General features: G+C 46.7%; 3 protein-coding genes across 7 annotated transcripts in view; 1 reads left to right on the top strand and 2 right to left on the bottom strand.

Moving 5' to 3' along the window:
- Positions 1-20,862: 20,862 nt before the first annotated feature.
- ptprh (protein tyrosine phosphatase receptor type H) lies at positions 20,863-115,965 on the top strand. Of its 4 annotated transcripts, XM_041178112.1 has the most exons (24): positions 20,863-21,090; positions 39,110-39,137; positions 48,233-48,445; positions 50,673-50,951; positions 52,762-53,034; positions 56,272-56,550; positions 59,868-60,146; positions 62,955-63,233; positions 66,049-66,327; positions 69,136-69,414; positions 72,445-72,723; positions 76,850-77,128; positions 79,102-79,380; positions 87,096-87,368; positions 88,310-88,403; positions 91,283-91,333; positions 95,226-95,307; positions 95,583-95,673; positions 96,913-96,989; positions 98,332-98,466; positions 100,720-100,842; positions 102,334-102,491; positions 106,466-106,601; positions 114,080-115,965. In XM_041178112.1, the coding sequence occupies exons 1-24, from the start codon at positions 21,034-21,036 to the stop codon at positions 114,236-114,238; spliced, it is 4,461 nt and encodes a 1,486-aa protein (XP_041034046.1). In that variant the 5' UTR covers positions 20,863-21,033; the 3' UTR covers positions 114,239-115,965. The 4 variants fall into 4 exon arrangements, with proteins under 4 accessions (XP_041034046.1, XP_041034049.1, XP_041034048.1 ...); XM_041178115.1 differs by lacking the exon at positions 72,445-72,723; XM_041178114.1 differs by lacking the exon at positions 59,868-60,146.
- A 12,203-nt stretch (positions 115,966-128,168) lies between these two features.
- On the bottom strand, positions 128,169-132,918 carry LOC121271515 (pleckstrin homology-like domain family A member 2). The gene is made up of 2 exons (XM_041177496.1): positions 132,512-132,918; positions 128,169-128,724 (listed from the first exon to the last, which is right to left on the bottom strand). The coding sequence occupies exon 1, from the start codon at positions 132,916-132,918 to the stop codon at positions 132,529-132,531; it is 390 nt and encodes a 129-aa protein (XP_041033430.1). The 3' UTR covers positions 128,169-128,724; positions 132,512-132,528.
- A 6,679-nt stretch (positions 132,919-139,597) lies between these two features.
- Positions 139,598-144,179, bottom strand: part of akt1s1 (AKT1 substrate 1 (proline-rich)) — a 22,964-nt gene continuing 18,382 nt past the window's right edge. Inside the window, exon 5 of one of the 2 annotated variants that reach the window (XM_041177854.1) lies at positions 139,598-142,127. In XM_041177854.1, the coding sequence (XP_041033788.1) occupies positions 141,984-142,127 (144 nt within the window). In that variant the 3' untranslated portion in view covers positions 139,598-141,983. Of the gene's footprint in view, positions 142,184-144,179 lie in introns of both variants that reach the window. The other variant, XM_041177855.1, reaches the window with a different exon arrangement.

The raw sequence follows: 144,179 nt of genomic DNA on the forward strand, positions 1-144,179 counted from the left end.
AACTATAAATGCACCGTCCACCTCCCTGAAGGTTTCCTCTCAGCAGGAACTTGGTAAGAAAGACAGTCACTCACGAATCAGTGACAGGCTGATGCTCGAGGTGGGCGTGGCTGAGGTGGGCGTGGCCTAGGTGGGTGTGGCAGGGGTGGGCGTGGCCGAGGTGGGCGGGCCGAGGTGGGCGTGGACGAGGTGGCTGTGGCCGAGGCGGGTGTGGACGAGGTGGTCGTGGCCGAGGTGGGAGTGGCTGAGGTGGGCGTGGCTGAGGTGGGCGTGGCTTAGGTGGGTGTGGCCGAGGTGGGCGTGGACGAGGTGGCTGTGGCCGAGGCGGGTGTGGACGAGGTGGTCGTGGCCGAGGTGGGAGTGGCTGAGGTGGGCGTGGCTGAGGTGGGCGTGGCCGAGGTGGGCGTGGCCAAGGTGGGAGCGGCCAAGGTGGGCGTGGACAAGGTGGGCGTGGCCGAGATGGGCGTGGACGAGGTGGGCATGGCCGAGGCGGGTGTGGAGGAGGTGGGCGTGGCCGAGATGGGCATGGCTGAGGTAGGTGTCCCAAGGTGGGCGTGGCCGAGGTAGGTGTGGCCAAGTTGGGCGTGGACGAAGTGGGCGGGGACGAGGTGGGCATGGCCGAGGCGGGTGTGGACGAGGTGGGCGTGGCCGAGGTGGGCGTGGCTGAGGTAGGTGTCCCAAGGTGGGCGTGGCCGAGGTGGGTGTGGCCAAGGTGGGCGTGGACGAGGAGAGCGTGGCTGAGGTGGGAGTGGCCAAGGTGGGAGTGGCCGAGGTCGCTGCGCTCGAGGCCGATGTGGCCGGAAGTGGTTGTGATACCAGCTCCAAGCTGAGTTTGCGCTGTGCACGCGATCTTACGCTGGGTGGCCAACTAAGGCCCGGCCTGTGTGAAACGCGAGTGCCGGATGTGTTTTCCCCGTGCGCAGAGGGGAGGCGGAACGCGTCGGGCGCTGGGTCCGATGGGGGCCCGGCGGGGTGTTCAAAAAATGGAAGAGGCAGCTCCCTGAAGGCTGCCAGGGGTTGTGAGGGAGGCTGAGGGAGCTGTCTGGAAGCTGTCCAGGAAGCGTCCTGGTGTGCAGACAGGGCCTCAGCACCTGGTGGTCAGGGAAGGTGGGAGGGCGAGATGGGTGGGCACCCTGCTTCCCACCCCCCACCCCACCCCACCCCGTTTCCCAGACGAGTGCCTGGGAGAGCTGGTCGAGGAGGTCAGTGCCAGGCGGCATGTCCTAATGCCCAGGGACGGCAAGAGAAGGCCGCCCCCACCTGACCAAGAAGGCCTGGACAGAGGTCGCCGCCCAGGTCAGTGGGCACGACGTGGCTTCAGTGCCGCAAAAGGTTCAATGATCTGCTGCGGTCAGCAAGGGTAAGTGCAGAGTTGGCGTGGAACCGTCCGGAGAACTTTAGCCGGGTGCCCGTTTCTCGGTACATGCAGGGGTCAAAGTGCGTGATGCCAACTGGCACTGAAGCCCTGCCCTGCCAAGGCCGGGATGTCAGCACGACTGGCCTCAGTGCATTGCAGGGTGAGGCGTGCCACAGTGACACGGCCTACCTAATGCTCGGGCTGGAGGGTGGGCGGGAACCAGGAAAGGACCTTCAGGGAGACGGAGCAACGATGAGACTATTTTTCCCTGTCGGGAGAAAAGCAGTCATAACACCGCGGAGCGCCGCAGAATGGGTGGGGGGAGCCAGATCTGTACGTCGTCACTAAGCACGAGAGCGATGCACTGGAGCTGGAACGCCACCGGCCAGCTCGCTCCTCCGGGCGCAGGAGGAGGGACTCTCGAGTGAAGGTAAGAGTGCAGGTGACAGGTGCGTGTGCGGTGAGTACCAGAAACATAACGGGCTCCTCTCGTCAGAAAATGAACGGTGGTATCCAGAGAGCCCATTGACGCTCCAGTACAGATGGCACCATGCAGCAGAGCCCCACTGTCTCCTCGGCCAGCCCAGCTGATTAAATGTACTGATCTTTTGCCTTCCTCCCACAGATGCTTCATCCACAGGAGCAACTGGCGACCTTGAAAACTCCCCCCATTGAGTTCTGAGGAAAACAGCACATCTGCACCAGAGAGACACATCTGTCTCTCTGAGCCAGGCACCAGCGCAGATACTCACACATCGGTGGGCATTAGTTATTCGGCTCCGCGGGTAATGCACGGTGGTGAGGGTACGTCACACTCACTTGAGGAGCTGGGAGAGGCAGGGAGGTCCCAGGGAGCTGACAGTGGGCGCACAGCTGGAGACCAGGAGCCTGCTGTGTCCGAGGCAGGTGACGAGCCTCTAGAGTCGCCCATCAGGCGGCGAACGCTGGATGTCCAACGGGATGCGTGGGGAGAACTGATGGAGATCCATGAGGATCTGTGTGCCATGGTCTCCATCATGGCGGAGTCCATGCGGGGCATGAGTTCTGCGTTGACCCTTAACACCAAGCACACAGCCTCCCCCATTGAGAGTGTGGCAATTCTCATGGGCAGGCAGACTCAGGGGTTCCTGGGGTTGCACTCGGACCTGCGAGCTCTCACACAGGCACTGACCTCAGGAGGTCACTGCCAGCGTGAGAGATGGATGAGACACCCAGTCTCCCTGCTAGGTCCCCGTCCATCGATGGGGAGCAGGGAGGTGCAAACGTGCCTCCCACTGGCAGACGAGCTGCCTGCCGTCTCTGTTGCTTTCTGTCAGGGCGCTCTGGACAAGGGCACCAGCTCCTCTGCCCCTCTGCCCCTCTGCCAGTGACCGCTGCATCTGATGATGTCACGATGACTGAGGAGCGCCCAGCCATGGGGCTCGATACACCATCCCAGGAGGAGCCTGCTCAGGCCTTGGCGGCCAGAGCACGACCACCAAGGTCATCAGGGTCACCAGGACGGCAGGGTCAGCAGCTGACCCCAACACCACTGTCAGCGAGGGGGGTGGGAAGCAGCAAGATGCAACGCCCACAAATGTAAGTTGAAGGCACCTTGAGCACAGTAGGGGCATGTCACGGGTGACATTTTTTGCGCTAATTATTTTGACTCTTGTCTTAGGGATGGACACTTTGTTTGTTCTTTGTTTGTTCATGTGAAGTAACATAAACGTTTATTTGACTTAAATGGGCTGAGCTGTCTAGATGGTTTGAGTAGGTGCCAGATGCAGCACGGGCTTGTAACAGTCTGGCGTTGTGTGGTGTTGGCGTATTGGGTTGGGTTCTCATTTATTGATTGTTGGCAAAGGAGACAGCGCCATTGGCTTGATGAGGCATCGATGCCTTGGATGCCTAGCAGAAGGTTCGCTGGATCAAAGCATCCCTAGTGTCCCTGCCTCCATGAGGGTTCCTGTCTTCTGCCTTGAGGTCCTCATCCTGCACCTCCCCAGGCTCTTCCTCTGAGCCATCACTTGAGTCATCCTCCGTGGCCTGTGGAGATGCCTCGCTTTCCTCAGCCTCCAGTGGGTCCCCCCTTGCCAGAGCCAGGTTGTGCAGGGCACAGCAGGCGACGACTATGAGGGAGATACTCTCTGCTGGACACTGCAATGCTCCCCCTGACCAGTTCAGGCATCTCCAGCAGGCCGATGGTCCTCTCCATAACCACCCTTGTGGAGGCATGACTCCTCTTGTACCTCCCCTCGGCCTCGGTTCTTGGGTGACAGAGTGGGGCCATCAGCCGCCTATTCAAGGGATAGCCCTGTCACCCTGGAGCCCCCATCTACCCGTGCAGGAGCCAGGAACAGCCTTGGTACCTGTGAGTGCCGCACGATGTAAGAAGAATCGTGTGAGCTCCCAGGGTGCAAACTCGGGGAATCTGTGTTCTGTGGTCACAGACAGTTTGAACATTCATTGAGTGGAACCCCTTTCTGTTTATGAAAGCTCCCACTGGTGCCTTGATGGCCATGTGAGTGCAATTCATTACACCCTGGACGAGGGGGAACTCAACCACCGCAATGAAGCCTCGTGCTCTCTCTGCCTGTCCGGAAATGGATGAAAGCGCAGATGTGTCTAAGGACAGCATCGGACACAAGCGTGATACAACTGTGTGCAGCTGATTGAGAAACATTACACAGACCCCCCACTGAGCCCTGAAGAGAACCAGGAGGCAGAGAAGTTGAAGGTCACTCTGACCTTCAAAGCCACTTGCATTGAGTGTCCACCCACGCATGTTGGAGGCGATTCCTGGACCTATCATGTGACATGTTGCTGTCACTGTGTCCCTGGAGAGGCGGAGCCTCCTGCAGTACTGGACTTCAGACATCTGGAGGTAGCTGGAGCGCTGCCTGAACATCTCAGATGCTGGGTAGTCTTTAGCATGCCCTCCTGCCTTGGCCTCCTTCCTGATCCTGCAGCAACTGAGCCCGTGCCTCTCCTCTTAAAGGTCTGTCCCTGGGAGGCTATGCCCACCTGGCCTCCCCTCCCTCCTGCCCCTCTTGTCCTCTTCAGAGGAGAAAGTTCCACCCAGTGGAATACACTATCCCCCATTTGGATGGGATGCAAAGGGGCAGTGCCTCGAAAATGAAGGAGCTCTGCGCTGCAATACTCAGGGGAAGTTTCCAGGGAAGATGAGGATCTGAGATGCTGAAAGGCAGGCCTGACAATCAAACGGGATTCCACGAATCTCTGGGACAGCTCTGTACTCCCACAGCGAAGGACTGGCAACGACAGAGAAAGCGCTGCTGCTCTGAAGGCCTTTTTATCCCTCCTGTGGATGAGGAAATGATAAAAATGTGAATTCCGCCCACGGCTTTGCATGTTTTGCCCATGCGACGAGCTTAAAATCGTACGGGTACTGTAAAATAGCAGTCAATAGGCTTTTTAATGACCTTAATTGGCCCTTTAATTGACAGTGGGCCCTGTTCCAACTACAAAATCTTTTCACACCATTTTATGTGCATTCAGGTCAGGCGTGCACCAGACCTTGGAACGCAAAATTCATGCCTTAGAGTCCGGGTATCATTCTGGTGAACATACGCATGCACTCCCTCCAATGCCAATATATCCTCCCTAATATGCACTGCCCTGAGCTGCTCACAGTACTCCCGGCGTGGTCTAACCAGGGCTTTTTATAGCTGAAGCATGACTTCTACCCCCTTGTATTCTAGTACCCCAGATGCAGAAACCTGTTTTCATACATACATACGGACATACAGATTAGGAGCAGGATTAGGCCACTCGGCCCCTCAGTCCTGCTCCACCATTCAATAAGATGATGGCTGATCTGACTGTAGCCTCCACTCCACATTCCTGCCTGACCCCCGATAACCTTTCACACCCCCCGCCAATTTATCAAGGATCTATCTAGCTTTGACTTTCAAATCTGCAAAGACTCTGCTTCCAATGCTTTTTGAGGAAGAGTTGCAAAGACTCAGGACCCTCTGAGGGAAAAAAATTCTCCTCATCTCCACCTTAAATGAGTGACCTGTATTTTTAAACAATTATCCCTAATTCTAGATTCTTCCACAAGAAGAAACATCCTCTCCACATCCACCCTGTCAAGACCCCTCAGGATCTTAAAGGTTTCAGGCAAGTCTCCCCTTACTCTTCTAAACGCCAGTGGATGCAAGCCTAGTCTGTCCAACCTTTTCTCATAAGATAACCTTCCCATTCCTGGTATTAGCCTAGTAGATCTCCTCTGAACTGCTTCTAACGCATTTACACTCTTCCTTAAATAAGGAGCCCAATGCTGCACACAGCATTCCAGATGTGGTCCCACCTGTGCCCTGTATGGCTGAAGCCCTACTTTTGTGATCAATTCCTTTCACAATAAATGATAACATTCTATTCGCTTTCCTAATCACTTGCTGTACCTGCATACTAGCCTTTTGTGATTGATGCACTAGGACACCCAGATCCCTCTGAATCTCAGACCTCTGTTTAGTTCACGTTAATTCCACTAACCTTTCAGATCATTTTTTTTGGACGTGACATTTTAACTATCCACGTACCTGGACACCCCCGAATCTCTTTGGGCTTCCAATGTTTTGGGCTTGTCACTATTTAGAACGAGTCCTTTTCTATCCTTTTCACAAATTAGATTCAAGACACATTAATGGGAGAAGGAGAAAAGAAGTCTAGCATCTCTCATGCTGATGAGAAAAGAAGGCATGCTGTCCAAACTTTGTGTCTTGCACTCATCTGGACAGGTTCACAAGAATACCAAATCTCAACAGGAACAGCAGCTTATCCCACATGAGGAGAGGGTGCGCTGATTAATTGGCAAGTGGGCTCTGACTGGCAGAGGCGTTGTCATGGAGAATGCACCTGGGGAATTTGATCAATTTAACTATTCCCTCGTGCATCGGAGACCACTTTGCCAACCAGTCAGAACCTTCTCCCCCTGCCGTGTAAATTGTTGCTCCCTTTGAGATTTGGTATTATTCTTGCGATTCTGTCCTGATGAGTGAAAGATGAAAATCTTCGACAACGTGCCTCATTTTACGGAAATACTACTCAAGCTCTGTGCCAAGCGACTGTCTACGACGCGTCTTCAGGTCATTCAAAAGTGCCTGGCAGCCATTTCACATTTCAATCAAGTGAGGAAACACGGTAGCTAATTTACATACAAAAAGTATATTATCATTAATTTTATTTTTGGCCTGACAGAAATGCTGTATTGGACGCGCCCCTGCTCTTTATCAAATAATATGTTGGGAACTTATCTGTGCACCAGTTTAATGATTCATCCCAAAGACAATGTAACTCTTTCACAAGCCCCAAAACTAGATATTTGTTTAAAATATATATTCAAATCCTGCAGTGTGGTTAAAACCCACAGGCGACTAGTTTAGAGCCAAAACAGTTGGGTCAGACTTTTCTCATTGGCGACGTGGTCAGCGAAGTGTAAAATTATGGGCGGTGATGTTCGGGCAAGCGATATTTAGGCAGGTGGGCGCGCGATGTTCTCCAGTGCGTGCCCGCCTTTAATTAATCACCCACCTTGAGGCATCAATTGGCTGCTATTTTTCAGGGCCCGTGCGATCTTCAGGATGTCACACGGGCCCAACAGGCAGGCGGGTAGCAGACACTTGTATAAACCTCATCCACGGGTGGTATAAGAGGGGTGATTAGGGTCGCGAGTGGTATCTGTTAAGATATTTTAATTGTGAAAGTTACTGACGCTTGCCTGTGTGATCTGGAATACTTCAAAGCACTTCACAGCTGCTTGGACAGGAGTAACAGCCTTCAGGTCAGGACTCTACAAGAAAGATCATTTCTGGGGCCTGCAGCTTTCAGGAAGTCTTCCCTTAGCCTGGGAATGGGAGTTGTGCTCTCCACTGGAGGCACCTCCCCTGAGGAGGAAGGGAGGGCCAGAAGGGGGAGGAGGCCAGGAGTCCATGTTCAGCCTCCAGGGGAGCCACCTTTGGGAGGAGAGGCGTAGGCTCAAGGGGCGCAGGGCCAACAGGAAGTCCTAGGCGGAAGGGGCCACAGAGGACGCCACTATCCTGCTGCCAGGATATACAGGTGGTGAAGCAGCTACCTCAACATGTCTGAGGTGCAGTGCTGAAGGAGGCACTCAAGGGAGACAGTCACCTCCATTTGTCAGATGATTGAGCCTGAGATCTCCGCCAACTGTGTCGGTGGGCACCCCATGCCAGTGGTGTTGAAGGTCATGGCTGCCCTCAACTTCTATGCCTCTGGCTCTTTCCAGGGGTCAATGGGTGATCTTTGCAGTGTTTCCCAATCAGCTGTCCACACTTGTGTCAAGCAGGTGACAGATGCTCTTTTCAGGCATGCATTGGCTTTCATCCACTACCACTGGGACGAGGCCAGCCTGGCAGAGTGAGCCAGAGGCTTTGCAGCGATTGCTGGCTTCCCCCGTGTCCAGGGTACTATAGCCTGTACACATGTGGCCATCAAGGCGCCAGCAGGTGAGCCCGGTGCCTTCATCAACAGGAAGGGCTTCCACTCCATGAACGTGCAGATAGTGTGTGATCACAGGATGCAGATTCTGCCAGTCTGTGCACTCCCACAAGTTTGTGCTCCCACAACGCTTACATAATCAGACACCCCCAGGTGCCGGGGCTCTTCAGTGCTCCAGCCTGGTTGGATGGATGGCTGCTGGGTGACAAGGGCTATCCCCTCAGAAGGTGGCTCATGATGCCTCTCCGCCATCCAAGAACAGAGGCTGAGCAGCAGTACTATAGGTGTCATGCCTCCACAAGGGCTGTGCTGGAGAGACCATCGGTCTTCTCAAGATGCGCTTCCGATGCCTGGACCACTCAGGGGGCACACTCCAATAGCCCCCAGATCGTGTGTCGCTGATAGTGATTGCATTCAGCACTCTCCACATCTGGCGCTGGTAAAGGGCGATGCAGTGGATGAGGAAGACGTAGATGCAGTTGCTCTGGATGCACACAATGAGTCCAGCAGCAAGTCCGTGGATGAGCACACACAGGAGGATGCTGAGGGGTAGATGCTGACCTGGGCATACTCTAGGGAGGCAGGGACATCTGGGAAGCTTTAATCCAAAGAATCTTCAGCTAGCCCACCACAGATGGACTTTCAACACAGGCCAGTGCTGCAGGCTCCATATTTGATACCTGAGTGCTAAATCTGCCTCGATATTAACATTAACTAAGGCCTTTTTCAATAAAGCTCAATGTCAAACAATTCACTCATAACATCATGGGTTCCTGTCCACTTGCAGAAGTAAGGAATCACCCTAAGGGATGCTTACGTATAAAAATTTAAAGATATAACAAAATGAAATTCAGAAAAAAAATACAAAGGTGTTGCGCATCACACCAAGTGGTGATGAACTAATAGCAGGGCAACATAAAGGCAGCAGTGAGAAACTTGTGGTGTACCTAAGGTGCGTAAAATTTACGCTTATTGGTGCTATGTCTAGGTGCTCCCCCCTTGCTACCACTGGCATCTGAGACAGCCGGATAACTCTGCTGCCCTGTTGGCCTCTTTGACCTTGGCGGGCGTCCTCTGGCCCATGGAGCCTGTGCTGGCTCTGCCTGGGAGGAAGCGGCCAGTACCACAGCCGGCATCTCCCCAGTTGTCGCAGCCTCATTGGATGCCACGATCACTGACAGAGGGGCAGAGGAGCTGCTGCCCTCACCTGGAGTGCCCTGAGAGGAGCCCACAGAGGCGACAGGCAGCTGCTGCGCCAACATGAGGTCGCTTCAGACCTCCCTGCTCACCGTAGATGGATGGGCACCGATCTGAGGTCAATGTCGATGTGAGGGTATGCAGGTTCAAGCGCAACGCCAGGAGGCCCTGATTGTTCTGCTGGAGGAGCCTCTCCACGAGAGTCGCCACTCTCTCCATGGAGGCTCAACGCATTGGTGTGTCGCTGATAGTGATTGCATTCTGCGCTCTCCGCAATCTGGCGCTGGAAAACGGCGATGCAGTGGACGAGGAAGACATAGGCGCAGTTGCTCTGGATGCATGGACTCCTCCAGCATGGGCACCATGCCACGCATTGCCTCACGTATCTCCGCCAGATCCTCCCGCATGCCCTGCTGCACTTCCAGTGTTTGCTGCCTCACAGACGACTCCAGAGACACATCATCAGCCACCAACCGAGCATGTACCTGTTCCCCAGCACTACTCTGAGTGCGGGTGCCATGGGCACTCTCTGTCTCTGCCCACACCTCAAGCGTGTGTGAAGGGCCCTCACCGCCGTGCCCTGGGACACTAGCCAAAGATCTAATTTCTACCGAGGTGCTAGTATCTGCGCTGGTGCCTGCCTGGCAGAGATGGTGTGATGCTAGTGAGTTGAAATGTTCAGGGCCCTCAGGTGTGAGAAGGGGCCCTTCTACCTCCTCCGCCCGGCCCTGCTCCAGTGATGCTGAAAGGAAGATCAAGGACATTTGATTAGTTACAGTGTAGGCAGTGTCAACTTGCGTGCCGCTCCCCCAGATCATTATGCGCTCATCCTTCCATAACCAATGGTAAACCCATGTTGCAAACTTCAATCACTGAGCGTTCAGCACTGCCATGGCTGCTGGGACACACATGGTGACCTGAGTGCTCACCAAACATACCTCCCTGTGGCACCCCAGCCTCACCACCAGCAGTGACCTGGGCACATGGCGCCTCTCCAGATCCATGGCCTGCTGCTCGAATGGGGTCAGGATTGCTAATGGGGCCTGGCCTCCACCAGTCCACATCCACTCTGAGGAATTGTGTGCAGTCATCTCCTGAAAAGGAGAGAAGAGCATCGATTGGTCCAGCCTGTTCCTGGATTCCCATTGCATCCCTGCCAACCCAGCCAGAGTGGGACATTGCAGATCTCCGGTTCTTCATTACCCCGCACACTCACACCAAGAAGCCAGGGCTGACCCCACTCCTTGCCCAAATGCTGCCTCCTTCACATTTGGCACCACAAGGTGTTACTTTGCTAAGCGAGGAGGCACAAGCACGTGAAGCGCCAACACCAGCAGATGGATTGGTGCCCCGCCAACTGGAAGCTCCCCTTCCACATTTTAGCGCCCTGACATTGACATGCTCCCCAGTTCCATCACTGCGTCTAGGTGCAGACCCTTGAGTTTCACCCACATTCTATACTCTGGGTCTCAGTGTCACACATGCTGTAGGTTCAGAACCCAACCTAGCTCAACCCTCTCGGGGTGAACTAGGCACAGGCAATATCTGCTGGCCCACCCAGCGAGGTGATGCCATGAAGGATTCAATATAGTAACTGCACTGAGTTGTTGGAGGGGGAGGGGAGCACGGGCGGCTTGGGATGAAAGGGTGACAGCTGCATTAAGTGACCTATGCCAAAATGGCACTCACCCTTCCTGAGCGCAGGAGGTCATTGAGTCTCTTGCAGCACTGGAAACACGTGCATGGCACCACATCCTGGGAACTCACTGTCTGGGCCACCTCCTCCCAGGCACGTTTGGTCAGGTTGGGGAGCTTCCATCCCTCGGAAGCAGCAGCTCCCACTGCACTGCCACCTCCTCCAGGAGGGCAACATGGCACTCATCCAAAAAACAAGGGGCACACAGCCCCACTGCCCTACCCTCCGGCCTGGCCTGTCCCCACTGCCCTACCCTCCGGCCTGGCCTGTCCCCACTGCCCTACCCTCCGGCCTGGCCTGTCCCCACTGGCCTTCCCTCCGGCCTGGCCTGTCCCCACTGCCCTACCCTCCGGCCTGGCCTGTCCCCACTGCCCTACCCTCCGGCCTGGCCTGTCCCCACTGCCCTACCCTCCGGCCTGGCCTGTCCCCCTGCCCTACCCTCCGGCCTGGCCTGCCCCCTGCCCTACCCTCCGGCCTGGCCTGTCCCCACTGGCCTTCCCTCCGGCCTGGCCTGTCCCCACTGGCCTTCCCTCCGGCCTGGCCTGCTCCACTGCCCTACCCTCCGGCCTGGCCTGTCCCCACTGGCCTTCCCTCCGGCCTGGCCTATCCCCCTGCCCTATCCTCTGGCCTGGCCTGTCCCCACTGCCCTACCCTCCGGCCTGGCCTGTCCCCACTGCCCTACACTCCGGCCTGGCCTGTCCCCTTGCCCTACCCTCCGGCCTGGCCTATCCCCCTGCCCTATCCTCTGGCCTGGCCTATCCCCCTGCCCTATCCTCTGGCCTGGCCTGTCCCCACTGCCCTACCCTCCGGCCTGGCCTGTCCCCACTGCCCTACCCTCCGGCCTGGCCTGTCCCCTTGCCCTACCCTCCGGCCTGGCCTATCCCCCTGCCCTATCCTCTGGCCTGGCCTATCCCCCTGCCCTACCCTCCGGCCTGGCCTGTCCCCACTGCCCTACCCTCCGGCCTGGCCTATCCCCCTGCCCTACCCTCCGGCCTGGCCTGTCCCCACTGCCCTACCCTCCGGCCTGGCCTGTCCCCACTGCCCTACCCTCCGGCCTGGCCTGTCCCCCTGCCCTACCCTCCGGCCTGGCCTGTCCCCACTGCCCTACCCTCCGGCCTGGCCTGTCCCCACTGCCCTACCCTCCGGCCTGGCCTGTCCCCACTGCCCTACCCTCCGGCCTGGCCTGTCCCCACTGCCCTACCCTCCGGCCTGGCCTGTCCCCACTGCCCTATCCTCTGGCCTGGCCTGTCCCCCTGCCCTACCCTCCGGCCTGGCCTATCCCCCTGCCCTACCCTCCGGCCTGGCCTGTCCCCACTGCCCTACCCTCCGGCCTGGCCTGTCCCCCTGCCCTACCCTCCGGCCTGGCCTGTCCCCCTGCCCTACCCTCCGGCCTGGCCTGTCCCACTGCCCTACCCTCCGGCCTGGCCTATCCCCCTGCCCTACCCTCCGGCCTGGCCTGTCCCCCTGCCCTACCCTCCGGCCTGGCCTGTCCCCACTGCCCTACCCTCCGGCCTGGCCTGTCCCACTGCCCTACCCTCCGGCCTGGCCTGTCCCACTGCCCTACCGTCCGGCCTGGCCTGTCCCCACTGCCTTACCCTCCGGCCTAGCCTGCTCCACTGGCCTTCCCTCCGGCCTGGCCTGCCCCCCAGAAGTCCTCTGGTGAGCCCATCTACCTGCCATTGTGGACTGCCTTGCAAAGGCTGTCATTATTGGACCCGACAGTCAGTGCATTCCCACTGCCGCCCGCCCACTCCCGCTATCTTCAGCTGTCATGCCTTAATTGGCCTGTCCACATAAAATGGCGGTACGGACCCGATTGTGGGCTGCGATCAGGTCTGCACCCACCCACAGCCGCTCCCACACGGCTCACCCAACATGGGGAAAATTCTTCCCTTTATATATTTGTTTACCGGATCTGGACATCCCTTGCTAGGCCAGCATGTATTGCCCATTCCCATAACTGAATAAAGGGGGCTTTACTGTGTATCTAACCCCGTGCTGTACCTGTCCTGGGAGTGTTTGATGGGGACAGTGTAGAGGGAGCTTTACTCTGTATTTCTTCCACATTGAGCTTAGTTGGGCAGTATTTACTGGAGCTTTGTGCAGCATGTTTTACAGTATCTAACGAACTGTGCTGACTTGTGTGCACTTGTTCGGTCCCTCTGGATTCTTGCCCATTTCTTCTATCTCACTTTTCTCCCCTCTTGGTCTCTCAGCCACATCTCTCCACTCCCTGTCAGCCAGTCATGCCACCTTTAATTTCATCCCTTGCAGGTTCTTTGTCCCCATAGTCCCCAGTCCAACCCATCATGCCTTCCTACTGCCTGCCTGAGCTCAATAGGCATTGGATGGGCCAATAGCTGCACTGTGTGTTTCTCCTGACAATTGGAAAGGTACCAATTGATGCACATGTCACACCTCTTTCCCTGGGGTTATGTAAGTTGTAATTGTGAGATCACCTCAAGCTGCACCTGATACTATAGATAATGAGAATCAGCCAGCCCTGGGATAAACAGACACACGCCAAAACACCGCCATTCATATTGTTCATTGATGTGAAGTTTTTAAAAACTTATTCTTTCACAGGATGTGGGTTTGAACAAGGTCAACCTGATCACGAGAGGGAACCAACTCTCACTTCCTCCAATTACTGATAATGCACTGAACAGCCGGGTTGCCAGTGGAGATTTTATTCAATTCTTTCACGAGGTGTGGGTGTCGCTGGCAAGGCCAGCATTTTTTGCCCATCCCTAATTACCCCTGGGAAGGCTGTGGTGAGCTGCCTTCTTGAACTGCTGAAGTCCATGTGGTGTAGGTACACCCACAGTGCTGTTCGGGAGGGAGTTCCAGGATTTTGACCCAGCGATAGTGAAGGAACGGCCGATATATTTCCAAGTCAGGATGGTGTGTGGCTTGGAGGGGAATTTCCAGGTGCTGGTGATCCCATGCGCCTGCTGCCCTTGTCGTTCCAGTTGGAAGAGGCCATAGGTTTTGAAGATGCTGTCAAATGAGGCTTGATGTGTTTTTCCAGTGTATCTTGTACACACTGCTGGCACTGTGCGTCGGTGATGGAGGGAATGAATGTTTGTGGATGGGGCACCAATCAAGCGGGGCTGCTTTGTCCTGGATGGCGTCGAGCTTCTTGAGTGTTGTGGGAGCTGCACTCATCCAGGCAAGTGGAGAGTATTTCATCACATTCCTGATTTGTGCCTTGTAGATGGTGGACAGGCTTTGTGGAGTCAGGAGGTGAGTTATTCTCTGCAAGACTCCTACCATCTGACCTGCTCTTGCAGCCACTGTATTTATATGGCTGATCCGGTTTAGTTTCTGGTCAATGGTATCTCCCAAGATGTTGAAAGTGGAGGATTCAGCAATGGTAATGCCACTGAATATCATGGGGATGTGGTTAGAAACTCTTGTTGGAGATGGTCATTGCCTGACACTTGGGTGGCATGAATGTTTCTTGCCACTTAGCCCACATCTGGATATTGTCCAGATCTTGCTGCATTTGGACATGGACTGCTTCAGTATCCAAGGAGTTATGAACAGTGCTGAACATTGTGCAATCATCAGCAAACTTCCTCAATTCTAATCTTATGAAGGAAGGAAGTTCATTGATGAAGCAGCTGAAAATTGTTGGGCCTAAGACACTACCCTGAGGAACTCCTGCAGCGATGTTCTGGGACTGAGATGATTGACCTTCAACACCCACAAACATCTTTCTGAGTGCTACAGGTACAGCTAGTTCTGGAGCACAAGTCTTCAGTTCTATTGCTGGAATGTTGTCAGGGCCCATAACTTCTGCAGTATCCAGTGTCTTCAGCCTTTTCTTGACATCATGTGGAGTGAATCAAATTTGCTGAAGACTGGCATCTGTGATGCCGGGAACCTTTGGAGGAGGCCGAGATGGGTCATTAACTCAGCACTTTAACGGGGAGGCGATGGTGAAATGGTATTGTCGCTGGACTAGTAATCCAGAGACCCAAGGTAGTGCTCTGGGGACCTGGGTTTGAATCCCACCATAGAAGATGGTGGAATTTGAATTCAATAAAAAACTTGGAATTAAAAGTCCAATGATGACCATGAAACCATTGTTGTAAAAACCCATCCAACTCACCTTTAGAGAAGGAAATCCTTACCTGGCCTGGCCTACATGTGACTCCAGATTCCTAAATGGCCCTAGCAGGCCACTCAGTTGTAACAAACTGCTACAAAGACACAAAAAAAGGAATGACACTGGATGGACTATCCGGCAGCGACCTAGACACCGGAAACGACAACGGCAATCACGCCCTGTCGACCCTGCAAAGTCCTCCTTACTAACACCTGGGGACTAGTGCCAAAGTTGGGAGAACTGTCTCACAGGCTAGTCATGCAACAGCCTGACGTAGTCATCCTCATGTAAACATACCTAACAGATATTGTCCCTGACACCACCATCACCATCCCTGGGTATGTCCTGTCTCACCGGCAAGACAGACCCAGCAGAGGTGGCAGCACAGTGGTAAACAGTCAGGAGGGAGTTATCAACATCAACTCCAGACCCCTTGAAGCCTCATCATAGACAAGGAAACTTCCTGCTGATTACCACATACTGCCCTTCCTCAGCTGATGAATCAGTGCTCCTCCATGTTGAACATCATTTGGAAGAAGCACTGAGGGTGGCAAGGGCCCAGAATGTACTCTGGGTGGGGGACTTCAATGTCCATCATCAAAAGTGGCTCAGTAGCACCACCACTGACCGAGCTGGCTGAGTCCTAAATGACACAGCTGCCAGACTGGGTCTGCAGCAGGTGGTGAGGGACCCAACAAGAGGGAAAAACATACTTGATTTCATCCTCACCAAACTGCCTGCTGCAGATGCATCTGCCCATGATAGTATTAGTAGGAGTGACCACTGCACAGTCGTTGTGGAGATGGAGTCCCGCCTTCATATTGAGGATACCCTCCATCGTGTTGTGTGGCACTAGCACCGTGCTAAATGGGATAGATTTCAAACAGATCTAGCAACTCAAGACTGGACATCCATGAGGTGCTGTGGGTGCAGCAGAATTGAACTCAAACACAATCTGTAACCTCAGGTCCGGCTTATCCCCCCGCTCTACCATTACCATCAAGCCAGGGGATCAACCCTGGTTCAATGAAGAGGGCATGCCAGGAGCAGTACCAAACATATCTAAAAAATTAGGTGTCAACCTGGTGAAGTTATAAAACAGGACTACTTGCATGCCAAACAGAATAAGCAGCAATTGATAGAGCTAAGCAATCCCACAACCAGCAGATCAGATCTAAGTTCTGCTGTCCTGCCATATCAAGTCGTGAATGGTGATGGATAATTAAACAACTCACTAGAAGAGGAGGCTCCGCAAATATCCCCATCCTCAATGATGGAGGAGCCCAGCACATCAGTGCAAAAGATAAGGCTGAAGCATTCACAACAATCTTCAGCCAGAAGTGCCGAGTGGCTGATCCATCTTGGCCTCCTCCGGAGGTCCCCAGCATCACAGATGCCAGTCTTCAGCCAATTCGAATCACTCTACGTAATATCAAGGAACGGCTGAAGGCACTGGATACTGCAAAGGCTATGGGCCCTGACAATATTCCGATATTCCGGCAATGGTAGTAAAGATTTGTGCTCCAGAACTTGCTGCACCCCTAGCCAAGCTGTCCCAGTACAGCTACAACATCGACATCTACCCGGCTGTGTGGAAAATTGCCCAGGTATGTCCTGTACACAAAAAGCAGGACAAATCCAACCTAGCCAATTACCACCCCATCAGTCTTCTCTGGATCATCAGTAAAGTAATGGAAAGGGTCATCAACAGTGTTATCAAGTGGCACTTGCTTAGCAATAACCTGCTCACTGATGCCCAGTTTGGGTTCCGCAAGGGCCACTCAGCTCCTGACTACGTTACAGCCTTGGTTCAAACATGGACAAAAGAGTTGAACTCCCGAGGTGAGGTGAGAGTGACTGCCCTTGACACCAAGGCAGCATTTGACCGAGTGTGGCATCAAGGAGCCCTAGCAAAACTAGGGTCAATGGGAATTCAGGGGAAAACTCTCCACAGGTTGGGATCATACCTAGCACAAAGGAAGATGGTTGTGGTTGTTGGTGGTCAATCACCTCAGCTCCAGGACATCACTTGCAGGAGTTCCTCAGGGTAGTGTCCTAGGCCCAATCAGCTGCTTCATCGATGACCTTCCTTCCATCATAAGATCAGAAGTGGGGATGTTCGCTGATGATTGCACAATGTTCAGCACCATTCTTGACTCCTCAGATACTGAAGCAGTCAATTTCCAAATGCAGCAAGACCTGGACAATATACAGGCTTGGACTGACAAGTAGAAAGTAACATTCATGCCACAATTGTCAGGCAATGACCATCTCCAACAAACGAGAACCTAACCATCACCCCTTGATGTTCAATGGCATTACCATCACTGAATCCCCCACTATCAACATCTTGGGGGTTACCATTGACCAGAAACTGAACTGGACTAGCCATATAAATACTGTGGTTGCAAGAGCAGGCCAGAAGCCAGGGATCCTGCGATGAGTAACTCACCTCCTGGCTCCCCAAAGCCTGTCCACCATCTACAAAGCACAAGTCAGGAGTGTGATGGAATACTCCCCACTTGCCTGGATGAGTGCAGCTCCTACAACACTCAAGAAGCTGGACACTGTCCAGGATAAAGCAGCCCACTTGATTGGTGTCACATCCACAAAATTCACTCCCTCCACCACCAATGCACAGTAGCAGCAGTGTGTACTATCTACAAGATGCACTACAGGAATTCACCAAGGCTCCTTAGACAGCACCTTCCAAATCCACGACCACTACCATCGAGAAGGACAAGGGCAGCAGATTGATGGGAACACCACCACCTGGAAGTTACCCTCCAAGCCACTCACCATCCTGACTTGGAAATATATCGGCCGTTCCTTCACTGTTTCTGGGTCAAAGTCCTGGAACTCCCTCCCTAACAGCACTGTGGGTGTACCTACACCACATGGACTGCAGTGGTTCAAGAAGGCAGCTCACCACCACCTTCTGAAGGGAAACTAGAGATAGGAAATAAATGCTGGCCCAGCCAGCGAAGCCCCCATCCCGTGAATGAATAAAAAAACTTTTGACTGAAGATGCTTACAAGTACTTCAGCCTTGTCTTTTGCACTGATGTGCTGGGCTCCTGCGATTGAGGATGGGGATATTTGTGGAGTCTCCTCCTCCTGTATCTGTTTAATTGTCCACCACCATTCATGACTTTATGTGGCAGTAGGTTGTGGGGTCACTTAGCTCGCTATCAATCGCATGATGCTTCCACTGTTTTACGTGCATTTGTAGCTTCCCCAGGTTGACACCTCATTTTTAGGTGTGCCCAGTGCTGCTCTTGGCATGGCCTCTTCATTGAACCAGGGTTGATTCCACAGCTTGATGGCAAAGGTAGAGTGGGGGATATTCTGGGCCATGAGATTACAGAATGTGGTTAAATATAATTCTGCTGCTGCTGATGGCCCACAGCACCTCATGAATGCCCAGCTTAGAGTTGCTAGATCTGTTCAAAATTTATCCCATTGAGCATGTTGGTAGTGCCACACAACACGATGTATCCTCAATGTCAAAATGGGACTTGGTTTCTACAAGTATTGTGTGGTGGTCACTCCCACCAATATTGTCATGGACAGATGCATCTGCAGCAGGCAGGTTGGTGAATTTGAGGTCAAGTATGTTTTTCCCGCTTGTTGGTTCCCTCGCCACCTGCCACAGACACAATCTAGCAGTTATGTCCTTTAGGACTCGGCCAGCTCGGTTAGTAGTGCTGCTACCGAGCCACTCTTGGTGATGGACATTGAAGTCCCCCATCCAGAGTACATTCTGCACCCTTGCCGCCCTCAACGCATCTTCCAAGTGATGTTTGACTTGAAGGAGTACTGATTCACCAGCTGAGGGAGGGCGATATGTGGTAATCAGCAGAAGGTTTCCTTGCTCGTGTTCGGCCTGAAGCCATGAGACTTCATGGGGTCCAGAGTTGAGGCTGAGGACTCTCAGGTCAACTCCCTGAGTATACTACTGTGCCTCCACCTCTGCTGGGCCTGTCCTACCGGAGGGTCAGGACGTACCCAGGGACGGTGATGGTGGTGTCTGGGACATTATCATTCTGTGAGGATGACTATGTCGGGCTGTTGCTTGACTAGACTGTGAAGCAGCTTTCCCAATTTTGGCACAAGCCCCCAGATCTTAGTTGGGAGGACTTTGCAGGGTCGACAGGGCTGAGTTTGCTCTTCTCACCACCACCTGCAAGCAGGTCAAAACCCTGAAACTCGCTAACAGCACTGCGAGTGTACCTACACCACATGGACTGCAGCGGTTCAAGGCAGCGGCTCAGCACCATCTTCTCAAGGGCAATTAAGTGTGGGCAATAAATGTTGGCCCAGCCAGTGATGCCCAGATCTTGTGAAAGAATAAAATAAATCTTCGCTGGTAAAGCAGATGTACAGAGCATTAACAGAAATTGGAGTAAGTGGGAGTAAGTGTTGGTTCCTTCTGGCGATCAGATTGTTTTGGGGTTAAATTTTCACTGGGAAGAGGTGGGTCAAAGGGTTAAATCTCTTGCCCTGTGTGTCCCATGACCAATTGCAAACAGAAGTAAGTGTGTAAGAGAGACAATGCTATCTGCAAGTACACACCTGTGTTTAGACCTGGCAAAATCCCTTGCGACAGACACCAAGCATTTGAGAGCCTTTGAACTTCTGTCACTTAATTGAACGTGTATTCCCTCAGCGAGATCTGAATAAAAAGCTCTCACTGGCAACGATTCTTAAATCGATGGAATAATTGTCTGTAAAAATCTGTGTGGAAACAGGTTCAGCGAAACCGACAGCCAAAAAAACACACACAGGGACACAAACACAGACATAACACAGACACGGACATAACATAGACAGACTGACACACACACACACACATACAGACATACACACACAAACACAGGCACACACACAGACATACACACACAAACACACACACAGACACACACACAAACATACACACACACGAACAATTTTTCCCACACAGACATACACACACACACATACAGACATATACACGCACGCAGACTTACACACACACAGACATATACATGCACACAGACATACATACACAGATATATACACGCACACGGACATACACAGACACACAAACAGACATATACACACAGACATACACATATACACACACAGACATACACATATATACAGACATATACACGCACACAGATGTGTACACACACATATGCACACACAGATATATATGCACACACAAACACACAGACACAGGCATACACACACACAGACATATACACACATGCACATATTTTTCCCACACAGACATACACACACATACACATACACGCAAATATTTTTCCCACACAGACATACACACACAGACATACACATGCATGCAGACAAATACACGCATGCATACATACACACAGATATATACACGCACACAGACATACACACAGACACACACACAGACATATACACACAGACATACACACATACAGACATATACACACAGACATACACACATACAGACATATACACACACAGGTATGCATACAGACATATATACACATAAACACACACATACAGAGGCATACACACACACACACAGACACACACACAGACACGCACACAGAGACATACACACACATGCACACACACAGACATACACACAGATACATGGACACACACACAGGCATGCACACAGAGACATACACACACATGCACACACACAGACATACACACAGACACATGGACACACACACAGGCACGCACACAGAGACATACACACACATGCACACACACAGACATACACAGATGTACACACATGCACACACATATATATACACACACATACGCACACAGAAACAAACAGACGCACACAGGCATACACAGTAAAACGAAATCCACTCATGGGAATCAGCAAGCTACAACTGGAGGCAGCAGTGTCAAAACACACCCGAGACCTGGGGCAAGTCATTCTATACACATAATATTTCCCCAAACAACAGTTAGATTGTGTGTAATAAACCGAGGGCCAGTCTGCAAAGCTGGCTGCTGTTTCACTTCCTCATTGGGCTGGGTTCTGTTAATAGGTACGGAGCGAAGTCTACACCGTACCATTGAAAATTGTGTAATGAAAGCACAGGGGGAAAGGTCGATCTTTCCTGGCAGACAGAAATGAAGGGATTCTCCGGCAGAGTTCATCGGCAAAGAGATTTCTGAGTTGATGTAGCGATTTTCAGTCTATACCAGAATGGGGGACAATTTGAACCACTGGCTACTGTTCTTACTGACACTGATTCCAGAATGGGTAAGACATCTCTTTCCGATTAAATATTCTCCCCCAATCGAATTGCTCCCCATTTATGACATATCCGCAGTTTTGCCATCGTTTATTTTAGGGAAAGATGAATTTGGTGAAGTTTAGCTTCAAGTTATCTCAAGGTGACGAGGAGGGGGGGGGGAGAGAAATGGTATACTCAGAGGTGAGGGTTACAGAGGGGAGAGCGAGGTTAAAAGGGGAGAGTTTGTGGCGAGATTGAGGGTTACAGAGGGAAGAGTGAAGGGGGAGAGTGAGGGTTACAGAGGGGGGAGTGAGTGAGGGTAACAGAGGGGACAGTGAGTGGGGAGAGTGAGGGTTTCAGAGGGGAAAGTGAGGGTTACAGGGGAGAGTGAGGGTTACAGAGGGGAGAGAGAGGAGAGAGGAGAGAGTGAGGGTTACAGGGGAGAGTGAGGGTTACAGAGGGGAGCGAGAGGAGAGAGTGAGGGTTACAGGGGAGAGTGAGGGTTACAGAGGGGAGAGAGAGGGGCGAGTGAGGGTTACAGGGGAGAGTGAGGATTACAGAGGGGAAATTGAGGGTTACAGGGGAGAGTGAGGGTTACAGAGGGGAGAGAGAGAGGAGAGTGAGGGTTACAGAGGGGAGAGAGGGGGAGAGTGAGGGTTACAGGGGAGAGTGAGGGTTACAGAGGGGAAAGTGAGGGTTACAGGGGAGAGTGAGGGTTACAGAGGGGAGAGAGAGAGGAGAGTGAGGGTTACAGAGGGGAGAGAGGGGGAGAGTGAGGGTTACAGGGGAGAGTGAGGGTTACAGAGGGGAAAGTGAGGGTTACAGGGGAGAGTGAGGGTTACAGAGGGGAAAGTGAGGGTTACAGGGGAGAGTGAGGGTTACAGAGGGGAGAGTGAGGGTTACAGGGGGGAGAGAGTGGGGAGAGTGAGGGTTACAGGGGAGGGTGAGGGTTACAGAGGGGAAAGTGAGGGTTACAGGGGGAAGAGTGAGGGTTACAGGGGGGAGAGAGTGGGGAGAGTGAGGGTTACAGGGGGAGAATGAGGATTACAGGGGGGAGAGAGTGGGGAGAGTGGGGGATACAGGGGAGAGTGAGGGCTACAGGGGGGAGAGAGTGGGGAGAGTGAGGGTTACAGGGAAGAGTGAAGGCTACAGAGAGGAGAGTGAGGGTTACAGGGGGAGAGAGTGGGGAGAGTGAGGGTTGCAGAGAGGAGAGTGAGGGTTACAGAGGGGAGAGTGAGGGGGGAGAGTGGTGTAGGACATGGTTTTTGTGTTATGTTAAATGTTTTTGCTCTATGGACATTTCTCTATTGGAATTCCTCAGGTTTTTCTAAATCTGAGCTGCTCAATACTTGGTGATTAATATGAAGCACTAACCCAGCAGTAGTTGAAAGGGGACATGGAGTAACCATGCTTCTGAGGAAAGCGAGTTAGACTGTTATCTGAAAAGAAACAATGAGCAAGATTACAGGGTGAAGGTGGAAGAATGGCGTTAAGTGAATTGCTCATTTGGAGAGCAGAGGTGATGGGCTGAATGGTCTCCTGCTGTTCATTCTGTGTTAAATCACACTTGGTGTAAAAGGGAAGTGTGATCATCAACAGGGCTGTTGGCACCTTGTACCTTTGTGACTGATGATAAATTAATTAGAGTAAGTAACAAGTGGTGATGAATACCAAGAGATTTACTCTCAATGACTGACTAGTCAGTCTGATCCATGTGCAGATGGTGTAGAGTGGAACATTTCATTGTTAGCTGTTCTGCAAGCTGAGGAATTTTTAAGAAGTATGATTCTTGGGATAGAGACGTCATTGGCAATGGTTAGCATTGAATACCCATCTCTAGTTGCCCTGAGAAGGTGGCACTGGGTCCTCTTCTTGAGCCACTGTTGGGTAGGGAACTTGGCCTTTGTGGTGGTTTGATACAGCTGACCGGAGAGAGCAGTGAAGTGTCGACCGCATTGCTGTGGGAGTGGAGACACCTCTTACTATTGGAGAACCAGCGTGGCCACTTTTACTTTTACCATCACAACATGCAACTAACCGTTCAAACTGTCCTCGAGGACCTGATTCTGACCATCAGCTGGGATCCACAACAGGCGGCTGATTTCCTGCATAAAATTAACACCTAGAGAGCAGGACACAGGTGGAAAGTGCTGGAAAAGCTCAGCAGGTCTGGCAACATCTGCAGAGAGAGGGACAGAGTCAACATTTCGAGTCTGTGTGACTGTTCCTGCAAATGCCACAGACATTGAACAACTGATGTCGGTTTGCCATTGTGAACAGGAGGAATGTACAAAACCTGGCACTGACTGCTGACGAAGCCAGAATTAGAAAGCGCGACTCTTCCTGGTTAAGGTGGGGTCAGACTTCTGCCTGGAAAGGTGATGAAGAGTCCAAAGAAGAGACGCATTGGACTTGAAACCTTAACCCTGTTTCTCTCTCCACAGATGCTGCTGGACCTGCTGAGTTTTTCCAATGCTTTCTGTTTTTATTTCAGAGTTCCAGCATCCACAGTATTTTGCCTTTGTTTTAGGATGTGGACGGATTTCTTTTTAAAAAGTTCAGAATAAAACTGCACTGAAACTACTGACCAAGCATTTTCCTGACATGAAAGGGGAACTCATTCTGGGGTTGCAAAGATTTGTTCTAGTGCTGACTTTGGTAAGCACTGTGAATGTAAGTGACCTGGAGTGACTCAGGCTGTACTGGGGTCAGTGTCCAAATCAGTGTCGCTTTCTTCGTGACACTATTCTCTTCTGTTTAGCCCTCATGTCACAGCCGATTCACAGGTAGCGACAGAGACAGCCGTGGGCCGATGCAAAATGGCTGTGGTCACACCCATCTTATCAGTTGTTACAGGGACCAAGTAAGTTACCAGTGGCAGCATGGTCTGCTCAAACGTAACAGAGTTACCTAGCAAAAAACGAAATAAACCGAAAATTATGAGGAACTGAAACTTCAAGCAGAAAGCAGTTGCATAGAACCTAAAATTAGCCTTAGAGGCTGAGAACAATTGAAAGGAAGATTTTGGCTATCAGTAGCCAAGGGAGTAGATTCATAATGTCAGCGTTGGGATAGGGTGTAAATTTCGTTTCAAGGATTTTTTGTCAATCAGTGATCTTCTTGCCTATCAAAGATGATTTGGTCAATCAGGAACGCACAAGAACACAGGAGCAGGAGTAGGCCACTTGGCCAATTACATCTGCTCCGCCATTCAGTAAGATCATGGCTGGTCTGATTGTGGCCTTAACTCTACTTTCCTGCCTGCTCCCCATAACCCTTGACACGGAGTGGGCCATTCAGCCCTTGAGCCTGTTCTGCCATTCAGTTGGATTACACCTGATCAAATACTTTCTTGTCAATCAAAGATCTTTGACCAAAGACTCTCCTGTAAAACACCAGATGCTCCTGTCGATCAAATGTATTAAAGGTAATGCAAATAGTTTCCACTTCTTCAAATGTCATACATACTTCCTGTCATACTTTCACTGTCATATTTTATTGATAATGCCTCTTTCATTGTAAAACAGTATGCCATTAGGAGCAACCCCAACGGGGATCTGCTAATAATGCTATATTACAGCTTGTCCGAGAGCACAATAATATAATACGGAATTTAAATGTGGCAAAGTCATAACAAAGAACAAAGAAAAGTACAGCACAGGAACAGGCCCTTCGGCCCTCCAAGCCTGCGCCGATCATATTGCCCGTCAACTAAAACATTTTGCACTTCTGGGGTCCATATCCCTCTGTTCCCATCCTATTCATGTATTTGTCAAGCTGCCTCTTAAACACCACTATCGTACCTGCTTCCACCACCTCCTCTGGCAGCGAATACCAGACACTCACTACGCTCTGCGTAAAACACTTGCCCCGCACATCACCTTTATAGTTTTCTCCTCTCACCGTAACTCTATGTCCCCTATTAATTGACTCTTCCACCCTGGGAAAAACCTTCTGACTCTCTCTGAACTTCATTTGGCCTACTTTGCTCCATCTGTTCCAAACCCCCCCACACACAGTATAAAATCCATCATATTTCTACTTCTCTTTAGCTCCAAAGAAGAGTCATGTGGACTTGAAACGTTAACTCTGTTTCTCTCTGGACAGATGCTGCCAAGTGTAGTGAGTTTTTCCAGCAGTTTCTGACTTTATTTCAGATTTCCAGCATCCGCAGTATTTTGCTTTCACCATAAATGTTTAATGCAAACCCTTGGTTTAATGTGATGGAAGGTTAAGTTGGGCGGCAGGTCGTATGATAAGGCAAAAAGGTCATTGAGAAGCTGACAGAACGCTGAGATATCCAACAGGGGATGTGCCTGTGTCTCCGATAGTGCTGGAGTGTCCAGAATCAGAGTGGGTGCAGTGCAACTCTAAAGCCGTGCTCCTTGTTTCCATTCTGGGAGTGTGGGATCATAGAATGGTTACAGCACTGAAGGAGGCCATTCAGTCCACTATGTCCATGCTGGCTCTCTGCAAGAGAAACCCACCTAGTCCCACTCCTTTTTCCCATAGTCCTGCAATTTTTATTTCTTCAGCTAATGATCTGATTCTCTTTGAAGACCTCAACTGAATCTGCCATCAATGCAATCTCAAGCAGTGCATTCCAGATCCTAACCCTTCACTGCATAAAAAAAGGTTTTCCCTCATGTTGTTATTGCTTCTTTTGAAGATCCCCTTCAATTGGTGACCTCTGGCTCCTGATCCTTTCACCAATGTGGACAGTTTCTGTCTCTCTCCCTCATGGCTTTGAATATCTCTATCAAATCTCCTCTTAATCTCCTCTTCCTCAAAGGTAAATAAGTTGTAAAATAAGAGAGAAACGATTTGATAAAGCACAACCTATTCTCATCTTGTAACACACCCAAGGCTCTGCATATTGTCACGGATCCATCTCTGTTGATTTAAGGTCCCAGCTGATCACTTTTTTCAGCCTGTACAATCACACTTGATGGAAAGACTTAGCACGTTTCTCAACTTCAGGATGCCTCAACGTGTTGTGAGGCGGCCTTTCGATAAAGCTGAGTTATTTAAAAATCCCAGAGGGAAACTTTAAACAACTGTCATAAGCTATATTTTTTTAAGTAGCATGTTTGAGTTGCAACTCTAAATTCAGGAATCAGACCACAGGTTCTTGAGAGGTTTTTGTATTAAACTAAATGAAACATTTTATTAAGTTGCAACACATTAAACACATACACATGGCTAAAAATTACTACTATAATAACTTTTAACAAATTCCTAAACTAATCTCCACTAAGGCAACAACAACCCATAGACTTAACCAAGCACCAGGCAAAGCATTTTCGCCTTACAAATTCAAAATGAGGTTCCCTTCACTTTGGTTCCTGTGGAGTCAGTTGGAGGCTTACAGCTGCTTTGATCTTACATTGCCTCTACCCCACACACAAAAACTGCTATTCTTATAACTAGCACAACTCACTGAATGTAAATCTTCATTGTATCACTCTTCTAACAATAAAACCCCTTTCATAGTACCAATTTTATTAGTAATATAAACCTATTGCTTGATCTCTGCCCCTAAAGTGTCAGATTTCACCCCACTTCTTGAATGCTGTATTCAAAAAAATGCAAGTGCCCTCTACCTCTCTTACATCTCAAAACTAGCATGCATCAAAGCACCCAGACCAGCTGGCTTTAATCCAATTAAGACACACCTACAGACTAAACTTCTATTTTAAAACAAAAATATTTTCCAGTAATATAATATACATCAATAGCTTCACGACATAACCCCCACCCCCATCGAAAAATGAACCGTCCTAATTCAAAAAGACGGCTTCATTTTAATAGCCCATCTCACACTATCTCTTATACTTATTACACTATTATATTACCAGATGCATGCATTAACATAACAAGAAATATACATAAGTCCTTGGTATCAACAGAAACCATTCCAGTTCAGTGTCCAGGCTTTAAAAATGTCCAATTTTCTTTTAAGCTTCAAACTCTTGATAACTCATCTGCGAACAGATTTTCTCTTCCAGCAATATTTATAATCTGTAGATTAAATGGTTGTAACAATAGACTCCATCTGAAAAGCCTTACACTTTTGTCTCAAAATTTGTCCAAAAACTTCAAAGGATTATGGTTTGTATAAACAATTGTTTCTGGTGAATTGTTTGCAACATAAATTTCAAAATGCTGCAATACTAACACCGAACTCAAAGTTTCATATTTGATCATTGAATATCTTCTCTGTTGTATATTCAGCTTCCGTGAAAAATACTCTATTGGTTTTTCAATTCCAGTGTCATCCTCTTGCCTGTATCACTTGCATCAACAGCCAACTTAAATTGCTTGGCATAATTAGGTACTGCCAAAACTGGTGTCATTGTTAATACAGTTTTCAAATGATTAAATGACCTCTGACACTCTAGTGTCCATTGAAACTTCTTCTTCTTATTAATAGTTCAGTCAGTGGTGCAACCGCACTGCTAAAATTAGGTACAAATTTCCTGTAAAACCCACTCATGCCCGGAAATCTTAAAACTTCTCGTTTTGCTGTAGGCACTGGGAAATCCATGGTAGCCTTGACTTTCGCATCTCTCGGAGTCACTTTATCAGTCCAATGGTATGGCCTAGATATGTAACTTTTGCAAATTCACTTTTAGCCAAGTTCATCACCAAGTTAGCTTCTTGTAGTCGAGTAAATAATTCTTCCAGATGCTGTAACTGCTCCTCCCATGTCTGACTGAAAACTATTAGATCATCAATATAAATGCACAATTGCTCAGACCCACAATTACTTTGTCAATTTTTGAAATGTTGCAGGTGCATTCTTCATACCAAATGGCATGACTTTAAACTAATGTAGTCCACTTGGCGCTACAAAGGCTGATATCCCCTTTGCTCTGCCCAACAATGGTACTTGCCAATATCCTTTCAGCAAGTCAATCTTTGTGATAAATTTCGACTGTCCCATTTTCTCAAAGCAATCTTCCAACCATGGTATGGGGCATGAATCCATTTTTGTCACCACATTCACCTTTCAATAGTCCACACACAGTCTTTGAGTTCCATCCGGGTTTCAGTACCAGTACAACAGGCGAACTCCAGTTACTGCAACAAGACTCAATGATAACATTTTGAAGCATGAAATCAATTTCTTTTTGTACTTGTGATAACTTTGCCACATTTAATCTATAAGGTTGTTGCCTTATTGAGGATGACATTTCTATACATACACTGCGGGCAGAATTATCCCCCCATCGGTGGTGGGGGGGGGGAAAGTTGAAGAGCTGGCGCGCGGAGACTCGGCTCTGATTGGCACCCCCAATCGGGGGCGCACCGCCATTTTACGTGGGCGGGCCAGTTAAGGCGCACCCAGTGTGACGTCCAGGTTGGGGGGGGATTCCCAAAATCGAGAGTGCGCTCTTTCACGCATGCGCACGATAGAGCACATTCATCTCCCTGAGGCTAAGTGCAGCCTCAGGGATATCGGCTCCACAGTAAAAAATCTGAAAAATGGAGAAAAAAAAATTCCCTGACATGTCCCCTCATGTGACAGTGTCACATGAGTTGGGACATGTCCATCACATTTAAATACAATTTAATTACATTTTTTAAAACCCGCCCGTGGATGAGGTCTCATGCTTTTTCTAATGCCCGCTGGGGCTCCTGGCCTGCCTGCCAACCTTAAGCTTGGTCGGGCAGGTCCATTCTTTACTTTAATGACTCTGTCAGTGGCCTCAATTGGCCATTGACAGGTTGGTGGGTGCACAGCCGATTCTGCCGAGCCCCTACCTACCCCAAAGTTTAAATGGGGCGCGGTGACATCAGGAGTTCCGCCCAACGGCATCTCGTGTCATTTTAGGCATTGGTGAGCAGGAAATCCTGCCCCATGTAAAGCTAAATGTGTCTTTCCCAGCTTATTTCCGCAAATAGGTTGGTGCGACTGCAATAACTTTTTCAAATCACTTTGACACTTGCTTGGGAGATGACTCAATATTTAAATTAAATTTTCAAGCACCCCCTCATTATCCAATTTGATTAGAGGACAATCAATTTCAGAGTCCCACACTTCTACCTCTTTTTCATCCACCATCACTGATACCTCTTTTTGTTCCTCTCCACTGTCAAAGTACTTTTTAAGCATATTTACATGACACACCCTCTGCTTCTTTCTTCTATCTGGAGTATTTATTAAATAATTTACTTCACTCAACTTCTTTTCAATCCTGTAAGGCCCACTAAATCTTGTATTTAATGAATCACCTAGTACTGGTAACAAAACTAGTACCTTTTTCTCCAGAAACACAACTGCGAATTTTAGCTTTCCTATCTGCTTTCACTTTCATTATTTGCTGTGCTGTCTTTAAATGTTCCCTAGCCATCTCACATACTCTTTTCAATATTTCTCTGAAATTTGACACACTACCCAGAAGAATAGTTTCTAAAATAAAAGCAAAATACTGCGGATGCTGGAAATCTGAAACAAAAACAAAAAAATGCTGGGAAAGCTCAGCAGGTCTGTCAGCATCTGTGGAGAGAAAGACAGAGTTAACATTTTGAGTCCATATGACTCTCCTTCTTAGCTCTGTCTTTCTCTCCACAGATGCTGTCAGGCCTGCTGAGCTTTTCCAGCGCTTTTTGCTTTTTGTTTGGAATAGTTTCTGAACTTTGACCCACCAATTTCTCATGGATCAATTTCAGTGGTCCCCTTAGCTCATGACTATAAATTAGTTAAAAGGGCTAAAACCGGTCGGTTTTAGGAGCTTCTTTAATAGCAAATAACAAAAATGGAATTCCTGTAACCCAATCCCATGCATAATCCTGACAGTACGCTCTTATCATAGTTTTTAAAGTTTGATGCCTTCTTTCCAAAGCTCCTGGTGACTCCGGATGATGAGCTGTTGACTTAAACTGTTTTATCTCCAAACTGCTCACCACTTCCCTAAACAGCTGTGACATGAAATTTGACCCCTGATCTGATTGTATTTCCTTAGGTAAACCATTGGGTGGGCTTGGCAGGAATGGGCTGGGATGGGCTCAGCGCTAACAGCGCCGGCGGGGGTGGGGGGAGGAGGGAGAGTCGGGGCCTGGGCTCTTAGAGCACAGAAATCTCCCTGAGGCACAGAGCTGCCTCAGGGAGATTAATTTCACTCTCAAAAATTGAAAGAAAGAATAAGTAAAAGTATTCAGACCTGTCTCCTCATGAGACATTGTCACATGAACTGGGACATGTTTATGAATTTTCTTGAAACATTTTATTGAATTTATAAACCCTTCTCGAAACCTGACCCCCCCCCCCCCCAATGAGGTTCCATGAAAAATGCGAAGGCCGCCTGGGCTCTCCACCTGCCCCATCCCCCTTCCCACCTCCCCCACCCCACCCTCCCCACCCTCCCCACCACCACCCCCCCTCCCCCTCCTCCCCCCACCCCACCAACCTTAAGGTTGGACGGGCAGCCCTGACAATTAGTTCAATTAGATTATTAATGGCCTGAACAGGCCTTTGATAGTTCAGCGGGTATGCAGCCAACTCCGGCACGCGCCCATCGCACTGAAGTTCGGAATGACGCATGGTGACATTGGGATGCGCGCGTCATTTTTATGTGTCGGCGTGCGGGGCCCACCCCTGCATGCTGAACAGAAGATTTTGGCCCATACCTTGTAAAAAATTTAATTAACTCCTCCGCAATCTGCTTAGATGTGATATTTCTTAAAGGTATCGCTTCAGGAAACCTGGTAGGCACATCCATTATGGTCAATAAATACTGATTTCCACTCTTAGTCTTAGGGAGGTGTCCTACACAATCAATCATGACCCTGGTAAAAGGTTCTTCAAATGCTGATATTGGGATGAAAGGCACTGGCTTAATCACAGCTTGTGGTTTTCCAGATATTTGACATGTAGAACAGGGGTTGTACAGAATTTGGCTACATCCCTGTGCAATCCTGGCCAAAAAAATACCTCTGTATCTTTTCCTGTGTTTTCCTAATTCCTAAATGTTTCCCCATTTGAATTTCGTGAGCAATCCTCAGAATCTCATTTCTATAACCTAATGGGATAACAATCTGATACACCTCCCTCCAGCTTTCATTTGCTGAGACATAATCTGACCACCATTAAAATACCTTCCCAAAGATAATAACATCTGGAATACAGTTTGCTTATGTTTCTGAATAAACTTCCTGATATTACTGTTTTAATTGCAAATCATTTTTCTGTAATTCCACTAACCTCTTTGAGTTAGACACTTCAGCTGAACTGTCCTGCATTCGTTCCTCCTGAATAATGTTATTAAATACAGTGCCAGCTAATTGGATTTCGACACCTCCTTCTTGCTTTTGAACTACCTGCTTATTTTGTTCTTCCCCATGATCTCTTTACAACACAGGAAACAATCCAGGATGTTCCTTTGGTAACACTTCTGTTGAAAACACTTCTACAGGCTGCTCAACTCCATAGGCATCACCCATATTTGCGAACCAGATGCGATCATTAACCAGAATAAATTGAACCCCTGTGGCAATTTTTCCACCACTCCAACTAAAACTTCACCCGTCTTCCATTTGCTCTTTAAATTTACCTTCCACAATGGAATAGATTTATCATCTCCATTAACTCCACTTATTGTTATCTTCTCCTGCCACACTCCCTTTGAACAACAAATATTATTATTCCACAACATTAAGGATTGACTAGCTCCTGTGTCTCTTAATTTTTTAACATCTTTACCTACTCCACCCTGTACACATGGAAAGACTTTCCCTTCACATACAAAATCTTTAAACTTTTCTTCAACCTGCTCCTCAGAGTTCTCTTGAATAAACTATGAACACATTCCTGCTCTTGTAGCTGCAATATTTATATGGCTACATTATATGGCAGTATTTATATTTATATCCACTCCCAATATCCCACCAGTCAGCGTGACTGCAGTGTGTACCATCTACAAGATGCACTGCAGGAATTCACCAAGGCTCCTTTGACAGAACTGTCCAAGCCCACGACCACTACCATCTAGAAGGACAAGGGCAGCAGACACATGGGGAACACCACCACCTGCAAGGTCCCCTCCCAGCTGCTCACCATCCTGACTTGGAAATATATCGGCCGTTCCTGCACTGTCGCTGGGTCAAAAATCCTGGAACACCCCTCACTAACAGCGCTGTGGGTGTACCTACACCACATGGACTGCAGCGGTTCAAGAAGGCTGCTCACCCACCACCCTCTCAAGGGGCAATTAGAGATGGGCAATAAATGCTGGGCCCAGCCAGCGAAGCCCACGTCCCATGAATTAATTTTTAAAAATTAAGGTGGTAGCTGACTCTGATAGAGTCAGTGCGGAGAGATGCTATAGACCCTCTCAGGTCTGCAGATTATGATTCCTTTTCATGAACCCCACTTGCTCAGTGGTAGACCTGTTGCTGTTGCATCAAAAGGTTGTTGGTTCAAGTCCTACTGCAGTACTTGAGAACAGAAAGCAAGACTAATACTCCAATGCAGCACTGAGGTAGTGCTGTCCTGTTGGAGGTGCTGGTTTTCAGGTGAGAGATTAAACTTGAGGTCCTGTCTCCCTTTTCAGGTGGGTATAAAAGATCCCACAGCACTGTTTCAAAGCAGGATTATCCCTGGTATCACCTTCACAATCAACATCGCAAATGCAGGTTATCTGGCCATTCTGTGTGCAAATTGGACTAATAAAAACTGAAAATTCTGGAAGTATTCAGCAGGACAGGCAGCATCTGTGGAGAGAAGCAGAATTAACGTTTCAGTTTGATGACCTTTCATCAGAATTATCTGTTGATTAAGAATAGTTCTGATGAAAGGTCATTGCAACCGGAAGCATTAACTCTGTTTCTCTCTCCACAGATGCTGGCAGACCTGCTGAGCTTTTCCAGCATTTTCTGTTTTTATCTCAGACCTCCAGCATCTGCAATATTTTACTTTTGTGTTAGCGCGAATTGCGAGCCGTGTTTCCTGTATTAGAAAGGTGACTACACTTTGCCAGTACTTTATTGGCTGTTGAGCACCTCAGGGCATCCTGTGGTTGTGAAAGGCGCTATATAAATGCAAGTCTTTCTTTCTTGCTTCGCCCTCCTGCTTCCAGAAAGTGCTGCACGATGAGAGGGTACAATAGTCACTGTGGCACATCCTTAATAGTGTCACAACAATGCAGCAGATTGTGAGGAGTTCTTTCGTACAACTGGTTGATTTGATGAGAGAGAGAGTAGCAAGTGGCAGTTTAGGGTAGGCAGCACAACAGAGAGAATGGCGACACTCTATCTGTTTGCCAGTTGTGCCCGGCTTGAGGTCAGAATGTGATGCTTACCAAGGGATAGTTGCAAACCAAGCTACAGCTTAGCCTGCAAAATATCCTAAGGATAGTGGACTGGATACCAAGCTAGAGTAAAGAGGAGGTTGAAGAGATTTGGGGAGGTGTTTATAAGTGGACACACACATAGCAAGGCAGAAGTAGTTAGGAAGAGAATTCTAGAACATGGGAGGATGTTGGTGGAAGCCTGGGTCCTGAAGAAATCGGGGGAGATGCACTATGGGCCAGAATCGGAAAAATGGGGATCATGATTAGGAGCTGGAGGAACCCTGGATAAAGCGGTCGATTGATTTTCCCTCTTTTGGCTTTAAAGCAAGGCCCCATCTGTCCTCTCCAGTACACAGTAAAAAATATTCCAAAAGGCCTCTATTTCAAAGAAGAGCAAGGGAATTATCCCCAGTCTCGTCACAAAAACAGATTACCAGGCTGCTTCTTGTGGGAGCTTGCTGTGCACAAATTGTCTGCTGCATTTCCTGCATTATACACAAGTTGCTCTTGCAGAGAGCTGGCACAGATGCAATGGGCCAAAAAGCCTCCTTTGATGCTGTAGCTGTCCCATGCTCACTGAGTCTACACTTAAAAAAGTGCAAACATTGGCTGGAATGCATTTTGGGAAGTCCTGAGGTCATGGAAGGTGCTATACGAAAGCAAATTTTCCTTTTTTCTTTTTCCAAACCACCTTCTCAGAGCAGCTAGGGATGTGTTGTTAATGTTGGAATTGCCAGCAACGTATACATAATGTATACTGAATAATAAAAAGGAAGGTTTCCATGGAGAAACGTCTGGAGGGATTTGCTAACTTACACCCTACGGAATACACTTTCCATGATGCCAGTTTGGAGAGGCGCTTGCAAGAGCTCAGAGTGGCACTTTCTTTTTCGTGAGGGGGGGCCTTTGGAGGAGGTGAGAGGGGATGTGAGATCCTCCTGGGTCCCTCTTCTGTCACTTGGTTAGTCCCTCGGGTCTCAGAGAACATTAGACTATGTCATGGTGTACAAAGTTCCACCTAACCCCTCTCCCCGCCAGCTCTCTCTCAAGGTTTAGAGAGTATTTCCTCAAATGTGTCAGAAACTGCTTGTGGACCAGTTGATGAGTGTCCAATCCTTTGTGCCTTAGAATCTTGGACCAGTGCTGAGGGACATTTAATGACAGTATGGTACTTTGCTTTATTAGGAGAGTTTATGGGAAATTGGTTAGGAATACCCGTTAGAAGATTAAATTTCTGAATTTACACCCCCAGTGACGAACTTCATGGAGAGCGAACGTGGGTGGGAAATCCAGCAGAAACTCACTTACCTCCATCCCCATGGAAATCTTGGATTACATGATTTCCCTAAATGCACATTTAGTACAGCTTTGGAAAATCAGGAATATGCCGCAAATAAAATACGTGGAGTAAGGATCAAAAGTGATCTAATTGGAGTGAATAAAATGGTTCGATAGGGTTGATAAAGAGAAACTATTTCCACTGGTTTGGGGGAATGTAGAAAAGTGGACACTTTTCCTGCAGTACTGATGGAATGCTGCACTGTTAGTTTGTCTAGAAATTCATTGGGTGCCAACTGGTTGCTGCATCTGACTTGGTATGCCTGAGGGGCACCTGATATTGGATCTCAGACCCCATTCCAATGGAGAAACTTGCTACCCATTGCTATAGGCAACTGTCTCGCGGTGAGGCTTCAGATTTTAAGTTGCCGCACTGCAGCTGCATCTTCAAGTGAACACGTAAAGAGGAAAAGGAGAATGATTTTGGAGGGGGTGGGAGGGGTGTGGGCAAGGCGGGCATCAAATGGTGAGCGGGGTGGGTAGACGAGGGGCGCGTGGCCTGCACCCTCCCACGATTTTAACATGGACATTGTAGATAAAGGTTTGGCACGTACAGGGTTAATGTGGGACTGAGCACAATACCACCCACACTGTGATGTAAGAGAACACATGACCCGCACCTAGGGGCCAGTCTAGTTTTGGACAGAGCTGTGTGCACCAGCAAGCATGGAGAGAATTCCTAGCTTGTACCCTTTACTGTGAATAGGTACATAGTTCTTGTTAAGAAATACATAAAGCTAACCTACTTAACATTATGAAGACTTTATTAAGACCTACCGAACTATATCCAAGGTCGTGCAAGAGACATATTCACACTCAGCCAAGCATTTTTTTAAAAACATATATCTGATCATAGCCTCTAAGTGCTCCCTTTAAGGGCCGCTGGTCAGCGATTGTGTGACAAGCTGGCATTGCTGAACAAAATGGCACCAGCCCCAGAAGAAAGCAAACAGTAAAACCTGGGAAATAAGAATGCTGGTCTGAACTGTTTCTTCCTCCTGAGGTGCGACTTGTGTTCAGGGCAGCCCTGTGGAACATCCAACGAGCGAGATGTCCCCTATTTGCAGGCACAAAAGGAGGCTATTCAACCCATCGAGTCCATGCCTCAGGTCTGTAGACCAACTTGGTCAGTCTCCCTCAAGAAGCAAAAATGTGAGGAGCCCTTCAGTGGTGCACACAGCATCCATGACGAGAGAAACAAAGTTTATCTTTCAGGTCAATGAGCTTGCATCTGAATTGGTGGGCTGGGGGGTGGGGGGGGGAACTACAGGTTGAACAGTATTTTTAAACAAATGGAGAACAAGGGAATGAAGGTGGGGGGTGGGGGGGAAGGGGGGAGTGGGTTGGTGGTGGAATGAGGCACTGGGGAGTGAAAGGAAAGGGGACAGCAGGAGAGAAGAAAAGGGAAAGTCTTATAGGGCGGGATCTTCCTGTACCGCCAGCAGCGGGAAATTTGGCAGCTGGGGAGAATTTATTTGGCGCGAGGCCAAACAGCAGCTTCCCGGTGGTGGGATGAACTGTAGGAATTCTGTTCTCAGGGCTTCGAAGGTGGGTCGAGCATCCCCACGAGCAGCGTCGCATCCATTAGCAAGTCAGGCAGGCTGGTTAAAAGGCCACCCCCTCCAGAATTTATTTCCCCCTCCAAATTAAGTTCCCACCAGCGAGAAATTAGAACGTTCATGCTCACGGCTGTAGGTAAGCGTTGTGCACCTGGCGAGCTTCACTTCTTCCATGATTAGCGGTGAGTTGCTGCGGCACCTTGTCCCCTTTGGGGAGCGTCTGCCCATGTCTGCCCATGCTGGGGATCGGCCAGGGGGCAGCGCAAGTTGCGTGGAGGATGACCAAGGGAGGGAGGAAGGGTGAGTGGGGAAGGGTGGAGCAGTGGCCAGGCAAAGGGGGAAGGGACAGTGCAGGCTGTCCGGGTGCCCTTTAAATATGGCGTCCAGGCGTTCGACGTGGTGAGGTAATGGCGAGGAGGGCAACTTCCTGCGTGCCTCCACTGCGAAAATCGGCGAACCCCTCACGGGTGTGTATCTGGTGAGCTGACCGGCGCTAACTCGTGCCCCATCGCGGGAATGGCTGCTGCTTCCGCACCTCCCCTCCCACCCGGAACTTAGGCTCCAGAACGGAAGATTCCAGCCACAGAGTGGTAGGCGGGAGAGATTAACTAACAAAAGGGGCGATGGCGTAAGGTGGAAAAGGAGATATTAATGAGGCAAGTAAAGAAACAAAAGGTGGCTCTTGAGGAAGTGTAACTGACTGCAGCAGAATCATTACCAACACCAACCGTCTGTGAAAATGGGAGCAGGGATTATGAAATGATTAAACATTGAATTCAACAATTTTAGATCATGGCTGTTTCCCTTTCCACAGATGCTGCCTGACGGTGAATATTTCCAGCACTGTTTGAGATGGCAGACTTCCAGCCTTCTACTCTCAATTCAACCGAGTCTATTGACTTTGAGCTCCACAGGGGGTTTCTATTTATGAGTGAATTAATTAGAATAGGACATTAAAGGTCACCTTCCCATACCACAGTGGCAAATGGAATTTAATCCAGATAAGTGTGAGGTGATGCACTTGGGCAGGACAAACAAGGCATGGGAATACACGATGAATCCTAGGATCCTGGGAAGTACCAAGGATCAGAGGAACCTTGGTGTGCACGTCCACCGGTCCCTTAAGGTACCGGGACAGGTAGATAAGTGTTTAAGGAGGCATATGGGATACTTGCCTTTATTAGCTGAGGCATAGAAAAAAGAGCAGGGAGGTTGTGCTGGAACTGTATAAAACACTGGTTAGGCCACATCTAGAGTATTGCGTGCAATTCTGGAATCCGCATTATAGGAAGGATGTGATTGCACTAGAGAGAGTGCAGAGGAGATTTACCAGGGTGTTACCTGGGCTGGAGAGTTTTAGTTATGAGGAGAGATTGGATTGACTGGGGTTATTTTCCCTGGAGTGAGGAGATTGAAGGGGGGCATAATTGAGGTGTATAAAATTATGAGGGGCATAGATAGGGTAGACAGGAAGGAACTTTTCCCCTTGGTGGAGGGATCAATAGCTAGAGGGAATAGATTTAAGGTAAGGGGCAGGAGGTTTAGAGGGGATGTGAGGAAGAATTTTTTCACCCAGAGGGTGGTGATAATCTGGAACTCACTGCCTGAAGGGGTGGTAGAAGCAGAAACCCTCTATGACTATGACTCAAGGAGCTTTATAATACAATACGGAGGTGAGGTGTTGAAGGTTGACTGGTTGTGGGGAGATGTTGGCAATTGGATGGCACTGGCCTTGGCATAGTTTCAGCCCCAGCTTATGAACAAAGTGGCTGCTGGTTTAGAAACAGCTCATATGATATATGTTGCGATATATATTTTATGTGATGTTATGGTAAATGCTGTATAATATTGTAGTACAGAGTTACACATGGTGTGATAGGTGTGATATATGTTATCTATTCTATTATATATGTTTTGGTAATATGTGTTATGACATATGATACGTATACATAGAGACTGTGGTATGTGATTTTTATATGTGTGTTATGAGACATATATATTTTGTAATAGATGCTAAGATTATATATGCTGTGATATATTGTTTATCCTATGATATGTTCTTTATTCTGTGATATACATTGTGGGTTTTTTTTATTCTTTCACAGGATGTAGGTATTGTGAAGGCCAGCTAGCATTTGTTGCCCATCCCTAATTACCCTTGTACTGAATGGTTCACTAGGGCATTTCAGAGGGCACTTAAGAGTCAACCACACTGCTGTGGAGTCACAAGTAGGCCAGACTGGGTAAAGACAGCAGATTTCTTTCCCTAAAGGACATTAGTGAACCAGATGGGTTTTTACAAGAATTGTTGATAGTCATCATGGTCACCATGAGACTGGCTTGATAATTCCAGATTCATTAATTGAATCTAAATTCTACCAGCTGCTGTGGTGGGATTTGAACCTGCGCCTCCAGACCATTAGCCTGGGCTCTGGATTACTAGCCTAGTGACATTACCATTATGCCACTTTCCAGCCCCACAAACACTGACAGAACATTGCAGAATGTGGGAGGGGTGTGAGGGAGTTGGGGGGGGGGGGGGTCGGGGGCAGTGGGGGAAGAGGGGAAAGTGGGAGTGGAAAAGGCAGGGAGAAGTCCGGAATGAGAGAAGAGGTGAAATGAGGGAGGCGGGGGAATGAGGGAGTGGGAATGAGAGGGAAGGATGGATTGGGGTGGGAGAATGAAGGAGGGGAAAATTGGGGAGGAGGGGCTAGAGAAGAGAGTGGAAGAAGTGATGGTTTCCAATGATCAGGAATTTGGGAAAAATAGATCATTTCAATAATTAAGCTTTTGAAAGGTAGGTTTAAGAGCTGTTATACTATCCCTTCCCTAATGCACTTATTTTTTCTCAACAGGAGGCAGTTGACATCCGAGATTGTTCTGGTGAGTCCCACGATTTTATTTAGATTCCAAGATATGATAAATGTTCTGTTGGGTTGCGTTGGTGAATATTCTTTTGTTCTGTCTGAAGTTAATTGAGTTCTTGTAAGACTAACATTCTAAACTTCAGGCCAAAGTAATCTGGTAGCAAAGTGACATTGGCTTAATCAGGCTATACAAATATTCACAGTGCTACCTTAGAAGATTCTCTCGTCCTCCCTGTGCTTGTTGAATGACATTCCAAGCAACATTGTGATTTTAAAATTCTCATCCTAGTTTTCAAATCCCTCCCTAACTCTGTAACTCTACAACCTCTAAAACTTCTTAGATCCCTGTGCCCCTCTAACTCTGGCCTCTTGACTATCTCTGACTTTAATTGCTCCATCTTCGATTGCCTAGGCCCCAAGCCCTGGAATTCCTTCCCTAAACCCCTCTACCTCGCTTTCCTTCTTTAAGACACTCCTTAAAGCCGACCTATTTGACCAAGGATTTGGTCATCTGACCTAATACTTGCTTATGTGACTTGCTGTCAAATTTTGTTTTATAGTGTTCCTGTGAAGCACCTAGGAATATTTTATTACTTTTATGTCACTAGATAAATATAGGTCGTTGCTGCTTTGTTCACTCCCATTCATCACTCTGTAAATCGGCCTTGCACTCGCAGTGACCTGGTGCGTGCCTCTACTTTCCCATACATAGGGTGACCATAGAGATCCTTTGTGATGTGTACAGGATCCTATGACCATGAACATGCTTCCACACGTGTTCTCCTGTCTGGGAAATGAACTGGAAAGGGCTCCCAATGAGATGAGATCAACAGGTTTATCCTACATAGAGTGCATGAGCATAGACAGAATAGATTTTTCCATTGATCTGCTGCGTGTTTTCCCTAATGTCATCATAGGCTCAATCGACAAAGAAGTCAGCTGTCCCTGAGCTAGCTGGAATACGACTTATTTATGTTTTTACGCTCAATTCCCCCTGGCTGATGACTTTTTTTTCATTTCATTTCCCAACAAACCTACCTCCCACGCTAACTGAAACGAAAGAAACCATCTACACTGGTGGCTTATTTTCCTCAATTATATGACCATGTGCTGAATGACTCTCATCATCTTACAGCCAATAAAAATACGTAAGGCAGTTTATGACGCTGAACTATCTGCTACCTTCACCCAGGAGGCATTCTCATTATTTTTTATTATTATTCTTTCATGGGATATGGGAATCGCTGGCAAGGCCCATCCCTAAATGCCCTTGAACTGAGTGTCTTGTTGGGCCATTTCAGAGGGCACTTAAGAGTCAACCACATTGCTGTGGGTCTGGAGTCACATGTAGGCCAGACTAGATAAGGACGGCAGATTTCCTTCCCCAAAGGACATAAGTGAACCAGATGGGTTTTTACAACAACGATTGATAGTTTCATGGTGACTATCACTGAGACTAGTTTTACGTTCCAGGTTTATTAATTGAATATAAATCCCAGCAGCTGCTGAGGTGGGATTTGAACCCATGTCCCCAGAGCATTAGCCTGGGCCCCTGGATTACCAGTCCATTGACATTATCACACCACAGCGCGCTGCACTGCACTACACTGCACCACCCCCACTCCCAATTTAATTAAATAGTGGGTGGATGTTAGGCATTTAATGCTTTTCTTGTAGCAATTATATCGCATGGATTAAACGAAAATCCCCTCCAGGTCAGATAAATTAAAGTCCCAAAATGTTACACTAGGACTGATCACTGATGGGCACTGACATGGTGAATCACCATGACAACCCTCAAAGCAAACCAGTGTGTGGGAATTCCTCTGTGTGATCATACTAACCAATAGGAAAGTGGGATAAATTGAGTTGTGAGGTCGTTCATGTTTGTCCATGATTTGTGCCCACCTCTGAAGTAACAGTGGGCATTCAGTGGGTCACCACAGTTGGGCTTGGTAAATGATCAATTAAAGTGGCTTCATGCCTCAGCCTTGCATGGATTGCTGTGGCTGTTGAGACCTATGAAAGAGAAACGTAGATGTGCAGAGCGGCATAGAGACAGTGCCAAAGTGCCCAGGTTGTCATGATGAGGGGGTGCATTGATGGGGGTGCCTGCTCCCACTAATACCAAGCCCATCAGTCTCTGTATAAGTAATTCCTGAGGAGGAACACTGCATCATAGCATTAGCATTGTAATGTGAAAGGGAATGTACACACAATTGGCATGTCATTATCAGCCCAGGTTGCACCCAACCTAATGGCATCAAAGCTGCTATTAACAGGAATTCTTTTTGGGCTTCAAGTTTCAAAATTTAATGAGCATGAGTTATAGTGACGGCTTCCAAATAACTCCTAGTAGGCGTTGGCAGAAATGAACCTTGCATCAATAGTGTTGCCAATGTCATCAGCATCACCTTTGACATTTTCATTTAGTGTAACCAATGGAATGTTCCACTGATCTGCAATCATGTAGGTCTGTTTGATGAAATGAAATTTTAGCTCATAATTAAACACACTCAGAAGCCATGCTGTGATACTGGGGACATAACAATGCAGAAAAAAATACAATGGCAGCCTGTGAAGCTTATCTTACTATTTTTGTTGTTCTTAATCTATCATACTCTGTCGCCACAGCGATTACATGACTGGAGGGGAAGTTGGAGGGGAAAAAAAAACAATCGGTGCCCATTCTATTTCTCTTCAGTAATGTTTCCTTGTACCGTTAGCTTTTTTATTTATAATGCAAAACACTGAATAAATTTTTAGTCATGGCTGGGTTTGTTCACCTGAGAGCAGATAATGGTTCGAGAAAGACTTCGATTGGGTGGAATCATTCCAGATTTGCCCTGAGTGCGGTAGCGGGCGTGAGAAAAGACTTTTACCCACCGGCCGCAGTGACGGGTTTTCGGGCCGTGTCGGCCACTTCACACTTCATTAATTGCACAGCCACAGGAACCATGTCGTCTCGCTGGCGGGCAGCCTCTGAATCACCCGCTACACCGTTACCTCACCATTTCCACACTCCGGGCACCATATCTAAACTGTAGCCACATACACAGTTCTCAATGCTTACAGCCCAGGACTGCTCCAGTGAAGACATGGACCTGAAAGCCAAGAATAGTTCAGTGACCTGTCCCTGGAGGCCCGCCGTGATGTCTTCCATCCCCGTTCTGGCCGCAGGAGGTCCAGCAATCTCACCACTCCGGCTTGGTAGGCGATGGCAGTGGTGGTCAGTGCCAATGCTGCACAGAAGAGGTTGGCCATCCAATGCAGATAGGGGATGAATAATCTCATCCAACCCACCAGGGTAAGGCAGCCATCTTATCACTTTAAACTCACACACTCACAAGCCCATCACACATTCACTGACATCTCACTCACTGCCAGCTCAAGAGACATCACCACTCACTCTCTCACACACACCCTCATATCCCCATGGCCTCATCTCCTCTGGAAACTGCCTCCTCAGCCCTCACCATCTTGAAGCCTCTTGAACAAATCAAGTTACCCCCACACACACCCTAGGTTACCCCCCTTCCCCAGTGCAGCTACGTGCCCCTTCACTGCTTCTGACCCCTCTGACATCCTGCAGTAAAAAAAAGGAACTCCATGCTTCTGAATGTAGCAGAACCCCAAGTACCTAGAAAAAAAACACACGCTAGTGACACGTGTGAATGGTGAAAGGGTAACACACGAGGCGCCCTGCTCCTGTTCTCCAGCTCCTCTCTGTTGTAATGTGCCTTTAAGGGTTTGCAGCATGACATCACTAGAAGGAAGTATGTCATGCGATCTAGTTTTAGTTTCGTTTTTGCTTTCACCAGAATGAGCGCACACAGCTCTGCAGCTCTGATGTCTTCAAGGTTTATGTCTCTGCATAAATGTTCCCAAGTGCCTAGTCTCAACGAATGAAGCCACAATGTGTTGTATAATCCCTTATGAGTGAGTGGTGACTTTAAATCATTATAAAAACACAACACTCTCTTGTCCTTATAAAAGGTCTGTTGAATCCTTCCCACTGTCTCCCTTATTGCTCAGAAGAAAGTGGAACAAATAGAGTAAAGTCTCTAGAAGGAGGTCAGTGTAGAGGAATTAAGATTAATGTTGTGAGATAGGCAGGGGCTAGTGATCAGGTGGCAGCGACATAACAAGACACACTATTACTTCTCCTCATTACCCTAGATCTAATGGCCCAGCTGAATGGATGATTTACACGGTGAAATCCCTAATTCTTAAATGTAGAAAGACCAAGGAAGATCTACACATCACAATGTTACACCTAAGATCTACACCTTTAATGTCCACAAGATTCCCCAGTTTGAATTGGGATGTAGCTGAACTAACATCTGGATTCAAAATGTTGAAACAGCTGAAACACAGAGTGATAGTTTCCTGATTCAAGTGTGTCTGAACCAGAAAAGCAAGCTGTAAAAATTTGCCTAGCAGTCGGGAATGAAGGTTTACACAGGCTGAATGCGTCTGGATTAACAGCAGAAGAGATAACAGCTCCGCAAAAGCTATGGGCTACATTGGAAGACCAGTTCAGAATCAGGTTAAACTTTTCCATTCATCAATTAGAGTTCACGTCATTTCAACCACAGCCTGCAGAATCCATAGACCACTTCATCAGCAGATACAGAGGAAAGGGTACATACCGTGATTGCTCAAATGCAGAGCCTGCACACGGAATTGTTGAGTTGGTAATTGTATCCACTCCCATGGAAGCATTCCAGAAAGATCTGCTAGACAGGCCCAAAACATATCACATTGAAGAGCTACTACTCAGGGATGGATTTAAGTATGAAGCAACACTTGTAGGTCAATGAAGCTTACAGACCCTAAGCATAACCCCAATTGTTGATGCGCTCACTAGAATGCCTAAACCTAGCAAAATATGTGGAAGATGCACCGAGGAAATGCCCAGGTTTTAATCAATTCTGCAAAGCATGTGGCAGAAAAGGGCCATTGAAAGCGGCAGTGACTAGAACAAAGGCTGATGCAGCTACAGAGAGCCATGCACTGATCCAAACAGACTGTACACAACAGGTAGCTTTATGCAACAAGAATGACCATCTGGTACCCCATTAGAAACATATACATGAGGTCACTGACAAGCCAGAAAATGACAATGATGAGACAGAGAGCAGTGAACACGTGTTTCACACCACTGAGCTCATGGAGAACATAGACACCATCTCACTGTCCCAGATTCGAATTATCTGCCTTAAGAATGTTGGTAACTACTCATTATTGGCCAAGGTTAACATGGACAAGTACCAACATACTACACCTGCGAATTCTAAAAGACATGCATCAACAGACTTGGAGGGCCATGGCGAAACCTACTGCTGTGCAACTCGCAGCATACAACGGTCCACTCATTCCAAGGGCAGGTTCCATAGTCCTGGAGTGCAAGTACAATCAATCCTTCCGAGTGTCTAGATCATGGAGACTAAAGGCCCGGTTATCACTCGTCTACCAGCACGCTGTGCCCTCACACTAGTGACAATCCATAGAATTAGCCAGACTTAACAAGGCAGATCAACCTCAGAAACTACTCCCTATCGCCTCAGTTCATGACCTAACATCAAAATATCCAGAATGTTTCAACAAAATTGACCGTTTCAAGGGAGATACAACGTTACAATTGCAGGAGATTGCAAGTCCGTCACCACATTAATTCACCACATTAGTGCAGCATCTACTTACAAGAAAAACTGAAGGTCAAATTGGACAAAATGGAGAAAGACGGAATCAGTAGGAGGGTACAGAATCATCAGAAGAGTACAAGAGCGCACAGACTGGTGCAGCTCAATTGCATGTGGCATAAAAAAGGACGGGTCATTGAGAGCATGCCTCTATCCATGGTGTTTAAATGCTGCTTTGAAATGTTGTTCTTACAAAATACCCACATTAGAAGAGTTAGATCGAAGATTGCAGGTGCAAAATTCTTCTTGAAGCTTGATGCCAGATGTACTGATCAGTATATCTCACGGCAAATGCCCAAGGACTTAGCACATTTTGTACCGCATTCTGATGATATTGTTTTCAATGACTTCGAACTGGAAGATATTCTCCAAATTAATCTGGTACATTTGGCATTACACAAATGCCAGCAACTATAAGAGGAAATGGCGAAGGATTCCACACTGTAGAAACTGTGGAAAACCATCTTTTGAAGGATGACCTGATTCAATTCAGCATGTCCACAAATACATGAGACCATTTTGACCTTAACGGAACGAACTAGGCATCTCCCAGGGAGTTGTTTTTAAAGGAAAACCAGAATCTTTGTGTCCTGATCTCCTTCAACAACTTCACCACTCACACATGGGCATAGATTGGACAAGAAGTCTCACCAGAGAGGAGGTTTGTTGGCCGGGTATGAACAATGGCAATGAAGTCGTCATCTTGAAGTGCGAGGCATGTCAAGAGCATATTCCACATAAGCACAAGGAACCATAGATTCCATATGAAGTTCCTCCCCATCCTTGGCCCAAAATCGTATCTGACCTTTTCCATGTCCACGGCACTGGCTTCAATGTCATCATCAACTACTTTACCAAGTACTCCGTCCTTCGAGACAATAAGTCAAGCACAACTGTCGCACACACTCTTAAGTACTTTTCTTCAGTTTATCTGGTGTGCCTAAAGAGATCATTATGGATAATGGTCTGCAATTTATTGGTATATCATTTCAGGATATGTGTGAGAAGTGGAACATTGATCACACTATGACTTCTCTTCATTAACCTAGCTCTAACAGTCTAGCTGAACAAATGATTTGCATGGTAAGACCATGTCTTTTCAACATTTGACGAGCAAGATCTACACATTGAAATGTTATACCTGAGAGCGAAACCTTTAAGTGCAACTATTCCATCACTAACAGGACTCATGTTTGGTGAACCAGTGCATACCACTTTACCTATTCTTACCCATCCTAGGAAGCAACTTTTAAAACTACAAGAGAAGTTGACCAACGTTCACGATAAAAATGCAGGTACAGAGTTACCAAGTTAACGGTTGGGACAAGTTCACATTCCAGGATCCCACAGAAGGTTCGTGGCAACCAGCCAAGGTGACAAGAATTTGTTCAGAACCAAGGTCCTATGGAGTCATTACACATAAAGGCACAATGGTGAGGCATAACCGATCCATTCCCGCTCCTCAACCACCATGCAGTCCTATTGCATCGAGGACAAGATCCCAAATGAAACCAGGAACAACATCCAAGAATGACAATCCCACAGGTCACTGTGAGCAACTAAAGACACCTCCAGACAAGGTTACCACCACAAGACCTGGGTGTACCAGTAGATTAGCTTTATACTTTAGAGACTCATAAGGCAGAATTTTGCATTGGCAGGATTTTATGGTCCCGCCAAAGTCAATGGACTTTTGAACAGCTGGCCAGGGGGCTGTAAAATTCTGTTCATAGATTCATTAGTTCTCTACACTTATGCAATGGTCACTAAACATGAACATGTAGTGTAAATAGTTATACTTCTTTGGAAGGGGGGAAAACTCCTTTAAAAAGAAAGGGGGGTGTTGTAATATGTCTTTAAGGGATAACATCATGCCATCACTAGAAGGAAGTGTGTCATGCGATCCAGTTTTAGTTTCGCTTTTGCTTTCAGCAGAGCGCACACACAGCTCTGCAGCTCTGATATCTTCAAGCTTTGTGCCTCTGTATGAATGTTCCCATGTGCCTAGTTTCAATGAATGAACCAACAATGACCTGCGGTCTGTCCGCAAGAATGACCCAAACCTCCCTGTCGCTTGCCATTTTAACACTCCACCCTGCTCTCTTGCCCACATGTCTGTCCTTGGCTTGCTGCATTGTTCCAGTGAAGCCCCACGCAAACTGGAGGAACAGCACCTCATCTTCCGACTAGGCACTTTACAGCCTTCCGGACTGAATATTGAATTCAACAACTTTAGATCTTGACCTCCCCCCTCCATCCCCACCCCCTTTCTGTTTCTTCCCCTTTCCTTTTGTTTTTTTCCAATAAATTATATAGATTTTTCTTTTTCCCACCTATTTCCATTATTTTAAAATATTTTTAAATCTTTTATGCTCCCCCCACCCCCACTAGAGCTATACCTTGAGTGCCCTACCATCCATTCTTAATTAGCACATTCGTTTAGATAATATCACCAACTTCGACACCTATGTGTTCGTTTGTTCTGCTGTCTGTGACATCTTTTGATGATCTGCTTCTATCACTGCTTTTGCCTACAACCACACCACCCCCCTCCACTTCTCTCCCCCCACCCAACCCCACCCCCCCACCACCTTAAACCAGCTTATATTTCACCCCTTCCTGGGATTTGCCTAGTTCTGTCGAAGGGTCATGAGGACTCGAAACGTCAACTCTTTTCTTCTCCACCGATGCTGCCAGACCTGCTGAGTTTTTCCAGGTAATTCTGTTTTTGAACTAACAATGTGGCTGCACAATCCCTTACAAGTGATTGGTGCCTTTAAATCATTATAAAAACACAATACTCTCTTGACCAAATAAAAGGGCTTTTGAATCCTTCCCACTGTCTCCTTGACTAGACAGAGGAAAGTGAAACAAATAAAGTCTCCAGATGAAAGTCTGTGTAGAGGAAATAAGATTAGGGTTGTGAGAAAGGCAAGGACTAATGATCAGGTGGCAGTGACACCACGAGATGCTCAGAAACGTTCTTAAGGGGCTTAGTAAATATATTGGCAGACACCCTCCCTCGCTAACCTGGGATGGTGTACAGCACGGGGAGGAGAGAGGCAGAAAAACATACACCTGAAGGACTCCCTTACTGTATGGGAGGAAACAAGTTAACTGACAACACATAGTTACGTTCAATGAGGAACATAGGAACAGGATTAGGCCATTCAGCCCATCATTCCTGGTCAGCCATTTTATTAGCCATGATGGTTTATCTTTTTAAACCCTGTTGCCTGGCATCCCCTGCCTACCCATGTAAATATCTCTTTCCATTTTGAACATCTTAACTGGTTGTGTGTCTGTGGCCTTTTGGGGGCAAAGTCCCCCAAGATGTTTTATTGAGAAAAAAAGTTTATGAATATTCTAATAGCTTTTAACAACATTTATTTCTTTTCTCTGCAAGAACCAAAAGTCTCCGTCATTCCTGTTAACACAACAGCCCTGCAAGTCTCTTGGAGAAATGTCAGTAAAGGTTTCAAGATTACTTTCACTTTAGAGAAAGTCACAGGAAGAACAAATGAGAACAGCAGCAGTGTGATATTCGGTGGCCTTCAGCAAGGGATTGGGGTTGAGTACAACAACTGCTCTTCCAACACTACTCAACCAGTGACAACAAGTAAGTTTGCTATAAGGTGCAAAATAAAACTTTTCTTGAGGAAACCCTCTGAACATAACACTCCCTCCTTGCTTCCCAACCCTCCAATGGCTAGTGGAAAAAAGACATCACTTGGTCTCACCATAACGATCACTTGGTTCCTTGCCTGAGCTTAGCTGATTGCTGCATTGGTATTAGTAACTATCTTACCATCAGGGATCCTGCAGGAGGAAAGGGATCAGTCAGAGGTCTCACTCGTGAGAGTCAAGCGAGGGTAGTGTCAAGCCTGAGGCCAGTTATCTGTCAATGGTACAATGCACTATGCCAATGAGCTGTCCTGGCATAATCCTAACCCTTGGTATTGATAGAGGCACCAACCATTCCTCTTCAGTTAGGAACTGTGCACAGCACCATCAAGACTCCCAAAACGAATGGGTTGTGAGAAGAGAAAAGCTTACCTCTTAAATATATATTTAACATTTTGGGTTGTGAAAACGACACAGAGAGAGCGAAAGGCACCATACTGTGCAGATCAAAGGGAGCATGCAGACAGTGGATGAGTTTTTATCATTACCTCATACCAGACCTCACATTGTACACTGGATACCGGACACAGCAGTTAATCCCACACCACAGAGTGGGCCCCACACCCTATACCAGGCTACACAGTAAGCCCCACATCAAGTCCCACTCCAGCTTCATATCCCACACTGGAATCCACAGCACATAACCCACACTGTGCACTGGGATCTCTATCACGGCCCACACCATGTCCCACTGCAGCTCCACATCCTGCAGTGGGACTGATGCCAACCCTGGAACCCAAACTTTAAAATGAGCCCCAGCTGGCTTTCCTATCCCATACTGGGACCCACACTGCTTCTACAAACCACACCCTGTATTGTTCTCCAGACCAAACCCCATGCCATACCCAAAATGTCACAACGTGCTGTTTACTCTTTGTGAAATAAACTCAAATATTGGAGAAGTGCACACAAGAACATGAGTTAAAGTCTTGACACTCCATGACAACTAACACTCTGGCTTACTCTATTGTACAATTGGATAGTAAACAGTTTCAGTGCACTCCTGAACATAACGTAATTGGACCACTGATAATAGTGACCGCCTCTGCTCTGCCAAAAATAATATCCAAGGGAGTCTGAAAATTTGTGACGCGGTACAATGATGTACTTAAAGTTCGGTGACTACTTCACAAAACCAGTGCTCTGTAGCTCTGCTATGGTATTATTTTTCTCTGCAAGGACACAGCGAGGTTACCTCTGCCCCTAGTGAATCTCCAGAATCCTGTTCGGTGGGGGTATTAGGCAAAGTGTAAAGCCTGGAATCTGTGCATCCACAGATTTGGGAACTCAAACACTGTAAGACAGCTGCACAGCCGAGGGATATGCAAGACTGCGGGGAGGGGGCAAGGGTGTGGTCTCACATTAGCCAGAGATACAGGATCCTCGAGCTATGTGACAGTTACAGCTACTGGGAGCTTTCATTACACCCCATTGCACTGAGCTGGAGAGACTGTGTTGCAAGTCCTGAATTCTGGGGTCCTGAGAATGTGAAAGACCCAAGAAGTGAGCGACATTCCATCTCTTAAAGGGGCAGTCACTCCTCTGAGGACTCCGTTGCTACATTCAGGAAGAGACTGTGCTGCATTAGTGTGGCCTGATGATCCTTACTAGTTGACGAGGTAAAGAACACATTTGCATTTAAGACCACCATATATTTCCTCGTAACAGCCAATGTGCTACACTTGAAGGGTAACCACTGCTGTTACGTAGCTAATTGCAGCAGCCAGTTTATACACAGAAAAATCCCACAATAACGAGATAAATGGAGAGATTATTAGAGGCAGATATGTTTGCCAGGACACTGAGGGAATGCCCAGCTCCCCTTCGAGAAGTGCCATGGGATTTTTTTAATTGACCGGAACCATCTGAAGGAACCTCAGTTTAAAGTTTCACCTGGCAGATGGCACTTCTGAGAGATATCGCCTTTGTCCTGTGGGATAGACATTGTGCTGTTCTTAACCACCATGTAGTGAGCTTGTATCGGATATGATTTGCTCCTGAAAACCTCACACCTGGACCTTTTCAATGTTTGACCACAGGGTCAGCGATAGTTTTCAACACAGCTAAAGTGTAGCAGTCTTCTTGAACCACAGAATCCAGAAGCACACAGGACAAAGAAAGACTCACTCTAATTAACTCTGCCTCTGCATTTCTGTTCACAGATCCATCACCGGTCACCAGTCTGTCTCTGGTGATTACAACAACCAAGGTACTGGTAGTAAGCTGGACAGTGCCCAATGACACAAGAGTGTCAGAATACACGTACAACATTACAGTCACAAGTGACACTGGAGCTTTCGCTGAGACCCACTTCACAGAGAGAGGACAAAATATGTTCCATGTGACAGACCTGAAACCTGGGGTCCAATATAACCTGATGGTGAAGTCTGTCACTCCTGAGAACACACTGAATACTTCTGAGATTGTAGAAGGCACCACAAGTAAGTTACCCCCTCCTTTTAAAGGGACCTGACACCGAGGGCTCAAGTGGTAAAGTCACATACGGGCTGAGACGGGCAAACCAGAAGATACTGGACTCAAACGCAGCCTGCACCGTGATAGCTGATGTCAGTCAGGGTCAGTAATTGGGACAGGACAGTTGGCCTTAGTATCTCCTGCCAATGGAGTGTGAGGGTGGGGGGGTGGGTGAGGAGTAATCAGTTGGGGTCTTGTGCCCAGTGACTCCTGCTGGAAAGTGGTAGTATCGGTGCGCAGTGAGGACAGGATTGAGTTGTGACATGCTCCTGTTGACTAGGCACTCATTTTCTCTTAACTCACACATGCAAATGTGGCTGCGATTTTAGGGTGTGACTCAAGACAGTAGCAAGGACTGACCAAGCAACTTTGCTGCAGACAGCACGAGATTTGTGCCCGATTACCGTGATCCCATGTCTATGGATTTCCAGGCTTTTTTGCTCTTGGGATGTGAGCATTGCTGCCATTGGTTATCCATCCCTAAACTCCCTTGAGAAGATGCTACTGAGCCACCTACAACTGAATGGCTTGCTAACCTGGATCTGGAGTCACAGGGAGGCCAGACCAGGTCAGGGTGACAGATTTCCTCCTCCAGGAGGGCAATTCGTGAACCAGATCATGAAAATCCAGTAGTTTCATGGTTATGAACCTAATATTTTATTCCAAATTTACTACTTGGAGCATTAGTCTGGGCCTCTGGGTTACTAATCCAGTTGCGTTATCACTATGCTACCAACTCCTGCTACTGTGTTAGAAAGGGGGAAATACATTCTGGAGGCTGGGCTACCCCAGAATTCATAGCAATGGATAAAGGGTGAGAAATTGAATTCAGTAGTCACAGTACGAAGGCCTAAATGCCTTCCCCATGGGATGTCCCATGCAGCTTTCCTCATTGACACGGCTGTGTCCCCTCCAGGTGCCTGACCATGTTAAACTGGCATGAATCTGACATCACACAGCTCCACTCCACCCCATACCCAACCAGCGACCACCCCCCACCCCCCCCCCACCCTCTCTCACCCTCTCCAGTGTGGCCACTGTTGTTATGTAGCTAAGTGCATTTGCACAGAGCAAGATCCCATTAACAGATCACCTTGTTTTTTGCTGTTGTAGTAATGTTGGGAGGAATGTGTGCCTGGATGTTGCTTTTTTTCTGAATGGGGGCTTTATCTTGCATCCCCTCTAACCATGATATAGGCTTAAAGCCTCATCTGACAGAGGTAGCACCTCCAACAATGTAGCACTCCCTCACTGCTGTATGGGAAGATCACTTTTTTCCCATGTGATACTGTGCTGTGATATCAGCTTACTTCATACATGGTTTGTCGCATGTTGTATGTTCAGCAGGACTCACAGAGGTTCTGAGTCTTGCATGGTTGAACATTAAGTGTTTATTGATGACACGTAACTATGTACATACATACAGGGTATAGCACAAGCTATGAGCTAACTCCATGCTTGCTTCGACACAGGTCTCTGTCCAGTCCCCAACTGACTCTACTCTCAGGTCATGTGTCTCTTTACATCACACTGTGGGCAGCACTGTTTCCCAGTCTCACATTAACCCTTGTTATGCCAGATACCCTTATACTACATGATTTGCTGCCATAAATCTCATACCTGAACACTATCAATTACTGATCATTACTTCATCGATGATCCACATCCTGCAAGCAAATAATAGTACACTCCTTTAGATGGCCACACAAAGTGGAGACCTTTTAACAAGTATGAATTCTTCTTGCACTAACTCTCTCTCTGTCTTTCTGTTCACAGATCAATCTCCGGTCACTAGTCTGTCTGTGGTAAGCAGAACAACAGAATCATTGGAAATAAACTGGACAGTGCCCAATGATACAACAGTCTCAAAATACAACATTACAGTCAGGAATGATACCGGAAATTTAATTCAGACCAACTCCACAGAGAAAGGAAAGAACACGTTCAATGTGACAGGCCTGAAACCAGGGGTCCAATATAACCTGACGGTGCAGTCAGTCACTCCTGAGAACACACTGAGTGCTCCTGAGAGTGTGAAAGGCACCACAAGTAAGTTACCCTCCATCTCTTAAAGGGACAGTTACTTAACTGAGGGCTCAGCATGTATGGATTTAGCAGCTATAACTGACATTTACCTGCAGTCTGTAGAGTTTGTCTAATTCATTCACAGGACGTGGGCATTGCTGGCTAGGCCAGCATTTTTTTTTAAATTTGGCGGCGCTTTATGAGGACTCGAAACGTCAACTCTTTTCTTCTCCACCGATGCTGCCAGACCTGCTGAGTTTTTCCAGGTAATTCTGTTTTTGTTTTTTTTTTTTACATTGCCCAATCCTAATTGCCCTTGAGAAGGTGGTGGTGAGTCGCCATCTTGAACCGCTGCAGTCCATGTGGTGCAGGTACACCCACAGTGCTGTTAGGGAGGGAGTTCCAGGATTTTGACCCAGCGACAGTGAAGGAACAGCAATATGGTTCCAAGTCGGGATGGTGTGTGGCTCAGAGGAGAGTTAGAATGCAAGAGTCCGTCACAGAGAACAGGTCATTATAGAGAATCCACAATGCATAACAACAGGGACAATCTTTATTAAAGCTACAGTGCCTATAGATTTTATACAGTGTTCATTACAGATTTGGGTGCTAGGTTAACTCCAACACTACTGTTATGACATAGCAGGTGGTAAAACTGAGTTATTTAAAATCTAGGCGGGAACCTTTAAACAACTGTCATGACCTATATTTTCAATTGGTATGTTTTGAGTTACAGCTCTAAATTCAGGTTAAAAATGCCAGTTCTCAAGAGGTTTTTATATCAAACTACATGAGACATTTATTAATTTACAAGTTAAACAAGTACACATGGCTACAAATTACTATTATCATCCTTTTTAACAAATTCCCAAATTATTCTCCATAAAGTCAACAACAACCAATAGACTTACCAGACACCAGGCAAAGCATTTTCACTTTATGAATTCAAAATGAGTTTCCTGTCAATTTGTTTCTTTGCAGACAGTCGTAGGCTTACAGCTACTTTGATGTTACATGACTGCTCTGCACACACAAGCTCCCTTCTATTATATCCAACATTCCCCTTTGAATGTACGTTCTCATTGTATCACCTGTCCCTTTGAACACCTTTCAAAGTACCACTTTTATTAGAAATATAAATATTGCTTGGTATCTCCAAACTAGGTGCAAGATTTCACTCCCACTCTTGAATACTCTATTCAACAAAATGCAAATATACCTCTACCTCTGTTTACATCTCAAAACTACTATACATCAAAACACCCAGACTAGCCTGGCTTTAATCCAATTAAGGCACACACAGACAGCTTCATAGACTAACAACTAAGTTAAAAAAGTAATTTCCGATAACATTATCTACATTAATAGCTTCATGACACCTATAGTCACAATAGAAAAAACACTCAGATCTCAGATCTGAAGAGTTAAAGGGTGCAGAGTGAGAGTGACAGAGACAAGGGAGATGGTCCAAAGGTCACATTAGTACCGACTGTATGAAGAAAAACAAACTCGCATATATGAAGACCATTTCATATTCTCGAGAGATCCCAAAACACTTCTCAACCAATGAATTAGCCTCAAATTGTTGTGACAATTTTGCAGTAAAATGCTGTCGCTTTGAAGGGTCCATTGGCCTTGGAGGGAGCTCAGTGTAGATTTACCAGAGAGATAACTGGACTCCAAAACTTAATTTACAAGGAGAGATTACACAAACTAGATATATGGAAGGTTTAGAGGTGATTTGATCAAATGGGGTAAATAGGAGGGAACTATTTTCACTGGTTAGGGAATCTAGGACTAGGGGATGATCTGAAAGTTCCAGGAATGAGATAAGGAAACATTTCTACACACAGTGGTGGGGGGGGTTGGTTGAAGTTTTTAACTCACCCCGAATGGCAATTGATGCTAGATCACTTGTTAATTTAAAGCTGGGGTTGCTGCATTTTGTGCATTTTCGAGTTCTGTCGAAGGGTCATGAGGACTCGAAACGTCAACTCTTTTCTTCTCCACCGATGCTGCCAGACCTGCTGAGTTTTTCCAGGTAATTCTGTTTTTGTTTTGGATTTCCAGCATCCGCAGTTTTTTTGTTTTTATTGCTGCATTTTGTTGACTGAATGGATCAAGGGATGTTGGGTTTGACCACAGATCAGCTATAACAGCATCGAATGTGACACAGGCTCGAGGGGCTGAATGGCCGCCTTTTTCTATTTTCCTGGGCCTGAAATTTTCCCTCTTCGGGCACGAGCGGGTGGGGGCGGTGGTGGAGCTGACTGCCACCCGCGATCGGCTCCACACCGCCATTTTTACACGGCCAGGCCAATGAAGGCCCGCCGAGCGTCATATACAGGCGGTAGCGCTCAGCGCTATCCATGCGGGCGGGGGAGTAGGAGGAGGGAGAGTTGTGTCCAGAGCAGGCGAGGGAGCACTTCAATCTCCCTGAGGCACGGAATAGTTAAATACAATAACAATGTAATGAAACATGTTCCCTCATGGGACTGTGACTGTGTCACATGAGGTGGGGCATGTTTTAATTTTTCAAAAAGAAGTTTTTATTCTATTTGTGAAAACTTTAGGAAACCTCATCCCACTCGCGGATGAGTGTTCCCTAAAATAGGTAAAGGCCGCTTGGCCTTTTCACCTGCCCCGCCGACCCTTAGGCTGAAATTAATAGGCCTTTTAATTATTGGCGGGGGCACAGCCTCCTACAGCGCGCGCCCACCCAACGAAACATCGCCAGACATCGCGATGATGTTGGGACTCATGCCCAATGTCATCGGGCATCATCTTATGTATCAGTGTGTCAGGCCCACCCCCGCAAGCTGACTGTCAATTCCTGCCCCTAGTTTAGTTGGACATATAAGATCCCACAAACAGATGATAGTTTGAGATAAGGGCAACTGGAATTTTAGGAGATTTCCCCGGGTTTTTCTCTGGAGAGGGGCTTGTTTTACATCCACTTGAACCACCAGATGGAGCCCCGGTTTCAAGCCTGATCTGTAAGGTGACACCTCCGACACTGCCGCTGATACTGCACTGATATTGCGTTCGCCTCGCATGGGAAATACTGCGCTCTTTGAAGAATGTTTCCACTTCTGATGTGAACGTGTCTCAGATGTGAGTCCATTCCCTGTCCCATCAAAAGGGCACTGCAAAACCACAGGCAGCAGACATAGTACTGTCCTATAACAGGTCAGAGTGTCAAGGGACACACAGGGTGATGAATCTCTCGCACTAACTCTCTCTTTGCCTTTCTGTTCACAGATCCATCTCCGGTCACTAGTCTGTCTGTGCTGGACAGAACAACAGATTCATTGACAATAAACTGGACAGTTCCCAATGATACAAGAGTCTCAGAATACACGTACAACATTACAGTCAGTAGTGATACTTTAAATTTCACGCAGACCCACACCACTGAGAAAGGAAAGAACACGTTCAATGTGACAGGCCTGAAACCTGGGGTCCAATATAACCTGACGGTGCAGTCAGTCACTCCTGAGAACACACTGAGTACTCCTGAGATTGTGAAAGGCACCACAAGTAAGTTGCCCTCCATCTCTTAAAAGGACAATTACTTCACTGAGGGCTCAGCATGTATGGATTTAGCAGTTATAACTGACATTTACCTGCAGTCTGTAGAGTTTTTTTTATTCTTTCACAGGACATGGGTATTGCTGGCTAGGCCAGCATTTTTTTATATTGCCCACCCCTAATTGCCCTTGAGAAGGTGGTGGTGAGCCGCCATCTTGAACCGCTGCAGTCCATGTGGTGCAGGTACACCCACAGTGCTGTTTGGGAGGGAGCTCTAAGATTTTGTCCCAGCAACAGAGAAAGAACGGCAAAATAGTTCCAAGTCGGGATGGTGTGTGGCTTGGAGGAGAGTTAGAATGTAAGATATTGTCATAGAGAATAGATTGTTATAGAGAATCCAAAACGCATAACAACAGGGACAGTCTTTATTAAAGTTACATTGCCTATAGATTTTATAGAGAGTCCATTACTGATTTGGGTACTAGGTTAGCTCCAACTCTATTCTTATGACACAGCAGGTGGTAATGGCTGAGTTATTTAAAATCTGAGAGGGAAACTTTAAACAACTGTCATAACCTATATTTTCAATTGGTGTGTTTTGACTTGCAGCTCTAAATTCAGGAATAAGAACACCAGTTCTCAAGAGGTTTTTATATCAAACTACATGAGACATTTATTAATTTACAAGTTAAACAAGTACACATGGCTACAAATTACTATTATCATAATTTTTTAACAAATTCCCAAATTATTCTCCACGAAGTCAACAACAACCAATAGACTTAACCAGACACCAGGCAAAGCATTTTTACTTTATGAATTCAAAATAAGGTTCCTTTCAATTTGGTTCCTTTCCAAACAGTTGTACGCTTACAGCTGCTTTGATGTTACATGCCTCTGCTCTGAACACAAGCTCACTTCTATTATATCCAGCACTCCCCTTTGAATGTACATTCTCATTTTATCACCTGTTCCTTTGAACACCTTTCAAAGTGCCACTTTTATTACTAATATAAACATTGCTTGGTATCTCCAAAATAGGTGCAAGATTTCACTCTCACTCTTGAATGCTCTATTCAACAAAATGCAAATGTACCTCTACCTCTGTTTACATCTCAAAACTACTATACATCAAAACACCCAGACTAGCCTGGCTTTAATCCAATTAAGGCACACCCAGACACCTCCATAGACAGAAACAAAAAAACTGCGGATGCTGGAAATCCAAAACAAAAACAGAATTACTTGGAAAAACTCAGTAGGTCTGGCAGCATCAGCGGAGAAGAAAAGAGTTGAAGTTTCGAGTCCTCATGACCCTTCAACAGAATTTGCGTTCGAGTCCAAGAAAGAGTTGAAATATTTCAACTCTTTCTTGGACTCGAACGCAAGTTCTGTCGAAGGGTCATGAGGACTCGAAACGTCAACTCTTTTCTTCTCCGCCGATGCTGCCAGACCTGCTGAGTTTTTCCAGGTAATTCTGTTTTTGTTTTGGACCTCCATAGACAAAACGTCTATGTTAAAAAAAGTGATTTCTGATAACATTATTTACATTAATAGCTTCATGACACCTATAGTCACAGTAGAAAACACACTCGTAGATCTCAGATCTGAAGAGTTAAAGGGTGCAGAGCGAGAGTGACAGAGACAAGGGTGTTGGACCAAAGGTCACATTAGTACCGACTGTATGAAGAAAGACAAATTCGCATATATGAAGACCATTTCATATTCTCGAGAGATCCTAAAACATTCACAACCAATGTATTAGCCTCAAATTGTTGTGACGATTTTGCAGGAAAATGCTGTCGCTTTGAAGGGTCCATTGGCCTTGGAGGGAGTTCAGTGTAGATTTACCAGAGAGATAACTGGACTCCAAAACTTAATTTACAAGGAGAGATTACACAAACTAGATATATGGAAGGTTTAGAGGTGATTTGATCAAAATTTCGAACACATTTAGGGAAACTGTGGGGATAAATAGGAGGGAACTATTTTAACTGGTTAGGGAATCTAGGACTAGGGGATGATCTAAAAGTTTCAGGAATGAGATAAGGAAACATTTCTACATACGTTGGTGGGGCGGGTAGGGCAGAAATTTTTAACTCACTCCAAATAGCAATTGATGCTAGATCAGTTGCTAATTTAAAGCTGGGGTTGCTGCATTTTGTTGACTGAATGGATCAAGAGATGTGGGGTTCAACCACAAATCAGCTATGACAGCATCGAATGTGACACAGGCTCAAGGGGCTGAATGGCCTCCTTTTTCTATTTTCCTGGGCCTGAATTTTTCCCTCTTCGGGCACGAGCGGGTGTGGGCGGTGGTGGAGCTAACTGCCACCCGCGATCGGCTCCACACCGCCATTTTACACGGCCAGGCCAATGAAGGCCCGCCCAGCATCATACACAGGCGGTAGCGCTCAGCGCTATCCATGCGGGCGGGGGGGGGCTGCGGAGGAGGAGGGAGAGTCGGGTCCAGAGCAGGCAAGGGAGCGCTTCAATCTCCCTGAGGCACGGAATAATTAAATGCAATAAAAATGAAATGAAACATGTTCCCTCATGGGACTGTGACTGTGTCACATGAGGTGGGGCATGTTTTAATTTTTCAAAAAGAAGTTTTTATTCTATTTGTGAAAACTTTAGGAAACCTCATCCCACTCGCGGATGAGTGTTCCCTAAAATAGGTAAAGGCCGCTTGGCCTTTTCACCTGCCCCGCCGACCCTTAGGCTGAAATTAATAGGCCTTTTAATTATTGGCGGGCGCACAGCCTCCTCCAGCACGCGCCCACCCAACGAAACATCGCCAGACATTGCGATGATGTTAGAACTCACGTCCAATGTCATCGGGCGTCATCTTATGTATCAGTGTGTCAGGCCCACCCCCGCAAGCTGACTGTCAATTCCTGCCCCTAGTTTATTTGGACATCATAAGATCCCACAAACAGATGATAGTTTGAGATAAGGGCAACTGGAATTTTAGGAGATTTCCCCGGGTTTTTCTCTGGAGAGGGGCTTGTTTTACATCCACTTGAACCACCAGATGGAGCCCCGGTTTCAAGCCTGATCTGTAAGGTGACAACTCCGACACTGCCGCTGATAGTGCACTGATATTGCCTTCACCTCGCATGGGAAATACTGCGCTCTTTGAAGAATGTTTCCACCTCTAATGTGAACGTGTCTCAGATGTGAGTCCATTCCCTGTCCCATCAAAGGGGCACTGCAAAACCACAGGCAGCAGACATAGTACTGTCCTATAATGGGTCAGAGTGTCAAGGGACACACAGGGTGACGAATCTCTCGCACTAACTCTCTCTTTGCCTTTCTGTTCACAGATCCATCTCCGGTCACTAGTCTGTTTGTGCTGGACAGAACAACAGATTCATTGACAATAAACTGGACAGTTCCCAATGATATAAGATTCTCAGAATACACGTACAACATTACAGTCAGTAGTGATACTGCAAATTTCACTCAGACCCACTCCACAGAGAAAGGAAAGAACACGTTCAATGTGACAGGCCTGAAACCTGGGGTCCAATATAACCTGACGGTGCAGTCAGTCACTCCTGAGAACACACTGAGTACTCCTGAGATTGTGAAAGGCACCACAAGTAAGTTACCCTCCATCTCTTAAAGGGACAGTTACTTCACTGAGGGCTCAGCATGTATGGATTTAGCAGTTACAAGTGACATTTACCTGCAGTCTGTAGAGTTTTTAAAAATTCTTTCACAGGACATGGGTATTGCTGGCTAGGCCAGCATTTTTTTACATTGCCCACCCCTAATTGCCCTTGAGAAGGTGGTGGTGAGCCGCCATCTTGAACCGCTGCAGTCCATGTGGTGCAGGTACACCCACAGTGCTGTTTGGGAGGGAGCTCTAAGATTTTGTCCCAGCAACAGAGAAGGAATGGCAAAATAGTTCCAAGTCGGGATGGTGTGTGGCTTGGAGGAGAGTTAGAATGCAAGAGTCCGTCACAGAGAACAGGTCATTATAGAGAATCCACTATGCATAACAAGAGGGACAATCTTTATTAAAGCTACAGTGTCTATAGATTTTATACAGTGTCCATTACTGATTTGGGTACTAGGTTAGCTCCAACACTATTGTTATGAAATAGCAGGTGGTAAAGCTGAGTTATTTATAATCTGGGTGGGAACCTTTAAACAACTGTCATAGGCTATATTTCCAATTGGTATGTTTTGAGTTGCAGCTCTAAATTCAGGAATGAGACCACCAGTTCTCAAGGGGTTTTTATATCAAACTACATGAGACATTTATTCCTTTCCAAACAGTTGTAGGCATACAGCTACTTTGATGTTACATGACTGCTCTGCACACACAAAATCCCTTCTATTATACCCAGCACTCCCTTTTGAATGTAGGTTCTCATTGTATCACCTGTCTCTTTGAACACGTTTCAAAGTACCAATTTTATTAATAATATGAACATCGCTTGGTATCTCCAAGCTAAGTGCAAGATTTCACTCCCACTCTTGAATGATCTATTCAACAAAATGCAAATGTATCTCTACCTCTGTTTACATCTCAAAACTACTATACATCACAACACCCAGACTAGCCTGGCTTTAATCCAATTAAGGCACACACAGACAGCTTCATAGACTAACGTCTAAGTTAAAAAAGTAATTTCCGATAACATTATTTACATTAATAGCTTCATGAAACCATAGTCACAGTAGAAAACACACTCATAGATCTCAGATCTGAAGAGTTAAAGGGTGCAGAGCGAGATTGACAGAGACAAGGGAGATGGACCAAAGGTCACATTAGTACCGACTGTATGAAGAAAGACAAACTCGCATATATGAAGACTATTTCATATCCTCGAGAGATCCCAAAACACTTCTCAACCAATGAATTAGCCTCAAATTGTTGTGACAGTTTTGCAGTAAAATGCTGTCGCTTTGAAGAGTCCATTGGCCTTGGAGGGAGCTCAGTGTAGATTTATCAGAGAGATAACTGGACACCAAAACTTAATTTACAAGGAGAGATTACACAAACTAGATATATGGAAGGTTTAGAGGTGATTTGATCAAATGGGGTAAATAGGATGGCACTATTTTCACTGGTTAAGGAATCTAGGACTAGGGGATGATCTAAAAGCTTCAGGAATGAGATAAGGAAACATTTCTACACACAGTGGTGGGGGGGTGAGGGGGTTGGTTGAAGTTTTTAACTCACTCCAAATGGCAATTGATGGTAGATCACTTGTTAATTTAAAGCTGGGGTTGCTGCATTTTGTTGACTGAATGGATCAAGGCATGTGGGGTTCAACCACAGATCAGCTATAACAGCAGCGAATGTGACACAGGCTCAAGGGGCTGAATGGCCGCCTTTTTCTATTTTCCTGGGCCTGAACTTTTCCCTCTTCGGGCACAAGCGGGTGGGGGCCGTGATGGAGCTGAATGCCACCCGCGATCGGCTCTACACCGCCATTTTACACGGCCAGGCCAATGAAGGCCCGCCCAGCATCATACACAGGCGGTAGCGCTCAGCGCTATCCATGCGGGCGGGAGGGGGGGAGGAGGAGGGAGAGTTGGGTCCAGAGCAGGCAAGGGAGCGCTTCAATCTCCCTGAGGCACGGAATAGTTAAATGCAATAACAATATAATGAAACATGTTCCCTCATGGGACTGTGACTGTGTCACATGAGGTGGGGCATGTTTTAATTTTTCAAAAAGAAGTTTTTATTCTATTTGTGAAAACTTTAGGAAACCTCATCCCACTCGCGGATGAGTGTTCCCTAAAATAGGTAAAGGCCGCTTGGCCTTTTCGCCTGCCCCGCCAACACTTAGGCTGAAATTAATAGGCCTTTTAATTATTGGCGGGCGCACAGCCTCCTACAGCGTGCGCCCACCCAACGAAACATCGCCAGACATCGCGATGATGTTGGGACTCATGCCCAATGTCATCGGGCATCATCTTATGTATCAGTGTGTCAGGCCCACCCCCGCAAGCTGACTGTCAATTCCTGCCCCTAGTTTAGTTGGACATATAAGATCCCACAAACAGATGATAGTTTGAGATAAGGGCAACTGGAATTTTAGGAGATTTCCCCGGGTTTTTCTCTGGGGAGGGGCTTGTTTTACATCCACTTGAACCACCAGATGGAGCCCCGGTTTCAAGCCTGATCTGTAAGGTGACACCTCCGACACTGCCGCTGATACTGCACTGATATTGCCTTCACCTCGCATGGGAAATACTGCGCTCTTTGAAGAATGTTTCCACTTCTGATGTGAACGTGTCTCAGATGTGAGTCCATTCCCTGTCCCATCAAAGGGCACTGCAAAACCACAGGCAGCAGACATATTACTGTCCTATAACAGGTCAGAGTGTCAAGGGACACACAGGGTGACGAATCTCTCGCACTAACTCTCTCTTTGCCTTTCTGTTCACAGATCCATCTCCAGTCACTAGTCTGTCTGTGCTGGACAGAACAACAGATTCATTGACAATAAACTGGACATTTCCCAATGATACAAGAGTCTCAGAATACACGTACAACATTACAGTCAGTAGTGATACTTTAAATTTCGCGCAGACCCACACCGCTGAGAAAGAAAAGAACACGTTCAATGTGACAGGCCTGATACCTGGGGTCCAATATAACCTGACGGTGCAGTCAGTCACTCCTGAGAACACACTGAGTACTCCTGAGATTGTGAAAGGCACCACAAGTAAGTTGCCCTCCATCTCTTAAAAGGACAATTACTTCACTGAGGGCTCAGCATGTATGGATTTAGCAGTTACAAGTGACATTTACCTGCAGTCTGTAGAGTTTTTAAAAATTCTTTCACAGGACATGGGTATTGCTGGCTAGGCCATCATTTTTTTATATTGCCCACCCCTAATTGCCCTTGAGAAGGTGGTGGTGAGCCGCCATCTTGAACCGCTGCAGTCCATGTGGTGCAGGTACACCCACAGTGCTGTTTGGGAGGGAGCTCTAAGATTTTGTCCCAGCAACAGAGAAGGAACGGCAAAATAGTTCCAAGTCGGGATGGTGTGTGGCTCGGAGGAGAGTTAGAATGCAAGAGTCCGTCACAGAGAACAGGTCATTATAGAGAATGCACTATGCATAACAAGAGGGACAATCTTTATTAAAGCTACAGTGTCTATAGATTTTATACAGTGTTCATTACTGATTTGGGTACTAGGTTAGCTCCAACACTATTGTTATGAAATAGCAGGTGGTAAAGCTGAGTTATTTAAAATCTGGGTGGGAACCTTTAAACAACTGTCATAAGCTATATTTCCAATTGGTATGTTTTGAGTTGCAGCTCTAAATTCAGGAATGAGACCACCAGTTCTCAAGGGGTTTTTATATCAAACTACATGAGACATTTATTCCTTTCCAAACAGTTGTAGGCATACAGCTACTTTGATGTTACATGACTCTGCTCTGCACACACAAAATCCCTTCTATTATACCCAGCACTCCCTTTTGAATGTAGGTTCTCATTGTATCACCTGTCTCTTTGAACACGTTTCAAAGTACCAATTTTATTAATAATATGAACATCGCTTGGTATCTCCAAGCTAAGTGCAAGATTTCACTCCCACTCTTGAATGATCTATTCAACAAAATGCAAATGTATCTCTACCTCTGTTTACATCTCAAAACTACTATACATCACAACACCCAGACTAGCCTGGCTTTAATCCAATTAAGGCACACACAGACAGCGTCATAGACTAACGTCTAAGTTAAAAAAGTAATTTCCGATAACATTATTTACATTAATAGCTTCATGAAACCATAGTCACAGTAGAAAACACACTCATAGATCTCAGATCTGAAGAGTTAAAGGGTGCAGAGCGAGATTGACAGAGACAAGGGAGATGGACCAAAGGTCACATTAGTACCGACTGTATGAAGAAAGACAAACTCGCATATATGAAGACTATTTCATATCCTCGAGAGATCCCAAAACACTTCTCAACCAATGAATTAGCCTCAAATTGTTGTGACAGTTTTGCAGTAAAATGCTGTCGCTTTGAAGAGTCCATTGGCCTTGGAGGGAGCTCAGTGTAGATTTATCAGAGAGATAACTGGACACCAAAACTTAATTTACAAGGAGAGATTACACAAACTAGATATATGGAAGGTTTAGAGGTGATTTGATCAAATGGGGTAAATAGGATGGCACTATTTTCACTGGTTAAGGAATCTAGGACTAGGGGATGATCTAAAAGCTTCAGGAATGAGATAAGGAAACATTTCTACACACAGTGGTGGGGGGGGTGAGGGGCTTGGTTGAAGTTTTTAACTCACTCCAAATGGCAATTGATGGTAGATCACTTGTTAATTTAAAGCTGGGGTTGCTGCATTTTGTTGACTGAATGGATCAAGGCATGTGGGGTTCAACCACAGATCAGCTATAACAGCAGCGAATGTGACACAGGCTCAAGGGGCTGAATGGCCGCCTTTTTCTATTTTCCTGGGCCTGAACTTTTCCCTCTTCGGGCACAAGCGGGTGGGGGCCGTGATGGAGCTGAATGCCACCCGCGATCGGCTCCACACCGCCATTTTACACGGCCAGGCCAATGAAGGCCCGCCCAGCATCATACACAGGCGGTAGCGCTCAGCGCTATCCATGCGGGCGGGGCAGGGGGGGGGAGGAGGAGGGAGAGTTGGGTCCAGAGCAGGCAAGGGAGCGCTTCAATCTCCCTGAGGCACGGAATAGTTAAATGCAATAACAATGTAATGAAACATGTTCCCTCATGGGACTGTGACTGTGTCACATGAGGTGGGGCATGTTTTAATTTTTCAAAAAGAAGTTTTTATTCTATTTGTGAAAACTTTAGGAAACCTCATCCCACTCGCGGATGAGTGTTCCCTAAAATAGGTAAAGGCCGCTTGGCCTTTTCACCTGCCCCGCCAACACTTAGGCTGAAATTAATAGGCCTTTTAATTATTGGCGGGCGCACAGCCTCCTACAGCGTGCGCCCACCCAACGAAACATCGCCAGACATCGCGATGATGTTGGGACTCATGCCCAATGTCATCGGGCATCATCTTATGTATCAGTGTGTCAGGCCCACCCCCGCAAGCTGACTGTCAATTCCTGCCCCTAGTTTAGTTGGACATATAAGATCCCACAAACAGATGATAGTTTGAGATAAGGGCAACTGGAATTTTAGGAGATTTCCCCGGGTTTTTCTCTGGAGAGGGGCTTGTTTTACATCCACTTGAACCACCAGATGGAGCCCCGGTTTCAAGCCTGATCTGTAAGGTGACACCTCCGACACTGCCGCTGATACTGCACTGATATTGCCTTCACCTCGCATGGGAAATACTGCGCTCTTTGAAGAATGTTTCCACTTCTGATGTGAACGTGTCTCAGATGTGAGTCCATTCCCTGTCCCATCAAAGGGCACTGCAAAACCACAGGCAGCAGACATATTACTGTCCTATAACAGGTCAGAGTGTCAAGGGACACACAGGGTGACGAATCTCTCGCACTAACTCTCTCTTTGCCTTTCTGTTCACAGATCCATCTCCAGTCACTAGTCTGTCTGTGCTGGACAGAACAACAGATTCATTGACAATAAACTGGACATTTCCCAATGATACAAGAGTCTCAGAATACACGTACAACATTACAGTCAGTAGTGATACTTTAAATTTCGCGCAGACCCACACCGCTGAGAAAGGAAAGAACACGTTCAATGTGACAGGCCTGAAACCTGGGGTCCAATATAACCTGACGGTGCAGTCAGTCACTCCTGAGAACACACTGAGTACTCCTGAGTTTGTGAAAGGCACCACAAGTAAGTTGCCCTCCATCTCTTAAAAGGACAGTTACTTCACTGAGGGCTCAGCATGTATGGATTTAGCAGTTATAACTGACATTTACCTGCAGTCTGTAGAGTTTTTTTTATTCTTTCACAGGACATGGGTATTGCTGGCTAGGCCAGCATTTTTTTATATTGCCCACACCTAATTGCCCTTGAGAAGGTGGTGGTGAGCCGCCATCTTGAACCGCTGCAGTCCATGTGGTGCAGGTACACCCACAGTGCTGTTTGGGAGGGAGCTCTAAGATTTTGACCCAGCAACAGAGAAGGAACAGCAAAATAGTTCCAAGTCGGGATGGTGTGTGGCTTGGAGGAGAGTTAGAATGCAAGAGTCCGTCACAGAGAACAGGTCATTATAGAGAATGCACTATGCATAACAAGAGGGACAATCTTTATTAAAGCTACAGTGTCTATAGATTTTATACAATGTTCATTACTGATTTGGGTACTAGGTTAGCTCCAACACTATTGTTATGAAATAGCAGGTGGTAAAGCTGAGTTATTTAAAATCTGGGTGGGAACCTTTAAACAACTGTCATAAGCTATATTTCCAATTGGTATGTTTTGAGTTGCAGCTCTAAATTCAGGAATAAGACCACCAGTTCTCAAGGGGTTTTTATATCAAACTACATGAGACATTTATTCCTTTCCAAACAGTTGTAGGCATACAGCTACTTTGATGTTACATGACTCTGCTCTGCACACACAAAATCCCTTCTATTATACCCAGCACTCCCTTTTGAATGTAGGTTCTCATTGTATCACCTGTCTCTTTGAACACGTTTCAAAGTACCAATTTTATTAATAATATGAACATCGCTTGGTATCTCCAAGCTAAGTGCAAGATTTCACTCCCACTCTTGAATGATCTATTCAACAAAATGCAAATGTATCTCTACCTCTGTTTACATCTCAAAACTACTATACATCACAACACCCAGACTAGCCTGGCTTTAATCCAATTAAGGCACACACAGACAGCTTCATAGACTAACGTCTAAGTTAAAAAAGTAATTTCCGATAACATTATTTACATTAATAGCTTCATGAAACCATAGTCACAGTAGAAAACACACTCATAGATCTCAGATCTGAAGAGTTAAAGGGTGCAGAGCGAGATTGACAGAGACAAGGGAGATGGACCAAAGGTCACATTAGTACCGACTGTATGAAGAAAGACAAACTCGCATATTTGAAGACTATTTCATATCCTCGAGAGATCCCAAAACACTTCTCAACCAATGAATTAGCCTCAAATTGTTGTGACAGTTTTGCAGTAAAATGCTGTCGCTTTGAAGAGTCCATTGGCCTTGGAGGGAGCTCAGTGTAGATTTATCAGAGAGATAACTGGACACCAAAACTTAATTTACAAGGAGAGATTACACAAACTAGATATATGGAAGGTTTAGAGGTGATTTGATCAAATGGGGTAAATAGGATGGCACTATTTTCACTGGTTAAGGAATCTAGGACTAGGGGATGATCTAAAAGCTTCAGGAATGAGATAAGGAAACATTTCTACACACAGTGGTAGGGGGGTGAGGGGGTTGGTTGAAGTTTTTAACTCACTCCAAATGGCAATTGATGGTAGATCACTTGTTAATTTAAAGCTGGGGTTGCTGCATTTTGTTGACTGAATGGATCAAGGGATGTGGGGTTCAACCACAGATCAGCTATAACAGCAGCGAATGTGACACAGGCTCAAGGGGCTGAATGGCCGCCTTTTTCTATTTTCCTGGGCCTGAACTTTTCCCTCTTCGGGCACGAGCGGGTGGGGGCCGTGATGGAGCTGAATGCCACCCGCGATCGGCTCCACACCGCCATTTTACACGGCCAGGCCAATGAAGGCCCGCCCAGCATCATACACAGGCGGTAGCACTCAGCGCTATCCATGCGGGCGGGAGGGGGGGAGGAGGAGGGAGAGTTGGGTCCAGAGCAGGCAAGGGAGCGCTTCAATCTCCCTGAGGCACGGAATAGTTAAATGCAATAACAATGTAATGAAACATGTTCCCTCATGGGACTGTGACTGTGTCACATGAGGTGGGGCATGTTTTAATTTTTCAAAAAGAAGTTTTATTCTATTTGTGAAAACTTTAGGAAACCTCATCCCACTCGCGGATGAGTGTTCCCTAAAATAGGTAAAGGCCGCTTGGCCTTTTCACCTGCCCCGCCGACACTTAGGCTGAAATTAATAGGCCTTTTAATTATTGGCGGGCGCACAGCCTCCTACAGCGTGCGCCCACCCAACGAAACATCGCCAGACATCGCGATGATGTTGCGACTCACGTCCAATGTCATCGGGCGTCATCTTATGTATCAGTGTGTCAGGCCCACCCCCGCAAGCTGACTGTCAATTCCTGCCCCTAGTTTATTTGGACATATAAGATCCCACAAACAGATGATAGTTTGAGATAAGGGCAACTGGAATTTTAGGAGATTTCCCCGGGTTTTTCTCTGGAGAGGGGCTTGTTTTACATCCACTTGAACCACCAGATGGAGCCCCGGTTTCAAGCCTGATCTGTAAGGTGACACCTCCGACACTGCCGCTGATACTGCACTGATATTGCCTTCACCTCGCATGGGAAATACTGCGCTCTTTGAAGAATGTTTCCACTTCTGATGTGAACGTGTCTCAGATGTGAGTCCATTCCCTGTCCCATCAAAGGGCACTGCAAAACCACAGGCAGCAGACATAGTACTGTCCTATAACAGGTCAGAGTGTCAAGGGACACACAGGGTGACGAATCTCTCGCAATAACTCTCTCTTTGCCTTTCTGTTCACAGATCCATCTCCAGTCACTAGTCTGTCTGTGCTGGACAGAACAACAGATTCATTGACAATAAACTGGACAGTTCCCAATGATACAAGAGTCTCAGAATACACGTACAACATTACAGTCAGTAGTGATACTTTAAATTTCACGCAGACCCACACCACTGAGAAAGGAAAGAACACGTTCAATGTAACAGGCCTGAAACCTGGGGTCCAATATAACCTGACGGTGCAGTCAGTCACTCCTGAGAACACACTGAGTACTCCTGAGATTGTGAAAGGCACCACAAGTAAGTTGCCCTCCATCTCTTAAAAGGACAATTACTTCACTGAGGGCTCAGCATGTATGGATTTAGCAGTTATAACTGACATTTACCTGCAGTCTGTAGAGTTTTTTTTATTCTTTCACAGGACATGGGTATTGCTGGCTAGGCCAGCATTTTTTTATATTGCCCACACCTAATTGCCCTTGAGAAGGTGGTGGTGAGCCGCCATCTTGAACCGCAGTCCATGTGGTGCAGGTACACCCACAGTGCTGTTTGGGAGGGAGCTCTAAGATTTTGTCCCAGCAACAGAGAAAGAACGGCAAAATAGTTCCAAGTCGGGATGGTGTGTGGCTCGGAGGAGAGTTAGAATGTAAGATATCGTCATAGAGAATAGATTGTTATAGAGAATCCAAAACGCATAACAACAGGGACAGTCTTTATTAAAGTTACATTGCCTATAGATTTTATAGAGAGTCCATTACTGATTTGGGTACTAGGTTAGCTCCAACTCTATTCTTATGACACAGCAGGTGGTAATGGCTGAGTTATTTAAAATCTGAGAGGGAAACTTTAAACAACTGTCATAACCTATATTTTCAATTGGTGTGTTTTGACTTGCAGCTCTAAATTCAGGAATAAGAACACCAGTTCTCAAGAGGTTTTTATATCAAACTACATGAGACATTTATTAATTTACAAGTTAAACAAGTACACATGGCTACAAATTACTATTATCATAATTTTTTAACAAATTCCCAAATTATTCTCCACGAAGTCAACAACAACCAATAGACTTAACCAGACACCAGGCAAAGCATTTTCACTTTATGAATTCAAAATGAGGTTCCTTTCAATTTGGTTCCTTACCAAACAGTTGTACGCTTACAGCTGCTTTGATGTTACATGCCTCTGCTCTGAACACAAGCTTCCTTCTATTATATCCAGCACTCCCCTTTGAATGTACGTTCTCATTTTATCACCTGTTCCTTTGAACACCTTTCAAAGTGCCACTTTTATTACTAATATAAACATTGCTTGGTATCTCCAAAATAGGTGCAAGATTTCACTCTCACTCTTGAATGCTCTATTCAACAAAATGCAAATGTACCTCTACCTCTGTTTACATCTTAAAACTACTATACATCAAAACACCCAGACTAGCCTGGCTTTAATCCAATTAAGGCACACCCAGGCACCTCCATAGACAAAACGTCTATGTTAAAAAAAGTGATCTCTGATAACATTATTTACATTAATAGCTTCATGACACCTATAGTCACAGTAGAAAACACACTCGTAGATCTCAGATCTGAAGAGTTAAAGGGTGCAGAGCGAGAGTGACAGAGACAAGGGTATTGGACCAAAGGTCACATTAGTACCGACTGTATGAAGAAAGACAAATTCACATATATGAAGACCATTTCATATTCTCGAGAGATCCTAAAACATTCACAACCAATGTATTAGCCTGAAATTGTTGTGACGATTTTGCAGGAAAATGCTGTCGCTTTGAAGGGTCCATTGGCCTTGGAGGGAGTTCAGTGTGGATTTACCAGAGAGATAACTGGACTCCAGAACTTAATTTACAAGGAGAGATTACACAAACTAGATATATGGAAGGTTTAGAGGTGATTTGATCAAAATTTCGAACACATTTAGGGAAACTGTGGGGATAAATATGAGGGAACTATTTTAACTGGTTAGGGAATCTAGGACTAGGGGATGATCTAAAAGTTTCAGGAATGAGATAAGGAAACATTTCTACATACGTTGGTGGGGCGGGTAGGGTAGAAATTTTTAACTCACTCCAAATAACAATTGATGCTAGATCACTTGTTAATTTAAAGCTGGGGTTGCTGCATTTTGTTGACTGAATGGATCAAGGGATGTGGGGTTAAACCACAAATCAGCTATGACAGCATCGAATGTGACACAGGCTCGAAGGGCTGAATGGCCTCCTCCTTTTTCTTTCTTCCTCGGCCTGAATTTTTCCCCCTTCGGGCACGAGAGGGTGTGGGCGGCGGTGGAGCTAACTGCCACCCGCGATCGGCTCCACACCGCCATTTTACACGGCCAGGCCAATGAAGGCCCGCCCATCGTCATATACAGGCGGTAGCACTCAGCGCTATCCATGCGGGGGGGCGGGGGGGTGCGGTGGTGGGGGGGGGTGGGGCGGGAGGAGGAGGGAGTGTCGGGTCCAGAGCAGGCAAGGGAGCGCTTCAATCTCCCTGAGGCACGGAATAATTAAATGCAATAAAAATGACATGAAACATGTTCCCTCATGGGACTGTGACTGTGTCACATGAGGTGGGGCATGTTTTAGTTTTTCAAAAAGAAGTTTTTATTCTATTTGTGAAAACTTTAGGAAACCTCATCCCACTCGCGGATGAGTGTTCCCTAAAATAGGTAAAGGCCGCTTGGCCTTTTCACCTTCCCCGCCAACCCTTAGGCTGAAATTAATAGGCCTTTTAATTATTGGCGGGCGCACAGTCTCCTCCAGCACGCGCCCACCCAATGAAACATCGCCAGACATCGCGATGATGTTGGGACTCACGCCCAATGTCATCGGGCATCATCTTATGTATCAGTGTGTCAGGCCCACCCCCGCAAGCTGACTGTCAATTCCTGCCCCTAGTTTATTTGGACATAATAAGATCCCACAAACAGATGATAGTTTGAGATAAGGGCAACTGGAATTTTAGGAGATTTCCCCGGGTTTTTCTCTGGAGAGGGGCTTGTTTTACATCCACTTGAACCACCAGATGGAGCCCCGGTTTCAAGCCTGATCTGTAAGGTGACACCTCCGACACTGCCGCTGATACTGCACTGATATTGCCTTCACCTCGCATGGGAAATACTGCGCTCTTTGAAGAATGTTTCCACCTCTAATGTGAACGTGTCTCAGATGTGAGTCCATTCCCTGTCGCATCAAATGGGCACTGCAAAACCACAGGCAGCAGACATAGTACTGTCCTATAACGGGTCAGAGTGTCAAGGGACACACAGGGTGACGAATCTCTCGCACTAACTCTCTCTTTGCCTTTCTGTTCACAGATCCATCTCCAGTTACTAGTCTGTCTGTGCTGGACAGAACAACAGATTCATTGACAATAAACTGGACAGTTCCCAATGATATAAGATTCTCAGAATACACATACAACATTACAGTCAGTAGTGATACCGCAAATTTCACTCAGACCCACTCCACAGAGAAAGGAAAGAACACGTTCAATGTGACAGGCCTGAAACCTGGGGTCCAATATAACCTGACGGTGCAGTCAGTCACTCCTGAGAACACACTAAGTACTCCTGAGATTGTGAAAGGCACCACAAGTAAGTTACCCTCCATCTCTTAAAGGAACAGTTACTTCACTGAGGGCTCAGCATGTATGGATTTAGCAGTTACAAGTGACATTTACCTGCAGTCTGTAGAGTTTTTAAAAATTCTTTCACAGGACATGGGTATTGCTGGCTAGGCCATCATTTTTTTATATTGCCCACACCTAATTGCCCTTGAGAAGGTGGTGGTGAGCCGCCATCTTGAACCGCAGTCCATGTGGTGCAGGTACACCCACAGTGCTGTTTGGGAGGGAGCTCTAAGATTTTGACCCAGCAACAGAGAAAGAACGGCAAAATAGTTCCAAGTCGGGATGGTGTGTGGCTTGGAGGAGAGTTAGAATGCAAGAGTCCGTCACAGAGAACAGGTCATTATAGAGAATCCACTATGCATAACAATGGGAACACTGTTATTAAAGCTGCATTGCCTATAGGTTTTGTACACAGTTCATTACTGATTTGGGTACTAGGTTAGCTCCAACTCTATTCTTATGACACAGCAGGTGGTAAAGGCTGAGTTATTTAAAATCTGAGAGGGAACCTTGAAACAACTGTCATAACCTATATTTTCAATTGGTACAGCTTCCCACAGCTTCCAACCTGATAGTCGCCCAACCTCGGACGGCCCGCTTCTAACTCCTACCCAAAATCCACAAACAGAACTGCCCCGGTAGACCGATCATCTCAGCTTGCTCCTGCCCCACAAAACTCATTTCTCGTTATCTTGACTCCCTTCTCTCTCCCCTTGTCCAGTCCCTTCCCACCTACATCCGTGATTCCTCTGACACCTTACGTCACATCAACAATTTCCAGTTCCCTGGCGCCAACCGCTTTCTCTTCACCATGGACGTCCAATCCCTCTACACCTCCATCCCCCACCAGGTTGGTCTGAGGGCCCTTAGCTTCTTCCTCGAACAGAGGCCCGAACAATCCCCATCCACCGCTACTCTCCTCCGTCTGGCTGAACTTGTTCTCACGCTGAACAATTTCTCCTTCAACTCCTCTCACTTCCTCCAAATAAAAGGTGTGGCTATGGGTACCCGCATGAGCCCCAGCTATGCCTGTCTCTTTATGGGGTATGTGGAACATTCCTTGTTGCAGTCCTACTCCGGCCCCCTTCCACAACTCTTTCTCCGGTACATCGATGATTACTTCGGTGCCGCTTCATGCTCTCGTCGGGACTTGGAAAAATTTATTAATTTTGCTTCCAATCTCCACCCCTCCATCATTTTCACGTGGTCCATCTCTGACACTTCCCTTCCCTTCCTTGACCTCTCTGTCTCAATCTCTGGTGATAGACTGTCCACCAATATCCATTACAAACCCACCAACTCCCACAGCTATCTCGACTACAGCTCCTCACACCCCGCTTCCTGTAAGGACTCCATCCCATTCTCTCAGTTCCTTCGCCTCCGTCGCATCTGTTCCGATGATGCTACCTTCAAAAACAGTTCCTCTGACATGTCCTCCTTCTTCCTTAACCGAGGTTTTCCACCCACGGTCGTTGACAGGGCCCTCAACCGTGTCCGGCCCATCTCCCGCGCATCCGCCCTCACGCCTTCTCCTCCCTCCCAGAAACATGATAGGGTCCCCCTTGTCCTCACTTATCACCCCACCAGCCTCCGCATTCAAAGGATCATCCTCCGTCATTTCCGCCAACTCCAGCATGATGCCACCACCAAACACATCTTCCCTTCACCCCCCTTATCGGCATTCCGTAGGGATCGCTCCCTCCGGGACACCCTGGTCCACTCCTCCATCACCCCCTACTCCTCAACCCCTCCTATGGCACCACCCCATGCCCAAGCAAAAGATGCAACACCTGCCCCTTCACTTCCTCTCTCCTCACCATCCAAGGACCCAAACACTCCTTTCAAGTGAAGCAGCATTTCACTTGCATTTCCCCCAACTTAACTTCTGCATTCGTTGCTCCCAATGTGGTCTCCTCTACATTGGAGAGACCAAACGTAAACTGGGCGACCGCTTTGCAGAACACCTGCGGTCTGTCCGCAAGAATGACCCAAACCTCCCTGTCGCTTGCCATTTTAACACTCCACCCTGCTCTCTTGCCCACATGTCTGTCCTTGGCTTGCTGCATTGTTCCAGTGAAGCCCAATGCTAACTGGAGGAACAACACCTCATCTTCCGACTAGGCACTTTACAGCCTTCCGGACTGAATATTGAATTCAACAACTTTAGGTCGTGAGCTCCCTCCCCCATCCCCACCCCCTTTCTGTTTCCCCCTTCCTTTTTTTCCCAATAAATTATAAAGATTTTCCTTTTCCCACCTATTTCCATTATATAATAAAAAAAACACCCCCACTAGAGCTATACCTTGAGTGCCCTACCATCCATTCTTAATTAGCACATTCGTTTAGATAATATCATCAACTTTAACTTTAACACCTATGTGTTCTATTGTACTACTGTCGTTGACATCTTTTGATGATCTGCTTCTATCACTGCTTGTTTGTCCCTACAACCACACAACCCCCCCTTCCCCTCTCTCTCTCTCTATCTCTCCGCCCCCCCACACACACACCTTAAACCAGCTTATATTTCAACTCTTTCTTGGACTCGAACTCAAGTTCTGTCGAAGGGTCATGAGGACTCGAAACGTCAACTCTTTTCTTCTCCGCCGATGCTGCCAGACCTGCTGAGTTTTTCCAGGTAATTCTGTTTTTGTTTTGGATTTCCAGCATCCGCAGTTTTTTTGTTTTTATTTTCAATTGGTATGTTTGAGTTGCAGCTCTAAATTCAGGAATAAGACCACATGTTCTCAAGAGTTTTTTATATCAAACTACATGAGACATTTATTAATTTACAAGTTAAACAAGTACACATGGCTACAAATTACTATTATCATAATTTTTTAACAAATTCCCAAATTATTCTCCATGAAGTCAGCAACAACCAATAGACTTAACCAGACACCAGGCAAAGCATTTTCACTTTATGAATTCAAAATGAGGTTCCTTTCAGTTTGATTCCTTTCCAAACAGTTGTATGCTTACAGTTGCTTTGATGTTACATGCCTCTGCTCTGAACACAAGCTTCCTTCTATTATATCCAGCACTCCACTTTGAATGTAAGTTCTCATTGTACCACCTGTCCCTTTGAACACCTTTCAAAGTACCACTTTTATTACTAATATAAACATTGCTTGGTATCTCCAAGCTAGGTGCAAGATTTCACTCCCACTCTTGAATGCTCTTTTCAAAAAAATGCAAATGTATCTCTACCTCTGTTTACATCTCAAAACTGCTATACATCAAAACACCCAGACTAGCCTGGCTTTAATCCAATTAAGGCACACACAGACACCTCCATAGACTAAACATCTATGTTAAAAAAAGTAATTTCCAATAACATTATTTACATTAATAGCTTCATGACACCTATAGTCACAGTAGAAAACACACTCGTAGATCTCAGATCTGAAGAGTTAAAGGGTGCAGAGCGAGAGTGACAGAGACAAGGGAGCCAGGCCAAAGGTCACATTAGTACCGACTGTATGAAGAAAGACAAACTCGCATATATGAAGACCATTTCATATTCTCGAGAGATCCCAAAACAATTCACAACCAATAAATTAGCCTCAAATTATTGTGACAATTTTGTAGTAAAATGCTGTCGCTTTGAAGGGTCCATTGGCCTTGGAGGGAGCTCAGTGTAGATTTACCAGAGAGATAACTGGACTCCAAAACTTAATTTACAAGGAGAGATTACGCAAACTAGATATATGGAAGGTTTAGAGGTGATTTGATCAAAATTTCGAACACATTTAGGGAAACTATGGGGGTAAGTAGGAGGGAACTATTTCACTGGTTAGGGAATCTCGGACTAGGGAATGATCTAAAAGTTTCAGGAATGAGGTAAGGAAACATTTCTACTCACGGTGGTGGGGCGGATGGGGTAGAAATTTTTAACTCACTCCAAATGTCAATTGATGCTAGATCACTTGTTAATTTAAAGTTGGGTTTGCTGAATTTTCTCGACTGAATGGATCAAGGGATGTGGGGTTCGACCACAGAATACTGTCCTATAGCGGGTCATAGTGTGAAGGAACACAAAGGGTGGTAAACCTCTCTCACTAACTCTCTCTTTGCCTTTCTGTTCACAGATCCATCTCCAGTCACTAGTCTGTCTGTGCTGGACAGAACAACAGATTCATTGACAATAAACTGGACATTTCCCAATGATATAAGATTCTCAGAATACACGTACAACATTACAGTCAGTAGTGATACTGCAAATTTCATGCAGACCAACTCCACAGAGAAAGGAAAGAACACGTTCAAAGTGACAGGCCTGAAACCTGGGTTCCAATATAACCTGATGGTGCAGTCAGTCACTCCTGAGACCACACTGAGTACTCCTGAGATTGTGAAAGGCACCACAAGTAAGTTACCCTCCATCTCTTAAAGGGACAGTTACTTCACTGAGGGCTCAGCATGTATGGATTTAGCAGTTATAACTGAAATTTACCTGCAGTCGGTAGTGTTTTTAAAAATTCTTTCACAGGACATGGGTATTGCTGGCTAGGCCAGCATTTTTTTATATTGCCCACCCCTAATTGCCCTTGAGAAGGTGGTGGTGAGCCGCCATCTTGAACCGCTGCAGTCCATGTGGTGCAGGTACACCCACAGTGCTGTTTGGGAGGGAGCTCTAAGATTTTGACCCAGCAACAGAGAAGGAATGGCAAAATAGTTCCAAGTCGGGATGGTGTGTGGCTCAGAGGAGAGTTAGAATGCAAGAGTCCGTCACAGAGAACAGGTCATTATAGAGAATCCACTATGCATAACAACGGGAACACTGTTATTAAAGCTGCATTGCCTATAGGTTTTGTACACAGTTCATTACTGATTTGGGTACTAGGTTAGTTCCAACTCTATTCTTATGACACAGCAGGTGGTAATGGCTGAGTTATTTAAAATCTGAGAGGGAACCTTGAAACAACTGTCATAACCTATATTTTCAATTGGTATGTTTGACTTGCAGCTCTAAATTCAGGAATAAGAACACCAGTTCTCAAGAGGTTTTTATATCAAACTACATGAGACATTTATTAATTTACAAGTTAAACAAGTACACATGGCTACAAATTACTATTATCATAATTTTTTAACAAATTCCCAAATTATTCTCCACGAAGTCAACAACAACCAATAGACTTAACCAGACACCAGGCAAAGCATTTTCACTGTATGAATTCAAAATGAGGTTCCTTTCAATTTGATTCCTTTCCAAACAGTTGTACGCTTACAGCTGCTTTGATGTTACATGCCTCTGCTCTGAACACAAGCTTCCTTCTATTATATCCAGCACTCCCCTTTGAATGTAAGTTCTCATTGTACCACCTGTCCCTTTGAACACCTTTCAAAGTACCACTTTTATTACTAATATAAACATTGCTTGGTATCTCTAAGCTAGGTGCAAGATTTCACTCCCACCCTTGAATGCTCTATTCAAAAAAATGCAAATGTATCTCTACCTCTGTTTACATCTCAAAACTACTATACATCAAAACACCCAGACTAGCCTGGCTTTAATCCAATTAAGGCACACACAGACACCTCCATAGACTAAACGTCTATGTTTAAAAAAGTAATTTCCAATAACATTATTTACATTAATAGCTTCATGACACCTATAGTCACAGTACAAAACACACTCGTAGATCTCAGATCTGAAGAGTTAAAGGCTGCAGAGCGCAGAGTGACAGAGACAAGGGAGCTGGGCCAAAGGTCACACTAGTACCGACTGTATGAAGAAAGACAAACTCGCATATATGAAGACCATTTCATATTCTCGAGAGATCCTAAAACACTTCACAACCAATGAATTAGCCTCAAATTATTGTGACAATTTTGTAGTAAAATGCTGTCGCTTTGAAAGGTCCATTGGCCTTGGAGGGAACTCAGTGTAGATTTGCCAGAGCGATAACTGGACTCCAAAACTTAATTTACAAGGAGAGATTGCACAAACTAGATATATGGAAGGTTTAGAGGTGATTTGATCAAAATTTCGAACACATTTAGGGAAACTATGGGGGTAAGTAGGAGGGAACTATTTCACTGGTTAGGGAATCTCGGACTAGGGAATGATCTAAAAGTTTCAGGAATGAGATAAGGAAACATTTCTACTCACGGTGGTGGGGCGGATGGGGTAGAAATTTTTAACTCCAAATGTCAATTGATGCTAGATCACTTGTTAATTTAAAGCTGGGTTTGCTGAATTTTGTCGACTGAATGGATCAAGGGATGTGGGGTTCGACCACAGAATACTGTCCTATAGCAGCGGGTCATAGTGTGAAGGAACACAAAGGGTGGCAAACCTTTCGTACTAACTCTCTCTTTGCCTTTCTGTTCACAGATCCATCTCCGGTCACTAGTCTGTCTGTGCTGAACAGAACAACAGATTTATTGACAATAAACTGGACAGTTCCCGATGATACAAGAGTCTCAGAATACACATACAACATTACAGTCAGTAGTGATACTGCAAATTTCACTCAGACCCTCTTCTCAAAGAAAGGAGAGAACACTTTCAATGTGACAGGCCTGGAACCTGGGTTCCAATATAACCTGACGGTGAAGTCAGTCACTCCTGAGAACACACTGAGTACTCCTGAGATTGTGAAAGGCTCCACAAGTAAGTTACCCTCCATCTCTTAAAGGGACAGTCACTCCATTGTAGGCTCAGAATTGTGCAATCTATGAAGGCACTGGACTCAAACACTGGGCTTGTGCCGAGATTGCTGATGTCAGCCAGTCATCCATTGGGCCAGTGCAGTTGGCCTCAGTGCCACTGCGTAATGGAAAGGTGGGAAAGCGTCAGAAGTGGCTCCCTGCTCAGGTCAACCCTCCAGTCACTGTGGCTGGAAACGCAAGTGTGGTAGCCAAGTGAAGGCAGAAGTGGGTTGTGTGGCCCCGCAGAGCCACATAGCCAGCCACTGTCTGCTGTCACACATGAGAAAGTAGGTGAGGCTTTGGAGATGAACTGACAGTGCAACTCATGAAAGCCCTTTTTTCTGTATCTGATATATTATGGGCTGGCTCATGACCTGTCTTACACACAGTGGGAGATTTGCGTGCGATTATCACCACCTCCCATGTGGATGGATTTTGCGGTTAATCCCCAGCAAATACCGCAAATTAATGAATTAGATTGCTAGACTGAGTGGGTGGCCATTGTGACAATCTCCTATTAAATCTACAGTATCTGGGGAAGGACAGAATCTTGTGTGTAGAAGGTATGTTTCATCTCGTTAGGGTTTCCTAAAGAACTTCATAGTTAATGAATTACACTCAGAAGGTAACTGCTGCTGTAATATAGCTAAATGCAACAGCCACTGGGCACAGTAAGATCCCACCAACAGAAATGAGTAGAATGAACTTGGAAGTGTTTATTAACAGTGGAATCTTAGAGGTTATGTTGTACAGCGGATTTGAAAGTGACACACAATCTTTTATGTGCACTTGAATCTTTGAACTATGTCTTGGGTTAATGTTTCACCTGACCATAAGACCATAAGACATAGGAGCAGAAATTAGGCCATTCAGTCCATCAAGTCTGCTCCACCATTCAATCTTGGCTGATAAGTTTCTCAACCCCATTCTCCCGCCTTCTCCCAGTAACCCTTGATCCCCCCCTTACCAGTCAAGAACCTATCTGTCTCGGTCTTAAATACACTCAATGACCTGACCTCCACAGCCTTCTGTGGCAATGAGTTCCATAGATTCACCACTCTCTGGCTAAAGAAGTTTCTCCTCATCTCTGTTCTAAAATGTCTTCCCTTTACTCTGAGGCTGTGCCCTCAGGTCCTAGTCTCTCCTACTAATGGAAACATCTTCCCCATGTCCACTCTATCCAGGCCTTTCAGTATTCTGTAAGTTTCAATCAGATCTCCCCTCATCCTTCTAAACTCCATCAAGTATAGACCCAGAGTCCTCAAACATTCCTCATATGTTAAGCCTTTCATTCCTGGGATCATTCTCGTGAACCTCCTCTGGACCCTCTCTAGGGCCAGCACATCCTTCCTGAGATACAGGGCCAAAAAATGCTCACAATATTCTAAATGTGGTCTGACCAGAGCCTTATAAAGCCTCAGCAGCACATCCCTGCTTTTATATTCTAAATAAATGCCAACATTGCATTTGCCTTCCTAACTACCGACTCAACTTGCAAGTTAACCTTAGGAGAATCCTGGACTAGGATTCCCAAGTCCCTTTGCACTCCAGACTTCTGAATTCTCTCCCCATTTAGAAAATAGTCTATGCCTTAATTCTTCCTACCAAAGTGCACGACCTCACACTTCCCCACGTTGTATTCCATCTGCCACTTCTTTGCCCATTCTCCTAACCTGTCCAAATCCTTCTGCAGCATCCCTGCCTCCTTAATACTACCTGTCCCTCCACCTATCTTTGTATCGTCTGCAAACTTAGCCAGAATGGCCTCAGTTCCTTCATCTCAATCATTAATGTATAAAGTGAAATGTTGTGGTCCCAACACTGAACCCTGCGGAACTCCACTAGTCACCGGCCGCCATCCTGAGAAGGACCCCCTTATCCCCACTCTCTGCCTCCTGCCAGACAGCCAATCTTCTATCCATGCTAGTACCTTGCCTCTAACACCATGGGTTCTTATCTTACTGAGCAGCCTCCTGTGCGGCACCTTGTCAAAGGCCTTTTGGAACTCCAAGTAGATAACATCCATTGGCTCTCCTTTGTCTAACCTGCTCGTTACCTCCTCAAAGAATTCTAATAGGTTTGTCAGGCATGACCTCCCCTTGATGAAACCATGTTGACTTTGCCCTATTCTGAAATCTCATCTTTAATAATGGACTCTAAAATCTTACCAATGACCGAGGTCAGGCTTATAAGCCTGTAATTTCCCGTCTTTTGCCTCACTCCCTTCTTAAACAGGGGGTCGCATTAGTGATTTTCCAGTCCTCTTGAACCCTCCCTGACTCCAGTGATTCCTGAAAGATCACCACTAATGCCTCCACTATTTCTTCAGCTATCTCCTTCAGAACTCTGGGGTGTAACCCATCTAGTCCAGGTGATTATCTACCTTCAGACCTTCAGTTTTCCTAGCACCTTCTCCTTGGTAATGGCCACCATACTCACCTCTGCCTCCCCCAACTCTCTTGAATTTTGGGGATGTTACTCGTGTCTTCTTCCGTGAAGACTGATGCAAAGTACCTATTTAGTTCCTCCGCCATTTCTTTGTTCCCCATTATTACTTCTCCAGTGTCATTTTCCAGTGGCCCAATGTCCACTTTTGCTTCTCTCTTACCCTTTATATATCTAAATAAACTCTTGCAATCTTATTTTATATTACTGGCTAGTTTACCCTCATATTTAATCTTCTCCCTCCTAATTTCTTTTTTAGTTGTCCTCTGTTGGTCTTTGTAGGCTTCCCAATCCCCTGTTTCCCACTGCTCTTCGCCGCATTGTATGCTTTCTCTTTAGCTTTTATGCTGTCCCTGACTTCCCTTGTCAGCCATGGTTGCCTCGTCCTCCCTTTAGTATGCTTCTTCTTCCTAGGGATGAATTTTTGCTGTGTCTCCCAAATTACTCCCAGAAACTCCTGCCATTGCTGTTCCACTGTCTTTCCTGCTAGGCTCATCTCCCAGTCAATTCTGGCCAGCTCCTCCCTCATGCCTCTGTAGTTGCCTTTGTTCAACTGTAATACTGTTACATCAGATTCCAGTTTTTTCCTCTCAAATTGCAGGGTAAATTCTATCATATTATGGTCACTTCCTCCTAAGGGTTCCTTCACCTTAAGCTCCCTTATCAAATCTGCCTCATTCCACATCACTAAATCTAGAATTGCCTGTTCCCTAGTGGGCTCCACCACAAGCTGCTCCAAAAAGCCATCTCGTAGACATTCCACAAATTCCTTTTCTTGGGATCCACTACCAACCTGATTTTCCCAGTCTACCTGCATATTGAAATCCCCCATGATCACTGTAACCTTGCCTTTCTTACACACCTTTTCTATCTCCTGGTGTATCTTGTGCCCCACATCCTGACTACTGTTCGGAGGCCTTACATAACTCCCATTATGGTTTTTTTACCTTTGCAGTTCCTCAACTCTCCCCACACAGATTCTACATCATCTGACCCTACGTCGTTTCTTGCTATCGATTTAATTTCATTTCTTACTAACAAAGCAACCCCACCCCCTCTGCCAACCTGTCTATCTTTTCGATAGGATGTATATCCTTGGATATTTAGCTCCCAGTCCTGATCCCCCTGCAGCCATGTCTCCGTAATGCCCACCACATCATACCTGCAGTGCAGCACTCCCTTCGTACGGCCCTGAGATTGGGGCATTGCCCCATGTGATAGGCATGTGACCTAGTACCTCAGTCATGACTCTTTACAGAAAATCTCACACCTGGGGCATGTCCATTGTGAACCCCACAGGCAGAAACCAAAGAATGGCACACACTTTGTCTTGGTCACAGGAACACACAGAGTAGAAGGTGTCTCCCAATAATTAACTCTTTCTTTGCCTTTCTGTTCACCGATCCTTCTCTGGTAACTCGTCTGTCTGTGCTGAACAGGACAACAGAGTCACTGGTAACAAAATGGACAGCGCCTACTGATATAAGAGCCTTAGATTACACATATGATATTACAGTCACAAGTGACACTGGAGCTTTCTTTAGGACCAACTCCACAGGGAGAGGAGAGAATATGTTCCAAGTAACAGACCTGAAACCTGGGGTCAAATATAACCTGACAGTGAAGTCAGTCACTCCTGAGAACACAATGTCCTGCAAATGTCGATGGCACCACAAGTAAGTTGCGCTCCATCTCTTAATTGGTCAGTCGCTCCCCCTGTGACACAGTGAGTGAAGTCTGCATCAGGCTGAGTCAGGCAAACCTGAAGGGACCAGCCTCAAACTGGCCCACGTTAACTCTGCCCCATCTCAGTCAGAACACTAGTTGTGATAAGCCTCAGTGCCTTGGTAGTGAAATGGGGGAGAAAATGAGGCAGAGTGACTGTCCAATGACTGTCACTGGGAGGTGTGAATGTGGGCGCCAAGAGAGGAGAGAATTGGAATAAGAACAGAAAATGCTGGAAAAGTTCAGCAGGTCTGGCAGCATCTGTGGAGAGAGAAACAGAGTTAACGTTTTGAGTCCGTATGGCTTTTTCAGAGTGGAAGAGAGGTAGATATGTGATGGATTTTATACTGTTGAAGAGGGGGTGGAGCAGGTGGAGCAAACTAGAAGGCCAGGGATAGGTGGGAGTTCAGGAAAGATTTGACAAAGGTGTCGTGGACAAAAGACAAAGGGAGTGGTAATGATAGTGTTAAAGACTAAGGCAGATGTTAACAGTGGCATAAAGGTCAGCTAGCATAATGTATTAATAGCAGAACAAGGGTCAGATTTTAAATTTAAATAGCCAACCCAGCAAGGTTACCATATGCACCCACTCAACAGTGGAATTCTAAAGGATTTTTAAGACAACTTTAGTTATTGGACAAAGCAGAGTTCTAATAAAGTGGCGAGAGGGTTTTCCCCAAGGCTGGTATACACAGTGTACCTTTCAAGATGTTACATGGCCACACCCCACATAACCTTCCATCCTTCTTTATATACGATTCTCTCTCTTTAATGTGTAAAATCCCATTGTTCTACATGTCTTCGGAAATTTACTTCTCCCGTAATATAAAAATCTTTCATGTTGTCAATATGGCCTCTTTCCTTTTGGCAAAAATAAACATAGGATAAATGGGGTAAGTTATTGTTAGTTGTAAACATCCTACCATCCCGTTGAAAATCAAACAATCCCTTCACTTACCTAAAAATGCAAATTTCATTCATACCTTATCTGTGGAACCTTCATCCTAGCTTATCCATCTCCATTTCAAAAGTCTGCTTTACACCTAACTCTTTTGATAATTTCAACCTATCTGACTCCAATTTGATTAAATCAGTTTGAATTTAATTGAACCATCAACACTTGCACCCATAAGCCGACAATAATATTGTGAAAAATATTATAGTTTCATGACACAACTATCATTAATTGTTGTAAAAACCCATCTGGTTCACTAATGCCCTTTAGGGAAGGAAATCTGCCATCCTTACCTGGTCTGGCCTATATGTGACTCCAGACCCACAGCAATGTGGCTGACTCTTAACTGCCCTCTGAAATGGCCTAGCCAGCCACTCAGTTCAAGGATAATTAGGAATGGGCAACAAATGCTGGTGCCCACGTCCCACGAAAAAATATTTTTTTAAAAACTGACCAATTATTGGCTGGCTTCTTATCTCCCACATTCAGCTAGAGATTTACATGCTGTGTTCTTACTGTCAAGTTGGAGACCAAGATGGTGCTATGGAGACTGTATTATCCCATCATTCATTGCAGCAATGAAAGCCTCCCATGAAATCTACAGGGCGGAGGTGATTTTACACTAAGTAACTCTCCCTCCACCTCTACCTATCTGTTGACAGACCCTTCTCCAGTCATTGTTTTGTCTGTGACCAGCAGGACAACAAACTCTCTGACGTTGCAGTGGAACGCACCCAATGATATGAGAGCCTTGGACTACACATACAGGGTCAAAGCTGATTCCTTGAACTTCAGTGAAACCTATCACACGTCACCAGGACTGACTGAATACCAAGCGGAATCCCTCCACCCTGGGGTGCGATATAAACTGGGGGCGGGGGTGGGGCAGCACAGTATTTAATTCTGTTCTCAACTAACACCCAAGGACACACATTTTCTCGCAACAGTCACTGGACAGTGCTGAGAAGTGCTCTGGGATATCCTGAGGTCACTATATAAATGCAAGTCCCCCTCATTCTCTCTCCCTCACAGAACTCGGAGTGACTGTGTTCCCAGTGATAGGCCTGGGGTTGTTAACTGTAATTAAATGTGTTCCTGGAGTTCTCATCACATGACTCGCCCCCATACTCCAGCCATTAGTCGGCCAACACATCCATCCTTGTGACGTATGGCCTTCCTACACCAATTGGAAAGCAAAAAGACTCATTAGCCAATTGGATGAAGCTTGACTATCAGCCAAACGGCCTTTTTATAACCCATTTTCAATATTTTTATAGTTGGTAAAGTGAAATGTTGAAAGAAAATGAAAATAAAAATCTTTCTTAACGTCCGGATGATTTTTCTCCAGTGTGGCACACAGCAGTGTCCTGGAGATTGATCTCCAATTCTTGGAGACCCCAGTCCAGTCCTGGAGGGTTGGCGGCCTTCCTTATGCATCTAATCTAGGCCACGATTTAACACGAGACTGGGATCGGTGATGACTGAGAGGACACTGTGTGTACCTGAGAATGTTATCCAAGACATTCCTTAAAGGGACAGTATCTTGGACAGCGTATCGATGCTCTCCTGGGATAGAGTAAATTACACAGAGATTAGAACAGAAACAGTCCATGGGTTTGCCCAGTGGTCTGTAAGGAGAATGTTTAATTATTGCAATCATATAACACAGAAGACGACCAATTATCCCATCAGGTTGTCAACTCTCTGAAAGAGCTATCTGATTATTCCCGATCGCCAGCTCCTTCTCCACTGCCCTGAAGATTTTTTATTTTCATTTATGTATTTAATTCCTTTTTGAAAGTTAATATTGAATTAGTTTCCACCACCCTATCAGGCAGACACTGATAGAGACCAAGCCATCTCTCCCTCTCTCCACCCCCCCCGCCTCCCTTGCCCCCTCATCGCCTCCCGACATCTCCCCCACCTGTGACCCCCTCTTCTATCAATCCCCCTCACTCCCCTTCTCTCACTCCCCTTCTCTCATCCCCCTCTCTCACCACCTCCTCTCTCACTGCCCCCTTCTCTCACTGTCTCCTCTCTCGCCGCCCCCCGCCACCTCTCACTGCCCCTTCTCTTGTTGCCCCCCGCCCCGCTCTTGTGGCCCCCCCTTGCCATCCCTTCACTCACAGCCACCCTCTCTCTCACAGCCTCCCTCTCTCTCACTGCCTCCCTTCTCTTGCTGTCCCATCTCTCGCCACCCCTTCTCTCGCTGCCCCCCTGCCCCCCTCTCTTGCGCCCCCCCCCTCACCACACTCCCCCCCCTGCTGCCCGCATCTCTCACCGCCGCCCCACGCTCACTGCCCCCATCTCCCACCACCCCTACCCTCTCACCATCCCCTTCTCTCGCCGTCCAGCTCTCTCTTTCCCTCTGCACTCTCTTCTGTCTATTGTATAAATGTTATTCTTTCTTCCTGGATTTGATTTTAATGATCTGTTTTTCATTGCTCCCATTGTCGCTGACACAGACTCACTGCACCTCGCTTGTAATATTTAACCCATATCACTGAAGGGAGGACCTCGCTCAGCGTCATCTCTCTCTGTCCCTTTTACAGTTCCTGCGAGCGTCCCCGAAATTTACTGTGATTGGTCCACGGGCTACATGATTAATGTGCAATGGACCAAACCAATGGGCCACTTCACCGGATTTAACATCTCTTTGTACGATGGAGACCAGCTGCTGAGAGCCCAGACCATCGGTAGGAACAAGAATTCCCTGACAATTAGAAACTTGCAGCCTGCGCGTATATACACAGTCCACATCTACACACAAGCTGGCCGGGCTTACAGCGAGATGGTGCATCGGCAATGTCAGACTGAAAAAACACGTGAGTATTCTGGATCTAAAGTTTCTCCCCCATTGCAGACGTGTGTCCCTTTACTGGGTTCTGGTAGCCTGTTCTTGCTAAGCAGCCCAGCCAAGTGGTGATTGTCCGTGTACCCCAGTAAGAGTCAACATCTCCGGGGAAGGTGAAGAGCAAATTGAAGAGGAAAAGGAGAACCAGTGGGCTGCAAGGTTTCTCTTCTTTAGACCAATGGGGCCACAGATCTAACTGTAACAGGGGTGAGAATTTCATTCGCTTTTGCAAGGGGAGATGATGGTGCAGCAGTAATGTCACTGGATTAGGCGTCCAGTGGTCCAGGCTAACGTTTTGGGGATTTGGGTTCATTGATGGAATTTAAATTCAATTAAAAAAAAAATCAATTAGTTAAAATAAAAATCTAAGAACAATCTAGAGCATGACAATTGTCATAAAAACCTACCTGCCTCTCTAATGTCCTTTAGGGAAGGAAGTCTGCCATCCTTGCCTAGTCTGCCTTACATGTGAGTCCAGGCCGACAGCAATGTGGTTGACTCTTAACTACCCTCTGAAATGTTCTAGCAAGTCATTCAGTTCTCAAGGGCACTTAGGGATGGCCCATAAATGCTGGTCTAGCCAGCGATGCCCACATCCCGTGAACAAATAAAAAAAATATAAAAATGAAAAAATTTATATTCAATCCAGCTCGCCCCAGCTCACTCACTTGATTGTCGCACTGTATTCCTGCCATTGTTGCTGGTGCTATCTTTTTGGACGAGAATTTTGACCAGTATCTCTCAGGTGGACTTAGAAGATCCCACGGCACTACTTCAAAGATGAGAAGGGGAGTTTTCCCCTGTGTCCTAACTGATACTTAGTCATGATTGGCATTCCCCACCTATGTTTATCAGATAAGCATTTGCTGGGTATGTTCCTTAGGCTAACTGTCCATCTTTTGTTCTGTGCAGCCATTATCATTGGAGCGGTCATAGGCTCTCTGCTGTGTCTGATCCTTATTGGTTTGTTGTTGCTTTTCATCATCAACGGAAGACTGCCATGGAGGTAGGTGTTTCTGTTTAATGGACACTGACTAGGGACTTAGTGATGTGAGGATAGAAGACACAGAATCAGAGTCAAACTCATCCTTCCACTGATTAATAACATTGAGCAGACTGGGTCATGCAATTGATTGGCCTCTGGATCTTGGATTCCAGGCTGATGACTGAAGGTCTCCTCTATCAGCTGATTGGATTATTCTTGTGTGAAATGGGAGTTTGGAGCATTTTCAATCCAGTTTTTAGTGGGTGTAGAACTATAGTGCAATACTATCCAAAATCCCTTCCAAATGGAAATAAGTTGTCAGTTGAGTTCAAAAGTGATGCTGCAGGGTCACTGAATAATATCCTGTTGGTACAGGAGGAGGTGCTGTTTTAAAATGGATAGAGGATTAATTGCTGGACAATGTGTTGGGGGCTTTACCCTCTACCCAACCTGTGCTGTACCAAAATAAAAATAGCTGGAAAAAATCAGCAGGTCTGACTGCATCTGCAGAGAGGAGCACAGATAATGTTTCGAGTCCGTATGACACTTCATAAGAACTGAGGAAATATAGAAGTGAGGTGAAATATAAGCTGGTTAAAGGGGGTGGGACAGGTGGAGATGGATAGGGGGCCAGTGATAGGCGGAGGCAACGGAGAGATTGCCAAAGATGTCATAGACAAAAGGACAAAGGGGTGTTAACGATGGTGAAATTAGATAAGGAATGTGCTAATGGTGACATTAAGGTTAGAAAGAGGAAATATGGCTGTAAACGTGAGTTCTGGCAGTGTTTGATGGACAGTGTAGAGGGAGCTTTACTCTGTATCTAACCCCGTGCTGTACCTGTCCTGGGAGTGTTTGATGGGGACAGTGTAGAGGGAGCTTTACTCTGTATCTAACCCTGTGCTGTACCTGTCCTGGGAGTGTTTGATGGGGACAGTGTAGAGGGAGCTTTACTCTGTATCTAACCCTGTGCTGTACCTGCCCTGGGAGTGTTTGATGGGGACAGTGTAGAGGGGGCTTTACTCTGTATCTAACCCCGTGCTGTACCTGTCCTGGGAGTGTTTGATGGGGACAGTGTAGAGGGAGCTTTACTCTGTATCTAACCCCGTGCTGTACCTGTCCTGGGAGTGTTTGATGGGGACAGTGTAGAGGGAGATTTACTCTGTATCTAACCCCGTGCTGTACCTGTCCTGGGAGTGTTTGATGGGGACAGTGTAGAGGGAGATTTACTCTGTATCTAACCCCGTGCTGTACCTGTCCTGGGAGTGTTTGATGGACAGTGTAGAGGGAGCTTTACTCTGTATCTAACCCCGTGCTGTACCTGTCCTGGGAGTGTTTGATGGACAGTGTAGAGGGAGCTTTACTCTGTATCTAACCCCATGCTGTACCTGTCCTGGGAGTGTTTGATGGGGACAGTGTAGAGGGAGCTTTACTCTGTATCTAACCCCGTGCTGTACCTGTCCTGGGGGTGTTTGATGGGGACAGTGTAGAGGGAGCTTTACTCTGTATCTAACCCTGTGTTGTACCTGTCCTGGGAGTGTCTGATGGGGACAGACAGTGTAGAGGGAGATTTACTCTGTATCTAACCCCGTGCTGTACCTGTCCTGGGAGTGTTTGATGGGGACAGTGTAGAGGGAGCTTTACTCTGTATCTAACCCTGTGTTGTACCTGTCCTGGGAGTGTCTGATGGGGACAGACAGTGTAGAGGGAGATTTACTCTGTATCTAACCCCGTGCTGTACCTGTCCTGGGAGTGTTTGATGGGGACAGTGTAGAGGGAGTTTTACTCTGTATCTAACCCCGTGCTGTACTTGCCCTGGGAGTGTTTGATGGGGACAGTGTAGAGGGAGTTTTACTCTGTATCTAACCCCGTGCTGTACTTGCCCTGGGAGTGTTTGATGGGGACAGTGTAGAGGGAGCTTTACTCTGTATCTAACCCCGTGCTGTACCTGCCCTGGGAGTGTTTGATGGGGACAGTGTAGAGGGAGTTTTACTCTGTATCTAACCCCATGCTGTACCTGCCCTGGGAGTGTTTGATGGGGACAGTGTAGAGGGGGCTTTACTCTGTATCTAACCCTGTGCTGTACCTGTCCTGGGAGTGTTTGATGGGGACAGTGTAGAGGGAGCTTTACTCTGTATCTAACCCCGTGCTGTACCTGCCCTGGGAGTGTTTGATGGGGACAGTGTAGAGGGAGTTTTACTCTGTATCTAACCCCATGCTGTACCTGCCCTGGGAGTGTTTGATGGGGACAGTGTAGAGGGGGCTTTACTCTGTATCTAACCCTGTGCTGTACCTGTCCTGGGACTGTTTGATGGGGACAGTGTAGAGGGAGCTTTACTCTGTATCTAACCCTGTGCTGTACCTGTCCTGGGAGTGTTTGATGGGGACAGTGTAGAGGGAGCTTTACTCTGTATCTAACCCTGTGCTGTACCTGTCCTGGGAGTGTTTGATGGGGACAGTGTAGAGGGAGCTTTACTCTGTATCTAACCCCGTGCTGTACCTGTCCTGGGAGTGTTTGATGGAGACAGCGTAGAGGGAGCTTTACTCTGTATCTAACCCCGTGCTGTACTGGTTCTGGGAGTGTTTGATGGAGACGGTGTAGAGGGAGATTAACTCTGTATCTAACCCCGTGCTGTACCTGTCCTGGGAGTGTTTGACGGGGACAGAGTAGAGGGAGATTTACATTCCATACAATATTGTCATGGGTGGATTAAGGCTTGTCGCGCCTGGGAATAATGAGTAATGAAGAGCAGGAGCACGAGTAGTCCATTCAGCCCCTCAATGTGGGAGATATTCATATTGACAGAGATCTTTGAAAGGTAAAGCTTGAATTCCATCACATGCTAACAGTTAAGTTTAGCAATTATCTTTTTTTAGTAAATTCTTCTATTTTGTTCCAGGAAACAAGATTCAGACTTTTCACCAATGACCATAATTCCTAGAGAAATCAAGTAAGTGGAATTAATTCCTGATGGTTCTGACTATTACCCGTCCCCCTCCCCAGCTCGCAGCTTCCCTTCCATCCGCACCCCCCCTCCGCAACCCCCTCCCCGTGCTATCATTAAGCTATTTCCAATGTGTAAATCTGCAGCTGATATCAACCCCCCCTACACCCTGACACTGACTGCTTTCAGGACACTTTACCTCTTGCACAGAGGAAAAAAAACAGCCACGTGGTTTCTTGATCACCCAGGGAGAGAATGGATCGCAGCCTGAGCCACCTCACAAAGTGGCAAAACGCTGCTTCTCCAAAACCAGTGTAAGTAATGTCAAAATGCCTTCAGTCTCAGCTGGACAAATTATGTCCAGGTCAATGGCTGGATTCATTCAAAGGAGGAATCCTTCCAATTTTAGTTCTTGTGAAGGGGGTGGGGTGGTGAGACCAGGCTCTACAGTATCTCACCTGCTGTTCTACAGTGTGGCGTGTCATCAGTGCAGGTTTTGCCATTGTTCTACTGAGAAATCTAAAACTCATACAGCTTTTTGCTAAGGGTGTAACTGCCTCAGCAAGTGTTCATAGTGTACCGGACTAGTAACGCAAAGATCATGAGTTCAAATCCCACTTTAGTGACCTGAAGTTTTGCTTCAGTTCTGCCCAACCCCTGTTTGGTTCTTACAGCCCTCTTTGGTGGCAATGAGTTGCAAGAACAAGCATGAAAGAGAAGGCCCATCAGCATTTCCTCTCCGCAGCAAATGCAGCCTAGTGTTATCCAAATCTGAGGCTGTTTCAAAGAAGCCAAGTTTCAGCGAGTGACTGGTGAAAGTTCCTTTCTTGTGCTGTTACTCTTGGTGAAGGGAGGCTCTTGCCCCCCCTCAATAAGTCAAAAAAAAATGTCCTGGTCTGACCCCGGTTCCTGATTATTGATTTAAGTGACTCATCAAAAGGCTGTGAGCCCATTAACGGATTCTGTCCCTGAGAATATGACATTGATGAAATGCTCTTTTTTTATTATTCTCTCACGGGATGTGGGTGTCACTGGCTAGGCTAGCATTTATTGCCCATCCCTAATTGCCCTTGAGAAGGTGGAGGTGAGCTGCCTTCTTGAACCGCTGCAGTCCCTGTGTTTATAGGTACACCCACAGTGCTGTTAGAGAGGGAGGTATATTGTGCCAACTGGGGTTAAGATATTGAGAGTTACAGCACTCCCCACAGCCAGTGCCCGGACACGTTTCCTCAACGCAGTCCCTGACGCTTCCAATATACAAACTGAGATTGAACACTCTCATGCTTCCCTCAAAGCATATCCACTGGTCCTGACATAAAGCAAATCCAGGAATCTGACCCAACCCATCCATCCAGTAGGCAGAGCGCAAGATGCAAACACAAGCCAATATACGAGCTATAATGCCAAAACGGGCAGAGGTTGGGGAATCTCTCCCTTGTCCTCCTTTTCACACTCCTATCCTACAACCTGGTTTCACTAAACTTGCCATCCACCCCCTCTAAATGAGTCTCCTGCACCTGTGTCCACCCAGAAAGTGAAAGGCAGGATTATCCCGGGCCCAGGAAGCTGGGCTGGGAAGTGGGAGAGGCTGGGAAAGTGGCAGGGAGTCGTGTCAGGAAATTGGCCAGCGGCAGGCTGAGACACAGAGGCGATCTTTCCGGGCTGCCGGAATTTTGCAGGGAACAGAGCAGCAGCCACCAGCTTCTCAGAGGTGGCCGCTCTGCGTCATCCGATGGGGCAGGGGGCCACAGATAGGGGAGGTCACCCCCTACCCCCAACCCCTCCAACATTCCACCAATGAGCCATCCATTGGGACTTGCCAGCCTGGCCCCTCTGGTTTTTCATTTTTGATTTACCTGTTCCAGGTCACCACAAAATGGAGGTGCCCTATCGACTCCTGCACTGCTTCAGCAGCACCCACCTCATGGCCATGGCTTCAGCACTGCCAGCCCAGTGATTGAGCCAGCAGCATCGACATCCCCCTTTCACCCCCACAAACCTCCATTCTTAAATAGTGAAATCACTGGGCTGGTCCCACTGCTGCCAAGTGCAGACCCCCCCCCCCCCGCCCCACCGTCTGGATGTTGGGGTCCCGAATGTTATTTCGATTCCAAGCCAGTTGGCAAAGTATGAATGTGGACACTAATACTTTTCACGATAATAGGTTTATTCACAGAATGCAGCATTACATAAGTCTGCTTCCTACCCTGTCACTCTTTGGAGGCTATTTGTAACTCTTTTGAGTGTCACTCTTTGTAACTCTTTCGAGTACAAACCCATTTCCATCTGTTTCAGATGAAGTTACGTTGTTTCATAGTTTGCCATTGTGAGATTTGAACTCTTGATACTCTTTCGAGTACAAACCTGTTTCCATCTGTTTCAGATGAAGTCACATTGTTCCATAGTTTGCCATTGTGAGATTTGAACTCTTGATACTCTTTTTTTTGAGTAAACCTGTTTCCATCTGTTTCAGATGAAGTTACATTGTTTCATAGTTTGCCATTGTGAGATTTGAACTCTTGATCTTAGGGTTACAAACCCAGTACCATAACCACTTGGCTATTTAGGCCAAGCCTCATCACTCTTTGTAAGTGCTCTAAGCACTGAATTAAACAATGCCCTTCACCTGCGTATCATGCCAGCATAGTTAACATACCATTAATGCTGAAGCCTGCGGGAAAATCCCGTCCCAAATGTCATCAGGGAATGTGAATGTGGTTGACATTGCAGCCAACTCCAAACCTGATCTGTGACCTCGGCACGTGTCTATACCAGGTAAATTCACTGGCTCCACTACATAGCCCAGGAAAGCTAAGGCTAATCAATTGCCTCACTGGTTGACATCAGTTGAACTTGGCCCAGAGCAAGAATCAAACCTTGTGCATACACTACTCCACCTGAGCCACTTGATAGCAGGTGTCCCTCACCAGTAAAGCTCCCCATTAAGAGTGTCTCTGTGTGGAAGAATAAAATACATCTATACTTGTGAGAGAAATAAACTTAAAATCCACGTATAATGAAATTACTGTAGAATGTCCCCAAACAGTCACACAGCCAGCACGTAAATTAGCAAATCAAAGGTCCAGTGCTACCTTCCCAGACTAAGGGGCTCTGGATGTCAGATACGGTGGCAAAATCTAAGAGGAAAAAAACTATTGTGTGTGCATTGCCCAGGATATGTAACCATTAACACTATCTATTTGCTGAACCATCAACATTGTCCTGTCTATTTGCTAAACCATTGACATTGTCCTGTCTACTTGCTAAACCATTGACATTGTCCTGTCTATTTGCTAAACCATTGACATTGTCCTGTCTAATCGTTAAATCATTAACACTGATCACTATCCTTTGAAGCCATTTGAAACTATTGTAATTGCCCAAGTTTCTGTCACGAACCTTTTGCTATATCTATGTGTGTAAAGAGGTGTTAGTCAGAGAGACTGGTTCGCTCCGTTGTATGTAACTAGGCTCTCCGTAATATCACGATTTTAATAAAAACTTCCTGGACAAGCCTCCAGGGTCTGAGTGTTCACTCCTGTTTTTCCACAACACTCTTTATCCCTGAAAAAAGACACATGTCAAACCAATCAGCCAGCCTGCCTGGTGTGAATTTAAACAAACAATGTAGTTGACTGTGAGCCATCAGTCAACTGGTGCATTCTCCTTGACAGCACCTCTACTCATCAGAGTCCACTTGCCAACCAATCAGCACTCTCTTCTCATGAAGTATAAATTGTTGTTCCCTTTACGTTTGATATTCTTGCGAGTGTCCTGATGAGTGCAAAATGAAAAGCTTCAACGTATTTTTCAGCGCTACGCAAGTTCTGTACTACCAAACGACTTCTGTAATGTATCTATTAAGCAGTTTTCACCGTCACTTTGTTTTGTTCTCCAGGCCTGTTCCGGTTAGTGAATATGAGGATTACTTTCAGAGAAAGCACGCTGACACAGATTTTGGCTTTGCCGAAGAATACCAGGTACGGAGAGAGTCAGAGGACTGGGTTTGCACTTTATATTTGGAATGTTCAATCTTGGCGCTGGAAAATGTGCTGTGTTCCCTGTGTTACAATCAGTTCTCCATATAGATGAGTTTGATGTACCAATGGTGTGTGAAGAACACACTGCTGGGTTCGTCCTCCCAGTAAAGTGAGGCCACGGTGAGTGCGGAGTAGAATTAGAATTGGAGTGCGGTACATGTAGATCCTTCAGCCAGAGACTGATCAATAACCGCTCTCCTATTCATGAACCACAGAGTCTGAGTATGGTGGGGGTAGAACAGTCGGTGGAAGCTGCCCTGCTTGTGGACAACAAAAGAAAGAATCGATACACTAATGTCCTACCATGTAAGTAACTAAGGCATGCATGGATGTTAGAAACCAGAAATAAAAACCAAAACTGCTGGAAATACTCAGCAGGTCAGGCACCATCTGTGGAGAGAGAAACAGAGTTAACGTTTCAGGGTTTTTGACCTTTGGAACTGGTTTGTGGCTCATGCAATGGATACATACACTCCAAAAGGAGGTGGATGAGTTCCTGGAGGAAGGATCTGAAAGTCCTTGGGAGAGTGCAGGGGAGATGTGCCAGAATGCTTCCAGGGATGAGGGATTTTAGCTACATGTTTAGGTTGGAGGAACTGGAATTGTTCTCCTTGGGCCAAAGGAGATTGAGGGGAGATTTGATCGAGGCATAGAAGAGTAGGACAGGTTTGGATAAGTTGGACAAAGAAAAGCTGTTCCTGTTGGCTGATGATACAAAGGCTAAGAGGACCCAGGTTTAAGATTTTGGCTAAGAGATGCAGGGGAGATGTGAGGAACAACTTTTTCACACAGCGAGTGGTGACCTGGAACTCACTGCCCAGGAGGGGGGTGGAGGTGGAGATGATCAATGATTTCAAAAGGAAATTGGATGGACACTTGAGGGAAACAAACTTGCAGGGCTACAGGGATAGAGCAGGGAAATGGGACTGACTGGGTTGCTCTACAGAGACCTGGTATGGAGTTGATGGACCGAATGGCCTCCTTCTGTGCCATAATGACTCTGTGACTCTAAGCTGATATTACTCTGTACAGATGGTCCATGGGATGTTGGGTAATGTACCATTGTGGTCATGCTTACCTCCTGGATCACATTTTTATTCACTTTTGGGGTTGGAGAGGAATTTCCCTGAACTTTTCATTCTTAGGCTTTTTAAACAGAGAAGCATAGAAAATAGGAGCAGGAATAGGCCATTCGGCCCTTCGAACCTGCTCCGCCTTCATCATGATCATGGCTGATCATCCAACTCCATAGCCAACTTAAAATTCTGGGGTTTTTTTGCCCCCTCCTCAGAAACATGTGGATGGGGAATACTGCAGGGGGAGGGTCACGTTACTTAGTTGCATGATGGCTGAAAGGGAAGGACTTTGTGGCTCTTTCGCTCTCTGTCCAACATTTTCATATGTTAATAAAACACAACAGATGGATGTGAGCGAGAGGCAGCCTGGGCCTGAATTGTGTTGCTATGTTACAGACGGAGTTTCCTGCTGTCATGCGGATAGACAATCATTTTATTGACAATATTTTCCCTGCCTTGGTTCTTTCAGATGATGCATCCAGAGTTAAACTCATTCCTCAGCTAGAGAGCAGCACATCCGATTACATCAATGCAAATTACATGCCTGTAAGTGTTGCATACTAAAGATTAAGAAAGGATATGCTTCTGTAGCCAAGGCAACCCTGACCCCAAACAGTCACATAAGGAAGATATCAGAGAACTTACTGTGAATTTAAAGGGCTTATTACTAAACTTAATGGATGCCAGAATGAGGAAAGATATCAGGTCTTTCATTGAGCGCATAAATTTAAATAGAATCTAACCATCTCTCCTTATCATTCAATGGCAATACCATCACTGAATCCCCCACTATCAACTTCCTGAAAGTTACCATTGACCAGAATCTGAACTGGACCATCCATATAAATCTTGTGGCACGAGAGCAAGTCAGAGGCTGGGAATTCTGCACTGAGTAACTCACTTCCTGACTCCCCAAAGCCTGTCCACCATCTACAAGGCACAAGTCAGGAGTGTGATGGAATACTCTCCACTTGCCTGGATGAGTGCAGCTCCAATAACACTCAAGAAGCTTCACATCATACAGGGCAAAGCAGCCCGCTTGATTGGCACCCCATCCACTACCTTAAACATCAACTCCCTCCACCCCACAGTGGCAGCAGTGTGTTCCTTGTGCAAGATACACTGCAGTAACTAGCCAAGGTTCCTCTCCAACCTGTGACCGCTGCCACCTAGAAGGACAAAGGCAACATGCATGGGAACACCCACATACAAGCTCCCCTCCAAGCCACACACCATCTTGACTTGGAACTATATCGCCGTTCCTTCACTGTCGCTGGGTCAAAATCCTGGAACTCTCTCCCTAACAGCACTGTGGACTACAATGGTTCAAGAAGACAATCTACCACCACCTTAGCTGTAAATCAGAATGGGCAATAAGTGCCAGCTTTGCCAGTGAGGGCCACACCCTAAGGATGCATTCAAAAGAATCATCCTAGCCTTATTGAAACAGAAACTGAATTTTAGGGGCTATTATTTGGGTCTCTATTTTGATGTCTTTCTTTTGCTTAATTCCCACGCATTGAATGCACTTTCTTGCTCATCCAAGAGCATTATTCGTCACGCACCAGTTGGTCTCCGCCAGTCACATATTAGTTGGCATTAGAGAGCGATGTCAATTTCCACCATTGTCTCAGCTCTGTTTACTGCCTTACCCAGGGTAGCTGGTGTTGGTTTTGCAGAGTTTTTGGGTGGGACATAATGGGCACTGGTGTGCATGGGGATAGTGGGTGAACATTATGGGTACTCCCTACCCTCTCCCCTCTTCCCCTCCCTTTCTAAATATCCATCCCGCCAGATTCCAGCCAGGATGATACCCTGACCCTCAGTGATTTTTATTTTGTTCCAAAGGTTCCTGTTTATAATTCTCTTTCCCGTTGGTTATTTGTAGAGTTACAGGTCCAACAAGGAGTTCATCGCTGCCCAGGGGCCCCTGCCAAACACAGTGGCCGATTTCTGGCGAATGATTTGGGAGCAGAAATCGAAGGTCATTGTGATGCTGACAAACTGTGTGGAAGTAACTCGGGTGAGTCCCCGATTCTCAGTTTGAACCGGACTGGTCACAAACTGAAACCAGCTGTCTAGCTAGCGCAGGGATGGGAACTCTGGTTTTTCACCTGCGCTTGGAGTCCATTCCAGATCATGAGGATAACAATCCTGTCTCTGTCTGTTTGCATGGGCAAGAAGTATTAAACAGCCAGTGTCATTGGCCAGGGTTGCTATGTCAGTTGCGCATAGCTCGGTCTTGAACAGCAAAGTCACTGGTCTTAAACCGGGGTTGCACTTGAGAGCCGTTGTTTTTGTAAATGGAGTGGGGTTCAGCTGAGACTCGAGCTCGCACACTGAATGAAGACACTCTCAATGTGCCCGTTGTGAGGCGCAAGCCCACAAAACCGGGAGGGACTCTCAATTTTAAAGGTATCCGTCTTCCCATCTCCCAAGTCTCTACAAGTGTACAAAACCCTGACTTATATGCTGAGGGCAAGGAGATGGAGTGAATCGTCCTGAGAAATTAGTTGCTATAACTCGCTTGAGCCCACCCTTCTCTGAGAAGCTCCAGGCCTCTCTCAGTTGCTGCTTCGTATCTTCACACTTTGTCTAGCAAAAATTGTATTAAATACTAGAGGGATTCCTAATCTGACTAACAGTCTGACAGATCACAAAATGAATATTCCTCCCATGGTCATAACCATCTTCAAACGAGATTGGCCTGGAGTCTCCAGGAATTGAAGATCAATCTCCAGGACTCCACAGTGCGCAATACTGGAGAAAAATCATCGGGATATGAAAAAAGATTTTTCTTAGCCATTTTCTTTGAATATTTCACTTTATCAGATATAAAAATATTGAAAATGGGGGAGAAAAAGGCTATTCGGCTGACGGTCAAGCATCATCTGATTGGGTAATGAGTCTTTTTACTTTCCAACTGGCGTAGGAAGGCAGTAGGTCACAAGGATAGTTGTGTTGGCCGACTAATGGTTGGAGCATGGAGGCAAGTCATGCGATGAAACCTCTAGGAATACTTCTAATCACAGTTGGCGACCCTACATCATACCAGTCAAGAGGAGCATTAGTCCAAGAGAGCAGTGTTTTATATTTGAAATATCTCAGAGAAATACACAGATGGCACTAGTTTCTAAATGTGCAACAGGTTTATTTACAAGTGTTTTAAAATATCTCTGCAATCACAAAATGTCATGCTTATCCCAGCTCTAGCTTCTAGTAACTTCTGTGGTGTCTGTCTACTTTGCTCCGAGTCCCCACCCAGGCTTAACCAATCAAACGCAGGGAGCATGGATCTGTTGCCAGGATCACACAATCAAACACAAAGCAATTGAACCATTGAGCACTACAGGTGGGAGGGATTTATGGGCTCCTACAATCCATACAGTGAGGTGGGGATTAACCCAGACCCACCAGGTTTGAGGATCCCATTGGATGTCAACCCAGAGTTCAGAGATGGAGCCTTATGTCTCCACCCACTCGGACACCTGGAGTAGAATTCAAACACTATACCTTCTGACTCAGAGACAAGAAGTGTACCACTCAGGTCGCAGTTACTATCAGGGATTTGCTGAGTGGAGGATCCCAAAGATGACACCTTGTCCCTCTGTTCCAGAAGCCTTGTGTGTCACACTATTACAGTATTTACAAAGAAATTTATATGGATACTACTGAAAATGCATGGGTATACATATCAGGAAAGGATTGACAGGGCCGGGTCTCTCTTGGGGTAAAAAAAAAGGCTTAAATTAAAATAATTTTTAAAAATTAAAATTATGAAGGGTTTTGATCAAGTGGATACAGAGAGATTGTTTCTCCCTTGAGGGGAAGAGCATAGCTAGAGGCCATAAATATAGGGTAGTCAGCAAGAAATCCAATCGGGAATTCAGAAGAAAGTTCTTTACCCAGAGAATGGAACTCGCTGCCACAGGGGCTGGGATTTTCCGGTCCCACCTGCAGCGGGAATTGATGCAGTTGGGATGAAAAATTTGACGGATCAGCAAAAGGTTTGCGGGACCGGAAAATCCCGGCTAGGGAGTGCTTGATGTGAATAGTATAGATATATTTAAGGGGTAGCTAGACAAGAAAATGAGGGAGGAGGGAATAGAGGGTTACGATGATAGAGTTGGATGAGGAAAGATGGTAGGAGGCTCGAGTGGAGCTTAAGCACCAGCAGGGACTGGTTGGGCCGAATGGCCTGTTTCTGTGCTGTATATCTTATGTAACCTTATGTGATTATTTTGATGAAGCCCTCTTAAACATATTCTGGTTCCAGGTCAAATGCGAACACTATTGGCCGCTGGATTACACGCCCTGTACCTATGGAGACATCACAGTGACAGTCACCTCAGAGACCATCCAAAGCGAGTGGACCCTCAGAAATTTCAGTATCAAAAAGGTGGGAAATCTTAGGATGTGCCAGAAAGATCATGATCCATCCAGTACCACCATCCAAGTGGCTGCATTATACGATATTGTTGTTGACTTATGCTTGTGCAATAGCACCAGTCACAGCATACAAGTGCCAGACAATAGCCATCTCCAAAAAAGAGAACATAAGAACATAAGAAATAGGAACAGAAGTAGACCATTCGGACCCTAGAACCTGCCCCGCCATTCAATAAGATCATGTCTGATCTTCTTGTGTTTCAATTTCCACATTCCCATCTAACCCCAATAACCCTTGATTCCCTTGTCTATTAGAACATAAGAAATAGGAACAGGAGAGAATCTAAACATCTCCCCTTGACATTCAATGAAATTATCATCACTGAATTACCCACTATCAACATCCTGGGGATTTCCATTGACCAGAAACTTAACTGAACCAGCCATATAAATACTGTGGCTACAAGAGCAGGGAAAATGCTGGGAATTCTACAGAGAGTAACTCATCTCCTGACTCCCCAAAGCCTGTCCACCATCTACAAGGCTCAAATCTGGAGTGTGATGGGATACTCTTCACTTGCCTGGGTGAGTGCAGCTCCAACAACACTGAAGAAGCTCAACACCATCCAGAACAAAGCAACCCGCTTGATTGACACCCCATCACCTTCAACATTCACTCCCTCCACCACTGATGCACAGTAGCAGCAGTGTGTATCATCTACAAGATGCACTGCAGGAACTTACCAAGGCTCCTTTGACCGCACATTCCAGCCCCTCAATGTCTAGAAGGACAAGGGCAACTTATACATGGGAACACCACCGCCTGGAAGTCCCCCTCCAAGCCACTTGCCATCCCAACTCAGAAATAAACCGCCGTTCCTTCACTGTCGCTGGGTCAAAATCCTGGAACTCCCTCCCTAGGAGAAGCATAGATTTACTAAAATGACACATGATCTCCAAGGGTCAAATTATCAGCAGAGACTACTGAAACTAAGGTTAGAATTTAGAAGATTAAGTGATTTGACTGAAGTTTGTAAAAGTACAGAGAGAAGTTATTTGCCCTGTCTGGGGAGTGGGATAAATTAGAGCCCAATCATTCAGGAGTGAAATTAGGAAACACCTCTCCACACAAAGTTTGGGAGAAGTTTGGGACTCTCTTCCGCAAATAACAATTGATGCTAGGTCAGTTGTAAATTCTTAACCAAAATCTCAGATTAAGAGATGGTATGAAAGTATATGGGGAAAAGAGGAGGGATATATGGAATTAGGTCACAGGTCAGCCATTGAATGTTGGAACAGGGATTGAGGATTGGGTCTAGCTGGGTCCCACATGTGGTGGAAAATCCCATCAGACTTTCTTAGTCTGGGTACACATGTGAGATGGGTGTTTGAGCGAGGTAAGTCCCAATGGAGCTTGTTACATTGTGGGGGGAGTGCCTTCCGGAGAGGAAGGATGAGAATTAAAGGGAAAGGAGACTAAACCTCTGCCTTCTCTGGATAGGATGGGTCCTCGGAGATACGCTCAATCTCACACTTTCAATTCACTGCCTGGCCAGATCATGGCGTACCCGACACCACAGAGAAACTGATAGCATTCCACAAACTAATTCAGCATCACCTGAACATGAATCAGCAAGGCCCAACTGTCATACACTGCAGGTAAGGACTCATTGTGACTGCGCCTGTCTGCTCTGGTTCATCATGTGACTGTAAGTTCCCAACTTCTTAAAAACACAAGGAATGCTGGGGAGAGAGTTACGGAGTAACAGCATGAGGGAGCTGGATTAACGTCAATATAGATACAGTCAGTAACACAGGGTGCTGGGGTAGAGAGTTACGGAGTGACAATGGGAGGGAGCTGGATTAACATCAACAGAGATACAGTCAGTAACATAGGGTGCTGGGGGTACAGAGTTACTGAGTGACAGTGGGAGGGAGCTGGAGTAACATCAACAGAGATACAGTCAGTAACACAGGGTGCTGGGGGGAGAGGGGTTACTGAGCAACAGTGTGAGGGAGCTGGATTAACATCAACAGAGATACAGTCAGTAACACAGGGTGCTGGGGTAGAGAGTTACGGAGTGACAATGGGAGGGAGCTGGATTAACATCAACAGAGATACAGTCAGTAACACAGGGTGCTGGGGTAGAGAGTTACTGAGTGACAATGGGAGGGAGCTGGATTAACATCAACAGAGATACAGTCAGTAACACAGAGTACTGGGGGGAGAGGGGTTACTGAGCAACAGTGTGAGGGAGCTGGATTAACATCAATAGAGATACAGTCAGTAACATAGGGTGCTGGGGGTACAGAGTTACTGAGTGACAGTGTGAGGGAGCTGGATTAACGTCAATATAGATACAGTCAGTAACACAGGGTGCTGGGGTAGAGAGTTACGGAGTGACAATGGGAGGGAGCTGGATTAACATCAACAGAGATACAGTCAGTAACATAGGGTGCTGGGGGTACAGAGTTACTGAGTGACAGTGGGAGGGAGCTGGAGTAACATCAACAGAGATACAGTCAGTAACACAGGGTGCTGGGGGGAGAGGGGTTACTGAGCAACAGTGTGAGGGAGCTGGATTAACATCAACAGAGATACAGTCAGTAACACAGGGTGCTGGGGTAGAGAGTTACGGAGTGACAATGGGAGGGAGCTGGATTAACATCAACAGAGATACAGTCAGTAACACAGGGTGCTGGGGTAGAGAGTTACTGAGTGACAATGGGAGGGAGCTGGATTAACATCAACAGAGATACAGTCAGTAACACAGAGTACTGGGGGGAGAGGGGTTACTGAGCAACAGTGTGAGGGAGCTGGATTAACATCAATAGAGATACAGTCAGTAACATAGGGTGCTGGGGGTACAGAGTTACTGAGTGACAGTGTGAGGGAGCTGGATTAACGTCAATATAGATACAGTCAGTAACACAGGGTGCTGGGGTAGAGAGTTACGGAGTGACAATGGGAGGGAGCTGGATTAACATCAACAGAGATACAGTCAGTAACACAGGGTGCTGGGGGGAGAGGGGTTACTGAGCAACAGTGTGAGGGAGCTGGATTAACATCAATAAAGATATAGTCAGTAACACAGGGTGCTGGAGGGAGAGGGGTTACTGACTTTCGGTGTGAGGGAGCTAGATTAACATCAGTAGAGATAGTCAGTAACACAGGGCACTGTGAGGAGAGAGGTTACTGAGTGACAGTGTGAGGAAGACCATAAGACGTAGGAGCAGAAGTAGGCCATTCGGCCCATCGAGTCTGCTCCGCCATTCAATGAGATCATGGCTGATCTGATAATCCTCAACTCCGCTTTCCTGCTTTTCCCCATAACCCTTGGTTCCCTTACTGATTAAAAATCTGTCTGTCTCAGCCTTGAATATACTTAATGACCCAACCCCTACAGTCCTCTGCGGTAAAGAATTCCACAGGTTGACTACCCTCGAAGAGAAGAAATTCCTCCTCATCTCTGTTTTAAATGGGTGACCCCTTACTCTGAGATTATGCCCTCTGATCCTAGATTCTCCCTCAAGGGGAAACAACCTCTCAGCATCTACCCTTTCAATCCCCCTAAGAATCTTATATGTTACAATAAGGTCGCCTCTCATTCTTCTAAACTCCAAATGAGTGCAGGCCCAACCTACTCAACCACTCCTCATAAGAAAATCACTCCATACCCAGGATCAACTTAGTAAACCTTCTCTGGACTGACTCCAATGTCAATATATCTTTCATTAGATGAGGGGACCAGAATTGTTCACAGTATTCTACATGTGGTCTAACTAGTACTGTGTATAGTTTTAGCAAGACTTCCTTATTTTTATATTCCATTCCCTTTGAAATAAAGGCCAACATTCCATTTGCCTTCCCTATTACCTGTTGAACTTGTATGTCAGGTTTTTGGGATTCATGCACGAGGACCCCCAAATCCTTCTGTGCTGCAGCTTTCTGCAGTCTTTCTCCATTTAAATAATATTCAGCTCCTCTATTCTTCCTGCCAAAGTGCATAACCTCACATTTTCCCACATTATATTCCATCTACCAAGTTTTTGCCCACTCACTTAACCTGTCTATATCCTTCTGTAGACTTTTTGTGTAATCCTCACCACTTGACTTCCCACCTATTTTTGTGTAATTCGCAAACTTGGCGATAGTACATTCACTTGCCTCATCTAAGCCATTAACATATATAGTAAATAATTGTGGCCCCAGCACTGATCCCTGTGGCACTCCACTAATTACAGGTTGCCGCACTGAAAATGCCCCCTTATCCCAACTCTCTGTCTTCTATTAGTTAGCCAATCCTCTATCCACCATGGGCTCTTATCTTATTAAGTAGCCTTATCGGTGGTAGCTTATCAAACACCTTTTGGAAATCCAAATATATTACGTCACTGGTTCCCCTTTATGTATTCTGTTTGTCACCTCCTCAAAGACTTCTAATAAATTTGTTTGGCATGATTTCCCCTTCATGAAGCCATGCTGATGCTGCTTGATCAGATTATGTATTTCTAAGTGCTCTGCTATTATTATTATTCCTTTATAATAGACTCCAGCATTTTCCCAATGACAGATGTTAAGCTAACTGGCCTATAGTTACCTGTTTTTTTGTCTCCCTCCCTTTTTGAATAAGGTTGTTATATTGGCCGATCTCCAATCCTCTAATGATTCTGGGAAGAATGCTACCAGTGCAGCTACTATCTCTGTAGCTACTTCCTTTAATATCCTAGGATGCAACCCATTAGGTTCACATCAGTAGAAGACAGTCAGTAACCCAGGGCGTTGAGGGGAGGAGGGTTACTGAGTGACAATGTGAGGGAGCTGGATTAACATCAGTAGAGATAGTCAGTAACACAGGGTGTTAAGGGGAGAGGGGTTACTGAATGACAGTGTGAGGCAGCTGGATTAACATCAATAGAGATACAGTCAGTAACACAGGGTACTGGGGAGAGAGGGGTTACTGAGTGACAGTGTGAAGGAGCTGGATTAACATCAATAGAGATATAGTCAGTAACACAGCGTCTGGGGAGAGAGAGCAACTGAGTGAAGGTGTGAGGGAGCTGGAGTAAGATCAGTAGAGATACAGTCAGTAACACAGGGTGCTGGAGGAGAGAATTACTGATTGATAGTGTGAGGGAGCTGGATTAACAACAGTAGAGATACAGTCTGTAATGTAGGATGCTAGGGGGAGGGTGGTTACTGAATGATAGTGTGAGGGAGCAGGATTAACATCAATAGAGATAAAGTCAGTATCAAAAACAGAATTACCTGGAAAAACTCAGCAGGTCTGGCAGCATCGGCGGAGAACAAAAGAGTTGATGTTTCGAGTCCTCATGACCCTTCAGCAGAACTAAGATGCTGCCAGACCTGCTGAGTTTTTCCGGGTAATTCTGTTTTTTGTTTTGGATTTCCAGCATCCGCAATTTTTTGTTTTTATCTCTTTTTTTACAGTCAGTATCACTGGACACTGGAGGGAGACGGTTACTGAGGGACAGCGTGAGGGAGCTGATTAGTATAAAGACCCAGAAGACTTTGATCAAAATTCTTTGTAACAATCTGTGTTGTGGGGAAGCTGAGAGGAAAATTCCTGTGTAATCTGTTTAAAGACCCTCAACCTCTGTTTTAATCGCAGTGCTGGAGTAGGACGGACAGGTACTTTAATAGCCTTGGATTACCTACTGCAACAGATAGAAGAGGAAGAAGTAATCGATGTTTATGGGATTGTCCGTAAAATGAGACTGAACCGGCCGCTGATGGTCCAGACTGAGGTGAGAAGTTTTGTCTTTGAGTGACTTCATCTCCTGCTCAGAACCCTTCGGTCTCTGATCCATTTCAGGAAGGTGTCTCTATAGTCAACTCCAAGCCCTGTTCCTGCTCTTCACTACTTGGCTCTAACCTCCTACAACTGAAATTTCCAGTAATATATCTTTCCAAATCCTGGGAAAAATAATTCTCGAAAGACAGTTCCTTTATTTCAACATGTGCCTGAACAGTTCAAGCTGTCAACCATATCTCAGTGGCTAACACTCTGGCCTCGGAGTCAGAGGGTCATGGGTTCAAGTCCCACTCCAGAGGTTTGAGCCTACAACACCAGCTGACATTCTCAGTGCAGCGTTGAGAAGGTGCTGCAGTCTCAGAGGTGAATTATGCCTTTTGGATGTCATGTCAAGTCATGGCTCCATCTGCTCTCTCAGGTGACCGCAAAAGATGCCCCATCACTATTTGAAGAGCATGGGAGTTCTCCCTGGTGTCCTGATCGATGTATATCTCTGAAGCATCGCTTAAAAACAAACTACCTGACCACAATCAATTGCATTTTGTGGAAGCTTGCCATGTGTAAATGTGCTACTGTTCCTATATTGCAACTGTGATCACAGTTCCAATAGCGACTGTATTTCAATGGCTGTGCAGATGTTTTGATACATCCTGAGGCTACAAAAGGTGCTATAGAAAAACAATTTCATTCTGATTCACTGAGCTGACATGGGACTGACAGCAAAGATTAAATGATTTATGTCAAACGTAGGGTATCCTGGGCGTTACCATTGACCAGAAACTGAACTGGACTAGCCTTATAAATACTGTGGCTACAAGAGCAGGTCAGAGGCTGGGAATCCTGCAGCGAGTAACTCACCTCCTGACTCTCCAAAGCTTGTCCATCATCTACAAGGCACAAGTCAGGAGTGTGATGGAATACTCCCCACTTGCCTGGATGAGTGCAGCTCCCACAACACTCAAGAAGCTTGATCCATCAAGTCAAAACAGCCCGTTTGATTGGCACCCCATCCACCACAATCCAACGGTTAATATTTAAGGAACGAATGTATGCATTGCAATAGTTATACATTCCTTTCTGGGGCAGAAACACAACAGGAAAAGCAGCCCAACCATGTTTAACAAAAGAAATTAAGTATAGTCTTAGATCCAAAGAGGAATCATATAAAATTGCTAGAAAAAGTAGCAAGCCTGAAGATTGGGAGCAGTTTAGAATTCAGCAAAGGAGGGCCAAGAGGTTGATTAAGAGAGGTAAAATAGAGTATGAATAAACTTGCAAGGAACATAAAAGCAGACTGTAAAAGCTTCTGTAAGTATGTAAAAAGAAAGAGATTAGTGAAGACAAATGTAAGTCCCTTACAGTCTGAAACAGGAGAATTTATAATAGAAAACAAGCAAATGGCAGAGAAATTAAACAACTTCTTTAGTTCTGTCTTCACGCAGGAAGACACAAATAACTTCTCAGAAATACTAGGGAACCAAGGGTCTAGTGAGAAGGAGGAATTGAAAGAAATTAGTATTACTAAAACAAAAGTGCTGTAGAAATTAATGGAACTGAAAGCTGATAAATCTCCAGGGCCTGATAATCTACATCCCAGGGGACTAAAGGAGGTGGCCGTGGAAATAGTGGATACGCTGATTGTCATCTTCCAAAATTCTGTAGATTTGGGAACAGTCCTGGCAGTTTGGAGGGTGGCAAATATAACCCCACTATTTAAAAAAGGAGGGAGGGAGAAAACAGCAAATTTCAGACTGGTTAGCCTAACCTCATTGGTAGAAAATGCTAGAGGCTGTTATAAAGGATGTGATAACAGGACACTTAGAAAATATCAACGGGATTAGACAAAGTCAACATGGGTTTATGAAAAGGAAATCATGTTTGACAAACCTACTGGAGTTCTTTGAGGACATAACTAACAGAATAGATAAGGGAGAACCAGTGGATGTGGTGTAGCTAGATTTTCAGAAAGCTTTTGATAATGTCTCACATATGAAGTTAGTGTGTAAAATTAAAGCACATGGGATTGGGGGTAATATATTGGCATGGATTGAGAATTGGTTAGCAGACAGAAAACCAGAGGTAAAAAGAGGGATGAGGTCCTGCAACAAGAATTTAGGGAGCTAGGTAGCAGATTGAAAATTAGGACCTCAAAAGTTGTAATCTCTGGATCACTCCCAGTGCCACATGATGGTGAATATAGGAATGGGCGGATATAGCAGATGAATGTGTGGCTGAAGAGTTGTTGCAGGAGGGAGGGCTTTAGATTCCTGGATCACTGGGTCTGTTTCTGGGGAAGATGGGACCTGTACAAGTCCGAAGGGTTGCACCTGAACCGAAACGGGACCAACATCCTTGTGGGGAGATTGCTAGTGATGTTGGTGGGGGTTTAAACTAATTTAGCAAGGGGATGGGATCCGAGAGGAGGTATAGTAGGGGATGATGTGCAGCCAACTATAGAAGAAAAACCAAGTCAGCCTGGAAGGCAGAGCATATATAGTAAATTTAAGGCACAAGGGAACATGGCAAGGCTGGGTGACATTTATTTTAATGCAAGGAGTCTTGCGAGTAGGGCAGACGAGTTGAGGGCGTTGATTAACAAATGGGGATATGATATCATTGCTATCACGGAGACATGGTTGAGCGAGGGGCAGGACTGGCAGCTCAATATTCTGGCGAGACAGGTGGGGGGGTATAAAAGAGGAGGTGGTGTTGCAATATTGATCAAGAAGCCAATTACTGCAATAAGGAGTGATGATATCTTAGAAGGTTCCTCAAATGAAGCCATATGGGTAGAACTTAAAAACAAAAAAGGGGCACTCACATTGCTGGCAGTGTACTATAGACCCCCAAACAGTCAAGGAAAGATAGAAGGGCAGATATGTAGACAAATCTCAGAGAAGTATAAAAATAATAGTAGGAGATTTCAACTTCCCCAATATTAACTGGGATAGTCTTAGTGTGAAAGGTTTAGAGGGGACAGAATTCTTAAAATATATCCAGGGGAACTTTTTAAGCCAGCACGTAGAAAGTCCTACAAGAGAGGGGTCGGTGCTGGACCTAGTTTCAGGGAACGAAGCCAGGCAAGTGGTAGAAGTGTCAGTGGGGGAGCATTTCAGTGATAGTGACCATAACTCAGTAAGATTTAAGGTAGTTATGGAAAAGGACAAAGATGGACCAGAAGTAAAGGGTCTGAGTTGGGGGAAGACCAATTTCAATATGATAAGACAGGATCTGGCCAAAGTGAACTGGGAGCAGCTGCTTGTAGGAGAATCTACATCAGAGCAGTGGGAATCATTCAAAAAGGAAATAGTGAGAGATGAGGCCCAGCATGTGCCTGTAAAGGGCGGAGGGTGAGACCAACAAGTCCAGAGAACCCTGGATGTCAAGGAATGTACAGGATTGGAAAGGCAAAAAAGAGAAGCTAATGGTAGATACCAAGGGCTCAAAACAGCAGAAGCCCTAATGGAGTATAGAATGTGCAGGGGTTACTTAAAAAAGAAATTAGGAGAGTGAAGAGGGGGCATGAAAAAGCACTGGTGGGTAAATCCAAAGGCATTTTATAAGTATGTTAGGATAACTAGGGAAAGAGTAAGTCCCATTATGAACCAAAGTGGCAATCTGTGTGAGGAGCCAGAAGACATAGGTGAGGTTTTAAATGAGTACTTTGCATCTGTATTCACTATAGAGAAGGATGATGTAGGTATAGAGTTCAGGGATGGGGACTGTGATATACTTGAACAAATTAGCATTGAGCGGGAGGAGGTATTAACGGCTTTAACGGGCTTAAAAGTGGAATATTCCCCAGGTCCAGATGAGATGTATCCCAGACTACTGTGGGAGGCAAGGGAGGAGATTGCAGGGGCCCTGACATTAATGTTCAAATCCTCTCTGGCCACAGGAGAGGTGCCAGAGGACTGGAGGGCAGCTAATGTGGTACCATTATTCAAGAAGGGTGGTAGGGATAAACCAAGGAACTATAGGCCAGTGAATCTAACATCAGTGGTAGGGAAATTTTTGGAAAAAATTCTGAGGGACAGAATTAATCTCCACTTGGAGAGGCAAGGGTTAATCAAGGATAGTCAGCGTGGCTTTGTCAGAGGGAGATCATGTCTAACAAATTTGATTGAATTTTTTGAGGAGATGACTAGGTGTGTAGATGAGGGTAGTGCAGTTGATGTAGTCTACATGGAGTTCAGTAAGGCTTTTGACAAGGTCCTGCATGGGAGGCTGGTCAAGAAGGTAAGAACCCATGGGATGCGGGGGAATTTGGCAAACTGGATCCAAAATTAGCTCAGTGTCAGGAGGCATAGGGTGATGGTTGAAGGTTGTTTTTGTGACTGGAAGCCTGTGTCCAGTGGTATACTGTAGGGTTCGGTGCTGGGTCCCATGCTGTTTGTACTGTACATTAATGATCTAGACACGAATGTAGGAGGTATGATCAGTAAGTTTGCAGATGACATGAAAATTAGTGGTGTGGTAAATAGGGAGTAGGAAAGCCTTAGACTACAGGATGATATAACAGTCTGGTCAGAACAGTGACAAATGGAATTTAATATTGAAAAGTGTGAGGTGATGCATTTTGGGAGGACTAACAAGGCAAGGGAGTACACGATGAATGGTAGGACCCTAGGAAGTACAGAGGATCAGAGGGACCTTGGTGTACATGTCCATAGATCCTCGAAGGCAGCAGCACAGGTAGATAAGGTGGTTAAGAAAGCATATGGGATACTTGCCTTTGTTAGTCGAGGCATTGAATACAAGAGCAGGGAGGTTATGATGGAGCTGTATAAAACGTTAGTTAGGCCACAGCTGGAGTACTGTGTGCAGTTCTGGTCGCCACACTATAGGAAGGATGTGATTGCACTGGAGAGGGTGCAGAGGAGATTCACCGAGATGTTGCCTGGGCTGGAGAATTTCAGCTATGAAGTGAGAATAGATAGGTGGGATTGTTTCCCTTAGAGCAAAGAAGGCTGAGGGGGGGACCTGATTGAGGTGTACAAAATTATGAGGAGCATACATAGGGTAGATAAGAAGAAACTTTTCCCCTTAGTGGAGGGGTCAATAGCCAGGGGACATGGATATAAGATAAGGGGCAGGAAGTTTAGGGGGGATTTAAGGAAAAAAGTTTTCACCCAGAGGGTGAGGGGGTATCTGGAACACACTGCCTGAAAGGGTGGTTGAGGCAGGAACCCTCACAACATTTAAGAAGTATTTAGATGAACACTTGAAACACCATTGCATACAGAGCTACAGGCCAAGTGCTTGAAAAAGGGATTAGAATATGTAGGGGTTTGATGGCCGGTACAGACACGATGGGCCAAAGAGCCTCTTTCTGGGCTGTAAAACTCTATGATTCTCTGACTATAAACAGAGAGAAGGAATAATGAGGTCTTTTTCTGAGTGGCAGGTGGTGACTAGTGGGGTAGCAGGGATCAGGGCTTGGGCCCCAGCTATTCACAATATATATCAATGATTTGGATGAGGGAACCAAGTGTAGTATTTCCAAGTTTGCTGATGACACGAAACTTGGTGGGAATGTGAGCGATGAGGAGGGTGTTAAGAGGCTTCAAAGTGATTTAGACAGGTGGAGTGAGTGGGCAAATACATGGCAGATGCAGTATAACGTGGATAAGTGGATAAAGTTATTCACTTTAGTAGGAAAAACAGAATGGCAGAGTGTTATTTAAATGGTGATAGATTGGGAAATGTTGATGTACAAAGGGACCTGGGTGTCCTTGAACATCAATCATTGCGCAGGTGCAGCAAGCAGTTAAGAAGGCAAACGGTATGTTGACCTTCATTGTGAGAGCAAGGATGTCCTACTGCAGCTGTACAGGGCCTTGACGAGACCACAGCTGAAGTATTGTGTGCAGTTTTGGTCTCCTTACCTAAGAAAGGATACACTTGCCATTGAGGGAGTGCAGCAAAGGTTCACCAAACTGATTCCTGGGATGGCAGGATTGTCGTATGAGGAGAGATTGGACCGACTAGGCCTGTATTCACTGGAGTTTAGAAGAATGAGAGGAGATCTCATTGAAACGTATAAAATTCTGACAGGGATGGACAGACTGGACGCAGGGATGATATTTCCCCTGGCTTGGGGGACAAGGGGTCAAAGTCTCAGGATAGGACTGAGATGAGGAGAAACGTCACTCAGAGGTTAGTGAGCCTGTGGAACTCTCTACCACAGAGGCTGTGGAAGCCAAGTCACTGAATACATTTAAAAAGGAAATGGATCAATTTCTGGACTCTAAAGGCTTCAAGGGATAAGGGGAGAGAGCGGGAGTACAGCGTTGAGTTAGAGGATCAGCCATGATATCAGGAGGCAGGTGGCACAGACATAGGTGCCAGAGCTTGAGCTGTCTTAGGGAGGAAAGTAGGCTAGTCTATGAGGAAGTCTTTTTCATTGGCTTTGAGCTTCTCTAGAAGAATGGAGAAGAACCCAGCCACACATCCATTATTCTTCCTCGTTTGTTCAAGTACCATGGGCAATTGGAAAGCACTCCCATCACAAAATTGACTGCTCAAAGTCAGATGTACAAAACAATGTGGATAGAGACATTCCAGGCATGGAGCTTTCACCTTTAGGGTTGGATTCAGACCCAGCACTGACTGATGGAATGCGTCTCTCCTCTCTGCTGCCTCTAACAATCCCTGTATGAAATGAGGTTGGATATCTCAGCTTAGTTCCTGTTCACCTTTTAGTCCAGAATGCACACAGGCAGAGAATGCAGCATTAAATTATCATAGACATCTGGAGGCTTAGGTATTGTGGAAAATGGAAATGTCATGGTGTATTAGGAGACATCCTGAGGCATTCTGAGGTTAGAGAAAGCTTTCCTCTGTACCTAACCCCGTGCTGTACCTGCCCTGAGAGGGTTTGTTGGGGATAATGTAGAGGGAGCTTTACTCTGCATCTAACCCTGTGCTGTACCTGTCCTGGGAGTGTTTGATGGGGACAGAGTAGAGGGAGCTTTACTCTGTATCTAACCCCGTGCTGTACCTGTCCTGGGAGTGTTTGATGGGACAGTGTAGAGGGAGCTTTACTCTGTATCTAACCCCGTGCTGTACCTGTCCTGGGAGTGTTTGATGGGGACAGTGTAGAGGGACCTTTACTCTGTATCTAACCCCGTGCTGTACCTGTCCTGGGAGTGTTTGATGGAGACACTGTAGAGGGAGCTTTACTCTGTATCTAACCCCGTGCTGTACCTGTCCTGGGAGTGTTTGATGGGGACAGTGTAGAGGGAGATTTACTCTGTATCTAACCCCGTGCTGTACCTGCCCTGGGAGTGTTTGATGGGGACGGTGTAGAGGGAGCTTTACTCTGTATCTAACCCTGTGCTGTAGCTGTCCTGGGAGTGTTTGTTGACAATAGTGCCAAACAATTCCTTATTTAAATAACTACGAGATTGCTTTCCATAAGGATGTTTGTCATTTTACTATTTCTGTTTTCCATTTATTGCTTTCTAGCCTCAATATGTCTTCCTGCATCAGTGCATGTTGGATACAATCCAATCGAAACAGCCCCAAGAGGCCATCTACCAGAATCAACAGGATCTCCAGAAACAGCAGGATCTTATCTATGAGAACATTAGTGCCATCAATGCTGCTGACAGACATTGCCGTTAGCTAGTTCCTGCACCATTCCTTGCTGTGTTGCAATAGTCCTGAGATGGAATATGTCTCTAACTATATGTGTGCCTTTATTCTGCACCCCACACACTCGGTCTGTCAAAGGCTGCATCCCAAAATGAATCCAGTGTCAGCATCATCTCCTGTGGAAGCTCCTGTGATCACTGAGGCTTCATCAGTCCCTGTCACTATTTATGTCTTTATGTCAAAATGTCTCCATCTCACCGTAAGTGAATTCTGCCTGTGTCTGACAGTCTCCCTGTGCGTCCGACAGTCTCCCTGTGCGTCCGACAGTCTCTCTATGCGTCTGACAGTCTCCCTGTGCGTCCGACAGTCTCCCTGTGCGTCCGACAGTCTCTCCTGTGCGTCTGACAGTCTCCCTGTGCGTCCGACAGTCTCTCTGTGCATCCGACAGTCTCCCTGTGCGTCCGACAGTCTCTCCTGTGCGTCCGACAGTCTCTCCTGTGCGTCTGACAGTCTCTCTGTGCGTCCGACAGTCTCCCTGTGCGTCTGACAGTCTCTCTGTGCGTCCGACAGTCTCTCTGTGCGTCCGACAGTCTCCCTGTGCATCTGACAGTCTCTCTGTGTGTCCGACAGTCTCTCCTGTGCATCCGACAGTCTCCCTGTGCGTCCGACAGTCTCTCCTGTGCATCTGACAGTCTCCCTGTGCGTCCGACAGTCTCTCTGTGCGTCTGACAGTCTCCCTGTGCGTCTGACAGTCTCTCTGTGTGTCCGACAGTCTCTCCTGTGCATCTGACAGTCTCCCTGTGCGTCCGACAGTCTCTCTGTGCGTCCGACAGTCTCTCTGTGCATCCGACAGTCTCTCCTGTGCGTCCGACAGTCTCTCTGTGCATCCGACAGTCTGTGCGTCCGACAGTCTCCCTGTGCGTCCGACAGTCTCTCCTGTGTGTCCGACAGTCTCCCTGTGCGTCTGACAGTCTCTCCTGTGCGTCCGACAGTCTCCCTGTGCGTCCGACAGTCTCTCTGTGTGTCCGACAGTCTCTCCTGTGCGTCCAACAGTCTCCCTGTGCGTCCGACAGTCTCTCCTGTGCATCCGACAGTCTCTCTGTGCATCCGACAGTCTCCCTGTGCGTCCAACAGTCTCCCTGTGCGTCCGACAGCCTCCCTGTGCGCCCCGCTCTGACTCCGCGTGTCCCACTGCCTCTCGGTGCTCCCGCTGTGCCCGCTGACCCACATTTCTGTTCCAAACCTTCCAAAAGGTTTCCTTTTGTGAAGAGTTTCTGTCGGAGCGACTCCGGCTCCAGCCTCCCACCGAGGAACAGCCTCCTGAGTTTCACATCGCTTCACTGGGATGACAGAATCTTTGTGAACGGCCCGGAGCTTCACTCCAGAGGCTCCAGGCAAAGATTCAACCCCCCCCACCCCCAAAACCATCCTTCTTCATCCTCAGTGAGGAAGCTAGACCCCCTGGTTTGAGAGAGAGCGTTAAAAGGGGAAGGATCAGTGTTGGACTGAGTGGAGTGTACGAAGGTGTGATGGATTGAAGGGAGGGGGATTAGAAGTTAAATAACCAAAGGGCATTACCCTGAGAACCCCCTCAAGGCGAGGATGACCTTAATATTAGGAAAGTAAAATAAATAACGCAGCGGAGGCTTTAGTAGCACTTGGCGGGGGAGGGGTTGAAATTTGTCTTGGTGAAGCAAACGGATGTTAGGGATGTTATACCTCCCCCAACCCCCATACAGGTTGGGCAAGAGATAATGGGCGAGGGGAGGGAGGGAGGGGGGGGGTGGTCTGCAGGCAGGGGGAGGTTGAGGAAGAATTTGTTCACGCAGTGAATGATAATGACCTGGACCTCACTGTGTACCCAGGGCAGTGGAAGCAGAGACCATCACTGATTTCAGAAGTAAAGTCGATGGACGCATGAGGGAAATTAACCTGCAGGGGGCTACAGAGATAGAGCGGGAGAACGGGACTGACGGGGTTGCTCTACAGGGAGCAGGCATGGAATCGATGGGCTGAACGGCCTCCTGTGCGGTAATGACTCTGCCACCCTCTGAGTTCGGTGCCCACAAAATTGGGCACGTTGTAAAACTGGCTCCTGATTCGCTGTTTTGCGGTGCCAGCCTATGATGAAAATTACCACCCAACCCCCCACCCCGGGTTCCTTCACTGGGTTCTAACCCCCTGGGCCAGGTTTCTGCCTTTAAACTGATGCTGGGAGCCTGGCTCGGAGAAGAGCCGTGGTGTCTAGAGTGGGAAACGGAAACCTTATCAACTGGGGCAATGGGAGGTGCCTTCCTGAGTTAGGGGGTGAGTAGAGTGTTCACTGTCCCTCACGCGCTGCCTGAAATCCCAGTTGCTGTCCCTCTTACAGTTTGGATTTTTACAAATAATTCCGATTGCGTGAACAATTCCCTTTCATAAAAGGTCCTCCTGACCAAGAGACTCCTCCAGGGGTCCTGGATAAATTCCAACCAATTCATTGTCACACCTGTGAATTCCAACCATTTCACCAGAACAACACCCACCCGACATGTGCCAATGTTCCACATGCTGAATGTAATAATTATAGACATTTTGTATTATTCTGATATTTTATTGACTGAAATCCATTTGGAAGATGAGTGGTGTAGTTTCACACAGGTGACTGTATCTTTATAGTCTGAAACTCCACGTTAACCCGCATCCCACTCTATTGGGCTGTGAGTGGTTGGATCCACATCTGCTCTCTTCTAGTTTATAATTGTACAAAGCAATAAAGAATAAGTATATTTGTTGTAAACTGTCTCTTGTTTAAAGATACAATTTGTTTAGCGGACTGATACCTCTGAGGTGTGTGTGTGTGTATCCTATTTCCACTCAACCTATGTCCTATTGTGCCTGAAAACCCCTCTGCTCAATGCCCCTCCGCTCAATGTCCCTCCGCTCGATGCCCCTCCGCTCGATGCCCCTCCACTCAATGCCTCTCTGCTCGATGCCCCTCCGCTTGATGCCCCTCCGCTCAATGACACTCTACTCAATGCCCCTCTATTCAATACCCCTCCACCCAACACCCCTCCACTCAATGCCCCTCCGCTCAATGCCCCTCCACTCAATGACACTCCACTCAATGCCCCCCTGTTCAATGCCCCTCCACCTGACACCCCTCTGCTCGATGCCCCTCCGCTCGATGCCCCTCTGCTCGATGCCCCTCCACTTGATGCCCCTCTGCTCAATGCCCCTCCACTCAATGCCCCTCTGCTCAATGCCCCTCTGCTCAATGCCCCTCCACTCAATGCCCCTCTGCCAGACACCCCTCCACTCGACGCCCCTCCGCTCGATGCCCCTCTGCACCTTTCTGCGGACACTCGGCCATTCTGCTCAGTTTCTCCTTGGAGAAAAGGAGCTTGAAGAGAGGTGTGATTGGGGCGTATAAGTTTAAATCATGTCGGGAGGTTCCCATTGGCTGATGGCACAAGGACTGGTGGGGGGGTGGGGGGCGGGGGTGTAGATTCAAGGTTTTGGTGCAAGAGATACGGTGGGTTCGGGTGGGGGTTGGTGGGGTGTGCGGCACGTGGGGAAGAACTTTTCTGCGGAGCAATTGTACCGACCTGGGACTCGCTGCCCACGAAGGGGGTGGAGGTGGAGACGATCAATGATTCCAAAGGGAAATTGGGTGGGCGCTTGAGGGAAATAAACTTGCAGGGAAACAGGGATAAAGTGGGAGAAATGGGACTGACTGGATTGCTTCGAGAGCCGGCATAGACTTGATGGGCTGAATGGCCTCCTTCTGCGGTGTAATAACTCTATGGCTTCTCCCTGCCCCTCAGTATTAAACTGAAGTGTTCACCTAGGTCTCTGGAGTGTGGCTTAAACCCAGTTTCGCTGACGAGTCATACGGACTCGAAACGTTAACTGTGTTGCTCTCCGCAGATGCTGCCGGACCTGCTGAGTTTTTTCAGCTATTTTTATTTTTGTTTGCGGTTTAGATTTCCAGCGTCCACAGTTTTTTTGCTTTTATATTCCTGTCAGAAGTATGTGTGTGTGTGTGATCACTGTGAGCCAAGGCTGACACCTGGTGTAAGAAGGAGAGTATTACAAGTGGACAATTTAATGTTACGTCTCCCAAAGCCTCATGGGCAGATTGGACAGCTAGCAGCAGGAACAAGGAGGCAGTGGTGCAGTGGCATTGGCATTAGTGATCCAGAGACCCAGAGCAATGCATCTGCCATGGCGGAATTTGAATTCAATAAAAATCTAGAATTAAAAGTCTAATGATGACCATGAAACCATTGTCGATTGTCACTAATGCCCTTCAGGGAAGGAAATCTGCCATCCTTACCCAGTCTGGCCTACACGTGACTCCAAACCCACAGCAATCTGGTTGACTCTTAAAAATGCCCCTGAAATGGCCCTAGTAAACCACTCAGTTGTATCAAACCATTACGATGTCCACAAGCAATAAAACTGGATGGACCATCCAGCATCGAATTAGACACTGGCAAACTCAACCCTGTCAACCCTGCAGAGTCCTCCTTACTAACATCTGGGGGCTAGTCTAGTGCCACAATTGGGAGAGCTGTCTCACAGACTAGTCAAGCAACAGCCTGACATAGTCATACCTGCGGAATCATACTTTACAGATAATGTCTCAGACTCCACCATCACCATCCCTGGGTATGTCCTGTCCCACTGGCAGGACAGACCCAGCAGGGGTGGCAGCACAGTGGTAAACAGCCGGGAGGGAGTTACCCTGGGAGCCCTCAACATCACCTCTGGACCCCATTAATTCTCATGGCATCAGGTCAAACATGGGCAAGGAAACCTCCTGCTGGTTACCACAAATCACCCTCCTTCAGCTGATGAATCAGTGCTCCTCCATGTTGAACACCACTTGGAGGAAACTCTGAAGGTGGCAAGGGCACCGAATGTACTCTGCGGGGGGAACTTCAATATCCATCACCAAGAGTGGCTCGGTAGCACCACTACTGACCGAGCTGGCCGAGTCCGAAATGACATAACTGCTAGACTGGGTCTGTGGCAGGTGGTGAAGGCACCAACGAAAGGGAAAAACATACTTAACCTCATCCTCACCAACCTGCCTGCTGCAGATGCATCTGTCTATGACAGCATCGGTAGGAGTGACCGCTGCACAGTCATCGTGGTGACGAAGTCCCACCTTCACATTGAGGATACCCTCCATCGTGTTGTGTGGCACTCCCACCGTGCTAAATGGATTTAATAGATTTCAAACAGATCTAGCAACTCAAGACTGGGCATCCATGAGGTGCTGTGGGCCATCAGCAGCAGCAGGATTGTACTCGAACACAATCTGTAACCTCATGGCCTGGCATATCCCCCACTCTACCATTACCATCAAACCCTGGTTTAATGAAGAGTGCAGGAGGGCATGTCAGGAGCAGCACCAGGCATACCTAAAAATGAGGTGCCAACCTGGTGAAGCTACAACACAGGACTACTTGCGAGCCAAACAGCATAAGCAGCAAGTGATAGACAGAGCTAAGCGATTCCACAACCAACAGGTCAGATCTAAGCTCTGCAGTCCTGCCACATCCAGTCGTGAATGGTGGTGGACAATTAAACAACTCACTGGAGGAGGAGGCTCCACAAATATCCCCATCCTTAATGTTGGAGGAACCCAGCACATCAGTGCAAAAGATAAGGCTGAAGCATTTGCTACAATCTTCAGCCAGAAGTGCCGAGTGGATGATCCATCTTGGCCTCCTCCAGAGGTCCCCAGCATCACAGACGCCAGTCTTCAGCCAATTCGATTCACTCTACGTGATATCAAGAAACGGCTGAAGGCACTGGATACTGCAAAGGCTATGGGTCCTTACAATATTCCGGCAATAGTCCTGAAGACTTGTACTCCAGAACTTGCCGTGCCCCTAGCCTAGCTGTTCCAGTACAGCTACAACACTGGCATCTACCCGGCTGTGTGGAAAATTGCCCAGGTATGTCCTGTACACAAAAAGCAGGACAAATCCAACTCAGCCAATTACCGCCCCGTCAGCCTACTCTCGATCATCAGTAAAGTAATGGAAGGGGTCATCAACAGTGTTATCAAGCGGCACTTGCTTAGCAATAACCTGTTCACTGAATCCAAGTTTGGGTCCCACCTGGGACACTCAGCTCCTGACCTCATTTCAGCCTGGGTTCAAACATGGACAAAAGAGCTGAACTCCTGAGGTGAGGTGAGAGTGACTGCCCTTGACATCAAGGCAGCATTTGACCGAGTGTGGCATCAAGGAGCCCTAACAAAACTGGGGTCAATGGGAATCCAGGGAAAACTCTCCACTGATTGGAGTCAGACCTAGCACAAAGGAAGATGGTTGTGGTTGTTGGAAGTCGGTCATCTCAGCTCCAGGACATCACTGCAGGAGTTCCTCAGGGTAGTGTCCTAGACCCAACCATCTTCAGTTGCTTCATCAATGACCTTTCTTCCATCATAAGATCAGAAGTGGGGATATTCGCTGATGATTGCACAATGTTCAGCACCATTCGCGACTCCTTAGGTACTGAAGCAGTCAATGTCCAAATGCAGCAAGACCTGGACAATATCCAGGCTTGGGCTGACAAGTGGCAAGTAACATTCACATCACACAAGTGTCAGGCAATGACCATCTCCAACAAGAGCAAACCTAACCATCACCCTTTGACATTCAATGATATTACCCTCACTGAATCCCCCACTATCAACATCCTGGGGGTTACCATTGACCAGGGATGGAACTGGACTAACCATATAAATACTGTGGCTACAAGGGCAGGTCAGATGCTAGGAATCCTGTAGTGAGTAACTTACCTTCTGACTCCCCAAAACCTGTCCACCATCTATAAGACGCAAGTCAGGAGTGTGATGGAATACTCTCCACTTGCTTGGGTAAGTGCAGCTCCTACAACACTCAAGAAGCTCAACACCATCCAGGACAGAGCAGTCCGCTTGATTGGCACCACATCCACAAACATTCACTCCCTCTGCCACCGACGCACAGTAGCAGCAGTGTGTACCATCTACAAGGTGCACTGCAGGAACTCACCAAGGCTCCTTCAATAGCACCTTCCAAACCCATGACCAATACCATCTAGAAGGACAAGGGCAGTAGATAGATGGGGAACACCATCACCTGCAAGTTCCCCTCCAAGTCACTCACTATCCTGACTTGGAAATATATCGGCCGTTCCTTTACTGTCGCTGGGTCAAAATCCTGGAACTCCCTCCCTAACAGCACTGTGGATGTACCTACACCACAGGGACTGCAGCAGTTCAAGAAGGCAGCTCACCACCACCTTCTCAAGGGCAATTAGGGATGGGCAATAAATGCTGGCCTAGCCAGCGAAGCCCACATCCTATAAACGAATAAAAAGGATAGAAAGTGAGGTAGAGAGTGGTGGATTTCTGAAGGTGGGGTGAGATGGTTTTAGAGAATTTTAGTAATTGTAGGCTGAGGCTCAGGCACTGGTGAAAGTATGGGAGGCCAAATTCAACGGAACAGAGACTTTGAACTGGGAGCTAGTGCTGGAAGGGGCCTCAGGGTTAATGGAGGCCTCAGGGGGATTGTGTATATGACAGTCTTGATAACAATGCACTGGAGATGGGGAGACATCAGAGGTGGTCAAGCATTGGGGCTCCTGGGGCGGGAGTAGTGGAGTTCTAGGCTTTACAAGAGCTGCTGTAAGACACAGGCAAGGGGTGCAATGGATGTGAGGGTGGTAGCAGGTGGAGGGTGGTGTGAAGGTGGCTCACCACTGCCTCCTCGAGGAACAGCCATTCACAGGTTCTCTTCCATCTTACCTGGAACCCACATCTACCCTGGTCAGATCAAGTGACAAAGGACATCGGCTGAAGCAAGGTCAGCGGGTGACACTTCTGGGTCCTTTCTATGCCAGGCACCGTTAAAATGCAGTCAGACCTGCATTTCTATTGTGCCTTTCGCAACCTCAGCATGTCCCAAAGCGTTTTGCAGTTGATTTTGTACTTTTTGAAGAGCAGTCACTGTGGTAATGTAAGAAACGCAGCAGCCAATTTGTGCACAGCAAGCAGCCACAAACAACAATGTGACAATGACCAGAAAACCATTCTCACCACAGGTCTCATTGCTCATCCACTCGGTTTAGATCTCCCATTGGCGACAGCGAGCCTTTTGAAACCGCTTCCAGTCAAGACCGCGACCACCCAAGATTGGTGAGGTCAACGGGACCATCCAGGCTGCAGATGTGGTGCAGTCCAAACTATGACTCTCATTGTCAAAGACTGTCCGCTGACCAAACTTGAAAGTGGACTTAAAGAACTCCATCTAGCCACCAACAAGGCTATTGCCCTGTGACTATGCACACACTAAATAAATATAATGATGTTAGTTGAGGGATAAATATTGATCACAGTGAGGAGAGCTCCCCTGCTCTTTTTCAAATAGTGCTGTGAGATTGTTTATGTCCACCTGAGAGGGCAGATGGCGCCTCAGTTTAATGGCTCCTCTGACAGTGCAGCACTCCCTCAGTACTGGCACCAGGGAGAGTCAGCCTGGGTTATGTGCACGAGTCTCTGGAGAGGGATTTGAACCCACGACATTCTGATTCAAGGCAAGAGGACTTAAACTTAAACTGATGGAGCAAAAGTCAGGCAGGTTCTGTTACACATGGAGGGTGTTTCCTCTGCATTCTGCATCCATCACCCGGTGCGGAGGGAGGTGGGGGAGGAGGACCTCCTGGTGAACCTGCTCCTGGGCCTGGTCAAGTTGGCCACAAACAGGTCCAGGCAGCGGGCGACCAAGGGGGTCATCTGACCCGACGGTCTGCCCCTCTTCCGCGGCTATGTTCACGGCCGGGTGTCCCTGGAGAGGGAACACGCGGTGTCTGTCGGCACCATCAAGGCCTTCCATGCCCGGTGGGCACCACAGCGACTGGGGTGTTTCATAGGCCCCTTTGATCACATTTTGACCCAATGTTGGTAAGTTTCCTTTGAATTTTGTCTTTGTTTTTGCAGTTTCCCTTTAAGGGGCTGCTTTTTACTTTATCCCTGATCTTGTTTATTTGGTTTTGACTCAGGTGCCCCTTTAAGTGCAGCACCAGGGCACCGACCTAACTAAAAACAGAAAATGCTGGAAAAACTCAGCAGGTCTGGCAGCATCTGTGGAGAGAGAAAAACAGGGTTAACGTTTCGAGTCCCATATGATGCTTCTTCAGAGCTAAAGAAAAGGAGAAATGGGATGGGTTTTATACTGTTTAAGAGGAGGTGGGGCAGGTAGAGCAAAGTAAAAGGTCAGGGATAGGTGGGAGCTCAGGAGAAATGGCAACCTGAGGAGGAGGAGGAGGAAAAGGAGACCTGACCTGTTACTGTTTGGACAGAAGCGCTGCGGTGAAGAAGAGGGAGAGAAAGGGTTAAGGTAATCTGCAATGAGTCAGTAACAATTAGCCTGAATTTGTGTGGGGCAATGATGGGGGCGGGGGTGTGGGGGGACAGTTTGGCAGATTATGTTGCTTGGGGGTTAAAGTGAGCAGACACAATGTACCAGACATGCTTCCCTGTATCAGTCAGCTACTCCCCACAGCTTACTGCCACACACACTGATCTGTAATGGGATTTAATTAGCAAACGTGTCCCAACGGGTCGATGTGATGTGTCCAGCGTGTGGAGGAAGAGACCTAACACGCTTTCCGCTTTTGTGTGCCAAGGTCACCAACTCAAGAGGCCCTGGTGCGTGCCAATTCCATCAGCATTTCACTCATTGCTTGGCCAACAGCGTCCGCGCAGGCTCGGCCATGTTCATCAGACAGATGATGGCCGTACACCCAAAGAGCTTCTGTACGGTGAACTGGCCACTGGGTCACGACCTCCTGGGCGTCCCTAGCTCCTCTACAAGGACACCTGTGAGCGAGGTATGCAGATGGCGGACATTGACACTGACAGCTGGGACACAGTCACTGTCGGCTGTGGCCTCTGGAGGCTGACTGTCTGAAAGGACATTGGAAGAGGTGAACAGAAACAGAAAAAGCAGAATTTTGAGCTGGGCGGACGCGGGCGATCGGCGGGTCTGGGATCGGCCGGGAGCGGACCACTAACCGTGATTGGCCCCCCCCACCCCCAACTTCGATTTCGCGCTGTTAACAGGCAACTAGCGTGAAAGGCGCGCTGAAATGCTCAGCGCTGCTGGGGTGGGAGGGGCAGGAGGAGGGAGGGAGGGGGTAAGCACAGGGGGAGCGCTGAACGAAAGCTCCCTGGAGGCAGAGAGCTGACTCAGGGAGCTGAAGACGTGATAACAGTTTAAATAAAGTTTGTAAAATCAGGAATAAACACGTCCAAGCATCACAATCAGTCGCCCGAGCGTTTAACGTGATAAAAAATGCTGCCCATGGATTTTTATTTTTTTATTTAATAACCTCACGGCCTTGGACGAGGTTTGATGAAAAGTGCAAAGCCTGCCTGGCCGATTCACCCGTCTGCCAACCAGAAGGTTGGAGGGACCACGAGAAAAATCGGAGCCAGTTACAACATTAATGAGCATAATAGGCCCTTTAATTGTTGGTGGGCGCGCTTCCAACTTTTACGCTGGTCCGCCGGCCAAAACGTGGCGCGAGCGCAGGGTGACATCGGTACACTGGCCCGACACCACCCTGCGCGATTTCGCCTCCGATCAGGTTGGGCATGTGCTCGCACCGCCAACCTACAGGTTCTGCCCATAAAAGCTCAGCGGGCCGACAAGGGGGCCTGGAGAAAACAGAGGCCAGCAGATCATGTAACTTCTCAGCCCCGCTGTCTCCCTCTGCAGCAAATGCAGTGAGACCCCCTGAGACACACCAGGTGATGCACAAGACCAAGTCGTCCACCACAGCGCACACGATACATAAAATCAAAACACTGGGTGCTGGGACTCTGAAATAAAAGCAGCAAGTGCTGGAAAAACTCAACAGGTCCAGCAGCATCTGTGGAGACAGAAACAGAGTTAAGGTTTCAAGTCCAATATGACTCTTCTTCAGACTCTTCACCGGCACTTGAGACAGAGGTCTGCCACACTTTAACCAGGAACACCGGACCCTTTCTAATTCTGGTTTCATCAGAGGTCAGTGCCAATTCTTGTACACTCCGTCTGTCTCGGCTGTTCACCACGGCAAGCCGACATCAGTTGTTCAATGCCTGTGGCGCTGCAGAAGTTAATCCCACTCATCGAAACCACCCCTGTCCTGTAAGCAAAGGAGATTGCGGGAAGAAATAGCAGAAAATGCTGGAAAACCTCAGCAGGCCTGACAGCGTCAGTGGAGGGAGAAATAGGGTTAATGTTTCGAGTCCATACGACTCTTCTGCAGAGCTAAAGAGTAGAGATGTGATGGATTTTATATGTTTAAGAGGGGTTGGGGCAGTTGGAGCAAAGCAGAAGTTCAGGGATAGGTGGGTGCTCAGAAGAGATTGATAAAGATGTCATAGGCACAAGACAAAGGGAGTGTTAATGGTAGCGATAAAGACTAAAGTGAGAAAGGTTGAGGGAGATTTGATAGAAGTGTACCAGGTTATGACAGGTTTAGAAAAACTGTTCCCATTAGCTGTTGGCACAATGAATGCGGGACACAGGTTTAAAGATTTTGGGCAAGAGGTACAGAGGGGATGTGAGGAAGAATTTTATTGACGCAGCATGTGGTGATGCCCTGGAACCTGCTGCTTAAGAGGGTGATGGAAACAGAGATGATCAATGATTCCGAAAGGAAATTAAATAGGCCCTTGAGGGAAATAAATTTACAAGGAAATGGGATTGACTGGGGTGGTCTAGAGGGGAGTTCTCCCTGGTGCCCTAGCCAATATTTCTCCCTCAATCAATGTCATTAAAACAGATTACCTGGTCATTAAGACATTAACCTCTGTGGGATGTTGCTGTGCATAAATTGGCAGTCTTGTTTCCTACATTAGAACAATGGCTATTCTTCATTGGCTGTAAAAAGCGCCATATAAATATAGGTCTTTCATTTACAGAGAGCCAGCATGGACTCAATGGACCGAATGACCTTCTTCTGTGCTGTAATGGCTCTATGGCCCTGCATGGGATGGCTAGAAATGGTCAGCGTAGATGGGAGAGAATACCTACACTTCTTTTTTTAGTCTCAGTCAGAGCTGGTTCTCTGGTGTCCGATGTCTCCTGTACTCAAGGATCCAGTTTCCCCCCTCTGCCCCCACCCCTCCAAATTTCCTTTACGTAGGGACAGAGTGACCAGATTAACCCTTTTGAGGCTGTTGCTTCCTTACAACTGGAGAGGAAACTCTGAGCCTCCCACAAGCAACTATCCTCTATCCACCAGTTCCCGGGGTTCACTGACCTCAACTAAGGCTGTAGGACGGGGGTGGGGGGGGGGATAATTTGTCTCAAGCGTCCAGCATAAGGAGGAGGGAAACCATGATTCTCAAGGGCCACGGGGGATGGGCAGTAAACGCTGGCCTAGCCAGCGATGCCCACATCCTGTAAATGAATGAAGAAAAAGTTCTGCCCTCTGGCATTGCACTCACTACCACACTCCTGACCATTCCTGATTTTAATCGCTCCACCATTGGCGGCCGTGCCTTCAGCTTCCTGGTCCTAAGCTCTGGAATTCCCTTCCTAAACCTCCCAATTCTCCTTCAAGATGTTCCTTAAAACTGACCTATTGGTCCAAGATTTTGGCAACCAGAATGTTTACTCTGCTTGGTTTCAAATTCTGTTTGATTTAAATTCCTGTCAAATTCCTGTTTTATTACATGAAAGGGTGCTATGTGAGTGTCAGCTGTTGTTGTTTTAAGTTGTTGCTTTTGTGTAAGATTACCAAGAAGTTCAAAGGAGTGTCCAATGTACTAGCGAGAAACATTCCCCCACTCACCCTCCCTCCCTCCCTCCATGCCCCCAGCACACACAATCACATTGAGCAACGAGGCTAAGAGAAAATGTGTATTAGAACTGGTTGCAGTTGTTATGAAAAAAAAAAATTGAAAACCAGAAAGTGAACAGAAGTGGAGTATCCAACCAAGGGGAAGAATGGCAGTCATGTCCCCACACTGTGTCCAAACCTGTGCTCTTTTCCCACAGGAGAACGAGGAGCTGATTTCTGCCCTCTGTTGCTCTCGGGCACTGAGACACAACTGAGATCCACTAACCCAGTAGATGTTGGGGATCAGACTTGAGATAGGTACAGGAGTAGGCCATTCTGCCCCTTGAGCCTGCTCTGCCACTTAAACATGGCTGCTCTTTGCTTCAACTCTACTTACACACCTACGCCTTAATATCATTACCAACGATAATAAATCAATTTCAGTGCCGGAAGCCTCAATTGAACCTTAACTTCCAGTTTTTTTGATGAAGGGAGTTCCAGGTTTCCATTAACCTTTGCGTGGAGTGCTTCCTGACATCAATTCTGACCAACCTAGCTCTAATTTTAAGGTCGTGCCCCTTGTTCTGGACTCCGCACCAGAGGAAATAGTTTCTACTACTTTTGTACCGACATGTATGCTTCAGTAAAACACAGCAGCGCAGTTATAAACTCCGCACTGCAGAGCTCCCTGTGTATGTCCCATGAGACGCGTTGCTATGGTGATGAAAGATTTTTAGGTGAACTATAGCAGGAGCTGATATCCATTCGGTAACATCTGCCACCTTTTTATTAACAACATACAGACACTTATAAATACGTTGAGCCTTAAATCTAAGGGGAGGGGGGGTGTAAATACAGCAAGAGCCATAGGATTGAGGCATTTAGCCTCACCCGATTCAACTAAGAGGCCTCGGCCTACTGAATATCAACAGGGGAGCTTCAACCTCCAATGGCATGTGTGACTTACCAAGGCTGATCTACAGTTACCAACTCTGGTTGGACATATTCCAGGAGATTTCATCCCATGTTCTCCTGCCTCCAACTGACGCCCCTCCCCACCCCCCCACCCACTCCACTCTCACCAGTGGTCACCTGGCATGTCCAACAAAACAGGCTCCCCATGACCCATTTGGGTGATTCTTGGTTGTCGCTCAAACAGCCCTTTTCCCCATGTCCAATATTTTTACAACTAGTAAACAAAAATGTTAAAAAGAAAAACATTTTTTTCACTGCCCCAATGACTTCTCTCCTGGGGGTTGCTCCTGGAGATCAATCTTCAATTCCTGGAGTGTCCAGGGAAATCCTGGCTGATCACTGGGACGGAGTTCCAAATTGGATTTGACTAACACCGTTCCTCTAAAAGGACCTAAGCGACACAAGGGCGAAGCAAGAACAGTTCTACTCAAATCTGATTTTCATACATTATAGATTAAAGGTTCTGCTCTAACCCAACTGGAATCAACTTGCTTCCTTTATGTGTGTCTGTTTGGTGAATTGCAGCAGGTATGTTGGGGTCAGTCAGGCAGTCATTGTTCCCAACTCTCTCTGTCATCAGCAGCTTAATATTGGGCGAATGGTTGAAGTTCGAACTAATAGTGAGGCCAACATTCTGGGACACAGTGTCTTAGAAACCTGAAGCCAGAGTCATTGGACCCAACAACGAAGGTGCCTCAAGAATCAGTCTGGTCAGCAATCTGAAGGGAGAGACGGGGAAAATAAAAAGGTTTGCGTTTCATTCACAAGAATTACTTGTATTTATACATCACATTTAACACTGTGATACGCCCCAAGTCACATCACAGAGTAAAATCACATGAAAACCTGACCCCAAGCTACATAAAGAGATATTGGGACAGATGACTAAAATGGGTAGGTTTTAAGAAGTGTCTTTAAGGAAGAGAGAGAGGTAGAGAGAGATACATAGAGGTTTAGGAAGAGAATTCCAGAGGTTAGCTCATGGGCTAACATACATACGAACATCTGAATTAGGAGCAGGAGTAGGCCACTCAGTCCCTTGAGCCTGCTCTACAATTCAATAAGATCATGGCTGATCTGATTGTAGCCTCAACCTCACATTCTTGCTTACCACCGATAACCTTTCACCCCCTTGTAAATCAAGAATCTATCTACCTCTACCTTAAAAATATTCAAAGACTCTGCTTCCAACGCCTTTTGAGGAAGAGAGTTCCAAAAGTTCACCACCCTCGGAGAGAAAAAAATTCTCATCTCTGTCTTAAATGAGTGACCCCTTATTTTTAAACAGTGACCCCTAGTTCTAGATTCTTCCACAAGAGGAAACATCCTCTCCATATCCACCCTGTTTAGACCCCTCAGGCAGGATCTTAAAAAGAAAGCACAGCCAACAAGGCTGTGCAAACTGGCTACCACAATCTCTACATTATAACAGTGACTGCACTTCAATAAATGTACTTCATCAGCTGTTGGCTGGAGTTGTGAGAGCGACAATCGTTTTTACTAACAGGGTGTTCTTTTCTTTCCAGAAAGGGAATTAAAATTCTCACATGACCACAGCTGGAATTAACCTGCACTGATTTGATTAACCCAGTAACATAACCACTACACATCACACCACAGCTTGCTCACCAGGAAGAACCTTCAATTGCCTACAAGTGTCTATCCAACCAGGTCCCTGACAGTTGCATCATCGGTGCCTTTGAACACAGCATTAGCACTTGTGTGTGAATCACAGCCTGATGAGCATCGCATTAGTGAGTGTGACGTTCTCCCCTTTCATGCTGTGCCTATAGCTGGGCTGTGATTCACACCCTAGTGTTCCATGTTGTTACAGCTGTCTCAGTTTACAGTTCTGTCTAATCCTGGTGCTCGGTGGAGCATTTGCGCACTGACACAGCAAGTCAGTTCCAAATCCTAGGATCAGACATGTTCCAATCCAGACTCAATTGCTGAGAATTACACTGAAGGATCAGGGTTAAACCATGGATTAAAAACAAAAGAGTCGCACATTTGTTTCCCAGGCTCTTAATCACCTTCTTGTAAACGTGGTGCTGTCAGCCAGCTCCCAGTGGCTAGCACTCTTGCCTCTGAAACAGAAGGTCATGGGTTCAAATCCCAATTGAGAACAAATTCTAGGCTGATATTCCAGGGCAATGTTGTGGAGGTGCTGCCTTTCATAGGATTACATAGGATATAGAGTGTGGAAACAGGCCATTTGGCCCAACCAGTCCATACTGGTGGTTATGCTCCACTTGAGCGTCTCCTCAACTTATCATCATTGTGCAGTGATAATGTCACTAACCAAGTAATCCAGAGGCCCCGGCTAATGCTCTGGGGACATGGACTCAAATCCCACCATAGCAGCTGGTGGATTTTAAATTCAATTAACTTTTAAAAGAAATCTGGAATTGAAAACTAGTCTCTGTTCTAACAGCATCCTCATCCCATAATATACTGGGAAAAGCAAAGTGAGGAAGACTTTACAACGGAGCAGGCTACTTGGACCTAGAATTGGGGCCTTTATAATTATTTTTCATAAACTTAAAGCTCGTGTGTCTTCTTGGGTTACTGAGTGACACAAGCTCTCCTGATAATCACAACAATGAGTTACATTTGCATAGCGCCTATAATGTAGTAAATCGTCCCAATGTGCTTCACAGGGGCGGTTGTCGAACATAATTTGACGCTGAGCCACTTAAGGAGGCAGGTGAACAAAAGCCTGGTCGGAGGGGCAGGTTTTAGGGAGCATCTTAAAAGGAGGGGAGGCAGCTAGAGAGGTGGAGAGGTTTGGGGAGGGAGTCCTAAGTGTGGTGCCTTGGCGGCTGGCATAGGCGCAGTCACCAATAACGGCACGATTAAGATCAGGGGGATGCGCAAGAGGCCAGAAGTGGAGCAGCACCCGTGATCTCAAAGGGTTGTGGGGCTGGAGGTCACAGAGACAGGATGGGGGTGGGGGTGGGGGTGGGGGTGAAGCCGGCAGGGGGTGGAATTCGCACAGGAGGATGAGCAATTTAAAAATGTCAATTGCTGGATCGTGAGCCACAGTGGAGGACGTGGACGAATGGGGAGTTGAATGCGAGTGAAGATTCGGGCAGCAGATTTCTGGATGAGCTAAAGTTTATTAAGGATCCAGGATGGGATGGTGCCAGGAGAACACTGGAATAGGCGAGCATAGAGATAACAGAGGCACGAGCCAGGCTTTCAGCACCGGATGAGCTGATGCAAATACTTCCTCAGAAGGTCCCAAAGTGTTTTACTTACAGCCAATTAACTGATTTTGAAGTGTAGTTACTGTTAGGAATGTAGGAAGGGCAGTGTGCAATTTGTGCACAGCAAGCTCCCACAAAATGCAAAGTCTTTGTGATGTTGGTTGAGGGATATATATTGGCTCAGGGCACCAGGGAGAGCTCCCCTATTCTCCTTCGAAATAGTGGTTGCGGGTTGAGAGGGCAGACAGGAACTGGGTTTAAGGTCTTATCTGAAAGAAAGAGCCTCCACCAGTGCAGCACTCCCTCAGTATTGCACCGGGAGTGTCAGCCTAGATTATGTGCTCAAGCCTCAGGAGTGGAATTGGCACTCACAATCCTCTGACTCCGAGGTGTATGCGCTACCCACTGAGACAGGCCTGAGGGAGATGGTGATCCAGTGGTAATGTCATTAGATTAATAATCCAAAGGTTCAGTTTTATGCACCGAGGACGTGGGCTCAAATCCCACCATGGTGGGGGAATTTAATTGCAATTAATAAAATCTGGAATTATAAAGCTAGTCTCACTAATGCTGACCATGAAACTACAGTAAAAACCCATTTGGTTCACTAATGTCCTTTAGGGAAGGAAATCTGCCATCCTCACCTGGTCTGGCCTACATGTGGCTCCAGACCCACAGTGGTTGACTCTTAACTGCCCCCAGAATGGCCTAGCCAGCCACTCAGTTCAAGGGCAATTAGGGATGGACAATAAATGCTGGCCTTGCCAGTGACACCCACATTCCCATGAAAGAATAAGAGAGGATCTCAGATTTTTGAAAAGGAACTCAAGGGTCTAAAGCAGGTGCGACTGGACAATCCTTAAACAAGCAGCAACATTTCGGGGATATTGGACCATAGAATGGCTGCAACACAGGGGAAGAGGCCATTTGGCCCATTGTATAGATGCCATACAGCAACTTTGATGGACAAAGGGTGAGTTTTGAAGAGTCCCTCCCAATGTTGGGACTTTTTGGTGCCTGGCTGACCTGTCGCCCATTTCCGGCACCTTCTGGGTTAACTTTTTGGCACAGAGACACCACTCGCATTATCGGAGATTATTCTCCCGCAGCTCACTGGAACCTGGCAACGGGCAGCTGACTGCTCCCTGGCAACGTGGGCTTTCTGACTCACAGGGCAGTTGCCGCGCGCCGCCTGGCTGAGCCCCAGTCCGGCGGGGTGTCCGGGCCTGATTTCCCCGCCCGCCTCCCCCTGCCCCACCCTTGCCACCCTTGCCACCCATCCCGCCTCCCCGGGTACCTGCGGCCAGCAAGCCCTCACGACGCCCAGGCCCTCCACCTCCTGGCCGGCTTCCGGGACCGAAACTCGCGCACGGCCTGCTCGTTCTTGAACGCCACCAGTGCCATGGTGATGGCGGCATTCCAGGAGGTGCCCTCCTCGCACCGGAAGTCGATCTCCCTCTGGTCGGTGGTCACAATGGTGAAGTAGACTCGGGTCCCCTTCCTCTCCACGCACTCCAGCTTCCAGATGGAGTCGAAGCTCAGCTCCTTTGGTCTGCTGCCCTTCCCATCACCATTGGCGAACAGCAGGCTCTCTTTGGTCAGCGTGCATTGTTTCTTCTTCCAAAGCTGGAACAGGTTCTCGCTCCTTTTCTCCAGCTTCCCTTCTTTGATTGCTGCTCCTGAAGTCACAGTCGGCCCCTTCATCTCCCAACAGGTTACCTCACCAACAGCCGACAAAGATTTCTCATTCAAGATTCAGTCCTTCCAGGGCTGCCAGTCCCTATCACTTGGGATAACAGAGGTCTGTTAATGACCTCTTTACCCACCGCCCCCCCACCCCACCCCCTGCCCCAACAACCCTTTCTCTCAGTCTTTCTCTCTCACACAATCTGCTCAGCTGATCTCCCTTTCAGCTGCCTGTAACTGGGTCAGTCGCAGAAAGGCAGCTGATGGGAGGCTCCACCTCCCCTCCTCATGACGCCGTCACCAAACTAACGCTGACACTCCCCACTCCCTTAACCCTTCAAAGTCTGACTCACTGTTAGTGTCATGTCATCGCTGCTTTCACTTAAGCTTTTACAGAAAGGAGCTGGATAAATGGGACCTAGCAAAGGCTTTTCAGGGTGAACTGAGGGAGATACCTGAGGGCTGCGGCCTTAATTGTTTACAGCCATTGCATTTTCTTTGCCACATATATAAACCCCAAGTTGCTCAGAGAGCGTGGCACTTGCGAAGAAACGGGGAACAAAACTGAGCCTGTGGCAATCCAAAACAATAGCTGGAATTGTTCTCCTTGGAAGCAGAGAGAGAGAGAGAGCTTCAAGGGGAGTTTTTAAAAATGTGCAACGTTATGAGGGACTTTGACAGAGTTCAGAGGGTGAAACAGTTTCCACTGGCAGCAGAATCAGTAACCAGAGGAGGCATGGAGTCATTATTATGGCACAGTAGGAACCCATTCAGCCCATCGTGCCAATTCTCTGGAGACCAATCCAGTCAGTACCATTCCGCCATAGCCCTGAAGTTTATTGCCCTCAAGGACAATCCAATTTGATTTTGAAATCATCAATGGTCTTTGCTTCCACCAGCCAGTTTTCCAGTTTTAATACATTAGAAGTCTCTATATAAAAACGCTTAAGTTGCTGCGTAATTGTAAACAGTGAAACACAACTTGTAGCTCTTGGAAATTCACAATCAGGGCAGCGGGGACTAAAACATTTCTTCCAGTCTCTTGGACAGGGATTGGAAATGGCCGGAAAAGGACACAACTTTTATTATTAACTGATTACAAATTAAAGTGAAGTAAGCTGCTCCAAGGCTCAGGGCAGACTGAAGAGCAGGCTGCAAAGCAGATTACGCAGCATAATCTCCAATCCCTCAACACACTAAATATTTCTCTAATAGCCCAGAATTTACAGCCTTGTACCAGTTATCCAATATCCTGCAGGAAATGGAGGCGGCGGGTTGGAAAGAAGTCTTAAACATTTAGAATTCCGATTACATTATTACAACGTAAAGGGATAGTTTTTTTTTATGATCTGATCCCCTTCAGGCATAAACTTTGTTGGTTTCCTTAAGCAGCCTGGGCTGTGCCTGTTGAGCTCCTCATTGTTGGGGATTCGAAGCAAGTCATCTTGTTGTCCGGGGCCGCGTTGCCAGCCAGCTCAAGGGTCTCAGCAGTCAAGGTAGACAGTGAGGAGGGGGGGGCTCCAGCCCCGACACAGTCTAGTGGCCAAAGGAGAACTGGAGACCTAAGTTGGAGGAATGAGTCTTGGCCTCAGCGCACCCTTTGCCACAGGTTTTACCACAAGCAGACACCTTTCAGGGTTAGCTCCAACAAGCCATTAGTTTGAACATGCAATTCTAGCATCCATGGTAGGTTTTAACTCTGGCAGATCTCTGCCCAGCTTTCAATTTTATAGAAGAATAGGCTCCAGTAGAACTGCATGCTGCACTTAACATATCAGGAGCATGTGTGTGTTCATGATATTCCTCACCATAGACAGGCTATATTTCCTACATATACCAGTGCACAGCTCACCAAGCTCCCTGCGTGTTCCTGTGTATATCTGCAAAGGCCTACAGATTTGCATTCAGCAGCAAAGGTGACTGTGGATGGGAAGGAGTTACGGAGCCTGACTGTGTGAGTGAGAGAGACAGGACTGAATAAGTGGCCAACTCATCCATCAATGTCACGAGACCTCAACACCAATGGGGCTGCGCAGAGGAAGTGAAGAGGCTGAAATCAAAACACAGATGGAGGACTGTAAGCTGAAAGTGCACAGCCTTATACCATTGGACAGGGTCATTTAAGCCACTGACAAGTTTTTAAACATTGAATATTTATAAACCATTGCAGTCATACATTCATTGTAAAACAAAAGCTCTAATCCCTAGAGAAGAGACTCAACTCGATGTAATCCCCAGACCTGTGTTATGGGAGATTACACAGCAAGATTGATGCTTAAACAAAAGCCTGTGTGCTTAAATGAAGTTGGAGGCAGAATGTCACTGTACACAGCTTGGGGGCCGCAGTGAGGGGAGATATAGTGTGGAGCAAGGCAGTGTAAAAATCTTGCATTCTGAATGCCACATCTACACACACTCTAAGTCCCCATCGTTTCTCATCCATTGACTGATCCCTGACAGATAGCCATTGCTCAGTGGGAGCACTCAAGCTTCAAGCCATAAAAGGTCATGGATTCCAGTCTCCACCACACCCACCCCGCGCCCCCCCCCCCCCCCCCCACCCCCCCCCCCCCCCAACCGAGACTACTACAGCACAGCGAGTGCGCTACACTGCCAGGGCTGCCACCTTTTGGATGAAATGCTAAACTGAGGACCAGTCTGCCCTTTCAGGTAAAGGTAAAAGATCCCACCACCATTATTTCGAAGAACAGGGGAGTTCGCTCCCCCAGCCCCTGGGTCCTTATTTATCCCTCAATCAACATCACAAAAACAGATGACCTGGTCACCATCGCATTGCTGTCTGTGCCAGCTTATTGTGTACAAATTGGCAGCCATGTTTCCTGCATTACGACAGTGAGTACACTTCAATGACTGTAAAGCACTTTGGGACCTGCTGGGACATGTGTGTGGGGGGGGGTGGGGAAGAGGCAGGGAGAAAGAGAAGAGATAGAAAAACAAATCACTATATTTGTAATAATAACTCGACTTTATTCTTAGAAAAAGAGAATAGTCGTATCCTTTTGTCAGTTTCTCATCATTTTGTTCACATTTCCAGCAGTGACTGATTGTCTACAAGTTTGTTAAAACATCCCAAAATGCAACATTTTTACTTAAAGCCCTCTGAAGATGCAGCACACCAACATAAACAGCACAGGCTACCTCTCCCTCTCATGCAATTCCCCACCTCTGACAGCAGAAACTGGAGTATCACCCACACATTCAAAAGTTAATTTAATGTACTTTTTATTATTTTCCTTTTGAAGGAACGCTGCTCATTTGAAGAGCCTTGCAGCTAGAGTTGGGGACATGGGTGCAGTGGCAGCACCACCAGAGACAGGGGCCCAGTCCACATCAACAAGTAGTGTTTGACATAGTGATGCAATCCTTAAACATGTAGAGGGTCTCTTACCCTTGGCTAAAGCCCTGCAAATGCTGCAGGGTTAGAAATAATCTGAACACAGATGGTGTGAAGAGCTTCACAAGCTCAGTGCACAACCTTGCTCACCCCACTTTCACACACTGGGAATAAAACACACACACACACACTGGAGAGAGAAAAAAAATTGTCCAGCTGAAAATGAAACAAAGTACTAGAAACGCAGACAGGTCAGGCAACAACTGAAATACAGGTTAATGTTGTAGGTTAATACCCCAGTGCAAGACAAACTCTTGTCCGTAGCTCACTCCTGATCAGGTTTAAGGCTTTAAGAAGCAATGGATTGCCAAAGCCAGTGGTCTTATGACTGAAGCCAAACTCAAGTTTTCATTAACTAGCATTCCCTCAATCACTGCCTTCATTGCAGGGGTCCAAAAAGTGAGGTTTGGATGTCCCACCTACAATTTTATCATCAATCGAGTAAAAACGATATATCTTTTCCAACTTTCTATCAGCCCCAAGGGGTTCACTGGCTTGTGAGGATTCCCTCACTACCACCCTCAAATGGTCACTCGCAAAAGGCAGCTGAACAAGAGCCAACACTGAAGGTTAGGAGGGATGGGGAGATGAGAGATTACAGTTAAGTCTGATCTTTCATGGAGATAAGCATCAGAAGCTCAAATACTGGCAGTGTGTAGTTTTTTTTTTTATAAAAACAATGCTCCTTTGAATGCCATGCTGCCAGAAAAATCAGTGAGGATGCAGTAGGAACAGTAATAGGTCCCTATGGACACTGGGTGATGCATCTTTAAACATCAGGAGAATGAGGTTTCCAAATGACCACTGGAGGCAAATCAACCCATTTCTAGTCCCTGATTCTTTCCCTCATCAGCACAAGCACCCGGACCCTACGTCACTTAAAACGTCTCAAGACTTTCCACTCCAATCCTGAGAATTTAGTGCAAAGTGAATGCACTTTCACCCTTTCTCTGCAACAGTGGATGGAGTAGCTGTTCTGAGCAGCACTGCCAAGCTCTTCCTCGTGTTCCTAAAGGAGGGAGACTTCAGCCAAAGAATCAACAGTGCAGCGGTGACCTCCGTTAGACAGCAGATAATGGGAGCTCAGCCCCTTGTGCGAAATGGGCAGTCGGTTGGGGGGGTGAAACGAATGTTGTGCTAACTCTTTGGAAAGAGACAATTGCTAATCGCAAACAAACTGCAAATTCTACGGCCCACGGACACAGAGTGTGTAGGTTCATCACCCCATCCTGGTCCACAGCATTAGGGTTTCACTGGAGCATGCATTTTGGCCAGACTCTGGCTAAGCTGAGCAAAAGTGCCAAGAGACAGAACAATGCTAATTTCTGCCTCATAACCAAGTTTCCTGCCCAGCCACCCTCGACCCCACAATTGTCCAAAGTCAGTAGCTGCCAATATGCAGGGAGTTGCAACAATCCATCAGAAACATCCAGCCCCCAGACAAGTTAGAGGGTCTTTCAGGCCTGGCCCAGTTCCATTATTCATGTAGCTTATTCAATTCCATTTAAAAAGGAAAATGCTTTGATACACATAGTTATTAATTACACAGCTTATCACTGCATATTTAAAAAAAAAACACAAATATCCTCTCAACATCCATGGCCCCAGACATCAGGTCCTGGAGTGCTGCAGCCAGAAAAGGTGGCCTTGCCTCTTTCTGTCCATTAATATGCCAACTTGCATTAAATGGAACCCAGCAGCAGCTGCACAGAAAGAATTATTCAAGTTCCACCAGAACCTCAATATGCAGGTTGGAGCGCATCGACCAACCCACACCCCCTCTCTTCCCCCCCACCCCGCCCCCTCAGGTCACCAGGGAGCTGCTGGATAGGCCTAGGCAGGCTCTTTCTCCAAGGACAGTCCCCACCCCACTCCAGCGCCCACCCCCCTCATGCCACCGGATGGCCCAGCTAATTCCTGCCCACAGCAGCATAGCTGGGGGGTGAAATCAGGAGTGGGAGCCGCATCAGGGCGCGCGGAGCAATGACCCCCGGGCAGACTGGACTCGCTTTGCTCCATCTGGTCCACAGCTTCACACCAACAACACACCAACCGGTGTCAATGTAGTCCAGGCTCTTTTTCAGAGAGGAGCTTTCAATAGCTATTATCTTGGAAGGAAAGGGGAAAATGGTGACATTTGCCAGTCGCTTAATTCATTGTCCCCTCAGGTCCCCCAAATAAGTTGGGATTTTTAATTGAATGGAAAATCACAACCCAAGCAGTCCAGATGTTGAACAAACACAAAGCGCCGCTGAAGTGGCGAGATGGCAGAGATTACCATGTCCAATTTCAACCAAGGGATGGTTCGCCCGCTAATACAAACCGAGCAGTGTAGTGCAACATTACAGCACCTCTTATGAAAAGGTGCTCCCATGCAGGAGTTGCATGGGTGCAATCCATCAGGCTATGGGATGTGTGAATGAACTGAAGGTTGGGGAGGGGGAGGAAAGAGAAGGGCGGTATGAAAATCCAGGCATGTCAGGTGAATAGAAAAGTACACAGGTTGGTATGTCACACCTAACAAGTGGTGGGCAGCTGGAAGGGGATACAGAAGGAAGGAAGGGATGATAATGTGATGCATCCAATTCAAAGGGGGAGGAAAGGAAAGGCAGGAAAAGGAGGTGGTGGTAATAGTTTAGCTGTGCTTGCTACTCCGAGGTGGTTATGAATATGGAGTTGAGAAGGTATTTCAAGCAAAAGCATCGTAATTGGGATGTTGTATTGTATGGAAGCTCACTCGATCCCAAAACCCCAACTCCTGCACTGATGGGTAGTGCCTACAGGTCAGCTGGGTCAGCTCTATGTCTTACAAGAGATTTTCAGTTATTAACAGCACTCTTCAAAAAACAGAGAGCCTAGACAGCATGTTCAAGCTCAGTCCCTTTGAGGAAACATTCACTTCCGGTTACTCTCCCAATATGGAGCTTTGAGTCCCAAGGCCCCAGAAATCGGCATCAGTTACCTACATGGTAGTGTTCAAGTGCAACAGAGAATTACATCCAAACTCAAACAGCATCGACTGGTGAGTGTATGGAAACATGCTTGGGATATGCGGTGACTTCTACATGGCAAACCAGCAGGATGGGGCACATTGTAGAACCCATTCCAATCTGCTTTCTCCCTGGCCCTAGGGGTCAATTAAAAAAAAAGGCCCATCTCAGGGCAGGTTGGTGGGAGGAGTCCCATCTCATTCACTGTGGTTCTGATAGGAAGCTGCCAATCTTTGAGCGAGTGTTTGTTTTCACCTTCATTTTCTTTAGTTTCAAACTGAATAAAAGAGCGATAGAAAAGCAAACCAACTTTAGTTATAGTAGAACAGTTAGGAGCAATGATGGACTCAATGACCCATCTCTTTGGCGATCAGAGACACAGGTATTTTAACACGGTCTGTTAAAAGTAGTTAACCAATAGGGAGCAGCGTCAGCATTCATCCAACTCTCAAAGCAGTCTTAAATTTTCCAATAGCTTCTAAATGACAGCTGAGAGGTTTCCAGCCTTACAAGTCTAGAAGCCCTGGGGCAGATATCAATAGAATGAAAAGCAGGCAGGTTCTGGAAAGGCAGGTGGTGAAAACGAAAAACTGACCCCAATCTCTGAGATTACACAGGACAGATGACACTATGCATGACTTTAGGGAGTTAATAGCTGGCTTGCTTTTGACAAGTTTCCCTGACTACATGAACCAGTACAAAGAGAGCATTATAGCACTTCCGTAATGAAGGGATGGGGGGAAACCACACACAAACACACAAACCTTGAAACAAGCCACTAGGATCTATAAATCAGGGGTTAAAGGCCACTGCGTGCAGTCAGGCAACAAACCAGCTCTAAAAGGAAAATTAGTTCAGGCATTTGCATGAATATTTGCATTGCAAAGTCATCCCTCAGCAAAATCCTTTCAAGGACGATGACAACTATGACACAGAAGGGGCCAAGGGGAGGGCTTTGCAGTGTTTGGTGGGGGTGGAATATTCTGAAGTGAACACCAGGCAGAGTTTTGTTCCCAAGGCAACACAAGCCATGGGAGCATTTTAAACAAGCTTCAGTTATCGCCTCGTGCTGCAGTTACTATACGCTTGGCATCCAGTAGCAAACCAGTTTTCGAACAAACGCACATGTGAAAGAGTCGAATAGGGATGCCAAGTATCTCCCCACACAAAAGAAAAAAGCCACTGGTTAGAAGTCAGCGCACCTCCCGTCTCAAATCAGTGTTAAAGGACACATACCATCCACTGCAGCATTCTCACCTCGTAGTGCATAATGCCACCCGGTCACCACCAGACAACGCTGTGGAGATCCTCCAGGTCCAGCAGTGCCTTGTTCAATCTCAACAGCTCTTGTAAGTAGTTTCATTACCCGCAACTCCCAAGCTGTGCCATATAGCAAGCAAACAGGTGGTATGTGCCAGGATGCAGTACAGCAGCCAAGAGTGTATTGGGCACTGCAGCCCCTATGCTTCAGGAGGCAATGCCAATGGACCTATTTGACATGGGGTGGGGTGAGCAGACCTGGGCTTTTGCAGTAGCACTTACCCTTTCATTAAACAGAAACTGTGCCAGAGCCCAACTATTGAGAAAACAGTTAAGAATTTGCAAGATTTACAATGCAAAGAATCTCAGAAAATGTAGACATTCAGAGCTTGCTAATTTTCCCTCGGACTAAGCGACGAAGGCTCAGTCCCAACCTCAGCAAAATTAATCTCATGATATGGCATTCACGAGGTTCACTGGGGCATGCAGTTGTCTTGTAAAAAAAAAACCCACAAGATTAAAACAAAAAGCACAGCCAGGGAAGTGGCCAGGGCCCCACAGATTCAGACACTTCTTGTGGAAACGAACACATCTTTAAAAAGAAAAAAAAGTGGCATCGGCACCTACTCAAAACCATGAAACGTCACCATCCCGCCCTTTGAGTGCAGTGCACATTTCAACGAAACCACATTCAGTTGGGAGGAGGGTGGAAGGGAGGTGCTCAGTCCCACCTGAAGCAATTTGGATCAGGATTGCTGACAAAATCGTCTTGAAGAAGACAGACTTTACAGCATTAATTTTCACCTCCTGCTCACAATTAGTTGGCTCAGGGTTGTTTTTTTTGGAGGGGGGGTGGGGGTGGGTGAGTCCTCAATAATCTGTGAAGCAGATTTTGTCACTACCTGCACTTTGACCCAAGAGCTTGGGCACTTTATTGAAATGGACAGAAGAGAGTGTTAAAATTCTGGTCTTGCACGAGCTGAAATCTCATGGTTCCACAGTGCAGTTCTGTGCAGTGGGGACTTCCATCTTGAATCATGCTCTTGTCTGAATATAACGAAGCGGCTAGGTTAGCTTGTTTAAAACACAGAGCATGCTGGGAGGAGAAAGACACACAAGGACAAGTTGGAACATTAAAAGTAGATTCTTGGGAATTCTGCTTCACACAATATTTTACCAGAAAAATATACTATAAAGTTTCATGTTTTCTTCATCTTCGTGAAAAGTTACTGAATCAAATCGTGACCCCAGTCTTTTGTCATACATAACCTTAATGCTACATGAAGCGGCTGGACCACGGGACAGCCCTGGACCAGTAATGAGTTTCCTTGCAAGAAGGATCTCTGTAGTGTTGTGTTTAGGGGCAGGTTGGAAGGGAGGGAAGGAAGGAGGGGGAAAAGGAGGTGTTGAAAAGTGCTCTAGTACTTCCGATAGGGCTTCTGAAAGTCACCAGTGTTGAGTCTGGGGCGCGGCAGGTCGCCAAACATCTCAGTGCCATCCGTCACGCTCATGGCCAAGGCTCTCATGCTGGCAGCAATCTTGTCCAAATCTGGTGAAGGCAACTGGAGATAAAGAGTCAGACTGTTGGCGGCACATCAAGTTAGGTCACAAGAGACACCTGCAATACAGTAAACAGCACAGCCAGGGTCCTTAGGGAGACCAAGCAATCAAACTCTAGCACCTTGACCCAAAACGTCAGCCCTGCTTTCTTTCCAGATCTGCGGAGTGTCTACTAGATGCTTTCCTCCGTAGCTTTATTTCAGATTTCCAGCATTTTGCTCTTTGCTGCAGTACAGCCCAGCTCATGTCATGTCTCCCCATGGACTGCTCAATGGAAAGGCTTGAGTGCGGGAAAGGCAGAGGGAACAAGGGCAATTTATGAACATGCATTAATACTGTGGTTTTAACTTAGTAAAACGTCCCGAGGTGCTTCACAGAGGCACTGGGAAGGCACAGTGGTATTATCACTGAACTAGTATTCCAGAGATGCAGGATATCTGGGGACCTGGGTTCGAATCCACCCATCTGGTGAAATTTGAATCCAATAAAAATTTGGAATTAAAAGTCTAATGGGGGCCACAAAACCATTGCCAGATTGTCATAAAAACCCATCTAGTTCACTCACATCCTTTAGGGAAGGAAATCTGCCGTCCTAACCTGGTCTGGCCTATATGTGACTCCAGACCCACAGCAATGTGGTTGACTCTTAAATGCCCTCTGAACTAGGGCAATTAAGGACAGGCAATAAATGTTGACCCAGCCAATGATGTCTACATCCCATTAACAATTTTTTTTTTAAAAATTCAGATAAAATTTGGGGAAATATTAGGACAGGTGACCAAAAGCTTGGTCAAAGTTAAGCCTCTAGGAGCATCTTAAAAGGGCAGAGAGGTTTAGTGAGGAATTTCCAAACCTCAGGCCCCAGGCAGCTGAAGGGCAGTTGCCAAAGGTGGAGCGATGGAAATCAGGGGTGTGACAGAGGCCAGAACTGGAGGAGTGCAGAGATCCGAGGATTGTTTGGCTTGAGGTGGGTTACAGCAATGTGGAGGCGGTCCAAAAAAAAATAAAACCCACCAAATTTCTCCCTGGTTGAAAAAGATCAATTCTTACTGAGGTGCAGTTCCACAGATGTCAGAATCACCCTGGTACCCTGTCCCAAGTGGCCATGTATGACAGACTAGAGACAACAGCTCACAATCCTTTAGCACCAAAACCAAGCTAAATCCAGTTTGATGTCTACACTTTCCAGCAGGGGCTACTAGACAATCACAACCTTTAGCTCAGAAACTGAGCTTATTACAGTGTCTCTACTGATACCACAGTTGAGGGAAGGCAACTCGGCACAGATCAAGAATTGAGCTTGGAACCCTCTGGCCTACGTGTCTCAGTACAAGTTGGATCAGAAAGTTTCAGCCTCATCCTACAATTCCTGATGTAACCAGATAACTGCCTTATGCAAAAAGACAGAAGCACCCAGACCACTCAGAGGCGTGTGTTGTAGTTAAAATCAGAAGATATCCTTGGATGAAAACCCTTCTTCCTAGACCAGAGCTCAGGGTAAGAACATTTTTAAAATAGGAAGAGGAAGAAGTCACTCAGCCCCTTAGCTTGTTCTGGAATTGCATTAGTTGATGGTTGATCTACATCTTAACTCCAGCCTTCTGTCTTGGTTCTGGAAACGATGCACTTTTGCTGCAAGGTGCAGGACAAATTCTACCAGCAGTGCCTCTATTGTAGAACACCAGCAATCAATAGAATTAAGGGGCCAAATTCTACCCCACTCCACCTTGCTATTACCTAACCCAGATGTTCCATTCTCTGCCCTTCTTCAGCTCTGAACCAATACATGGGATAACCAATCTCAAATTAGCAAAAATAAAATTCAGCTGTACTGTGAAATTTTGTTTAATGAAGGAATTAAGGGGCTAGTTTAGAACAAACCCATTTAGAGGCCAAGATTCAGAAACATAAGAAATAGGAGGAATAGACCATACAGTCAGTTGAGCCTGCTCCGCTATTCAATATCATCATGGCTAACCTTGGGCTTCAACTCCATTTTCCCGCCTGCTCCTCATATCCCCTAATTCCCTGAACGACCAACTATTTATCTATCC

Source organism: Carcharodon carcharias, chromosome 31 (assembly GCF_017639515.1).
Source record: "Carcharodon carcharias isolate sCarCar2 chromosome 31, sCarCar2.pri, whole genome shotgun sequence".
In the NCBI taxonomy this organism is placed as follows: Eukaryota; Metazoa; Chordata; class Chondrichthyes; order Lamniformes; family Lamnidae; genus Carcharodon; species Carcharodon carcharias.

Excerpts from the sequence above, each read along its gene's own strand:
- ptprh (XM_041178112.1), top strand. The coding sequence starts at position 21,034 with ATGGGGGACAATTTGAACCACTGGCTACTGTTCTTACTGACACTGATT. Across the intron at positions 48,446-50,672 it reads TACTCAACCAGTGACAACAA|ATCCATCACCGGTCACCAGT; the intron begins GTAAGTTTGCTA and ends TTCTGTTCACAG. Across the intron at positions 98,467-100,719 it reads ACTGTGTGGAAGTAACTCGG|GTCAAATGCGAACACTATTG; the intron begins GTGAGTCCCCGA and ends TTCTGGTTCCAG.
- LOC121271515 (XM_041177496.1), bottom strand. The coding sequence starts at position 132,918 with ATGAAGGGGCCGACTGTGACTTCAGGAGCAGCAATCAAAGAAGGGAAG.